At 36.8% G+C, this 144,179-nt stretch overlaps 9 protein-coding genes, 1 long non-coding RNA gene, 1 other non-coding gene and 2 pseudogenes across 12 annotated transcripts; 11 read left to right on the top strand and 2 right to left on the bottom strand.

Moving 5' to 3' along the window:
* Positions 1-2,553: 2,553 nt before the first annotated feature.
* On the top strand, positions 2,554-4,503 carry LOC18042949 (disease resistance protein At4g27190). Its single transcript, XM_006432948.2, has one exon. It carries the CDS (start codon positions 2,554-2,556, stop codon positions 4,501-4,503), a length of 1,950 nt encoding a protein of 649 aa, XP_006433011.2.
* A 10,549-nt stretch (positions 4,504-15,052) lies between these two features.
* On the top strand, positions 15,053-15,159 carry LOC112098583. The gene has a single exon (XR_002905694.1). It is a non-coding gene; the product is annotated as a small nucleolar RNA R71 (small nucleolar RNA).
* A 21,941-nt stretch (positions 15,160-37,100) lies between these two features.
* On the top strand, positions 37,101-38,273 carry LOC18040680 (probable disease resistance protein At1g61190). The gene has a single exon (XM_024183761.1). It carries the CDS (start codon positions 37,101-37,103, stop codon positions 38,271-38,273), a length of 1,173 nt encoding a protein of 390 aa, XP_024039529.1.
* Positions 38,274-46,438: 8,165 nt separating this feature from the next.
* Positions 46,439-48,665, bottom strand: LOC112098141. Its single transcript, XM_024183760.1, has 3 exons — positions 48,504-48,665; positions 47,202-48,355; positions 46,439-46,946 (listed from the first exon to the last, which is right to left on the bottom strand). The coding sequence occupies exons 1-3, from the start codon at positions 48,663-48,665 to the stop codon at positions 46,439-46,441; spliced, it is 1,824 nt and encodes a 607-aa protein (XP_024039528.1).
* A 4,629-nt stretch (positions 48,666-53,294) lies between these two features.
* On the top strand, positions 53,295-62,360 carry LOC112098140 (annotated as a pseudogene).
* A 711-nt stretch (positions 62,361-63,071) lies between these two features.
* LOC18040679 (disease resistance protein At4g27190) lies at positions 63,072-70,664 on the top strand. The gene is made up of 5 exons (XM_006432944.2): positions 63,072-65,524; positions 66,586-66,675; positions 67,345-67,782; positions 68,156-70,418; positions 70,520-70,664. Exons 1-5 carry the CDS (start codon positions 63,128-63,130, stop codon positions 70,522-70,524), a joined length of 5,193 nt encoding a protein of 1,730 aa, XP_006433007.2. The 5' UTR covers positions 63,072-63,127; the 3' UTR covers positions 70,525-70,664.
* A 2,330-nt stretch (positions 70,665-72,994) lies between these two features.
* LOC112098139 lies at positions 72,995-75,042 on the top strand. The gene is made up of 3 exons (XM_024183759.1): positions 72,995-73,482; positions 73,597-73,841; positions 73,928-75,042. The coding sequence occupies exons 1-3, from the start codon at positions 72,995-72,997 to the stop codon at positions 75,040-75,042; spliced, it is 1,848 nt and encodes a 615-aa protein (XP_024039527.1).
* Positions 75,043-85,391: 10,349 nt separating this feature from the next.
* On the bottom strand, positions 85,392-87,026 carry LOC112098138. The gene has a single exon (XM_024183758.1). The coding sequence runs from the start codon at positions 87,024-87,026 to the stop codon at positions 85,392-85,394; it is 1,635 nt and encodes a 544-aa protein (XP_024039526.1).
* Positions 87,027-92,034: 5,008 nt separating this feature from the next.
* Positions 92,035-98,937, top strand: LOC18042606 (disease resistance protein At4g27190). Its single transcript, XM_024183902.1, has 4 exons — positions 92,035-94,425; positions 95,312-95,401; positions 95,902-96,327; positions 96,726-98,937. Exons 1-4 carry the CDS (start codon positions 92,035-92,037, stop codon positions 98,898-98,900), a joined length of 5,082 nt encoding a protein of 1,693 aa, XP_024039670.1. The 3' UTR covers positions 98,901-98,937.
* A 7,023-nt stretch (positions 98,938-105,960) lies between these two features.
* LOC112098231 (zeta-carotene desaturase, chloroplastic/chromoplastic-like) lies at positions 105,961-110,995 on the top strand. Of its 2 annotated transcripts, XM_024183909.1 has the most exons (14): positions 105,961-106,467; positions 106,961-107,085; positions 107,416-107,550; positions 107,817-107,889; positions 108,042-108,115; positions 108,283-108,387; positions 108,482-108,726; positions 108,838-108,925; positions 109,109-109,151; positions 109,261-109,417; positions 109,566-109,694; positions 109,817-109,889; positions 110,072-110,236; positions 110,315-110,995. In XM_024183909.1, the coding sequence occupies exons 1-14, from the start codon at positions 106,338-106,340 to the stop codon at positions 110,483-110,485; spliced, it is 1,713 nt and encodes a 570-aa protein (XP_024039677.1). In that variant the 5' UTR covers positions 105,961-106,337; the 3' UTR covers positions 110,486-110,995. The 2 variants fall into 2 exon arrangements, with proteins under 2 accessions (XP_024039677.1, XP_024039678.1); XM_024183910.1 differs by lacking the exon at positions 108,283-108,387.
* Positions 110,996-115,383: 4,388 nt separating this feature from the next.
* Positions 115,384-116,458, top strand: LOC112098237. Its single transcript, XR_002905301.1, has 3 exons — positions 115,384-115,498; positions 116,180-116,343; positions 116,447-116,458. It is a non-coding gene; the product is annotated as an uncharacterized LOC112098237 (long non-coding RNA).
* An 11,220-nt stretch (positions 116,459-127,678) lies between these two features.
* Positions 127,679-131,168, top strand: LOC18042605 (probable disease resistance protein At1g61190). The gene is made up of 2 exons (XM_006432942.2): positions 127,679-127,795; positions 130,170-131,168. Exon 2 carries the CDS (start codon positions 130,208-130,210, stop codon positions 131,036-131,038), a length of 831 nt encoding a protein of 276 aa, XP_006433005.1. The 5' UTR covers positions 127,679-127,795; positions 130,170-130,207; the 3' UTR covers positions 131,039-131,168.
* Positions 131,169-132,904: 1,736 nt separating this feature from the next.
* LOC18042604 lies at positions 132,905-138,866 on the top strand (annotated as a pseudogene).
* The last annotated feature ends 5,313 nt before the right edge of the window (positions 138,867-144,179 follow it).

The raw sequence follows: 144,179 nt of genomic DNA, 5'->3' as shown, positions 1-144,179 counted from the left end.
GATATTCTTCTAATTGGAAACGATATAGGAGTGTTGACTACAATAAAGAGTTGGTTAGCAGAACAATTTGATATGAAAGACCTGGGAGAGGCAAGTTATATTCTTGGTATCAAGTTACCACGAGACCGGAAGAATAAAACTTTAGCCTTGTCTCAAGCGGTCTATATCGATAAGATATTGGCTAGATTTAGCATGGAAAATTCCAAGACTGGTTTATTACCATTCAGACATGGAATTACATTCTCTAAGGATCAATCACCTAAAACATCTGAAGAGATAGAGAGAATGAGACGAGTTCCCTATGCAACACCTGTGGGAAGTCTCATGTATGTCATGCTTTGCACTAGGCCAGACATCTGTTTTGCGATAGGGATGGTTAGTCTAATCCTGGACCTGAACACTGGACTGCGGTCAAGCATATAATGAAGTATCTGAAAAGAACTTAAAATTATATACTTGTGTATTCTGGTGATAAACTTATTCTAGTGGGTTATACTAATTCTGATTTTTTGTCAGATAAGGATTTTAGAAAATCAACTTCCGGCTATGTGTTTACAATGGGAAGTGGAGCTATTAGTTGGATGAGTGTGAAACAATCTTGTATCACAGACTCAATAACTAAAGCTGAATATGTGGCTACATCTGAAGCTGCAAAGGAAGCTATATGGCTCTGCAAGTTCCTACGAAATCTTGAGGTGGTACCTGTTGTAACTGCACCCCTTAAACTATTATGTGATAATGGTGGTGCGGTAGCTCAATCTAAGGAACCAAGGAACCACAAGAAACAAAACATATTGAAAGGAAGTATCATCTTATAAGGGAATAGTGTAGAAAGGTTATATGACAGTACCCCAAATGGTATTAGATGCTAAATGGCAGATCTTATTACAATGACCATTAGTGGGAAACCTTTATAACCTACACTTAGAGCCCTAGAGCATGTGCAATATGCCAGATATGCTTTGAGAGCTAGTGGGAGATTGTTGGGAAAATATGCTCTTTAAAAGCATATGTGTTTATTTAATTGTAATAAACATTTTTTCTGATTAATAAAATAAATGAGGTATTTTATTCAAATATCTTAATTGCATTAATATTTGTATTAAAGTCCATTTAATCATATTATATGTATTTATGTGATCACTATATGGATTCACAGAAGACATAAATACAAGTTATCTTATGATTAAATAAATTTAGTTCGCAGTTGATAAATAAAGTTGGGCACTTTATTTAGGTATAGACTGTAATAAATTCATTGAATGATTTGTCTTAATCATGTATGAATTTATTGATGTAGTACGACTACATTGAACAGGATCACATATGAGATTTAATTAACTTTGTAATAACTGTCAGACTTATTAAATCTCATAGGCGTTGATTTTACTGTAATCTTAATCTTGAGTTAATTATGATTTCATGATTGTGATTGTTATTTCATTTGAGTTACCAATGGGCACGACACATCCTTGTGGTCAAGATTACCCGGTATCTTGGTGGGAGCAATTATGAGTATTGGAGTTATGGATTAACAATATAGAATTTGTACAACACATCTCTTGATAGGTTTTCGGTACTTGATCATAAAATTCTCTGGCCAGAGTGTATCAACATATTTAGTGTGTTGAAAATGATCATTAGAGAAAACCAGTAAGGATCAAGGAATAAGATGTTATTAAATTGATTGGACAGTTGAGATATCAATTTAATTAACGATGTGGTACAAAGGATTGTGCAGTAAAGAAATCAATGTGGCTTGGGACGAATTATTATTCGAGCATACAATTATGGAAGTCAGTTCCAATCTTTTAGTGGAGTAGATTTGGAATTAAATAATTGGGCTAGTTTAATTACAGGCCTAATTATTGTAGCCACTATTGTATGTTCCCAAATGATCCCCGGGTTAGCTCATTTAATTGACTGCACCACTACTGGACTAATAAGTAAGATAACTAGCTATTTGGGTCAAAAGCCTAAATATATCATTTAGTGGGAGGCTCCATTTAATTAGCTTTTGTATAAGGGGCCTTATGTTATTTTACAAGGTGGGTCCCCTATTGAAAAAGAAAATAACGTGAGTTTTATTTAGGGTATTATTTGGAGCCTAGGGTTTTCACTAAAAGGTGATATAAAAGGCTTATTTTTCCCAAAAGAAAAAAGGAGGAAGCCACTTTATACAAATCGGAGAATAAGATTTTTCTCTCTATTGTTGAGAGAAAAATTTTCTCGTGCTAGTTGCTTTGGTAGTGATAAAGGCGCCCACACGTCAAGTGCAGATCGAACCTGAGTCATAACCTGGAAGATCATTGGAGACAGTTCGTGATCTAACAAGCGTGGTGGTGACGGATCGTGATCTAACAGGAGTGGTGGTGGCGGATCGTGATCTAGGAGCCTAAATCACTTCAGCGGAAAAAGCAAACTCAGATTTACAAGGTACGATTTCTAGAATACGAATTCTTATATATTATATGAGAGCGATCTTCAAAAGGTTTTATAAAAATTTAAAAACCTGATTTTTCCCCAACAATCATTCCTGAGGATACATTGCTTATGTCTAACAAAGGCTACGAGGACTTTGAATCAAGAATGTCCACTCTGAATGATATTCTTGGTGCATTAAGAAATCCCGATAACAGCATGCTCGGGATTTGTGGAATGGGCGGCATTGGAAAGACGATGCTGGCGAAAGAAGTTGCAAGAAAAGCCAAAAATGACAAGCTCTTTGATCTTGTGGTTTTTTCCGAGGTGTCCCAGAGCCCAGACATAAGAAAGATTCAAGGAGAAATCGCAGATAAATTAGGTCTAACATTTCGTGAGGAGAGCGAATCGGGAAGGGCAAGACGTCTTTTTAGCCGACTGAAGAAAGAGAAGAGGATCCTTGTCATCTTAGATAATATTTGGGAATATCTCGATTTGCAGGTGGTGGGAATTCCCCACGGAGATGGTGACAAGGGATGTAAAGTACTGTTGACGGCAAGAAGTCTAGAGGTGTTGTCAAGGAAGATGGATTCTCAACAAAATTTCGTAGTTGGTGCTTTAGAAGAAGAAGAAGCTTGGAGTCTATTCAAGATGATGGCAGGCGATTATGTTGAAGGTAGTGAATTGAAATGCGTTACAAGGGATGTGGCGAAGGAATGTGCAGGTTTGCCTGTTTCCATTGTGACTGTAGCAAGGGCATTAAGGGGCGCGAGTATATTTGAATGGAAGGATGCGTTGAAACAACTAAGAAGGCCATCCTCAACGAACTTCAAAGATATACAGCCAGCAGCATATAAAGCTATAGAGTTGAGCTACAACAAATTAGAAGGGGAGGAGGTCAAGAACCTCTTTTTGCTAATAGGATATGCTTATGTGGAATCCATTGATGAATTGTTAAGATACGGTGTGGGATTGGGTTTATATCAAGGTATCAGTAAGATGGAAGAAGCACGAGATCGAATTAGTACGTTGGTCTACAAACTCAAAGCTTCTTGTATGTTGCTAGACGAAGGCCTTTCTATGCATGATGTTGTTCGTGATGTTGCAATATCAATTGCATCTGCAGAAAAAAATGTGTTTACGGCGACAGGTGAGCTGTTTGACGGTTGCAAGGAATGGTCAGACGAAAGTGCAGTAAAACTTTACACTTCAATCGTCTTACGTGACATCAAGACTAATGTGCTTCCTAATGGAGTACAACAGGAATATCCTCAGCTAAAACTTTTTTCTGTACGTGCTGATCATCAGGAATCGTCATCATTAACAATTCCAAACAACTTTTTCGAGAGGATGATACAGGTCAGAGTTGTAAACTTGACTTACATGAATCTACTGCCACTGCCTTCATCACTTGGTCTCCTCTCAAACCTTCGAACACTGAGTTTGTGTAACTGCAACTTGCTGGGTTTAAGTGTTGTAGGAGACTTGAAGAAACTAGAAATCCTTTGCTTAAGAGGTTGTGGTTTTAGCCACTTGCCAGTAGAAGTAGGTCAATTGACTTGGCTAAAGTTGCTTGATTTGAGAGGTTGTGACGAACTAGAAGTTATGCCACCAAATATTTTGTCAAATTTATCCCATTTGGAAGAACTGTATATAGGTACTAGCTTTTATAAATGGGAGGTGGAAGTAGGTGGGGTCAAGAACGCTAGCCTTCTGGAGTTGAAGCATTTGCATAATTTGACCTCTTTGGATTTACACATCAAAGATGTCAACAGTCTCCCAAGAGGCTTGTTCTTCGAGAAGCTGGAAAGGTACAGAATACCTATCGGATATTTCTGGAATCGGAAGTACGACATTTACAGTAGAGATTTCAGAATCGAGCTGAATACCAAGGTTTGCTTGAAGGATGTGCTGATCGTGCAGCTACAGGGAATTGAACACCTTGGATTAGAGGGACTGCAAGAGCAAGATGTCCAGAATTTTGTTAATGAATTAGTCAAACTGCAGGGTTCTTCACAACTCAAGCATCTCTATATCTGCGGTTCCCACCTCGCCCTCAATCCGGAAGAATCAGAGGTATGATCAATATGAAAATTTACAAATACAAATAACACATTACAAAAAACAAAAAAATAATACTATTTTTTATTTTCGGTGATCAAAATTGGTTAAAATCAAAAGTCTAGTTTGCTCACTTTTTAGTGTCCTCCAACGACAAAAAATCTTATTGATGTCAGATTTGGATGACGTAAATTAAACCTCTAATAAAGAAGCTCGAATTAAAGCTTTTTGGTCATTATTTACTCGCTTAATTAATCTAACCTTCAAGTTTTAAATATTTTTCCGAGCATTAAATCGTATACAAATATCATAAGACCTGCATATTTATAAAAGTTATAAATTAATGTCCATCATTTTTAACTCCACTAATCAAGATTAATCCTTAGCCTTTAATTACTAGCAAACTATTCTCTTATCATAACGTTAATTTATAAGTTAGACTAAAACCAGAAATTTCTAGAGTATCAAAGTTAACTTTGAAAAGTCGTCAGGTTTCATATTTATATAATCAATTTAGGAGAAATCTTTAATGTTTGCAATTTAATTAATATTTTAATCTTTTAGCTTCGGTGTCACACCACCGTAAAAACTAACATAATAGCTTCTTATTGTATGAGCATTATGCTTCGTAATATTATTCTTCTTCCCTTTACTTTCAATAAAATTCGCAATATTCATATAAAAAATGTGAAATTAATCATCCTATATTTTCAGCACTCTTATAATGATCATATTTAGAGAATATTCACTATTTATTTAATTTTTCATATTTTGTTCAAATTAACTCAATTAATTTTTTTTAAAAAAGAATTCTTGATTATCAAATCTAACATTTTAGATTTAGATCTAATGCTAAACTAAATTGTAATAATATTTGAATATCTCATGTCAATATGCATTTCGATCATTCATAATTAAGTTTATACGCTAAACTCAAGATGGCTTCAATGTCAATAGAGACAGGAGAAGTCGTCATATGATATTCGGTCAAACGAAATCATTTTGGAGGACAATATCAGTATTGCTAATACACTTTTTATTGAGAAGGTCGGTTATTATTAACCCAATAGCTTATTAATTCTCTATGATTTTTGTATTTTTGTAGCTTATTAATTCTCTATGATTTTTGTATTTTTGTTCTTTGTTATTCTTGTTTGTTAGAAATATGCAAGAGTAATTAATAATTATATATTATTCTAAATTTTTCATGCCACAAGTGTTGTAGCATGTAGCAAATACATTCTCAGAGGAAAGAAAAGGTACTGTAGACACGATTTGAATTAGTGATAATAATAATAAAGCATCTACTAGGAAATACTTAGTATGTTGTAATTACAAAATAAAAAAATAATTTGACAAATAATTATTGATTCACATCTATAGCTTGTTATTTTCTTTATACGTGTCCTTAGAATATATGTAAATTAGCAACGAATATTTGGAAACTTGATTAGTACTGTTGTATGAAAGACTCAGAGAACTATACATGAGAAAGAGATTAATAAGTTTATTGATTTGTCCATCTGCAGAAATGATTATTACTGTAGTTAACAAGAAGTTATTATTTTGATCGAGTAGGTTGCGTTACCAAAGTTGGAGAAATTGGAGTTGCGTTCAATAAATGTTGAGAGGATTTGGCAAAACCAAGTTTCAGCCCTATCTTGTGGTGTTCAGAATTTAATACACTTGACCCTATACAAGTGTAGGAATTTAAGATGTCTATTTTCATCTTCTATAGTTAGCAATAACATCTTTGTTCGACTCCAGCACCTTGAGATATGGGGATGCCCTGCCTTGGAAGAGATAATAATCGTGGACCAAGAAAAACGGAATAATAATATTGTAATGTTTCCTCAATTACAATATTTAAAGATGTATGATCTTAAAAAGCTCACAAGCTTCTGCACAGGAGATGTACAAATTATTAAATTCCATCCTTGAGAAAGCTATGGATATCTAGATGTCCTAAATTCTTATAGAGCTTGGTTGAAAAGGTACGTGCAAGAATTTTATAATCAATTTTTCAATTCTTATAGAGCTTAAAGTTATATTTCCATTGCCTTCACGACTTGGATAATTTTTTACGAACAAAAAGTCATTATTTTCTAAAAGGTTAAAATTTATTGGATAAATATTCTGTATTAGCTAGTGGTAATTAAGTTCAAATTCATTCTCTTCTATTTTATTAAATTTCTTTAAAATAAATACATCAACTAATCCATGCATCTTGGGATCCGTGAGAAGGCCGTAACGATTCTCGAGACATACTGGTTGAAGAGGACGATGATACAATAGCTGCAGGTAATAGTCCTCACTCGTCAGAGCTAATGATGGCTACTCCACCGAAGTTGAGATGAGGAGGAAGCTGCAGAATACAGTGATAACAGGTAGGTTCTACTCGGGAGATTCTGATTTTTGTGGTGACTAAATATTTTTTATTTATGCCAACCAATCACCATTTGATGATGGCTTTTCATGTTGTGAGATTATGTTTTGGGTATACAGACTATTTAATTATTTGACTCAAATCTTGCATTCAGTTAGTCATTTGATTATGAAGTCATTTGGTAGCATTCATAAAACTTAGATGCTTCGTTTCAATTTTGTAACATTTTTTTTTAATAAAACTATTTGGTTGTTACTTTTACAGGAGACGGCGTGAAAGAAGTTCAAAATTTTTTGAGGCAAAGAAATTTTATGTCTACAAAGGTTTTTTTTTTTTTTTTTTTTTTTATCGGTTTGTTTAATTTGTACATTTTTTTATTTTGTCAAACTGTAACAACTTTATTGTTTTAGCGTTCTATTGGCTTCAAATTTTGTTGATTGCCACTTCAATTTAATATTATAAACTCTTGTATTCTTATAACTATATTTCATGAATCAAAGAGATATTGTTTATGTTATTTTTAAACTTGGAATGGTTTTGGATTTTCAAGAAAAGGTTGGAATGGTTTTTGTTGTTGATGAATCAAAATTCAAAACCAGAGCCCAAATGCTGCGTTTTTGGAGTGTTAAGCTTTTGGAATTCGGCTTCTGTGATCAGAAGTTTTGAGCAGCTCCCAACACCTAGAGATATGCGATTGTACGCGTTTGCTGAAAGATCATTTCTGGGGAAGGATTCGATCAAGTGACCCCTTGTTTTGTCTTCCTGCGGTTGATCACTCGGATGCTCGTGAGAATCTTCGAGAACTAGATGTTTATACCCGGGAATGCATACTTCGGAGTGGTGGCGGCGTTTTCTTCGAATATAAATCACTCTTACCACCATTGTTGTGAAAATTTTAATATACTCGCAAGCGCACGAATCTAGAAATAGAATAGTGATAACGAGGTCGATCCCACAGGGATTGTTATAAATTGAAAAGTCTAATTTAAATCTAAAATTAATATTAATTCTAACCTAGTTGAGCAAATTGAGTTTTAAGAGAAATTAAACTAATTAAACTAAGAAAACAATTAAAGCAAATGAGAAATCAATAAGACAAATTACTAAGGTTTCAGAATCCACCACAAAGAGTCAAAGTTTTCCTAAGCACTCTATGTAAACAATTTAATGAAAGACATAAAATCAAAGATAATCATGTATAAACTTTATAGATCCAAGCATAGAATTAATCGAATATTAATTCTAACAATCAATAATGCATGACAGAATTGATGAAAAGATTTTAATAACATCCAATTAATCATGTGAAATAAAAACCATAATCATCAAAGAACATATATAGGGAATTAATTAAATAAAAAGAGATAATTATTTCATTGAATAGGGTTTCATCCTTAACCTCAGTATAAGAAAATTAGTTAAACATACTTGAATTGTGAGCAACAAAAGAAATAAATGCAGCCATGAAAGTCGAACTACTGCAGATTTTCTTCTCTGTCTCGCGTTTTCCTCCTCTGGCGGCTCCCTCTCTCCAAAAGCCAAAAGCTTGCTTTCATATTACTCTTTAAAATGGGCCCCACCGACCTTGTTATTTCCTTAAGTCAAAAGGCTTGGCCTTTTAATTTCTTTGCTCTCACTCACGTGCTCACCAATTAAGCTTGCACTAGGATTCATTTTTTCAATTGTAAAAGCCAAGTGTGGGCCCCTTTAAGTTGCTTTCCATTCATTACAATGCTATGCACGCCCAGGTCACTTGAAAAATTGAAATTCTTTTTTAGTGCAAATTACTCTTGGCTTCACATGCTATAAACTCTTAATTGTGTCACGGCTTTGATTGATTCTTTCCCAAACTTGTTATTCTTTATGCACTTTTTATCCATAATCTCCAATTAATTCCCTATTCAATAAAACAATACAATTAATTAAAAATAAGAAACAAAAATAACTAGCAAATATATAATAAAGGGTAAAATATGTATATAAATTATGCTCATCAAATACCCCCAAACTTAGATTTTGCTGGTCCTCGAGCAAAACTAAAACTAAAAATAAAAAATAAAAACAACGAAACAAAAAGTAAATCCTAACTAAACCACTTTCGCAGGTAATCGCGATTGCATTTAGCGTATGCAACAAGCCTTTAAACCCCTAGGCGGCCCTAGTGGACGAGTTATAGTCTCATGAGGGCTTCAGTGATGATACCCACAAACATCATTTAAAAAATAAATAAATTAAATTAAATTAAAAGAACGAAAAACTTTAAATAAAACATGAAAATAGCCTCAAAGATTGCAAAAATTATATAGCTCAAAAAAAATTTCAAATATTGGCAAAGTTCTAACTTTAATTCAATAATCAATCCCATCTCTCTTTCGATTCTTGTAGTGTGTGTGTGAAATCAATTCAATCAAATCCATTCCTTAACATCAACAGCCTTCGCCTCAAACAAAGAACAGAGTAGGTCAAACTAATCTTATCATCTTGATCTCCAATTTTTTCCTCTCACAGGCTTTTATGTGCATTTTCTTTTGATTTTTTTTTTCAGCACATGCACTTGATTTGATTTTTTTTTCTTTTCTTTTTCTCTTTTTTTTTTTTTAACCATAGTCAGGAGCTTTCACTCTACCCCTTAAGGTAGCCTTCTTCTCATGGTAGATTATCCTCTACATACTTGTGGTACATAGGCCCAAATTACTCAAGGATAGCTTCACTCTTAAGGGTTATAGGTAGCTATTTCTGACTTTGGCGCCTGTCTATACTATTTTGTATTGTGGAGATAAGAATTAAGACAAACAGTCATTTACTCTATCTAAAATTCTCAACTCAGGCTACGTCAATCTCAAATTTCAAGTCAAAATTATGAAAGAATTGATATTAGTGCTCATGATTTAAAGAATCTCAATCAAGAGGAACTAACACAAGAATCAAGTATAAACTAAGACAATATTTAACCCTTTCTAAAAACCATATTCATTGTCAATCAAATTTTTATCATTGGCTTTTCACATAAAAACAAAAAAACAACACAATTTTTTTGAAAATTTTCATTTTCATTTTTTTTTGGTTTTTTTTTTTAACAAACAAAGCACACACTATTCCCACCTCCAAACTAATTTGGAACATTGTCCTCAATGTTTCACAAACAAAAGATATGCATGCAAACAAATGAAAGAAAAAAAAATAATAATAACATAAATAATAAAAAGAAAGTTGGAGAGAACACACTTGGATGGGCTGTGAAAGCTTAAAAAATGACAACTAAAAAGAAAACATTAGAAAAAAAAATACTAGAAAAGAAAAACAAACAAAGAAAAGAAAACCTACTATTAAAATAAAACAAGAGTACAAAGATGGACTTAATTAATCCTGATAAACAGGATCATCTAAAAGTATCTCCTCAACTTCTGGTGTTCTTAACTCTAAAAATGGTTTTAATCTTTGCCCATTGACCTTAAATAAATCACCATTTTTAGGGTTTTCAATCTCAATTGCTCTATAAGGGAAGACAGTACGAACTATAAAAGGACCAGACCATCGAGAACGTAACTTACCTGGAAAGAGATGCAATCGGGAATTATATAAAAGTACTTTCTGACCTGGTGTAAAGGCTTTTCTCAAAATGTGTTTGTCATGAAAGACTTTCATTCGCTGTTTATAAATCTTGGCATTCTCATATGCATCATTCCTGATCTCTTCAAGTTCTGCTAGTTGTAATCTTCTCTTGGAACCAGCCTGCTGCATGTCAAAATTGAATTTCTTGATAGCCCAATATGCACAATGCTCCAACTCTACTGGCAGATGACATGCTTTTCCATACACAAGTCGATAAGGTGACATCCCAATTGGTGTTTTAAAAGCAGTCCTATATGCCCACAATGCATCATCAAGTCTCAAAGACCAATCCTTTCTATCTGGCCTAACTGTTTTCTCTAGAATCTGCTAGATCTCTCTATTAGAAATCTCTACTTGGCCACTGGTTTGAGGATGGTATGGGGTGGCAACCTTATGTGTAATGGAATATTTGTCCAAAAGAGTTTTGAAAGGTTTATTGCAAAAATGGGTACCACTATCACTAATGATTGTTCTAGGGAAACCAAAACGAGATAGAATATTACTCTTCAAGAATTTCACTACAACCCTATGATCATTGGTTTTGCATGGAATAGCTTCAACCCACTTCGGCATATAGTCCACTGCAACCAATATATACTGATAACCAAAAGATGGAGGGAAAGGTCCCATGAAATCAATGCCCCATACATCGAAGATCTCAACCACAAGAATAGGATTGAGTGGCATCATGTTCCTCTTTGAAATGCTACCCATACGTTGGCACCTATCACACAAAGAACAGAAAATATAAGCGTCATGAAAAAGAGTAGGCCAATAAAAACCACACTGTAAAATTTTTGTTGCTGTCTTTTTAGCACTAAAGTGGCCTCCACAAGCTTGTTCATGGCAAAATGAGATAACACTTTGAATTTCATTATCGGGAACACATCGCCTAATAATCTGATCAGCACAATATTTAAATAAATAGGGATCATCCTAAAAGAAGTCCTTCACTTTAGATAAGAACTTTGTTCTATCTTGCTTAGTCCAGTGCTCTGGGATTTGACCTGTAGCAAGGTAATTAACTATATCAGCAAACCATGGTACAACATTTACACTCATAAGTTGCTCATCTGGGAAAGACTCATTCAAAGGTAAAGATTCTGGAATAAATTTAAGATCAAGGCGAGATAAATGATCCGCCACAACATTTTCAGAACCTTTTTTATCTCTAAATTCAATGTCAAATTCTTGTAAAAGCAACACCCAATGAATCAATCTTGCCTTGGCATCTTTCTTAGTAAACAAATATTTTAAAGCAGCATGATCAGTAAAAATAATCACTTTACAACCTATAAGATAAGATCTGAATTTATCAAGTGCAAATACCACAGCTAGCATTTCTTTTCTGTAGTTGAATAGTTCAACTGTGCATCATTGAGTTTCATACTAGCATAATAAATCACATAAGGCACACGATCTAATCTTTGTCCTAAAACTGCTCCTACAGCATAATCAGATGCATTACATATAATTTCAAAAGGCAAATCCCAATTAGGTGGCTGAATAATAGGTGACGAAGTCAACAATTTCTTAAGCTTTGCAAAGGCATCAAGACAAGATTCATCAAAGATAAAATGTGCATTCTTAACAAGTAAATTGCATAAGGGTCTAGAAATTTTGCTAAAAGCTTTAATGAATCTTCTATAAAAACCAGTATGTCCAAGGAAAGATCTTACTTCTTTTACAGATTTGGGATGTGGAAGATTAGAAATTAAATCCACCTTAGCTTTGTCGACTTCTATACCTTTGCTGGAAATTATATGACCAAGGACAATACCTTGTTTTACCATGAAGTGACACTTTTCCTAATTTAGAACTAAGTTCTTTTCTTTACATCTCTGCAAAACTAATGTTAGATGCTGCAAACACTCATCAAAAGAATCTCCATAAACAGAAAAATCATCCATGAATACTTCAAGAAATCTCTCAACCATATCAGAAAAAATGCTAAGCATGCATCTTTGAAAAGTAGCAGGTGCATTGCATAAACCAAATGGCATTCTCCTATATGCAAAAGTTCCAAATGGACAAGTAAAAGTAGTTTTCTCCTGGTCCTCTGGAGCTATAGGGATCTGATTATAACCTGAATATCCATCTAGAAAACAATAAAAATCATGACCTGCAAGTCTATCAAGCATTTGATCAATAAATGTAAGAGGAAAATGATCTTTTCTTGTGAATGAATTCAATTTTCTATAATCAATGCAAACACGCCAACCTGTAGTTACTCTAGTGTGAATTAATTCATTATTAGCATTAGTAACTACTGTAACACCAGATTTCTTAGGAACAACTTGCACAGGGCTAACCCAAGAGCTATCTGAAATAGGATAAATAATTCCTGCATCTAATAATTTGATTACTTCAGCTCTTACCACTTCTTTCATGTTAGGATTTAGCCTACGTTGCATCTCCCTAATAGGTTTAGCATTTTCTTCAAGATGAATACGATGCATGCAATCTACTGGATTAATACCTTTAATATCAGCGATGGTCCATCCTATTGCCTTCTTATACTCTTTTAGAATGCCTAACAACTTACCTTTTTGCTCAAGATCGAGGGAAGAAGAAATAATAACTGGTAGAGTGTCAGATTCTCCCAAGAATGCATATTTCAGAGTGTCGGGCAGTGCTTTGAGTTCTAATTTTGGTGGTGCCTCCGCAGGTGGGCCAATTTTCTTCTCAGAATGAGGCAGTAGTTCTGACTTTGTCTTCCATTTAGTTGTGTCCGTAATTAGAGGTGCATCAAGTAAAGCGCTGACTTCTGCAATTGCACTGTCATCATTAAAAGATAAATCAGAATGAGTTAGACATGCCTCTAATGGATCATCATTATGGTTAGAAATGAATGAATCTTCTACTAATTCCTCTATCATATTCGCTTCAACAAATTCATCTTCTTCTTGTGGCTGCTTGGTAACATTAAAAATATTCAATTCCATGGTCATATTACCAAAAGATAGCTGCATGTTTCCATTCCTGCAATTAATAAGAGCATTAGCTGTAGCTAAGAAAGGACGACCTAGAATAACTGGAGTGTGTTTCTTAGGATCATGTACATGCTGAGTATCAATAACGATAAAATCAACAGGATAATAAAATTTATCGATCTGTATCAACACATCCTCTATAATACCACGAGGTATTTTCATTGATCTATCAGCAAGTTGTAAAATAATAGGAGTTGATTTTAACTCACCTAGTCCAAGCTGCATGTAAACAGAATAAGGCAAGAGATTAACACTAGCACCCAAATCCAATAATGCTTTATCAAAACATTGGTCCCCTATAACACATGAGATAGTAGGAGAACCAGGATCCTTAAATTTTGGTGGCATTTTACATTGAAGTAAATTGCTAGTTTGTTCAGTTAAAAACGCCTTTTTAGTGACATGTAAATTTCTCTTTTTAGTGCATAAATCTTTCAAAAACTTGGCATAGGAAGGAACTTGCTTAATAACATCGAGTAAAGGGATGTTTATACTTACCTGTTTGAAGATTTCCATAATCTCACCTGTTGAAGTCCCTTTCTTTACCTTTGTTAACCTTTGAGGAAAGGGAGCCTTGGGAATGTAAGTTGGCGGACCACTCTCTTCAGGATCATTTGGTGATGAGTCTTGTAATGGAACTGGATCTGAAGAAGTATGCTCAGATGTCTTTCTTGTTTGAACCTCCACCTTGTTGTCAAATAATTTTCCTCTTCTCAAGGTCATAACAGATTTTGCTTGTTCATGCTGATGACTTGAACTCGATCCAACTTCGTGCACTCCTTTGGGATTAGGAACTAGTTGACTTGGAAATTTTTCTTTTTCTCTCTCCGCTACAGTAGTCGCTAATTGACCCAATTGTTGTTCAAGCTTTAGAATAGCTTGAGTGTTTGACTGAAAAGCTTGTTGGGTTGACTGAATGAAACTTTGAAGTGTATCCTCTAAAGAAGGTTTTCTTTGTTGGGGTGCAACAAATTGAGACATAGGTTGTTGGGCAGGATGATATACTTGGTTAGGAAGGACAAATTGTTGATTGGGCATGTTAAATTGTTGCCCTCCTTGGTTTGACAAAGGTTGATTTTGTTTCCAAGAAACATTCGGGTGATTCCTCCAATTAGGATTATATGTGGATGAATATGGACTATTGAAGGATTTTTCATACGATTGTAAGGCATGAACCTGCTCAGAATAAGCCTCTGGATAGGCTGGTAATGATGGACAATTCTGTGTTGTATGAGACAAGTTAGAACAAATAGCACAAACCTCATTAGCTACACTAGGACGATGATTCATTGATTGGTTCAGAGCTAAGGCATCTACTTTTCTAGAAAGTGTAACTAGAGTGGATTTCACATCAAAATCATCCTTAACTTCATATAACCCCTTTCTAGAAACTTGAGATGATTTTTCCCTTTGGTTTGAAAAATCCCACTGTTGAGAATTCTCAAAAAGTGAATTAAAGAAATCCCATGCAGCCCCTTCATGTAGGTTCAAAAATCTCCCACCATTCATAGACTCTACCATATGACGATTCGACATGGTTAAACCGTTATAAAAGCATTGTATAAGTCTCCATTTCTCAAAACCATGGTGGGGACACTTAAGGAGTAAATCATTAAATCTTTCCCAACACTCATAAAATTGCTCACCATCTCTTTGATAAAAATCAATTATCTCTCTCCTAAGGGCATTTGTTTTAGACATAGGGAAAAACTTGGTGAGAAACTTATTACTCAATTCATCCCACGTAGAAATAGACCCAGCAGGAAGTGAATTCAACCAAGCTTTCGCTTTGTCTTTTAATGAGAAAGGGAACATACGAAGCTTAATTGACTCATCATTAAAATTTTGAAAACGGAATGTAGAGCATATGTCAAGAAATTCCTTAATGTGCAAATATGGATCCTCTCTCTCTAACCCATGGAAAGATGGTAAAAGTTGAATGACTGAGGGCTTAAGTTCAAAGTGTGTTGCTGTAGTTTGTGGCAACACAATACAAGATGGTTGGTTGGCTGCAAGTGGTGAAAAATATTCTCTAAGGGTTTTCTCTGCTTGCACTGGTGGAAGTATTGGCAATAGTCTATTTAGGTCATCCATCACTTCTAAAGAACTAGTTTGACTCCTATCAATTTTCGAATCTCTTTTAACCAAACGATTTGTTGAATCACATTCCCAAACACTCATAAACTAACCACACAAGAAAATAAAGAAAAATAAAATAAAATAAACCAACAATAATAAGAATAAACGAAATTTAAAAATAAAAAGAAATCAAACAATCAAACAATGAATTTAAAGACAAATAAAAGTTTTTTTTTGTGTTTTTTAATTAAAAAAATAAAAGACAACCTAAATTATAACTAGTGGAAGAATCAAATCAACCTAGATTAAACTGATTTTCTGGCACAATCCCCGGCAACGGCGCCAAAAACTTGTTGTGAAAATTTTAATATACTCGCAAGCGCACGAATCTAGAAATAGAATAGTAATAACGAGGTCGATCCCACAGGGATTGTTATAAATTGAAAAGTCTAATTTAAATCTAAAATTAATATTAATTCTAACCTAGTTGAGCAAATTGAGTTTTAAGAGAAATTAAACTAATTAAACTAAGAAAATAATTAAAGCAAATGAGAAATCAATAAGACAAATTACTAAGGTTTCAGAATCCACCACAAAGAGTCAAAGTTTTCCTAAGCACTCTATGTAAACAATTTAATGAAAGACATAAAATCAAAGATAATCATGTATAAACTTTATAGATCCAAGCATAGAATTAATCGAAATCCTAACAATCAATAATGCATGACAGAATTGATGAAAAGATTTTAATAACATCCAATTAATCATGTGAAATAAAAATCATAATCATCAAAGAACATATATAGGGAATTAATTAAATAAAAAGAGATAATTATTTCATTGAATAGGGTTTCATCCTTAACCTCAGTATAAGAAAATTAGCTAAATATACTTGAATTGTGAGCAACAAAAGAAATAAATGCAGCCATGAAAGTCGAACTACTGCAGATTTTCTTCTCTGTCTCGCGTTTTCCTCCTCTGGCGGCTCCCTCTCTCCAAAAGCCAAAAGCTTGCTTTTATATTACTCTTTAAAATGGGCCCCACCGACCTTGTTATTTCCTTAAGTCAAAAGGCTTGGCCTTTTAATTTCTTTGCTCTCACTCACGTGCTCACCAATTAAGCTTGCACTAGGATTCCTTTTTCCAATTGTAAAAGCCAAGTGTGGGCCCCTTTAAGTTGCTTTCCATTCATTACAATGCTATGCACGCCCAGGTCACTTGAAAAATTGAAATTCTTTTTTAGTGCAAATTACTCTTGGCTTCACATGCTATAAACTCTTAATTGTGTCACAACTTTGATTGATTCTTTCCCAAACTTGTTATTCTTTATGCACTTTTTATCCATAATCTCCAATTAATTCCCTATTCAATAAAACAATACAATTAATTAAAAATAAGTAACAAAAATAACTAGCAAATATATAATAAAGGGTAAAATATGTATATAAACTATGCTCATCAACCATCATTGTTATTTTTGCTTTAAATAATTACTCAAACATTTAGGATTATTTTTGTTACAAATTGACATCAGAAATACTCTGCTTTGTACATTAACATATCCACTGTTATGTCTATCTATCATCACTAGATTATCAATATTCATAATTATTATCACCTTCCTATCCTTTACTTTTATCTATTTATTTCTTTTTCTTCGATTCTAAATTTTGCCGAGGAACTTTAGCTTTACAGCATAGAACTTAAAAAATAAAATGGGCCAGTTTCAACTAGTGCTCCTTTCTTGACTTGTTGCATTTGTGGAATGTCCTCATTCAACTTTTGGCTAAAACCATTGTCGTTTAGTATCATTCATTCATTGCAATCAACAAAATCCTTTCCTTGTTTTCATCCTTTAATCTCAATTACACTTATGCTCCTGTTTATTGTGCTCACTGTTACGTTGTTTGTTATTCAGTTTTAGCCATAAACTCTTTTGAACTTTCAATCTTGTAATTTCAACAGCACTTGTCATCCTCTGATCTCCAGTCCTATTATTTAGAATTGCACTGCTCCCCATCTAAATATCTAATTGCCCTGTTGTTGTCCCTGTTTTCTTCTGTTCTGTATCCACTGTTGTAAATTTTTTTTTTCCTTTTTCTACTCTGCTCAATATTGTTGCCAGTTTGCTTCCTAACTAATCAATTATTCAGTGTCTCCCAATTTTTAAGGAGGGAAAAAAAAAGAGTGATTGAAAAGGATTAAGATGGTGGAAATCATAGTTTCTGTTGTTATCGAAGTTGCAAAGTGCTTGGCTCCTTCGGCGGAACGCCAATTTAGTTATGCAGCACACGGTTGATGAGGCTAAAAGAGATTGAACAGAACGTTGAGAACTGGCTTGCGAGTGCTAACAAGGCCAATTTTGAGGCAAAGAAATTTGTATGCTGCAGCAGCTGAAGGGCTCTGGTGCCTTGAAATTTTGAGGCAAAGAAATCAGTTCTGTTGCACCAGAATCAGCTGCATTCAGCAGCTTGTGACAACCCAGATGCAATTTCCAGAAACTCACGAGTGAGGCACGTATGAAACAGCTTCTAACGACCTGAATACGAGCTTCCTTCTCCACGTGCATCTCATGTGCTTCATTAAACCAGAAACGGCAATGTATGAGTCGTTTCAATGAGTATTAAATGTGCACATCAAAACGCTGCAACTAATAACTATTGTCGTTTGTACTGAAATAATAAGAACTCAAGACGCGCTATACACAGGCCGTTTTGAAGCCATTGAATTTGTTTCACCAGTTACACGACAGTTGGCGATGAAGCTACAGAAACTAAGCGTTGTTTCAAGGGTCTGTGGCCTAATTTGAAGACCAGCCATCGACTTAGCAAGGAAGCAGTGAGGCAAATGAATGCTATAGTCAAGCTCCAGGAAGCTGGGAGATTTAAAAGAATTTCCTCCACTATTATTCCGGAGGATACTTTGCTTATGTCTAACAAAGATTACGAGTCCTTTGAATCAAGAACGTCCACTCTGAATAATATACATGGTGCATTAAAAAATACGTCAACATGCTTGGGGTTTATAGAATGGGCGGCATCGGAAAGACGACTCTAGCGAAAGAAGTTGCTAGAAAGGCCAAGAATGGGAAGCTCTTTGATCAGATTGTTTTTACCGAGGTTTCCCAAAACCCAAACATAAAAAAGATTCAAGGAGAAATTGCATTTAAATTAGGTCTAAAATTTGATGAGGAGAGTGAATCGGGTAGGACAAGGAGTCCCTGGAGCCGGCTGAAGAAAGAGAAATTGCAGATAATATGTGGGAAGGTCTTAATTTGAAGGCGGTAGGAATGCCTCACGCAGATGATCATAGGGGATTTAAAGTGTTGTTGACGGCAAGAAGTCTAGATGTATTGTTAAGGAAGATGGATTCTCAACAGAATTTCCTAATTGGTGCCTTAGGAGAAGAAGAGGCTTGAAGTCTGTTCAAGAAGATGGAAGGCGATTATGCTGAAGGTAGTGAATTGAAATGGCTAGCAATGGATGTGGCAAAGGAATGTGCAGGTTTGCCTGTTTCCATTCTGACGGTAGCAAGGGCATTAAGGAACAAGAATTATTTGAATGGAAGGATGCGTTGGAACAGCTAAGAAGGCCTTCCTCAACGAATTTTAAGGATGTACAGCCAGCTGCATATAAAGCTATAGAGTTGGGGTACAATAAATTAGAAGGGGATGAGCTCAAGAGCACCTTTTTGCTAATAGGATATACAGCCATAGCATCCATTGATGACTTGTTAATGTATGGCATGGGATTGGGACTATTTCAAGGTGTGAATAAGATGGAAGCAGCACGGGCTCGAGTACATACATTGGTGCACAAACTAAAAGCTTCTTGTATGTTGCTTGACCATACAAGCAAGAACGAAAAGCTCTTTTCAATTCATGATGTTGTTCGCGATGTTGCCATATCAATTGCATCCGGTGAACAAAACGTGTTTTCAGCGACAAATGAGCAAGTTGATGGTTGCACGGAGTGGTCAGACGAAAGTGCAGTGATACTATACACTTCAATCGTCTTACGTGATATCAAGACTAATGTGCTTCCAGATCGGTAACAAGTTTTGTTTTTCATATATATTTTTATTTTAACTCCATTGAATGTTTAATGAAAAAGTATCATAATTATGGAATCCATATCAAATTTTGATTTATTGCTAAACTGAGTTGTATTAATTTTTAATGATCTTGTTTCACCGTGTGCATTAAAATTACTCACAATGAAGTAATAATACTCTAAACCCCCGATGCTTTAAGGTCAACAGAGATGGATGGAATTAAGAATTATAAGCCGTCGAAGGACAATATCAATGGTTTTAATGTACTTTTCATTGAGAAGGTTGGTAATTAATAACCCAATGCTCTTATTAATTCTATAACATTTTTTTTTGGGTTCTTTGTTATTCTTGTTTGTTAGCAATTATAGGATAGAGTAATTAATAATTATATTTGTTGATGCCGAAATCCGGATGAGTTGGTCAAATCTCAGATGACCTGTGAGCCTGTGAGCACAAAGAACAGTCAGGGGAAGCCGGAAGTTTTTCCGGCAAAAACCCTCAAACGCTCAAGTCAGCAATTTGGGTCTTACTTGGAAAAACTCATACCACAATTCATGTGGCTTAATTATGATTGCTTTAAACAAAAAGCTTTTAAGTAAATTTAAAGGAAAAGAATTCAAAATAATCAATCTTAAAGAAATTATAGGCGAAAGAGAAATTTCATAGTTGGTAGAGAGAGAAAAAGATCCAATGGGTTCGGTCACCCAGAGAGAGAGAGAGAGGAAAAGGAATCCCTTTTTTCCTCTTCCCCAGGGTTTTTTTAGGAAATTATAGCGGTTTTTATCCTCTCCCCTAGAATTTTCAAGAAAACTACTAATTTTCAGTCCACTAAAAATATGGTCCCTAATATTTCAGAGAAAATGTTTTGACTGAGCCGTGCTTCCTGGTAACCTCCTGGTCGAGGTGATGTGCTCGAGGTGACCAACAACATCCTGGTCGAGGTGATGTGCTCGATGTCACCACATATTATTCTGGTCAAGGTGACCAATAATATCCTGGTCGAGATGATCTGCTCGAAGTGACCAATAACATCCTGATCGAGGTGATGTGCTCGAGGTCACCAAACAACATCCTGGCCGAGGTGATGTGCTCGAAGTCACCACATATTATTCTGGTCGAGGTGACCAATAATATCCTAGTCGAGATGATCTGTTCGAGGTGACCAATAACATCCCGGTCGAGATGATCTGTTCGAGGTGACCAATAACATCCCGGTCGAGGTGATGTGCTCGAGGTCACCACATATTATCTGCTCGAGGTGACCAATAACATCCTGTTCGAGGTGATGTGCTCGAGGTCACCAAACAACATCCTGGTCGAGGTGATGTGCTCGAGGTCACCAAACAACATCCTGGTCGAGGTGATGTGCTCGAGGTCACCAAACAACATCCTGGTCGAGGTGATCTGCTCAACCATTTGCTCACTTTTACTTTGAGGAGAGCACGATAATGTATGAGCAAACACCTTTATCTTGGTCACCCTATTTCATTCTCTCAACAATATTAAAAGATTATTCTAAATTTTTCATCTGACGTGTTGTAGGGTGCAACAAATACTAATTATTATAATTAGTATGGTATAGTATTAAATACTAAATATATGATGAAATAACTATACAAAACAAATTTAACCTCTTGACCGTACACAACTGTAGGATTTTAAGATGTTTATTTCTATCATCTTCTGTAATTAATAACTTAGTTCGGCTCCAACACCTTCCAAATTTTGAAAATGTCGGCAGAAATCTTTGCGCAATTTTGTGGAGATGACATAAGACATCAAGGACTGGACCAACTTCAGTTTCCAATTTATTCCGATCATTAATCTTTTATTTAATTATTCTTTCCTTTACTTGTAAATTTAATCATAAGATAACTTATAAATACATATAATATGATTAAATGGACTTTATTCAAAATATTATGTAATTAAGATATTTAAAAAAATATCTTATATATTTTATTAATAAGAAAATATATTTATAAATCAATCAATATACTTTAAAAAGCACATAATTATAACAAATTTAACTAAGAAACTTTGGATTTTCAGTAGAACACTTTAAAAAATAAAGTGGGTGTCATTTTTAACTTTTATTCTCATCCTTGAATGATGTTCATTGCCTGCCACGGTCAAAAAGTTAAAGAAGATGACAATGGTACATAAAGTATCTTCACTTTAACTGTGCTTAGTAAGTATGGAAGTTTTATTCCTCCATTGACTTGTCGAAATTGTCAAATTTCTTTCTTAGTTAAAACATTGGCAAACAATTATTCTTCAGCCTCTCCTCCATTATATAAATCAATTTAATATCAGTCATTTTTTATAGTCACTCTCAATCAGTAAATCCTTTACTTTATTTACATCCTCTGAGCTCAAATACACTTTGCTTCTCTGTTTATTGCGTTCACTCTTGTTTACTTTTGTTATTCAGCTTTTGCCATCAACGCTTTCGAATTCTCGTTCTTCTAATCTTAAAAACTCTCTTTTTAACCAATTGTCCTGCAGTTGTCTCTGTTTGATCACTCAGTTTGCTTCCTAACTAATCAATTGTTTGGTTATTGTCTCTGCTCTGTTTCTATTTTGCTCCCTTCACATTTACATACTTTAAAAAATAATAATGTTAATTGTGAACCTGAATCAAAACCTTCTGAAGGAGACGACTTTGTCTTTTCGGGAATTGGATAAGAAACGACAAAGCAAACATACAGATAACACTGCCATATGACAACCAGCATCTATCATATGAAAAGCTTAAGTGACGCACGTGACTTGCACGATCAAGCTTAAGTTAAACGGCAGCTGCGGATGCCATTTCAATCTGAAGAGCTGTTACAGACAGTTAGGATTGGCGGGAGTTTTCTGGGTTTGTTTCAAGAGCTGGCGTACAGCTCACATATCTTGATTCCTTCCGAGTTGTATATAAAGCCTTGAGGGCTATACTTAGAGTATCATCGTTCCTTGTAGCAATTACTCTAAGACTTGTAATCTGTTAAGCACAAAGAAAAGCTATGGCTTCTGTTTCTCAAGAGGATGTAGGCTGCAAAGCCGAACCTCTATAATCCCTTTTGTATTTCGTTTTGCTTTATTCTTTCTTAATCCATGTCTCTGGTTAAATACCCTTATTCTTAATCTGATTTCTATATTGATATTTCATTCTTGCCTTAATAAGATCAGTGTGTGGTGATTTCTTGGGTAAAAGAATTAAGGTTTCTCACTCTTAATTTCAACAAATTGGTATCAGAGCTCACATCCCTGAATCTTGTGAGTAAGAATGGCAACACAGAGGCTTGATGTGGAGAAATTCACGGGAGAAAATGACTTCCATCTTTGGAGGCTGAAGATGAGAGCATTGCTGGTTCACCAGGGAATTGAAGAAGTACTAGAGGATCCAAGAACCTCGAAAAAGATCAGCAAAGTCAAAGATGAAGACATGCAAGAAGCCATGGACAAAGCTCACAGCACTATAATCCTAAGTCTAGGAGATGGAGTACTTAGAGAAGTGGGAGACCAAACAACAGCTGCAGGCCTTTGGAAGAAGCTAGAGGATTTGTACACAAAGAAATCTTTGACAAAAAGATTGAGTACAAAGAAAAGGCTCTACACACTCCAGATGGAAGAAGGCAGCTCTTTAACTACTCACATTGATGCTTTCAATAGGATCATTTTAGATCTAGAAGACATTAATGTGAAGATTGAAGACGAGGATAAAGCCATTATTCTGTTATCTTCATTACCACATTCTTATGAACATTTTGTTGACACTCTCTTATATGGTAGACAATCTCTGGCTATGCAGGATGTCAAGGAAGCTTTGAGTTCCAAAGAAAGCTTTAAGAAATCAGAAACAAAAGATGGTGAAGGGTTGACAGTAAGAGGGAGATCAGAGAAGAGAGATGGTTGGAAAGGCAAAAAGAAAAAAAGATCAAAATCTAAGAACAGGCCTTGAAGTGCTTCCACTGCCACAAGGAAGGTCACTTCAAAAGGGACTGCCCTGAGAGAAAGATTAAGCCTAAGGATGCTAACAACAGAAATGGAAATGCTGTTGTTGCTTCTGAAGATTCAGATGAGAGATATGACTCTGCTGGTGTTCTGGTAGCCTCAAACATGCAAACTGAAGGTAAATGGGTTCTTAACTCTGGCTGCACCTATCACATGTGCCCCCATAAACACTTATTCAGTAGCTATCAACCTTTTGAAGGAGGTAAAGTCTTGATGGGAAACAATGATTCCTGTAAAGTCATTGGTATAGGCTCTGTTAGATTGAAAATGTCTGATGGTATAATTAGAGAACTTGATAATGTAAGGCATTAAAAGAAACCTAATTTCTCTAAGCATGTTAGGTAAGGCAGGGTGTTGTATCAGACTTGAATCAAGCTCCTTAAAAGTTATTAAAGGGTCTCTGATACTGATGAAAGGTGTAATGCAACATGGTTTATACATACTGCAAGGATCAGCAATAACTGGGGATGCTGGGATAGTGATAAAACAGGAACAAGATAAAACATTACTGTGGCATTTCAGGTTGGGTCATGTAAGTGAAAGTGGACTGAAAGAACTAGAAAAATAGGGAGCTCTAGGGAGTGATAAGATAAGTACTGTTGGATTCTGTGAGGAGTGTGTCCTAGGAAAGTCCTCAAGAACCAGGTTTAAAACTGCAGTGCACAATACTAAGGGTACTTTGGATTATATTCACTAGGATATGTGGGGACCAGCACAGATTGAATCTCTAGGTGGAGCTTGTTATTTTTTGTCTATGATAGATGACTTCTCTAGGATGGTTTGGGTTTATCCAATAAGGAGCAAAGATCATGCTTTTGATAGATTCAAAGCCTGGAAAACCTTGATTGAAACTCAAACTAATAGGAAAGTTAGAAGAGTTAGAACTGATAATGGACTTGAGTTTTGCAATAAACAATTTGATGTTTTGTGTGAAAAGAGTGGAATCCAGAGACACAAAACTGTTAGGCACACACCACAACAAAATGGTTTGGCAGAAAGAATGAATAGAACATTAATGGAAAGAGTTAAATGCATGTTATTTCATTCAAAGCTGCCAAAGACATTGTGGGCTGAAGCTTTGTGTACAGCTTGTTACTAGATAAATAGATGCCCCTCAACTGCAATAGAACTTAAAACACCTTATGAAGTTTGGTCAGGGAAATTAACTGACTACACCAAGTTGAGAATCTTTGGCTGCACTGCTTATGCACATATCAAGCAGGGCAAGCTTGAACTAAGGGCATTGAAATGTGCTTTCCTAGGGTATCCTAGTGGAACTAAGGGTTACAAGCTGTGGTGTGTAGACCTTAAACCACCTAAGTACATAATAAGCAGGGATGTAATTTTCAATCAGTCTGAGATGCTGAAAAATCAGACTTCTGCTCAAAGCACAATTCAGAAAATCCCAAGTGCAGAGACACCTCACTTTGAGGTGGAGCTATTAAAAACTGAGGATGGTCAGAACACAAGTCACACTGGAGAAACTCAAGGCTCAAATGAGACCAGTGCTCAATCACTAGAGCACACCTCAATACAAGATAATCAGCTTACTAGAGACAGACAGAAGAGACAAGTTAGGGCACCAGAGAGATTGGGATATGCTGACTTAATAGCATATGCCTTGACAGCAGCACAAAAGGTTGATCAAGAGGAGCCAAAAACTTATGAAGAAGCTGTAGCATGTAAAGAATCAGCTCAATGGATCAAGGCCATGGAAGATGAGATGGACTCTCTAAATAAGAATGGCACCTGGAAATTGATTCAAAAACCAGAATGAAGGAAAGTTGTGGGCTACAAATGGGTCTACAAAATAAAAGATGGAATCCCTGATGTTGAACCCAAGCGATTTAAAGCAAGGTTGGTAGCAAAGGGCTTTACTTAAAGGGAAGGGGTTGATTACACTGAAGTCTTCTCACCTGTAGTCAGACACACATCAATAAGGATTATTCTGTCACTGGTAGCTGTTTATGATATGCATCTTGAACAATTAGATGTTAAAACAACCTTCCTACATGGTGATCTACAAGAGGAGATTGTAATGTCACAACCTGGGGGCTTTGTGAATACTCAAAATCCTGATTGGGTTTGCTTACTTTAAAAATCTCTTTATGGGCTCAAGCAGTCTCCCAGACAGTGGTACTTGAAATTTGACAGCTATATGCAAGAACTGAACTTTCAGAAATCCAGTTATGACTGCTGTGTATATCTCAGAAAGACCTATGGGGAGGAAGTGATCTATCTTGTCCTGTATGTTGATGACATGCTTCTGGCCAGTAAAAGCATGAAGTTGATTGATCTGCTGAAGCAATAACTCAGAGATAAGTTTGACAAGAAAGATCTTGGCCCAACAAAAAACATCTTAAGTGTTGAAATGATAAGGAACGGAACAGCCAGGACATTGTTTCTATCATAAGAAAAATATGCCAACAAAGTTTTGGAGAAGTTTGGGATGCTGAACTGTAAACCAGTGTCCACTCCAATGGCAGCTCATTTCAGGTTATCAAGTCAGCAGTGCCCAAGCACTGAATCAAAACAAACTGAAATGTTGAAAACACCATATGCTAGCTCAGTGGGCTGCCTAATGTATGCAATGGTCTTAACAAGACTTGATTTGTCAGTTGCAGTAAGCATGATCAGCAGGTTTATGTCAAACCCAGGGAAGGAACACTGGAGGGCTGTGAAATGGATACTGAGGTATCTAAGAGGGACTACAAGCTATGGTCTGCTGTATGGAGGGGAGAGAGCTAACTACAATCTGGTTGAGGGTTCTGTTGACTCTGACTATGCATGAGATCTAGATAACAGAAGATCACTCACTTGTTTTCTTTTCACACTTAATAGCTGCACAATCAGCTGGAAAGCATCACTTCAAAGTGTAGTGGCCCTATCTACAACAGAGGCAGAGTACACAGCTGCTACAGAGGCCTTCAAAGAAGCAATATGGTTAAGGGGCATGATAAATGAATTGGGGTATGAGCAATCATCCATAACAATTCTATGTGACAATCAAAGTGCTATCAGTCTGAGCAAAAATCAAGTCCATCATGAAAAGACCAAGCACATCGACATCAAGCTCCATTTCATAAGGCTGGAAGTCTGTAAAGGCACTGTGAAGCTTGTGAAGGTTTATACCAGTAACAATGTTGCTGATATGTTGACAAAGCCAGTTCCAATGGCTAAGTTTGAGCACTGCTTAAACTTAGCTGGCATCTGTAGAATATAAAGATACAGAAGCTCGAGAAGAAGAAGCCATAGGAGTGTTGTGATTCAGATTCAAGGTGGAGATTGTTAATTGTGAACCTGAATCAGAACCTTCTGAAGGAGACAACTTTGTCGTTTCGGGAATTAGATAAGAAACGACAAAGCAAACATACAGATAACACTGCCATATGACAACCAGCATCTATCATACGAAAAGCTTAAGTGACGCACGTGACTTGCACAATCAAGCTTAAGTTAAACGGCAGCTGCTGATGCCGTTTCAATCTGAAGAGCTGTTACAGACAGTTAGGATTGGCGGGAGTTTTCTGGGTTTGTTGAAACAAACCCAGAATAAGAGCTAGTGTACAGCTCACATATCTTGATTCCTTCCGAGTTGTATATAAAGCCTTGAGGGCTATACTTAGAGTATCATCGTTCCTTGTAGCAATTACTCTAAGACTTGTAATCTGTTAAGCACAAAGAAAAGCTATGGCTTCTGTTTCTCAAGAGGATGTAGGCTGCAAAGCCGAACCTCTATAATCCCCTTTGCATTTCGTTTTGCTTTATTCTTTCTTAATCCATGTCTCTGGTTAAATACCCTTATTCTTAATCTGATTTCTATATTGATCTTTCATTCTTGCCTTAACAAGATCAGTGTGTGGTGATTTCTTGGGTAAAAGAATTAAGGTTTCTCACTCTTAATTTCAACAAATAATAATAATAAGAATTTAAAAAGAATTAAAGACGGTGGAAACCATAGTTACTGTTGTTGTTGATGTGGCAAAGTTCTTGGCTAATTTTTTTTTTAAAAAAAAAAAAGAGAGAAGAAGCAGTTTGGAGTCTATTCAAGATGATGGCAGGTAATTATGTTATAGGTAGCAAGGGTCGTGTCAAAGGAATGTGCAGGTTTGCCAATTTCCATTGTGATGGTAGCGGGGGCATTAAGGAACAAGAGATTACTTGAATGGAAGGATGCATTGGAACAACTTAGAAGGCCATCCCCAACGAACTTTTAAGACATACAGCCAACTGCATATAAAGCAATAGAGTTGAGTTACAATAAATTAGAAGGGGAGGAGCTCAAGAACATAAACCTACGTGGCATCTATTGATCGCTTGTTAAAGTTTTGTATGGGATTGGGTTTAATTCAAGGCGTTAGTAAGATGGGAGAAGCGCATGCTCGAGTACGTTCATTGGTCTAGGAACTCAAAGCTTCTTGTATGTTGCTGGAACCATGCATAATGTTGTTCGTGATGTTGCAATATCAGTTGCTTCTAGAGATCAAAATGTTTCACGGCGACGGGTGAGCTGGTTGATGGTTCCTGGCAAAGGTCTGACGAAAGAGCGGTAAAACTTTACACTTCAATCGTTTTACGTGATATAAAGACTAATGTGCTTTCTGATCAAGTATTGGAATGTCCTCTGTTAAAACTTCTCTCTATTCGTGTTGATACAGGTAAGAGTTATGAGTTGACTCACATGGACCTACTGTCACAGTGTTCATCACTTAGGCTCCTAACAAACCTTCAAACATTGGTTTGTATGATCTGAAGGCACATCATCATACAACTCACAAGATATAAGTGTAATAGGAGACTTGAAGAAGCTAGAAATCCTTGCATACAATGCTCTAATATTCAAGACCCATTATGATTTTCATAATGGGTCTTCTACATTTGTATGATGATGTGAAATCTTGCCAATGTGAAGATGTGCATGTCCTCTGGTCAATCCTTGTTGAGCCGCAGTTGAAAGTAAGTTGCCGTTTTTTTTTTTTTCACTTTCAATGCTATGATAACATATGTATTGTTGAGGTTGATATAATTTGATCTGAAATTGACGGCTTTCAAAAAATTCTAGGCTTCATTTCATTGATAGTGATGCTAAGTCAAACTTCAATTCTAGTTTAAACAATCAAGCATGAGATGTGGGGCAATTGTTTTAGCAATCTAGGAGTCTGCGAGCTTCATGAAACACAATATTAAAAGACGAATGGTTGTATTATCGCTAACCAAATTGACATAATTATGAATTATGAATAATGATAAAAGGTCAATAAATTTTTTAAGTGGCTTATTTATGAATCTTAAAAAAAAGAAAGGATTTCTTAGTCGTAACTCTAAAAAAAAAAAGAATATTATAGAAAATTTGAAGGTAAGGGAAGGGAGACCTTTTAGGCTTCAATTAGTCCAATATAATTCACTCATTTAAGCATCTCTAACAAGCTTCACAGATTTGTTTATTTTTCAAAAATGTTCAGGCCGATACTAAATACATCTAGGGTTGGTACATTGCGAGCTTGGACCGGACTTTTTCAAACACAAGCCCATGTAATCGTTTAAGCATCTCCAACGGACTTCACAGATTTGTTTATTTTTAAAAGATGTTCAGGCCGATACTAAATGCATCTAGTGTTGGTACATTGCGGGCTTGAGCCGAGCTTTTTCAAGCACAAGCCCATATAATCGATAAGAGGTCCAAGCCCTCTAAAAGCTGTCCAAACTCGAGAGAGCTGGGCTAGGCTGGGTGGGGCTTGGCTTGGATTTTTAATATTTTTAATATATTTTTATTTTTATTTCTTTTTTATCAAGTGAGAATCCACCAAATCTCATAAAAAAAATAATGTACATATAAGTAAAAAAATTTGTGAATTATCCAAATAAAAATTTGCAAATTAGAAGTGATAAAATACCATAAACTAGCTAAATCATAAATGCCCTTTAATAATTTTTAAAAGAATTTGCAATTGAAAATGATACACAATGCTTCTTCTTCGTTATCCACTTTCTACGGCAACAATGAAACATTCTTCTTCTTCTTCTTCTTCACTCTCTCTCTCTCTCTCTCAATTCTTCTACAAAACTACTCTCCATTACAACATCAAGTCATCAACAATGGCTTCAGTAATCTCAAAATTTCTACAGTAATTAAAGAAAATCAAACGTTACTTGCGATGGAGTTGGTGATGGTTTACTGTCGGTTCGCGTGCGCTGCTGGTGCTGCTGGGTTCAGGTCGCGTTGGAGCTGAGATCGCTGCTGTTGCTGCGTCGCACGTGTTCGATTGGCTGCAGCGACGTCGTGCAATGGTGCTGGTGGGTGTGGGTCACTGTTGCGTCGCCCGTTTGGTGCTACACGATTGCTGGGTTGCTGGTTCTGCTGCGTCGCGCGTGGACAGTGGATCGCGGCTGAAGGTGGTGGCTCCTTAATTTGATGTGAGGGTGGGGCAATAAACATTGGTTGTTGGCTACCGGCGGAGAGTGCGGTGAGAGGCTGATGGAGAAGCTGGGGAAGTGGAGATAAATTTAGGGATTTTAAGTTTTGGGAATTTGCCAACTTGGTTTCTTTTTGTTAATTACTTAATTTCAGTTTTTTTTTTTAAATTAATTTTTTTTAATATATTATAATTCATTTGTTATATGTATATGCATTACGTTGTAAAACCCGAGCTTAAGCCCAGACTTTTATGGAAGGTTCTTAACTAGGCATACTGTGTATGGACTTTATAAAAGTGAAACCCTTTGTTCATAATTTAAGCCGAAGTGTCACGGGATGAGTGTTTTGCGCAGCTAACCCGTGCGGAACTTAGACAACTTTGCCGAATGTTGCTAAGTAAGCCTAGAGATTCTCGAACAAGAGAAGAGAGCAATTGAGCTAAAGAAACTTGTATTACACAAAGAGAGATTACAATGCTTGTTGGATACAAATGCCTAATGCCATCCCATATTTATAAGGGAGGCTTTGCCTAACTTTGCCTAACTTTACCTAACTTTGCCAAACTTGGTCAAACTCTAGAGTATTTTACAATTTCCTAGCTATTTGCATGTGCTGGAATTGTATAAAGTATTCTAGAATATTTACATGTTCACATGTGCTAGAGTTGCCTAGAACCTTCCGGAATTGGGCCAAGCTAGCACTCTTGGCCTTGTGTTGGCTCTCTAGCCCGAAATTGTGGGCAATTGGGCTAGCGAATTGGGCGGTCCGCAACATCCTCCCCCACCTAAGCTCGCGGCGTCCTCGTCGCGCTCTCGTGCTTGAAGTGCTGGATGTGCTCAGCGAATTGCCACAAATCATCTTCCCGTTCCCAAGTGGCTTCGCTCTCGGGGAGGTTTTTCCACTTCACCAAGTACTCGCTATGTGCTGGCACGCCCCTCCTCGAAACCGTTCGGTCCGCAATGATGTAGTCCACATCTTTGTCGAACGCGGTGACAACGGCAGTTGGCGCGCGCCTCGATTCTCCGCGACTTGGTTCTCCCATGTCGTCATGATATGGCTTGAGAAGGCTCACATGGAAGACCGGATGGATCTTGAGTCTTGGCGGAAGTTGGAGTTGATACGAGACGTTGCCTACACGTCGAACAACTCGGAAGGGTCCCTCGTAGCGCCTCACTAACCCCTTGTGAACTTTCCGCAAAGTCTTGAATTGTTGGGGTAGGAGCTTGATCATGACTTGATCTCCTTCCTTGTACTCAACATGCCGTCTCCTTGTATCAGCCCATTTCTTCATTTTCCTTGCGGCTTTGTCGAGATAGGCTCGCGTGATGTCCGCTTCCTCATGCCATTCGCGGGCGAGCTTGTGTGCCGCGGGGCTTTTCCCTCCGTAAGTCGAGGCTATGGCATTGGGGGTCATGGGCTGGAATCCCATGATGATCTCGAACGGACTCTTGCCTGTAGCCTCGCTTCGCTGCAAGTTATAAGAAAATTGGGCGATGTCGAGTAGCTTCGCCCAATCCCGCTGGTGAGCGCTCACATAATGCCTCAGGTACATCTCGAGGAGGCCATTAATGCGCTCGGTCTGCCCATCCGTTTGTGGGTGGAAGCTTGTCGAGAACTTGAGATCGGTCCCCAACATTTTGAAGAGTTCCGTCCAAAAGCGTCCAGTGAATCGAGGGTCTCGGTCGCTCACAATGCTCTTCGGAACTCCCCAAAGCTTCACAATGTGCTTGACGAATAGGCGGGCTGCCTCGTCCGCTTTGCAATCGGCTAGTGCGGCAATGAATGTGGCATACTTGCTGTATCGGTCGACAATGCCATGATGCTTCCGCAACCTTCGGACTTGGGCAGCGATGTGATGAAATCCATGGAGACACTTTCCCATGGCCTTGTTGCTAGTGGTAGCGGCTCCAACAATCCCGCTGGAAGTTGATGATCCACTTTGTCTTGTTGGCACACAAGACAAGTTCGCACATATGCCTCGATGTCGTCCCTCATGTGCGGCCAAAAATACGAGGCTTGGACTAGTGCGGTGGTGCGCTCAAGTCCTGGGTGACCAGCCCACTTGGAGTCGTGGCACTCCTTGATTACTTCCTTCCGTAAATTTCCCCACCTTGGCACAAACAGCCGATCTCCCTTGGTGAGGAGGATGCCTTCCTCTTGCCAAAACCGCCTTGTCTTTCCCTCGAGCACCTTCTCCAGCAAATCCTTTGCTAGCGGATCTTGTTGGAGGCCTTCCTTGATGCGTGAGACAAGGTCGGACTTCGGTTGACTCATGCTAAGTGTTGCCAATTCGGCCTTGCGGCTTAGAGCGTCCGCAACGACATTGGCTTTCCCCGGTTTGTACTCCAGCCGATAGTCGAATTCCGCAAGGAAATCTTGCCACCGCGCTTGCTTCGGACTCAACTTCTTCTGAGTTTAAAAGTAGCTTGTCGCCACGTTGTCCGTCATGATTGTGAAGTGCGAGCCAAGCAAGTAATGTCGCCACACCCGCAAGCAATGTATGATTGCGGTCATCTCCTTCTCTTGCACCGTGTAGCGGCGTTCCGTGTCATTTAGCTTTCGACTCTCGAACGCTATTGGGTGGCCTTCTTGCATAAGGACTCCACCTATGGCGAAATCCGAGGCATCCGTTTGAACTTCAAAGGGCTTGGTGTGGTCCGGAAGAGCGAGGACTGGTTCCTCCGAAATTGCCTTCTTCAACTCCTCGAATGCCCGTTGGCACTCTTCGGACCAATGCCATGTTCTGTTTTTCTTGAGCATATCCGTCAAGGGTGCCGCCTTAGCTGAATAGCCCTTGATGAAGCGGCGGTAGTAATTCACCAGTCCAAGGAATGAGCGAAGTTCGGGTACTTTCGAAAGAGGCTCCCAATCGAGGATGGCCTTTACTTTGTCATTCTCCATCATGATCTTCCCGCCCGCAATCTTGTGGCCAAGGAACTCCACCTCTTGTTGGGCAAACGAGCACTTCTCTAGTTTGAGGAAGAGCTCGTTGTCTCGAAGTACTTGGAGGACTTGTTGCAAATGTCGGGCATGATCCTCGAACGTGGTGCTATACACCACTATGTCATCCAAGTACACGACCACGAAGCGGTCGAGGAATGGTTGGAGCACCTTGTTCATGAGCGTGCAAAATGTGGCGGGTGCATTAGTAAGACCAAAAGGCATCACAAGGAATTCGAAAGACCCGTACCTTGTAGTGCACGCTGTCTTCGGTTCATCTCCCTTGGCGATGCGCACTTGATAATACCCGGAGCGCAAGTCAAGTTTGGTGAAGTACCGCGCTTTGCCAAGCTGGTCGAACAAGTCTGCAATCAAGGGAATCGGATACTTGTTCTTGATAGTGATCTTGTTGAGCGCTCTATAGTCGATGCACATCCGCAGCGATCCATCCTTTTTCTTTTGGAAGAGCACGGGTGCACCGAATGGGGCCTTTGAGGGGCGAATGTAGCCTGCGTCCAGCAAGTCTTTGAGTTGTCTCCGCAACTCCTCTAATTCAGGTGGCGCCATGCGGTAGGGCGCCAAGGCTGTTGGCTTCGCGCCTTGTTCCAGCTCGATCGCATGATCTACCTCTCGCAGAGGTGGGAGCTTCTTCGGAAGTTCTGGAGGCATCACGTCCTTGTACTCATTGAGGACGGCTTGAATTTTCGGAGGGACCTGGCTTGGCGAAGTTCTGCTATTTCCTTCCTCATTTAGTTCCCGAATGGAGACTAAGAAGCTTGGGTCCTTCTTGAAAGCCTTCTTGAATTGCATGGCGGAGAGTGTCTTCTCCTCGGACTTGCCTCGTTCCGTGGGAACCATGCATGCCTTACTCCCGTCGAGGATACTTAGGGAGTTTGTAGCGGGCAGCGGGAAGGCATGGACTTGGTCGAAGAATTCCATGCCGAGGACCTTGAAGTCATCCATGGGCACAATGGAGAAGTCAAGCTTTCCGCTCCACGTACCGAGTGTGATGTGCACGCCTTGTGCAATTCCCGCAATTGGCTTGGCGGGTGAGTTCACAGCCTTCATTGTGCCTCCTTCCTTGGTGGCCTTGAGGCCTAAGCGCTTGGCCTCGTCTACGGACATGAAATTGTGTGTTGCTCCCGTGTCTAGCAGCGCGCAAACGGACTGACCGTTTACCTTTGCGCTTACATACATGAGCCCTTTCTTGACGAGTGCAGACTGTTGGCGATTGAGTGCGCCGAGGCGTTGGAGAGAACCCATGCTGAGTTGGGGTTCCTCCGTGGACATTGCGGGGTTGCTCTTGAGTTGGGCAGCAAGAGCATTAAGCGACCTCTTCTTCGGACAGTCGCGTACCCAATGAAGACCATTGCATATGAAGCATGGGCTTCGCGGCTTTGGCGCCTCCTTCTTGCCCTCCGATTTTCCTTGCCAACTCTTGTTGCTAGGTGGCTTTTTCTGCCCCCAATCTTTGCGGTTGTTGCCCTTGTCCTTGCGACTCTCTCCCCCACCTTTGCCTTGGTTGGCCTTTTTGTCCTTGGATTGGGTAGAGTATTCGGTGAGCGACTCCGCAACGGCAATGGCGTCGTCAAGTGTTTGAACACCACGCCTATCAAGCTCGGTCTTGGCCCAATCCTTGAGGCCATCTTGGAAGTAGAAGAGTGAATCCTTGTCGGACATGTCGCTTATCTCCAACATGAGGGTAGTGAACTCGTTGATGTAGTCCCGAATGCTACCCGATTGCTTGAGGCGACGTAAGCGCACTCGCGCTTCCTTCTCCGCATTGCTTGGGGTGAACTGCTTTCGGAGTTCTTGCTTGAAGTCGGCCCAAGTGTCGATGGCGCAAATGCCCTTGCCCATCTCGCCATGCTTGCGACGCCACCATAGTTGTGCAGCGCCTCTAAGATAGGTGGGTGCAGTGCCCACTTTCGATGCCTCATCTCGAACACCCATGGCATCAAAGTATTGATCCAGCCCAAAGAGGAAATTGTCCACGATGGTGGCATTGCGTGTGCCATCGTAGGTGTCGGGCTTTGGCACGTCAATGCGGCACGCATCACTCGAGTTTGCGGAAGCTGGACTTGTGGAGAGTGTGCGCTTGTGCCATGCCCAATCCGAGCGGACTTCATCCACTTCCGCACGGACAGCACGTAGTTCATCCTGAACAAAACTACGAAGTTTGAGCAACTCATCATGGAAAGAATGAAACTCACCTCGGAGAATGTTCGCTTGCTCATGGATGAGAGCTTTTGTGGCCACCGTGAACTCGGCGTATTCTCCCTCGAGACCATCCACTCTTTCCTCCAATCCCACAAGGCTATCTTGAGCGGCGGACAATGCTATTTCGAGAGTGCCTACACGAGGCTCCAACGCATCCACAGATAGGGCCTTGGACTTGCCGCGAGTCTTGCCTTGGGCGCGTTCTCCCTCTCGGCCACGGCTTGGTTCCGGTGGAACATCCATACCAACAACACCCTCTTGTGCTACGTTCGAAGGGTTGGCCATTGCTTCGTGAGCTAATTTGCGTGCGTGCAAACCTTAGCTCTGATACCACTTGTCACGGGATGAGTGTTTTGCGCAGCTAACCCGTGCAGCACTTAGACAACTTTGCCGAATGTTGCTAAGTAAGCCTAGAGATTCTCGAACAAGAGAAGAGAGCAATTGAGCTAAAGAAACTTGTATTACACAAAGAGAGATTACAATGCTTGTTGGATACAAATGCCTAATGCCATCCCATATTTATAAGGGAGGCTTTGCCTAACTTTGCCTAACTTTACCTAACTTTGCCAAACTTGGTCAAACTCTAGAGTATTTTACAATTTCCTAGCTATTTGCATGTGCTGGAATTGTATAAAGTATTCTAGAATATTTACATGTTCACATGTGCTAGAGTTGCCTAGAACCTTCCGGAATTGGGCCAAGCTAGCACTCTTGGCCTTGTGTTGGCTCTCTAGCCCGAAATTGTGGGCAATTGGGCTAGCGAATTGGGCGGTCCGCAACAGAAGGCTGGGTTTAAAGCCCGCGGGCTTGGGCCGGCCCAGTTTTTTTTTTTTGTAAATCCTAAATGCATCCTGAATTTCTCTAAGTACATCTGGCAGTGATACTGCTTTAACGTCGAGTTGGATTATTGGGCGCACACCTTTGTAAATCTCTTGCGACCATACTTCTTATAACACCTTTTTAATGATAAATTTAATCTTAATTAAAATAATCTCCGCATAAATTTTTTTCTTATTTAATTTTTTTAAATTTATTTTTGAAACGTTTTTGCACTTTTTTATTTATTAAAAATTATTCTTCTTATTGTATTTAAAAAATAAATAAATAATTTAAGTAAGGGTTTAAAACATAGAAAAGGAGATTTTTTTTTTAAATTTTTCAAAAGAGAGTAACAAATAATAATGATAATGTGTGTCATCATCTCCATAAATCTCCATTTGAAAAGATCACTAGTTTTAGAATATTTGCATATTGAATTTCCATCCTTTGATTGCATCAGATTCTTCATCTTAGGTTGAATAAGGAAGATGATATTTAGCCATAAAAAACCTCATCACTATAGAAACAACAGAACTATAACATAGATAATGTTATCATTTTGTATACTACAGTAGCATAAATAATTCTTTATTTTTTGTTTTGATAGTATCTTGATGGTGTTCAAATAAAAGTACTTTTTAAATAATAAAGGCACTACTCATGACTTCTTCATAATAGAAAATAAAATAAGACAAAAAATAACCGTCCTCCTTCCATCATCCTCCGTACCTTTAAAATGAATTTGGAAGAAAAATATCAACTTCACATTTACAAGATTAACAAGGTGAAGAAATTTGAGTTGTTACTGACCCACAAGAGTCGTAGCACCCACGTTTTACGCCAATGAACTTTCTTTGACTGTGACACAAACCAATATTATAGTCACACTTTGTTGTTGTTTTTTGTTATTCAGCATTGCCCCTTTTTGCCATCTACTCCCCTGAATTTTCTCAAAAGGATCAAGAAGCCCTCTCCTTCAATCTTCTGTCCTCAACCACACTAATTAGCCAATTGTTCAGTTGTTGTCTCTGCTCTGTTTGTATTTGCTTCCCTTCACAATTTCAAAAATTCAGAAAAAAAAAGAAAGGAAAAGATTGAAGATGGCGGATATCATTCTTTCTGTTGTTGTAGAAGTTGCAAAGTGCTTGGCTCCTCCTATATATTGCCAAATGAGCTATTTGCGTAAGAGCAAGTACACTAGCAATTTGCAGAATCTCAAGACTGAAGTTGGGATTCCGGAGGCTGAGAGGGTAAGTAAACAGCGTGAGGTTGATAAGGCTAAAAGAAGAGGGGAAGAGATTGAAGAGTACGTTGAGAAGTGGCTCACAAGCGTGAATGGGATCATTGATGAGGCGGGGAAATTTACAGGCGTTGATGCTAGAGCAAACAAGCGCTGCTTCAAGGGGTTGTGTCCTAATTTGAAGACCCGCCGTCGACTTAGTAAGGAAGCAGAGAGGCAGAAGGAGGCTATTGTCAAAGTCCGTGAAGTTGGAAGGTTTGATAGAATTTCCTACAACATCATTCCGGATGATACATTGCTTCTGTCGATCAAAGACTACGAGGCCTGTGAATCAAGAATGTCCACTTTGAATGATATACTTGATGCATTAAAAAATCCTGACGTCAACATGCTTGGAATTTATGGAATGGGCGGTATTGTGAAGACAACGCTAGCGAAGGAAGTGGCTAGGAAAGCCGAGACTGAGAAGCTCTTTGATCAGGTGATTTTTGTCGAGGTGTCCAAAATTCAAGACATAAGAAAGATTCAAGGAGAAATTGCAGATAAATTAGGCCTAACACTTCATGAGGAGAGCGATTCGGGAAGAGCAAGAAGTCTGCGTAACCGACTGAAGAAAGAGAAGACGATCCTTGTAATCTTAGATAATATTTGGGGAAATCTTGATTTCCAGGCTGTAGGAATTCCTCACGGAGATGATCGTAAGGGATGTAAAGTACTGTTGACAGCTAGAAGTCTGGATGTATTGTCAAGGAAGATGGATTCCCAACAGAATTTCTCGGTTGGCGTTTTAAAAGAAGATGAAGCTTGGAGTCTTTTCAAGAAGATGGCAGGTGATTATATTGAAGGTAGTGAATTCAAATGGGTAGCAAAAGATGTGGCAAGGGAATGTGCAGGTCTGCCAGTTTCCATTGTGACGGTTGCAAGGGCCTTAGGAACAAGAGATTATTTGAATGGAAGGACGCATTGGAACAGCTGGGGAGGCCTTCTTCAACTAACTTTAAAGATATACAACCAACGGCATATAAAGCTATAGAGTTGAGTTACGTTAAATTGGAAGGGGATGAGATCAAGAACATCTTTTTCCTAATAGGATATACAGCCATAGCATCCATTGATGACTTGTTACCATTGATGACTTGTTAATGTATGGTATGGGATTGGGTTTATTTCAAGGTATCAAAAGGATGGAAGTAGCACGAGCTCGAGTGCATACATTGGTGCACAAGCTCAAGGCTTCTTGTATGTTGCTTGATGATATGACAAGCAGCAACGAAGACTACTTTTCCATGCATGACGTTGTTCGCGATGTTGCCATATCAATTGCATCTAGAGAACTAAATGTGTTTACGGCAATAGATGATGTGGTTGATAGGGAATGGTCAGAAGCAAGTGCAATAAAACTTTACACTTCAATCGTCTTACCTGATGTCAAAACTAATGTGCTTCCTGAAGTACTGGAATGTCCTCAATTGAAACTTTTTCATATACGTGTTGATAGGGAATCTTCAACGTCAGCAATTTCAGACAATTTTTTCTCGAGAATGACACAGGTCAGAGTTATAGGCTTGACTTACATGAATCTATTGTCACTGCCTTCATCACTTGGTCTCCTAACAAACCTTCAAACGTTGTGTTTGTATTACTGCAAATTACAAGATACAAGTGTCGTAGGGGACTTGAAGAATCTAGAAATCCTTTGCTTAAGAGGTTGTGATATTACGCAGTTGGCTGTACAAGTAGGTCAACTGACGCAGTTAAAGTTGCTTGATTTGAGAAATTGTTTCTTCCTAAAAGTTATTCCGCCAAATGTTCTATCAAAGTTATCACGTTTAGAAGAACTGTATATAGGTGGTGACAGCTTTAACAAATGGGAAGTGGAGGTGGTTGATGGGGTCAAGAATGCAAGCCTTGATGAGTTGAAGCATTTGCCTAACTTGACCTCTTTAGAATTACAAATCAAAGATGTCGACACCCAACCGAGAGGCTTGTTCTTCAAGAAGCTGGAGAGGTTCAGAATACATATTGGAGGCTGGCTTTGGCGGGCTGTACAAAAGAGTTGTAGGGAATTCAGACTCAAGCTGAACACCAAGATTTGCCTAAAAGATGGGCTGATCGTGCAACTGCAAGGAATTGAAGACCTTGAATTATCTGGATTGCTAGAGCAGGATGTCAATTATTTAGTTAATGAATTAGCTAAAGCGGGTTCTTCACAACTCAAGCATCTCTCGGTGCGGGGTCTTCGCGCCCCTGCCCCCAATCCGACAGAGTCAGAGGTACGGATCTTCCCAAATTTTTTGCATACCAAAAATTTGTCAAATACTAGAACAATTCTACTCTACCACAGTATAGGTTCTTAGCCTTAGGCTTAAAACTAGAAATTTCCAGTGCATCAGTGTTAACTTTGAAAAGTCATAAAAAATTATTTTTATACTCATTCTCGAAAGTAATAAATTTTGAAAGATGTCCTGGCCTACCGTTTTTCAAACAGCTTAATTTTACTGGTCACCAGAGTTTGGATCCTGGGAATAAGATGGTGAATCAAGTTTTAACATCAATTGAGATGACGAAAGGGTGGAGAAAGTTAAGGATTCTGATAAACAAGGGGGCTCACAAAGTTTTGCAGCTTCTGAATCGAGGAGTATTGAAGGCGATGACTTTAGTTCTAAGGATTCAGATGGAGCGAATGAAGTTCCTTGTTTAATAACTTGGAGAGATTTCCGGTTGATGTGAATATGGACATAGTGGGGTCACCGAAAACACTTAAACGCAAGACCTAATTATTGCCTTATGGCAATTCAGTGGTCGATTTGACGATTCAGGAGCTAACTCATAAGTTCTTGTGTTGATGGTTCTTCCAACTAGAATGTGGCGGAAATCGCCCTCCCAAGTCGTATTGAGCAGGAACTCAAAATTGCTTGAGAATAATGATCAAAGCTCTAAAGAGAAGGAATGCGAATCTTGATAATAAGTGTGAGGCTAAAAAAAAGAAAAAAAGGGTGCAAGGGCAGCTCCAACTCCAATCTTTTCTAGAGGACGTAGTAAATCTATCATTATTCTGCTGAGGTTAATTAGAAAAAAATTAAGAGAATATCCGTTTTTATCTAATTTATATCAGTTACTAAGTTTAATTTTTCATATTTAAATTAACTATTAATTTTTTAAATTTCTTAATTAAGGAATATAAAATAGTAAATTTAGATCTAGTATTGATTTGAGTTGCATTAATAATTTATTGACCTTGTGCCATTATGCATCCAAGTTTATATTCACAATTAGCTCATGCTCTAAACTCAAAATGCTTTCAATGTCACAACAGAGACATAAGGAGTTGACAAATAATATGCGGTTAAATGGAATCATTGTGGAGGACAATATCAATATTTCCAAGGCACTTTTTCTTGAGAAGGTTAGTTATTAATAAGTCTCAATGGTTTTATTAATTCTTTACTTATTTTTTTTTGTTCTGTATTATTCTAGTTTGTTAGTAGTAAATATGGACAAGAGTAGTTAATAATCATATTCCGTTTTCCAAAATTGTTCTAAACTTTTCATCAGAGAGTTATAAGGTGCAGCAAATACTTAACTTTGTGAATACTAATAGTATGGCGTTATGTAAAACAAATATTAACAGGAAGTTAACTTTGTGATGGCGCAGGTTGCATTACCGAAGTTGGAGACCTTGTACTTGTCTTCAATAAATATTGAAAGGATTTGGCAAAACCAAGTTGCAGCCATGTCCTGTGGTTTTCAGAATTTAAAGCGCCTGATTCTGTTAAAGTGTTGGAATTTAACCTGTCTATTTACGTCTTCTATAATTAGCAGCTTTGTTGGACTCCAATGCCTTGAGATATGTGAGTGCCCTGTCTTGAAAGAGATAATAGTCATCGACCAAGAAGAAATCAAGAATAATATTGTAATGTTCCCTAAGTTACAATATCTAAAGATAAGAGATCTTAGAAAGCTCACAAGCTTCTGCACAGGAGATCTGCATATTGAATTTCCATTCTTGAAAGAATTACAAATACTAAGATGTCCTGAATTCTTGTTTAACAATAAAAGAGCTGCTCATGAATTGACAAAAAAGGTACGTACAATATTTTTATAATTAATTGTTCAATTTTTATTACATATTTGAACATATTTCTCTAGTTTTACAGGGTTTAGAGTTTTACTATAAGCCATCAACAACTTTGTTTTTGTTTTCATTTTCTTCACGTTGGTTCCTTAATTACTAGCAAAATTAAGCTGTCCACAACTCTGTTTTTGTTTTTGTTTTTTTTTTTCAAAGGTATGAGCGTGTGGGAAAATTTGGACATAATTTTTTACCCTGTTATCTTTTCTAAGATTTAAATTCGGGTGACCAGTAAGTGAAAACATATTGAAAATTACTTAGCTGGGCCTTGGGGGCAATCAACAATTTTATTGTATACATAACAATTGTTGATAGTTAAATGCCTCACTAGTGTGGATGTACACTTAACTAATAGTGTTATTAATTTCTAAAACGAAGGTGTTAATTGGATAAACTAGTGGTATACTTCAAACTGGTTCTATTCTATTTTGTTAAATTTTCTCTGTAAAAAATAGTTGCTGAAAGAAAGAACATCAACTCCATTTTGGCTTTTTTTTTTTTTTTTGATTGATCACCCAGATGTTCCCTACTTTAGAAGGTTTGAGAGTTGACGCAAAGCACATGGCAACAATATGTCAGCTTCCAGAGGACTTCATTTGCAAACTTAAATGTCTTGAGGTCATGTTTGATGGGTCGACTACTACTTCATCACTTGATTTCCTCCAAAGATTTCATACCATTAATGTTGATGCGGGATTCCGGTTCTCCTCGTTCTACGACCAGGATCTCTGCTCGATCAACTTCATCACGACCAAGAGGTCTCCTCGCAAGGCTTCTTCTCCAGAGGTTCCTGCGCACACAGACAAATCAGAGTACGCCGGTTATTTTCCCGGCGCAAACCCTCCGACGCTCAAGTCAGATATGAAGGTTCGGGGAACGCTTGCCACGGATCTTATGGCTTTTTCATGGTTTTCTCTTCTTTTGAATTTCTTTTCTAATCTCAAAAATGCCAACCCCTTTACCTTCGTTGGCTACCTTTTTATAGGCTTCCTCTAAATCCCAGTTTTCCACTTTTTTCGAGACGGTACGGGACTCTGACTGCTGCGTTATGGGCAAACGTGGGATCTTGCGTGTTACGCCACGGTTCTGGGGAAAGCGTGGCTGTCGTGGTTCTGTGAGATCTTGTTTCCGCTTTTTGGGGGACGGTATGGGACTCCGACTGCTGCGTTATGCTGCGTTATGGGCAAACGTGGGATCTTGCGTGTTCCGCCGTGGTTCTGGGGAAAGCGTGGCTGTCGTGCCTAGATTCTCGGGCCGGAGAGCATGTCTTGCCAACTGCCGTCGACCGGGTCTCCTCGCCTCTCGACCTCTAGCCGGAATGGTCTTATGCCTCTTACAGGAAATTGGCCTCGCGGATGACGTGCTCGTGGACGAGCAGGATATTTCTGCTCCTGTTCCCCCGCGCACCAGGCTTTTACGGAACACACCGGTTCGCAGAACTCTGCCATCAGATATCTGCTCACCATGCCTGGTCTCGTCGACGTATTTCTCCCAAACACCGGTCCCCCAGTTTCTGGTGTTGGGTAATGTAATGGACCAGCAGTAGAAACTCGTTAGTACTCGCTCGCGTGGGATTGGAAAAGGCTGCCAAGAGTCATGTCGCATTTAATTGCGGACGAGGTGACGTGGCAGAAATCCCCCCCTCCATTTGAATTTCAAACCGACGGTTATGAGACTCTCGGGATTCGGCGCTGTTAAATGCTGGCAACCCAAGAGTCCGTCCTCATTAGGAAAACCAAATCCTCTCGAACGGCATATTCATCATTCACTCCGTCTCCGTCTCTGTCTCTCCGGCAAAGAAGTTCCGGCATAAAAGGCCTCCATCTCTGATTTTCACCGACTAAACCATTACTTCAGGTATTTCTTCTATCTCCTTGGTCTCGGATAGTTGTAGATAATTTCTCTTCTCTTCTGTTTGGGTAGTAGTTGGTGGTGTTGTGGTTAGAGCTTAGGGAATGTCGAAAGGCAAAGAGAAGGTCATTGAGGTTGATGACGACGAGTTGGACTTCCTGCCTAGTCTGCTCACCGATCCTGCTTTTGACCCCGGGATCCCCTTAGAGCCCATTAGGTCTAGTGTCGGGACTAGTCCTAGGAGGATGTCTCCCCAAACAACCTCTACGAGCGGAAGTAATGGTGAGGAGAGATCTTCTGGCTCCGAGGATACTTTGAGTGAGAATGGCGAAGGTGACTCTGGTGAGGTGTCTCCATCTGGAACGTCACGACCAGAAGGACGGGGTACAGTAGGGGGTAGAGCCTTGTTGCGTGATTATGCCATCGACTATATGACGTGCACGACCACGTTTGACGAGCTCGCTGACCTCCGTCTTAGGTACAACATTCCTGGTGAAATACTTCTCAAGGTCCCAGGCAAGAAGGATACCCCTAGCCGGCCTCCTAGGGGATATGTTACCCTGTATCTGGATAGCTTTAAGTATGGGATGAGGTGTCCCTTGCAACCTTACTTTGCCCGGATACTTAGCGGATTGAATCTATTTCCTGGTCAGTTGAACCCAAACGGTTGGAGAGTGCTCTCTGGTCTGTTCATACTGTGGGACAGATGTTGCCAAAGCGAGCCCACGGTCGACGAGGTGATGCACCTGTACCAGCTGAAAAGCAGCCCAAAAGATGCCGGCTGGTATTACTTCCAATCAAGTACCAAGACCAGGAAACCCATAACCGATCTCCCTACTGGTGGTGGTGGGAATTGGAAGAGGAAGTTCTTCTTCGCAGGGGGTCCCTGGGGTCAAGTTGCACGGGTTGATGGGGAGGACTTCCGCGTCCCACCCCATTTCGTGGTCCCAGGTTGCCTGCTCGTATTAGATGTCTTGTCTCCCTTGTCGTTTGCGCTTTACTGGTTTGTCTCTAATCAAATGTTTGTTTGTGTTGCAGGTTCTTGGGGTGTCCACTTCCCGCTTGAACCTGACCAGCTCAAACGGGTCGAGGCTGTACTAGCCAATTCCTGCTCGAGCCGAGAACTGTTAACTACATACAACTTGCTCGAGTCTCGCTTGATACTTCCTGGCCATAGGATGGAGGACGCTGTGATTGGGGCTCTGACCCGAAAACGTTCTCGACTTCCAACCACGAAGAGGGACCAGAGTAAGGATGCCCCTGCTGCAAAGCGGGCCAACATCGTGCGGCAGGTCCCACCCTTGAAGATTTTACCTCCTGCTCCTGTAAAAGTCGGGGAAGCTAGTGGAGCAGCCACAGATCCTGCTTCCTCTTCTCCTCCTGTCGGGCCTCGATCTCGCTTACCTGACAGCCGAGCAGAACACCTGGTCCCCTACCTCAATGAGTTATCTAAACTCGTGAGCAAGAAGGACCTGGAGGACTTTGACGGCTGCACCTTGGGTGAGCTGGTGGGGGCCATGCAGCATAGCGCTTTCCACCTCAGCTGCATGACCACCTATTACAAGGCTAAGGTTGGCCGCTACGACCAGAAGATGAAGGAGGATATTCAATCGGCGACGACCAGAGCTGACGTTGCCGAGAAGAAAGCAGGGGAGCTGAATCTCGAGAATCTGAAGCTGATAGAGCAAGAATCACTTGCTCAAGCAAAAGCCATTACCCTCGAGGAGGAGCTTACCAAGGTCAAGGAGGATCTGCAAAGGCAGAAGGCTATGTATGAGGCTCAGCTCGAATCTCTTCGCGACTTCCACCGAGCTCAGGTCGAGAACTTGGAGAGGGAGGCCGAAAACCAGTACGACCAGGGACTTCGGCATTCCTATCGTTGCATCATGGCCGTCCTCGGGAAGCAACACCCTGATCTGAAGATGGATGACCTTGCAGCTGGTGTTGCTCAACATATGGACGAGGAGGCGGCCCAGGAAGATGCCGAAGGGGTAGAGCCGATCGTGATTGAGGAGGAAAACTCTCCTCCTCGTGCAGTCCCTGCTGATGTTGGCGAGGCGAGCACCCCCCCGGACGCAACTGGTGATACCCCTCCTGCACCTGAGGAGGTCCAGCCAACCGATGCTGCTGGGCTTACTGATCCACCATCTTCTTGACATATTTCTTGTATTGTAATGAACAATGTTCATGAAGATTATCCCCTATGTTAATTATTAACAAATTAATAAAAATGCTTTTTGATTACTTTCTTGTGTTGTAATTATGAATTAATTTTCGTTTGAGAATCTGCTTGTCTTTGTCTAGACGAGCAGGTTCTGGCTTGGCTCGTGGTTTTGCCACATGCCTTTGAAGATTCTTCAATGCCTGGGATTCGGCTCGCCTTCGCGCGGTCGAGCAGATCCTGGCACGCTTGGCTTCTGTCTCGCCATAAAACAGGCTTTGAGACTTGGTGAGCCTTTGCATGCCTTAGGAATTTCTTCGAATGCTTTGGAGTCTGCTCGCCTTCTCGTGGTCGAGCAGATCCTGGCATGCTTGGCTTCTGTCTCGCCATAAAACAGGCTTTGAGACTTTGTCGAGCCTTTGCATGCCTTGGATTCTTCGAGGATTGGGATTCTGCTCGCCTTCTCGTGGCCGAGCAGATCCTGGCATGCTTGGCTTCTGTCTCGCCATAAGACAGGCTTTGAGACTTTGTCGAGCCTTTGCATGCCTTGGATTCTTCGAGGATTGGGATTCTGCTCGCCTTCTCGTGGCCGAGCAGATCCTGGCATGCTTGGCTTCTGTCTCGCCATAAGACAGGCTTTGAGACTTTGTCGAGCCTTTGCATGCCTTGGATTCTTCGAGGATTGGGATTCTGCTCGCCTTCTCGTGGCCGAGCAGATCCTGGCATGCTTGGCTTCTGTCTCGCCATAAGACAGGCTTTGAGACTTTGTCGAGCCTTTGCATGCCTTGGATTCTTCGAGGATTGGGATTCTGCTCGCCTTCTCGTGGCCGAGCAGATCCTGGCATGCTTGGCTTCTGTCTCGCCATAAGACAGGCTTTGAGACTTTGTCGAGCCTTTGCATGCCTTTGGGAATTTTCTCGGTTTCAAGCGAAAGAAATTCCTCGACGTTCCATTAATGGCAGGATTCGACTTACATGAAATTGTTTGGACATAAAGCGTGAAAGATAAACGATAATGATCATGAGCAAAAATAGCTTTCAAATGTGAACAAGTCTTACTGGAAGTATTTTCGGAGGTGTGCTGCGTTCCATGGGCGTTTCACCTCGTGGCCGTCCGTGCGAACCAGCTTGTAAGCTCCGGGTCCCGCTATCTGCTTGACTTTATATGGCCCTTCCCAATTCGGTCCCAGCACTCCTTGAGTCGAATCTTTGGTGCTCTGATTCACTCTTCTCAGTACCCAGTCTCCGACCCTGAATTGCCGTATGTTCACCTTCTGGTTATAATACCGAGCAACCCTCTGTTGGTAAATGACTGATCGCTCGGCTGCTTGCTCCCTCCTTTCCGTTAGCAGATCAAGATTCAAACATATCTGCTCGTCGTTCTCCTGCTCATTGAAATGATTTGTCCGGTGTGTGGTCGTTCCTATCTCAGCCGGTACGACCGCTTCATGTCCGAAAGCCAAAGCGAACGGTGTCTCCCCGGTTGCGGTTTTGTGGGTTGTTCTGTATGCCCATAGCACACCTGACAGCTCGTCAACCCATGCACCCTTTTTTGCTCCAAGCCTGGTTTTCAAAAGCCTCTTGATGGTCTTGTTGGCTGCTTCTACTTGTCCATTCGATTGAGGGTGAGCAGGCGAGCAATACTTCAGCTCTATCCCGAGGTTCTGGCAGAAATCCCTGAAGCTGTGATTATCGAACTGCCTGCCATTATCCGTTACCAAGGCATAAGGGATCCCGTATCGACAGACCAGGTTTCTCCACACGAAGTCTGTTGTTTTCTTCTCTGTGATCCTGCTAAGGGCTTCTACTTCTATCCACTTCGTGAAGTAATCTATAGCAACTATTGCATGTGTTGCTGCTCCTCGTGCCTTTGGCAATGGGCCGATCAGATCAATTCCCCATTGAGCAAATGGCCAGGGGGAGGTCATGGAGGTGAGCTTCTCTGGTGGTTGGTTAGAGAAATTTGCAAAACTCTGGCAGCTTACACAACTCCTGGTCTTCTCTTGCGCATCCTGGTGCATTGTCGGCCAGAAATATCCCTGCCTTAGAACCTTGTGGGCCAGGGACCTCCCGCCAGAATGATTTCCGCAAATTCCTTCATGTACTTCTCTCAGTACGTAATCCGCGTCGTCCTCATCCAAACACCGAAGGAATGGTAGTGTATATCCTCGCCGATACAGTACCCCATCAATCATCGTGTATCTCGAGGCCTGGGCTCTAATCTTGCGAGCTCGCAGCTTATCTGGTGGTAATACCCCGTCTCTAAGGTATGAAACTATCGGGTTCCTCCACGAGCATTTTTGTTCTATCCGCAACACCCCCAAATTCTGATCGATACTTGGGCTGGACTTCACCTCCAGAGGGACCGACTTTGGTATTTTTGGGTCGGCTACTGCTGCCATCCTAGCCAAAATGTCTGCTCGACTATTCTGCTCCCTGGGGATTTGTATCACCTCCACTGCTTCGAACTTCCCCATCATCTGCCTGACTATCTTCAGGTACTGCTCCATCTTCTCCTCTCTTGGTTGGAATCTTTCACTGACATGATTCGCAACCAGCTGGGAATCAGTTCTGATCTTAACTCTGTCTGCTTTCACGGCCTTAGCCAATTCCAGACCTGCTATCAAGGCTTCATACTCTGCCTGGTTATTCGTGGCTGCAAATTCCAACTTTACAGCATAAGAGATCTCCTCCCCCTCTGGGCCTTCCAAGACAATCCCTGCTCCTGAACCCCGCTCCCCTGATGACCCATCCACAGACATCTGCCATACTTGAGTTTCGTCATTGCCTATAACAGCATCTTGTTGATCTAAGCATACTTCGGGCTCTGTGAATTCAGCTACGAAATCGGCCATTGCCTGGGCTTTTATCGCTGCGCGGGGTTTATAGTCTATGTCGAACTCGCTCAGCTCTACAGCCCACTTGACGAGCCGACCAGAGGCATCTGGCTTGTGCAGAGTTTGACGCAATGGCTGGTTTGTTATTACCGAGACCGGGAATGCTTGAAAATATGGCCTCAACTTCCGAGCAGCAACCACAAGGGCAAGTGCCCATTTCTCCAACGGTGGGTATCTGGTCTCAGCGTCGAGCAGGGCCTTGCTGGTGTAGTATATCGGATACTGAACTCCTTCTTCCTCTCTCACCAGAACAGAACTGGCGGCCCGATCCGATACCGCCAAATACAGATACAACTTGTCCCCATCCCTCGGTGTGGACAGCAGCGGAGCTTGCTGCAAGTATTGCTTCAAGTTCCGGAAGGCTTCCTCGCATTCTGGGGTCCATTCTGTTTTCTTTCCCCTCCTTAGCACTTAAAAGAATGGCTGACACTTATCTGTAGCCTTGGATATGAATCTGCTCAACGCCGCCAACCTCCCCGTCAGGCTCTGCATCTCCTTCAGGTTACGAGGAGACGTCATTTGCACAATCGCCTGGATTTTTTCGGGATTTGCTTCAATCCCCCTATGGCTCACCATGAATCCAAGGAATTTCTCTGACTCGACCCCAAAAGCACACTTCTCCGGGTTGAGCTTCATCTTATACTTCCTCAAAAGCTCGAATGTCTCCTCGAGGTGTCTGACATGTTCCTTCGGGATTTTGGACTTGGTGATCATGTCATCCACGTACACCTCCATGGTTTTCCCAATCAACGGCTTAAAGACTTTGTTCACCAGCCTTTGATAGGTGGCCCCAGCATTTTTGAGACCGAATGGCATTACCCTGTAACAGAACAAACCTTGGTTAGTGATGAAAGTCGTGCTCTCCTCATCCTGCTCGTACATGGGGATCTGGTTGTATCCCGAGAACGCGTCCATGAAGCTAAGCAGACCATGTCCAGCCGTTGAATCTACTAGCTGATCGATCTTTGGTAAAGGGAAGCTGTCTTTTGGGCACGCCTTATTGAGGTCTGTGAAATCCACACACATCCTCCACTTGCCGTTTGCCTTCTTTACCAACACCACATTCGATATCCAATCAGGGTAACTGACTTCCCGAATGAATCCTGCTCTCAAGAGCTTCTCCACCTCGCCATTTATAGCCTCATACCTCTCCTGGTTGAAGCACCTCCTCTTCTGCCTTACTGCCCGAGCACCTTTCTTTATTGCCAGCTTATGACATGCTACCTCAGGGTCAATCCCTGGCATGTCTTCATGTGTCCAAGCAAACACATCAGCATGAGCCTGTAAGCATTTCACCAACTCCTGCTTTTGCTCTCCCTTAAGTCTCGACCCGATTCTGATCGTCTTTCCCGGGTTCTCTGGTCCCAGGCTTACTGTTTCCAGATCCTCTACAGGTTCTTGTCTGCCCTTCTTGTTTTCCACTCGGGTATCGAGGGATGTTATCTGCATTGCTTCCCTTACTGCCGAGGAGTAGCAGCCTCTTGCGATCCTCTGGCCTCCTCGTACCACTCCTACTATCCCATTCACCCGGTACTTCAGAGCCAGATAATGGTTGGACAACACCGCTTTGCTCATCCTTAAAAATGGCCGACCTAGGATCATCTGGTAAGGACCTTCCTCATCCACTACGACAAAGTCCAGTATCATTGTTCTTTCTGTCGGGGAGCTTCCAATTGTGATAGGCAGCTCGACCACGCCCAGAGGGACTAGCTTCCCTCCTCCGAACCCCTTCAAGGAGGTATTGGTGTATTCCAACTTCCGGTCGGCTATTCTCATCTCTTCCAGGGTTGACTTAAATAACACATCAACTGAGCTCCCTGTATCAATCAGTATCCAGTCAAATTTCTTGCTAGCGACAGTAGCCTTGATGACTAAAGCATCCTCGTGGGGGTATAGAATCCCTTCCTCATCCTCATCCGTCCACATGATTGGCACTTGCCTGACCCTTGCTCGTTTGGCTGCTGGGGTGTTGAAGAGTACCTCCTTACTGGTCATGGCGTACCTAGCATAATTTTTTCTCGATCTATTAGAATCTCCGGCCAATGTTGGGCCCCCAGCTATCACCCTTACTGCGGGCTGCTCGCGCCTCAAGTTTCTACCACTCTGCTCCCCTTCACCTATTGTGGCCACCATCGGGAAAGTCTCATCCATAAACTCGTCCAGGTACCGATTTCTCACCAAATCTTCGACCTAGGTCTTGAGATCTCTACACTCTGTTGTGGTATGGCCATGGGTGCCATGGAACTTACAATAACGTCCTCTATCCCTCATGTTGGGTAGCTTTGTTATTGGTGTAGGGAGGTGCAGCAGCCCTCGATCCTTTATGGCCTCGTACACCTCATCCAGGGACATCTTTAAGGAAGTGTACCGCCCATAGTCCGGGTTCTGGTCGATCAGGTGCACTGCTCTTTCTCTGTTTGCCCCGCTCTGAGTTGGGGGCGGTGGAAGTACTTCTGGTCTGCTCGCTCTGCTACCGTGGGGATGTTGATGAAGACCACCAGATGCCGACTCATGCCTTCTCCAAGGCTCTCTAGCTGGGGAACGAGGAGGTTGCGCCCTGCTGCGCTGATACTGTGGTGGCCTCTGATGAGGCTGGTAAGCAGTTACCCGACCTCCTGCTCCACTACCGGAGGCCTGGTGGTCCCTCCTCCTGATCGGCCCATTCCCCGGTAATACTTTCTTCTCTTTCCTCCCCAACCCTTCTAACTGGTCTGTCTTAATCCGTGCAGCCTTCTCCTCTTCAATCTCGATGTCTCTCTTAGCCTGTTCGTATGCGGCTGCATACGTTTGAATAGCTGGGCTTCTCGAATTGTACCACAGCCTTCCTATCTTCACCCCTTCTTTCAATCCCCTTAACGCCTGAGGGTGGTTGAAGGCTCCCAAGTCGAGGACAGCCCGATGAAACCTCTTGATGAATTCCCGAAGGATTTCTTGCTCCCCCTGTTTCATGCTTTTCAGCTCCATCATGTCATCTTCCGGTGCCATTGCCCCACTAAACTGCTCCGCGAATTCCTGGCACATCTGCTCGAAGGTTTTAATGCTGCCCCGAGGAAGTTTCCTGTACCATTCTCGTGCACGTCCCTCAAGGGATAGTGGGAACACCCTGCACCTTTGGGATTGAGATAATCCTTGTACCCCAGTTATGTCGTTGAAGCGCTCTATGTGCGCTAGCGGATCAGTTCTTCCCGAGTATCTGAGGTCTGGGAGGCGGAAATCTCTCGGAATAACTGCCCTCATGATCTCTGCTGCGAGCGGTGATTCTCCGTCCAGCATTATCCTCCAACCAGGGGCTCTGTTCCTTCCTTGCATGTCGTCAATTATCTGCGCTAGTCTGCGCACTTCCTCCTCCAGCTGCACTGCACGACCAGGGTCACGTGCTGCAACTTGATCCCACTCTTGCTCTACATCATGCAAGTGTTGCCTCAACTCTGTTTCCTCTGCATTCACCACCCCGTCGTCCTCGTCACCAGTCTGTCTTGCCGGGGACTGCTCTCTTTCTCTATGAATTTCTCCCCGCAGAGGTACGTTACCTCTCTCACCACCAAATCTCCCGGTGGTTTGACTTCTCCCCGCACTATCGGGACCTGGTGCCACTCCACCGCCTCTCACCCTTCCCTCTTGGGTTACCCTTCGCTCGCTCCGCAGCTCATGCAGGATGGTTGTCAAGGTCTCCATCTGCTTTTCCATCCGTTCCATCCGGTCGAACATGACTTTTTCCCGTGCTTCACTGACTATCTCCCTCAGCGTCACGGAATCGTTAAGCCTCCTATCACCCCCTTGTGCACTACTTCCTCCTGTCTCCATTGCTTTTCACTTGCTTCACCCCTCTTCTTGCTATCAACAGAAGCTTTTTGCTCTCGTCCCCACAGACGGCGCCAAAATGTTGATGCGGGATTCCGGTTCTCCTCGTTCTACGACCAGGATCTCTGCTCGATCAACTTCATCACGACCAGGAGGTCTCCTCGCAAGGCTTCTTCTCCAGAGGTTCCTGCGCACACAGACAAGTCAGAGTACGCCGGTTATTTTCCCGGCGCAAACCCTCCGACGCTCAAGTCAGATATGAAGGTTCGGGGAACGCTTGCCACGGATCTTATGGCTTTTTCGTGGTTTTCTCTTCTTTTGAATTTCTTTTCTAATCTCAAAAATGCCAACCCCTTTACCTTCGTTGGCTACCTTTTTATAGGCTTCCTCTGAATCCCAGTTTTCCACTTTTTTCGAGACGGTACGGGACTCTGACTGCTGCGTTATGGGCAAACGTGGGATCTTGCGTGTTACGCCACGGTTCTGGGGAAAGCGTGGCTGTCGTGGTTCTGTGAGATCTTGTTTCCGCTTTTTGGGGGACGGTATGGGACTCCGACTGCTGCGTTATGCTGCGTTATGGGCAAACGTGGGATCTTGCGTGTTCCGCCGTGGTTCTGGGGAAAGCGTGGCTGTCGTGCCTAGATTCTCGGGCTGGAGAGCATGTCTTGCCAACTGCCGTCGACCGGGTCTCCTCGCCTCTCGACCTCTAGCCGGAATGGCCTTATGCCTCTTACAGGAAATTGGCCTCGCGGATGACGTGCTCGTGGACGAGCAGGATATTTCTGCTCCTGTTCCCCCGCGCACCAGGCTTTTACGGAACACACCGGTTCGCAGAACTCTGCCATCAGATATCTGCTCACCATGCCTGGTCTCGTCGACGTATTTCTCCCAAACAATTAAAATTCTCCATATAGCAGGAGGTCAATATTCTGTTGCGTACTCAGTATTTGAAAAGGTTGAAAATGGGATGAAGGCAATCATAAGTGAAGTAAACAAGTGCTATCGTTTGAAGCACATTTTGAAACAACAAGATCCCTCCTCCATTATGGGAAATTTGGAATGGTTGGAAGTAATCCAGTTTGATAATTTGGTTAATCTAGTACCATCCTCGACATCATTTCGAAATCTAACAACTTTGATGTTATGGAGATGCAAAGGATTGAGAAACGTATTAACATCCTCAACAGCAAAGACTCTAGTGTGGCTACGACGCATGAGTATAGGATCATGCCATAGGGTAGCAGAAATAGTGGCTGACGATGATGAGGGAGATAAAGATAATGCAGCAGCAGCAAATGATGAAATTGTGTTCAGTGAATTGAAGGAGTTGGAGCTTCGTTCTTTAAACGATCTCAGAAGCTTCTACTCAGGCATAAATTACGCCTTCAAATTCCCTTCTTTGGATGTATTAACTGTGAGCTTTTGCCCCAATATGAGGATTTTCTCCGGAGGAGAATTAAGTACGCCCGTTTTACGCAAAGTATTACATGAAGATTTTGTTAGGGACTGTTGGGACATTAAAGAACGTTGGATTTGGGAGCACGACCTTAACACAACCATACAAATGCTATATCTTCGGAATAAGGTACGTATTCGTTTAGTAATTGATTAAGAAATATTATTGATTTCACTCAAAAGTAATGTGTTGTTGAAAACAGAGGAGGACTAAGAGTGCATAAAATTGAGACTATGTGAGCAATTGTATGATTTACTAAACATAAAGGATTTTATTGATATTTCACGAGAAATGCTACACAGCTCGTAGCTTACGCTTCTTATTTTTCTCTTATTCTTCGCATTTCACTTTATGCCTCTAAGAAAGAGCCTAGAGGTACTTATTATAACCTAAAACTAATACAAACCACGCAAATATTAAATTATCAAAATAGGATAACCACATTTTACAAATCTCACCAAGTACTCAAGAATTTTCTAAACTTAGATATTTTCACCACCATTTGATAGTTCTTGATTAAAGTCATCTTCTATTCTCTACACAATTTTTGAATCTTCCATCGATTGAGCTTTGAACTTGGGCTTGGACAAGTGTAATTGAATTGGATCATAAAATTGAGCGTTAGACTTTTAACACGCACTAATCATTCTGAAACATATAGTTTCTATTTTGATTCTTGTGCTGCATGTGCATGCATTTATCAAAATTTTACTAATTAATTTCATTTTTAATCTGATTTGTTTATCGATCATTGCCATATCTTTATTTTTAATGGGTAAATACTAGGAAGAGAACAAAGAAGAGGATGACAATGAAGTGTAGGACGAGGAGGAAGATGCAGAAGGGCAATGATAACTGGTAAGAAGTTTTGTCTGGGATGTTCTAAATTTTGTGATGAGTAAGGTTCTGTTTAGTATTAAAGTGTATAGATTTTACGGCACAACAGTTATGAAAAAAAAAACTGTAGCTATGAAATAAAAATAATAAAATGTAATAAATATAATTTTAAATAATATTTTTTACAAAAATAATAAATATATTGTATGCGTTTCATCATATAACTGTAGTATTAAGTCAATTTAACTTTCAAGTCATAGCAGTTAGTGTTTACCAAATATAAATTGGCGATAAATATATATATATATATATATATATATATATATATATATATATATATATATATATATTAATTTATGTCAAAATTTGTGCTTATCATTAATTGATAATTAATGTCTCTTTAGGCATTTCAGAGGGGCTGCCTTCCTTTAACCTACTTGGGTGTTCCAATTTTCAAGGGCTGTCCTATCCTAAACATTCTCATTTACAGGCCCTAACTGACAAAGCTAGATCGAAGCTAAATGGTTGCAAAGGAAAGCTATTATCCTTTGCAGGGAGGGATAGTCAATTTTGCAGCTAGTGATGCGGTTTTTGTGTTGTAATTAAGGGACCTTATATTGGCGGTTTGGGATGTTCTTAGGTATTCAAACAGCTTTTTATGCTGAGCTCATGGCGTTGATTTGGGTATTGCGCTTGCAGCGTGCTTTCCGTAAATGTGATTTTTTGTTGGTCATTAATTAAGCTCCTTTCTAATCCTCCTCTTGGATACTCCTTAAAATGCTACGTAATCTTTGGTACAATTGTAGTAACCTTTTTTCACCGTATGAATTTTCATTTTTCTTACATCTATCCGAAAAATAATAGTATGACTGACCTCTTGATTAGTAAATATGGAGGTTCGTTTATTGTCTTTGTGACGTGGGTAAAGTTTAGATGATTTGAATTTGGATAAATAATTAAATAAACCTGCTTGAAAATCACTTGATCATGCTTTTGAGACATATTATGGGTATTAAGCACACCCTAAGTTATACATAAAGTACAGGTGAGCAGGTGAGACAAAGAACGTCGGACTTTGGGACCACGACCTTAGTAAAAACCATACAACAGCTCAACCGGGGGGGGGGGGGAGGGAATACAATTAAGTGACAGGCATTGATTGAAACATACAATTTCTGTTTTAATTTGAATTTGTTTTCTCGTCTACTCTCCTATTTCTACAAATAGAATTAAGATTTATGAGCTTGCTAAATAATTGAATGTGCTCAAAGTATAAAGCTTCTTAATTTGATTTCGACCAGCAAGTATTTCTTTTCAAACTTCTTTAATTTGGACGATAAATTTTATCGTGGGTGAGTGATTGTTTAACTTCTTGAATTTTGTTAGTATCATAATTGCGAATGTAATTTTATTATTTACTATTAGTTGTTCTTTCTTTACCATTTCATGCCTTTGGAATGATTTGTAATAATACATTTATAATTTAAAGGACAAAAAACTATTAAAAAAATTATAAAGGTTGAAGCCAGGGTTTCAGTATTAAATCATGACTGATAAAAGGTTAGCAAAGGCCGTGAGCCCGTGAAAGAAAAATGATAAGGGAAATTGTGATAATTAGCTTACTAAGTGTATTTTGGGTATTAACATGCGTCTATTAAGTAAAATTTAGATTTTAAAATTTAATAATGTATTTATTGAGTAGATGAATTTAATAAGGGTGGGGCTATTTGAACCCAGCAATGTACTCTCTACTACATTCTCTTTTTAGTTAAGAATTTTATTATATATATAATTTTTTGAAAAATAATTAATCTCTTCTTCTGTGTCTCTTTTCAATTTAACAAATTCTCATTAATTCATTCAAATATGTTCTTTTAGCTACAAATAATTGATATCACTAACTAAGAGGAGCATAATCCACTATTTAAAAATATACATCAACAAATTTTTATCAGCCAAGAAATTTAATAAATATAGAAATTAATTATTACGAAACATAAAAGCTAATGAAAAAATAATTCTTATAAATAGAAAGCATGAAATAAAGATCATGGTATACTAGGAAAAACCCAAAAAAAAAAAGGATTAAAAAAAGTGAATTTGAATGTTTAGTTTGTAGAATATAAGAGTAAAGAGAGAATACATAATTATAAGGTAGAGAGAAAGAGATTAGTGAGCGCAATTTAGAGATTTCCAAATTTTTAATTTTTAATAAATGAATTTATTTTTTTAAAATGGGTGTAGAGAGGAATTTGGTGGGTTGAAATAGCTTTACCTATTTAATAAATATTTTGGTGTTCAAATAGTCCCCTTTTTAGAATGATAATTTTGCCCTTTCGTATTTTAATGAATTTATATTATTGAGTTTAGTTTATGTACGAAGACATTTTCCCCTCTATTACACTAGCACGAAGTCAAGGGAGAACTAACTGTCTTGATCAAAACATAAGAAAACATAAGATTTTGTAATTCTTTTAGTAATAAAGCTTTAGGATACACTACATAGTATTTGTTGCACCACATTGTTATTTTACAATAACTTAAAGTTGTGAGATTAGTATTAAAATCTTGACAAAAATATCTAACCATTAATTTCGTCATCATTATTGTTATTATTATTATTAACAACAATTACAAAAATAAGAACAATAACAATAATAATAATATAATATATTAATATTTTAATAGAGGATAAGAGTGAAATTATGAAATTTGAGTGGGTTAAAATAGAGAGTTTAAGGAATGAGAACTTAATTCCTAATTCTTTATCTTAAAAATATGTGGATCCTGTATGTTTCATTCTCATTCTCACCTTTTATTTTAATAAGTAAACATTATAAATTATTTTTATTTCAGATTTTGACTCCGCAATGCAGGAAGTAAACGCACCATAATAGCAGAGAAGGTAGGTAGCTAAGTTGGCAACTTTTTCCCTTAAAAATATCTACCATACTTACCTGAGATATTTACCATCACATGCAATCATCAATAGAGTCACAAATAATCATAATTAAAGTTAGGGTCTTGCTTTCGAATTTGATTCAGCAGGTGATCTCCACCATTTGGATCGTTGTTTCCTAATCCGATGGACAACGATTAAACGGCCATAAAGCTAAGAAGATTAATTAATTCCAAAAGACATGACCAACATTGGCTTTCCAGCGGCACTTAAAAATGCAGAGGGGTCACTTTTAGTGAAAATAATACGACAAACCACTATTCTTCAAAGTTTACCCATTCATGAGATCAATTTTTAATATCAGTCTTTCTTTGCATTCATTAATATCAGTCTTTCTTTGCATTCATTAATTTTCAATCAACAAACCCTTTCCTTATTTCCATCTTTTGATCAAAGCCACACTTTGCGTCTGTCTATTTTATTCATTGTTGTTTTGTTATTTAGCCCTTTGCCGTCAAATCTTTTGAATTTTCAATCTCAACTTTGATGTTATGGAGATGCTAAGGATTGAGAAACGTATTAACTTCCTCATCAACAACAAAGACTGTAGTGCGGCTACGACAAATGAGTATAGGATCATGCCATATGGTAGCAGAAATAGTGGCAGATGATGATGAGGGAGCTACATAACCACCACAACTCGAGTTTGGCATATCCTGTAAACTAGAGCACACACAAACGTTAGAGGTGGAGCCAGTAGTGACCGGCGACCACACTTTCACGCTCAAGTAAGATTTTGCACAATAAGAGATTGTCTCAAGGTCAAAAATGGACCTTCAAACTGATAAAAAAATTGGTGAAAATACTCTCCGTGTGTGCTCTGAGGAAGAAGATGCATGAGAGCAATATTTTTGGGTGAATGAAAGTTGGTTACCGTTGGAGAGTGTGACTTGAGCATTTTAGGAGTTGCCTGAGGGTCTTTCCGTCATTTCGGATACATAACGCTAATTGATTTGGTTTCCCTCCCTCGGGTGAGGGTATTTTAGAGACTGTAATTGTGGTCCCGAGATGGTGATGTACTCAAACAAGGGAGACAAAAAAACCAATAGCCAGTTAGCCACCCTCTTGCTCCTTAGTTTCTACGCGTGGCCTTTCCTCCAACCAGTGGTCCTGCTGGTTTTTTGACCACTGCAAGGGATAACTGAGGTGGCAGCTCTCTTATTCCCTTTTTTGCTTTCTTTTCCCTCATTGGTTCCTTGCCTTCAGCAGAATAAGATATTTTCGATTTGGTATATGAAGCACGTACTGTTCACGCGTGATCTTATCCACCAAGGACATCGATTCTGACTTTGCCCCTCAATTGCATATGTTTTTACCAAAGCTACGGGAAGCTTGTCTCCTATCTTGGCTTAAGCTTCCCAGCCTTCTCAATCTAGCTGTCTGGTTTCACTAATTTAACCCACTAATGCCATGTGTCGGCATTTCATTACCTCATGTCTGCACCAGTAATTCCTCCCAAACAATAGTAATGTAACAGCAACGAATGATGAAATTGTGTTCAGTGAATTGAAGGATTTGTAGCTTCATTCTCTAAAAGATCTCACAAGCTTCTATTTAGGCGTAAATTGCACCATGAAATTCCCTTCTTTGGATGTATTAACTGTGAGTTTTTGCCCCAGTCTGAAGATTTTCTCGGGAGGAGAATACAGCACACCCATTTTACACAGAGTATGGCATGAAGATTTTGTTAGGGACTGCTGGGACATTAAAGAACGTCGGATTTGGGAGTAAGGCCTTAATACGACCATACAACATCTATGTCTTTAGAAAAAGGACCTTAATACAACCATGCAACAACTATATCTTCAGAAAAAAAGGTACATATTCGCTTAACAATTAATAAAGAAGTATCATTGATTTCACACAAGAGTAACGTACTCGTCATTCCGAAACATATAGTTTCTCTTTTGATTCTTGTGCTGCATTTGCACGCATTTAATTATCAAATTTTTGCTAATCAACTTCATTTTTAATCTGATTTGTTTAACGATCATTGCCATATCTTTGTTTCTAATGGCTAAACACTAGGAAGACAACAAAGAAGAGTAGGATAATGAAGTGTAGGACGAGGAGGAAGATGCAGAAGGCAATGATAACTGGTAACAAGCTGTATTTCAGATGTTCTCATTTTTCGTGGTCGCTATCAAATTATATAGAATGACGTTAACTTGGGTGACATGAAATATTTTAAAGTTAGCAGTGGCACTTTTATCACTTAATAATTCAACTGAGATGCTCTCATAAATAATAAATAAAATATATTATTTAAAAAAAAATCATCAAAATTTTTCAAAAGCTAGCTGGGACACGAGCCTTAACGGGTCCTATGCTAGATGCGTCCAACCTTTTACATGATATGAATCTTCATTTCTCTAACACTTACTGACAAAACAGTAATATGACTAATCTCTTGACTAATATGGGGTTCACCGCCAAGACTTCTTTTGTCGAGATTTTATATAAAAAGTTAGTATTCATTGGATAAGTAATATTAGCTGGTGGTAACTAACTTTAAATTAATTCTCTTCTATTTTGTGAAATTTACTCCCAAAAAAAAAAGTACTTTATGAAATTGTTTGAAAGAACATTCAACTCCATCTTTAAATTCTTTTTGTTCTGATTGATCACCCAAGGCCAAGTACTAATAAAAAGGTTGAAAATGGGATGAAGGCAATCATATGAGAAGTAAATAAGTGATATGATCTGACGTACATTTTGAAACAACCAGCAATAGTCCTCTATTGCCATTGCAGACAAGCCACAAAAGTTCTACTGTTTACTGTCATCTTCAAGCCATATCTGAATTCGTTCAGTGTACAGTACTTGTATTTTTTTGAATTTGCTTTCCTCATCTACACCTCTAGCAATGTAAATCTTCATTTGCTCAAAAATTTTATTGTTGGTAAAGCTTCTTAATTTGATTCCACCGACAATTTTTTTCTTCTGAAACTTCTTTAAATTCGACAATAAATTTTATCGTTGGTTAATCATTGTATATCCATCAACAAAAGAGCTTATATGAGACCTGTTTAATTACTTGAATTTAGTTAGTATCCTGATTATGAATGTAATTTTATTATTAGTTGCTCTTTCTTCAACATTTCACGCGTTTCGAATAATTTGTAACAATAAATTTATAATTTAACGGCAAAAACGTACTGAAAAAAATTAAAAAGGATGAACCTAGGGTTTGGTTTCAAAATCATGACTAATAAAGGTTAGAAAGGTGCTGAAGGAAAAAGGATAAGAGAAATTATGATAATTAGTTTACTAAGGGTATTTTTGGGTTTTCACGCGTTTCGAATAATTTGTAACAATATATTTATAATTTAACGGCAAAAACGTACTGAAAAAAATTAAAAAGGATGAACCTAGGGTTTGGTTTCAAAATCATGACTAATAAAGGTTAGAAAGGTGCTGAAGGAAAAAGGATAAGAGAAATTATGATAATTAGTTTACTAAGGGTATTTTTGGGTATTAATGTGTATTCATACAAAAAAAATTTACATTAATGATGTTTTTATCGAGTAAGTGGGTCTAATACATATTTTGGTGTTCAAATATTTTTTTAGAATAATAATTTGGCCCTTCATATTTCAATGAATATACATGAGTTTAGTTTGCGTAAAAGGATGCTTCGCCCCTACTACACTGGCATGATGCTAACGGTCAACTAGCAGTCTTGAACTAGCAGTCTTGGTGTTAGGATATAGTATTTACACATGGTCTCAAGTTGTTGTTTTACAATAACTTCAAGGTGAGGTTATTTTAATTTAAAGTTTTGAATTAAAATCTTAATACAAATTTTTAACCATTGATCTTATTAACTCGTGATAGTACAGAAGGTGGATGAGTTGGCAACTTAAATAATAAAAGAATAATAAGCCTAGGGAAAAGATGAAATAAGAAAGCAAAGCAATGGTAAAGGTTAAGTTTTTCACTTTTTTTCACTTCAAAATATCTACCATATCTATCTGGTTTATTTATCATCACATGGAAATCATCATTAAGGTAACAAAGGGTCATGCTCTCAGCAAGTGATCTCCCACCGTTTGGATTTCTGTTCCCTAATCCGACGGACAACGGTTAACCGGCTAAGATGATTAATTAATCAGCACTGATGTTTACCCCGGGTCAAACCCCGAAACAGCTGCAAAGGTCGTAGTTTCAGCTCTTGTTTTTTTTTTTTTTGTTCTGATTTGTTGTTAATGACACCGTTTCTGTTAAACGACACCGCTTCTGATTTGTTGAGAACGAAGTCGTTTTGGTTAGGACACATTAGTTTCTTCTTCCTCTTCGTTTAACTCAGCTGCAGAAACCTTGCTTCTTCCTCTTCATTCCCTTAACCCACCTGTAGAACCCTTTGATTGAGATGAATAAATTTTCTACGCCCTGATCTTAAGCGTGGGAATTTTACCGATGAAGAAGATGAACTCATTATCAAGCTTCATAGTTTGCTAGGAAACAAGTAATTAATCAAGCTTCTCCTCTCTTTTTTCTTTTTAAATTTTTATTTGTTTAGGGGTGGGTTAATTTTAATTATTAGATCTAAAAAAAAAATTTTTTTTTTTGGGTGGGGGGTGTTTTGAATTTGTGTAATGTGGTTGTTGATAGCTGGAAGATTACCAGGAAGCACAGGTAATAAAATAAAGAATTATTGGAATACACACATCAAGCAGAAATTACTTAACCGTGGCCTTGACCCTCAAACCCACCGCCCTCTCAACTTAATTCATAACCATAATAATTTCAACAAATACACTGTTAATAATAATGAAGAAATAATGCATAGCAGCACCCATTGTCAAGAAAATCTCGACTTAGAGCTATCCATTGGACTTGCTTCTTCTGAATCTGCAGACTCAATACCACTGCAGCAACGACAATAGCCGCAGCAGCAGAAGCAAGTTGTTGATTACAACAAATTTTTTGAAGTGAAGCAAGCAGTTTGTTTGTGTTGGCAACTGGGTTTTGGGAGAAGTCAACTGGGTAAGAATTGTACTCAAAATTCTAGTGTGGTGAAATGAAGAGAGAGAGAGAAAGCAGATGGGTTCTGGCGTTGCTTTTGCCTTAGTGTGAGAATTTTGCCTTTTGAAAAACGGCGTCGTTTTACCGAGAATGAAAACAAAAACAAAATAATAGATGAAACGGCATCGTTTTAGAGCCCTTTCGGGATTTAACCCGAGGCAAACATCACTTTCCTTAATTAATTCCAAAAGACATCCGGCTAAGATGATTAATTAATTCCAAAAGACATAGAGGGGTCGCTTTTAGTTTTTAATCTCATCCTTATTCTCCGTTGTCTGCCACAACAAGAAGTTAAAAGGAAGTTGTTAAAAAGAATACGACAAAACTTTACTCTTCAGAGTTGAATCGCTCCTCCATTATTGAGATCATTTTTTAATATCAGTCTTTCTTTGCATTCATTCCCAGTCAACAAAACAAACCCTTCCTTACCATTTTCATCCTTTGATCAGAAACACACTTTGCTTCTGTTTATTGTGTTCATTGTTGTTCTTGTATTCCGCTTTTGCCGTCAACTCTTTCGAATTTTCAATCTTCTGATCTCAGCAATATTTGGCCTCTGTTTGTTGTAATCTTCAGTCTTGTTATCTGGTTTTGCTCTGTTCTCTATCTAGTCTCTGTTTTATTCTGTATCTACTCTTTGTATTTTCTTCTTACTCTGCCCCATCTTGTTGTAGTCACTCGTGTTTAATCACTTAGTTTGCTTCATTATTGGATCAATTGTTTTTCAAAAATTCAGAAAAGGAGAGAGAGAGGAAAAGGCCTGAAGATGGCTGAAATCATTCTTACTATTGTTGTAGAAGTTGTAAAGTGCTTGGCTCCTCCCGCATATCGCCAAATTAGCTATTTGCGTGAGAGTAAGTACATGAGCAACTTACAGAATCTCAAGATTGAAGTTGACCATCTGAAGTCTGAGAGGGTGCGCACAGAGCACCAGGTTGATGAGGCTAAAAGAAAAGGAGAAGAGATTGAAGAGAACGTTGAGAATTGGCTTGCAACGGCAAATAATGTCATTGTTGAGGCAGTTAAGTTTACAGACGATGAAGCCATTGCAAATAAGCGTTGTTTCAAGGGATTATGTCCTAATTTGAAGACCCGCCGTCGACTTAGCAAGGAAGCGGAGAGGCAGAAGGAGGCTGTTGTCAAAGTCCGAGAAGCTCGAAGATTTGATAGAATTTCCTACTGTACTGCTCCAGAGGATATACGGCTTATCTCTAACAAAGACTACGAGCCCTTTGAATCAAGAATGTTCACTTTGAGGAATATACTCAGTGCACTAGAAGATCCCGATGTCAATATGCTTGGGATTTATGGGATGGGCGGCATCGGAAAGACGATGCTGGCGGAAGAAATTGCTAGGAAAGTCAAGAGCGACAAACTCTTTGATCAGGTGGTTTTTGTTGAGGTGTCCCAGAATCAAGACATACGAAAGATTCAAGGAGAAATCGGAGATAAACTAGGCCTGAAGTTTCATGAGGAGAGTGAATCAGGAAGGGCGAACAGCTTATTTACACGTATAAAAGCAGAGAAGAAGATCCTGATAATTCTAGACAACATTTGGGAAAATCTTGATTTGCGGGTTGTCGGAATTCCACATGGAGATGGTCATAAAGGTTGTAAAGTACTGTTGACGGCCAGAAGTCAAGATGTATTGTCTGGGAAGATGGATTCTCGACCAAATTTCTCAATTGGTGTTCTAAACGAAGAAGAAGCTTGGAGTCTATTCAAGAAGATGGCAGGTGATTATATTGAAGGTAGTGAATTCCAATCGATAGCAAGGGATGTGGCAAAGGAATGTGCAGGTTTGCCTGTTTCCATTGTGACGATAGCGAGGGCATTAAGGAACAAGAGATTATTTGAATGGAAGGATGCGTTGGAACAACTAAGAAGGCCATCCTCAACGAATTTCAAAGACATACAGCCAACTGCATATACAGCAATAGAGTTGAGTTACAACAAATTAGAAGGGGAGGAGCTGAAGAACATCTTTTTGCTAATAGGATATACAGCCATATCATCCATTGATGCCTTGTTAATGTGTGGTATGGGATTAGGTTTATTTCAAGGTGTCAATAAGATGGAAGTAGCACGAGCTCGAGTACTGACATTGGTGCACAAACTCAAAGCTTCTTGCATGTTGCTAGACCATATAAGCAAGAAGGAAGAGTTCTTTTCCATGCATGATGTTGTTCGCGATGTTGCCATATCAATTGCATCTAGAGAGCAAAATGCGTTGACAGCGACAAATGAGCAGGTTGATGGTTTCAGGGAATGGTCAGACGAAAGTGCAGTAAAGCGTTACACTTCGATCGTCTTACATGATGTCAGGACTAATGTGCTTCCTGAAGTAGTGGAATGTCCTCAACTCAAACTTCTTTTTATAAGTGCGGATAAGGAATCTTCATCATTAACCATTCCAAACAATTTTTTCAAGAGGATGATACAGGTCAGAGTTATAAACTTGACTTACATGAATCTACTATCACTGCCTTCAACACTTGGTTTTCTGTTAAACCTTCGAGCACTGAGTTTGTGTTATTGCAAATTGCTAGATATAAGTGTTATAGGAGGCTTGAAGAAACTAGAAATCCTTTGTTTAAGAGGCTCTGACATTAAGCAGCTGCCAACAGAAGTAGGTCAATTGACTTGGCTAACCTTGCTTGATTTGAGAGAATGTAGGAAACTAGAAGTTATCCCACCAAATGTTTTATCAAATTTATCCCATTTAGAAGAACTATACATAAGTTGTAGAAGCTTTCAAAAATGGGAGGTGGAGGTGGAAGGGGTTAAGAATGCTAGCGTTGAGGAGTTGAAGCATTTGCCTAACTTGACCTCTTTAGAATTAGACATCCATGATGTCAACACTCTGCTCAGAGGCTTGTTCTTGGAGAAGCTGGAAAAGTACAGAATACGTATTGGAGATTGGTATTGGGAGAGCACCAACATTTGGCGTAGAGAATTCAGACTCAGGCTGAACAACAAGATTTGCTTGAAGGATTGGCTGATCGTGCAACTGCAGGGAATTGAAGACCTTGAATTACGTGAATTGCAAGAGCAAGATGTCAATTATTTTGCTAATGAATTAGCCAAAGTGGGTTCTTCAGAACTCAAGTTTCTCAGGATCCATGGTTGCAGCGACGCCCTCAATCCGCCGGCAGAGTCAAAGGTATGATCATTCCTAATTGAAATAATTGGTATGAAGGAATTTTTCACTTGGGATCTAATATTAAAAATAATATAATAATAACATCAAGTACTTTTTTACTGTAATCATAAAATTTACTTATAATAGCTTAATAACTTTTTACTATTCCCCAACAACAAAATCTTGTTGACATCAGACTTGGATGACATAAAATAAACCTTTAATAAAGAAGCTCAAATAAAATCGTAATTGTACTTTATTCTATGTGTAGAGTTCTCAAATTTAGATCGGTAATTTTATTTTAAATTAAAGCTTTGGTCATTCTTTCCTAGCTTAATTGATCTAACCCTTGAATTTAAACCATTTTTCAGACCTTAAATCGTATCCAAATATCATAAGACATGTATGTAGCATCGTAGAAAGGTTTCAATCCAGAATTTTAAAGTGCGAGAACGTCCAAGAAAATGCATAAACCGTGTGGTTTAAGCATTTCAAGTTGTAAGCCTTTAAAACCCCGCGATTTTAAAGTTTTCTTTTCCCACACTTTAAGATCTTAGACCAGAAAACTACTATGTAGCATCATATTTATAAAAATTATGACATCGTTTTGTCAGATTATAAGTTACAATAAAAATAGAAGTTTCTTGTGCATCAAAGTTAATTTTTAAAAATCATCAAATGTTATGTTCATGCTCATTTCCAAAGTAACCAATTTTGCTAAGTCTTTAATGTTTGCAACTAAATTAATATTTAAATCTTTTAGCTTCAGGATAAAACCACAAATATATATATATATATAATTAATTGTCTTATATTTTCCGTACTCTTAGAATAATCATATTAAGAGAATATTCATTGTTTATCTATCTAAATAGGTAACAAGTTTAATTTTTTATATTAACTCTGTTATTATTATTATGTTTTCTAACGAAATCTCAAACTTGCAATCCAAAATATCGAATTTCGATCTAGTACCAAATTAAGTTGTACTAATTTTTAAAGGTCTTGTGTCACGTTGTATTAAAGATTGTGTTCACAATTAAATTTATACTCTAAAATCAAGATGCCTTCAATGTTGACAGAGACAGGAGGAATCAGCAAATGATATGCAGTCGAATGAAATCATTTTGGAGGACAATGTTAATATTTCTAATACACTTTTCATTGAGAAGGTTGGTTACTAATAACCCAATGGCCTTTTCAGTTCTCTGATTTTTGCTTTTTCATCCTTCGATATTCTTGTTTTTTTGCAGATATGGCAAGAGTAATTAATAATTATATGATTTTTAATATCAACTGTTGTAGGTGTAACAAATACATTCTCAGAGAAAATAATTGGTACTCTTGACAAACTAAATGAATTGATAATAATAAGAATAATAATAATAATAAACATATGTATTAGGGAATACCAAATATGTTGTAAGGAAAATGTTATTTTGACCCAAAAAAGTGGGTTTTTAAATTTTGACAAAAGCATGAAAATACTAAAATGTCTTGACAAAAATAAAGTTGATTGATAACTACCCGGATATTGACAATCTTTTTTTGTTTTTGTGAAAATTTTGTAACTCAATTTTTTGTCAATATAGCATTGTTGATCTTGTAATTCCTAATAATGAAAATATATTTTGACTGATAAATTGATTAACATTTATGACTTCACATTTTCTTGAACATACATCTTTAGAGTACCTATCAAATTAGTGAGGAATAATTTGGAAAACTCGATTGATGCTTCATGCTTGTTTGTATGAAAGACTGAAGATAACTATAACATGACAGAGATTACTTTTATTGATTTGTCCATCAAGCAAGAAGTTAATTTTTTGATCGACCAGGTTGCGTTACCAAAGTTGGAGAAGTTGGAGTTGCGTTCAATAAATATTGAGAGAATTTGGCAAAACCAAGTTGCAGCCATGACTTGTGGTATTCAGAATTTAACGCACTTGACCTTTTACAATTGTATGAATTTAAGATGTCTATTTTCATCTTGTACAGTTAGCAATAACAGCTTTGTTCGACTCCAATACATTAAGATAGAAAAATGTCATGTCTTGGAAGAGTTAATAGTCATGGACAACCAGGAAGAAGAAAGGAAGAAAGTAATGTTTCCTCAGTTACAATATCTAAAGATGTATGATCTTGAAAAACTCACAAGCTTCTGCACAGGAGACGTACATATGCTTGAATTTCCATCCTTGAAAGAATTATGGATATCTCAGTGTCCTGAATTCATGGTGAGATTTAAAAGAACTACTAATGACTTGAACAAAAAGGTACGCACATGAAATTTAAAATTAATTTTTCAACTCTTGTATGTACTTTCTGCATGTTAGGTGTATTATTATTATTTTCTAAAAGGTTAAAATTTATTGGATAAACATATTGTATTAGCTAGGTACATGAAATTTAAAATTAATTTTTCAATTGTTATAAGTACTTTCTGCATGTTAGGCATATTATTATTATTTTCTAAAAGGTTAAAATTTATTAGATGGACATATTGTATTAGCTAGTGGTAACTTCTAATTCTTTTCTATTTTGTTAAATTTCCTCCAAAAAGCACAGTACTAATTTTGTGAAATTGTTAGAAAGGATATCAACTTATCCATTTTGCATTTTCTTTGTTTGTTCTGATTGATCACGCAGGTGTTTCCCAATTTGGAAGAGTTGATAGTAGATGCAAAGTATATAATAACAAATAAATTTCTATTTTCAGAAGACTTGCTATGCAAACTTAAATGCCTTGATGTTGCGTTTGTTGATGAGTTGACTGCTATTTTATCACTTGATGATTTCCTCCAGAGATTTCACACCATGAAAGTTCTCCGAATAGAAGGATTTAATGGTTGGTTGGAAAAAGAAAAGGTTGAAGATGGGATAGAGATAATCATAAGAGAAGCATTCAATTGTTATGATCTGAAGTACATCTTGAAACAAGAGTCCTCCTCTATTATGAACAATTTGGTTATTCTACGTGTAACGAATTTTCACCGTTTGATCAATCTTGTGCCATCCTCGACATCCTTTCAGAATCTTACAACTTTGGAGATATCGTATTGCAACGGATTGAGAAACGTATTAACATTCTCAATTGCAAAGACTCTGGTGCGACTCAGAGAAATGAAGATAGAAGCATGTGAGATGATAACAGAAATAGTACTGGCAGACGATGACGATGATCATGATGCAGCGAAAGATGAGGTTATTGCTTTCAGCGAATTGAACGAGTTGAAGCTTTTAAATTTAAAAAGTCTGAGAAGCTTCTACTCTGGCAATCGTGCCTTGAATTTCCCATCTTTGGAAAGATTACTGGTGGATGATTGCACTAATATGAAAATTTTCTCTAGAGGAGAATTAAGCACACCCGTGTTACACAAAGTGCAGCTGAATATGTGGGATGAAGCATGTTGGGGTTGGAAGGAGGGCTTAAATACAACCATTGAACAAGTAAATCTTCAAAAGGAAAGCTTCCTCAAGAAGCGTCGTGAAGCTCCTCCATCCCAGCAATTCCTTTCTTTCGCTCCTGCCCCCAATCTCAATCTCCAAACCAGGTTGGAAATTTTGCCCGCGATGGTTGCTGGCGTTTGGTCAGATGACAACAACTTGCAGCTGGAAGCAACTACTCAGTTCCGAAAAGTGATTTCAAATGAGAGGAGTCCACAAATTGAGGAAGTCATACAATCTGGCGTTGTCCCGCGCATTGTTGAGTTTCTAATGAGGGAAGACTATCCGCAAATTCAGTATGAGGCTGCTTGGGCTCTTACAAACATTGCTTCTAAAACTTTGCAGAAGGTGGTGATTGACCACGGTGCTGTTCCAATATTTGTGAAACTACTTGCTTCTCCAAGTGATGATATCCGGGAGCAGGCTGTTTCGGCATTGGGAAACGTTGCTGCTGGCTCACCTCGATTCCGTGATCTTGTGCTTAGTGAAGGAGCTCTAATTCCATTGCTAACACAGTTAAATAACAATGCAAAACTTTCAATGAAGAGAATAGCCACACGGACGTTGGCTAATTTATGCGGGGGCAAGCCGCAGCCAATATTAGATCAGGTGAGGCCAGCTCTTCCGGTGCTTGCACAGCTTATTCGTTCAAACGATGAAGAGGTCTTGACTGATGCCTGCTGGGCACTCTCCTATCTTTCTTATGGTACGAATGACAAAGTTCAAGCTGTGATCGAGGCAGGTGTCTGTCCACAACTTGTTAAGCTCCTTGGTCATCCATCACCTTCAGTGCTCACTCCTGCTCTGCAGGCTGTTGGAACTATTGTGATGGGGAACGATTTCCAGACTCAGTGTATAATTGACTGTGGTGCACTGCAGTACCTTTTGAGCCTGTTGATCCATAATCATAAAAAGAGCATCAAGAAGGAAGTTTGCTGGATTATTTCAAATATGGCATGTGGAAACAGGGAACAGATTCAGGCGGTAATTGATGCTGGCTTAATTGGTCTCCTTGTCAATCTGCTTCAAAATGCTGTATTTTATATAAAGAAGGAGGCTGCATGGGCAATTTCAAATGCCACCTTTGGTGGCACTCATGAGCAAATCAAGTACCTCGTGAGAGAGGGGTGTATAAAACCATTGTGTGATCTCCTTCTATGCTCTGATCCAGAGATCGTCACTGTTTGCCTAAAAGCATTAGAGAACATTTTGCAGGTCGGGGAAGCCGAAAAGAATACGGACACAGACATTGGAGATGTTAATCAGTTTGCCCAGTTGATTGAAGAGGCCGAGGGAATAGAAAAGATAGAAAATCTGCAAAGTCATGATAACTTCGAGATCCATGAGAAGTCAGTAAAGATTCTCGCGACATACTGGTGTGGCCGTGTGGTTGGTCCTCAGCCCGGTTTGTCGCATGCAGGGAATGAGGAGGAAGATGCACTGGGCAGTAATGTGATAACCAATGGTAAGGTCTATTAATTGTTATTATTATTATTATTACTTCGAGTCGGCTTTCAGATTTATAACAACGCTCATTATCTTGTTTCTTTCACTCGATGATTTCAGGTTGAATGGTGGAACAGTCCTTTATCCATGTCGTTGCAGGATATACGGTAGCCAGATTAATTTCTTAGCATTAATTGTGTTACCAAATTTCAATTTGTAGGCACCCCCAAAGACTTTTCAAGTGCCATATTTTAGTTAATTAATTAAAGATGCATGTGTGAATCAATAATCATGCTTGTGCGTGCGTGCCTTGAGTTAAAATGCATTGGAATGCTCGAGTGCGAACATTAAATGCGAACATGATTATTTAATATTTTAGTAGTGATGCAATTTTAAATGCTCGAGTGCCTTGAGTTAATCATTCTAATCATACAATTTTTTCATGAAGATAATTTAATATTTTAGTAGTGAAATCATTGGAGTAGCATTCGAACATTATTAGCTTCATTCCTCTGGAAATTCAACGTACGTGAATGATACCCATTACATATATATATTTTTTGAAAAAAGATTAATTTTTTTCCAGCGATTTTTTTTTTATAAATTATGATTTAGAATATGAGAGTTAAAAATTAACACTTAAAAACTAATATATTTCTTTCACCTATTAAATGCCAACATTATTATTATTAGCATGAACTAAAAATTAAAAAAATTATTAGATGTTATATTATTTTGCATTTGATTAAATACAATCCTTATGAGAGAGACTCAAAATAAAAAGATTTGTTAATAGGAACTTATTGGACCATGCATGATGGAGTGCTCATCTAGTTCAAGATTCTGAACTTTCTTAAAGTTTGAGGAAACTAATACGCCACACTCATACACCGTATGTTGTAACAACTTTTTTGGACTTTTAAGAGAGTTTAAGATTTTGAACTGGATAATTTCTCACATATGATGTTACTTGCAAAAGAATTATTTTTATTTTTATTTTCTAAGTACATTAGTCTTTTTTTTTTATTTTAAATGAACCAATTTATGACTAAGGTCCAATCTAAAAGGTTACTGAAAAATAAAAAATTTATTCCTTTATTAACTATTAAAAAATATCAATTTTTTCCAAAAAAAAATTAAAAAAAAAAACTTCGGGCTTGAAGTAGATCAAGCATGTTATAGACTTTGATATCTAAGTTTATGGTTCTAAAGTTGATATAAGAGGTTATAAGTTCTAACGACGTTGATTAATATTATTACATTTGGTTAAAAAAAAAAAAATTCTCAGACTCAATAGATTGTCTTTGCACATTTACATTTACTGAATGCGAAATGCCAAAGAGAGCAGGTAATTGGTACTCCCAAAGCAACATTGTGTAGAGCACTTTCATGAGAAGCAATTTATCCACTTTATTTTCTGCTTCTCTTGCCCAACATGGAGCTGTACAAAATTAATTGTTGATGCGAGATTCTAGTTATGCTCTTCCTACGACCAGGACGTCTGCTCGATCAACCTCACTTCGACCAGGATCTCTCCTCGTATGCTTTCTTCTCCAAGTATTCCTGCGTCCACAGAAACAAGTCAGAGCACGCCGGTTGTTTTCCCGGCATAAACCCTCCGACGCTCAAGTCAGATATGAAGGTTCTGGGAATGTTCGCCACAGATCTTATGGCTTTTCTCTAGTTTCTCCTCTTTGGAATTCTCTTTTTTCTCTCTTATAATATCAAAATTGCTAACCCTTTTACCTTCGTTGGCTACCTTTTTATAGGCTTCCTCTCAACCGCCGTCTTCTGTAGTCCACGCCCATTATTCTCTGCATTCTCGGATGTGGACGCCCCATTATCGCCGTTGTGGGCAAATGGGAATGGGCTTCGTGCCTTGATTCTCGGATTGGAATACACGTCTTGCCAACTGTCGCTGACCGGGTCTCCTCGCCTTTCAACCTCTAGCAGGAATGGGCTCATGCCTCTACCAGGAGTTTCACCCCATAAATGTCATATTCGTGGACGAGCAGAATATTTCTGCTCTTGTTCCCCTGCTACCTAGCTCTTACAGGACTTACCTGTTCGTAGAACTCTGCCATCAAGCATCTGCTCATCACGCCTGGTCTCGTCGAGGTATTTCCTCAAACACCGGTCCCCCAGTTTCTGGTGTTGGGTAATGTAATGGACCAGCAGTAGAAACTCATTGATTCTTGTTCGCGTGGGACTAGATAAGGCTGCCAAGAGTCGTGTCGCATTTAATTGCGCATGAGATGATGTGGCAGAGATCTGCCCCTCCATTTGAATTTCAAACTGACGGTTATGTGACCCTCGGGTTTCGGGGCTCTTAAATGCCTGGTTACCCAAGAGTTTGCTTCCCAGTAAGTGAAACCAAAGCCCTCAAACACAAACTCGCGACTTTCCCCCTTCTTGTTTCTCCGGCGAATGAACCTCGGCGTTAAAGCTTTCATCCCTGCCTCTCTCTGACTGAATCCTTGCTCCAGGTATTTCTTCTATTTTCTCGGTCTTGGTTAGTTGTAGATAAATTTCTTTTCTCTTTGCTTTGCTTGGGGGGTAGTAGTCGGCGGTTCTGCTCTAGTTATAGTTTAGAGAATGTCGAAGGGTAAAGAGAAAATCGTTGAGGTTGACGACGATGAGTTAAACTTCCTGCCTAGCCTGCTCACCGATCCTGCCTTTGATCCCGGAATCCCCTTGGAACCCATTAGATCTAGTGTTGGCACTAGCACTAGGAGGATATCTCCCCAAACGACCTCCACGAGCGGAAGTAGTGGTGAGGAGGGACCTTCTGGCTCGGAAGATACCCTAAATGAGGATCAAAGAGGTGATTCTAGTGATGGATCCTTACCAGGAAGACCGCGACCAGAAGGGCAGAGTACAATAGGAGGTAGAGCCTTGGCGCGTGATTATGCTATTGATTACATAACGTGCGCGACCACATTCGACGAGCTCGATGACCTCCGACTTAGGTACCATATACCTGGTGAAATACCCCTTAGGATCCCAGGAAAAAAGGACAGTCCTAGCAGACCCCCTAGGGGATATGTTACCATATTTCTAGATAGTTTTAAGTATGGGCTGAGGTGCCCCTTGCAACCCTATTTTGCTCGGATACTCAACGGGCTAAACCTTGCTCCTGGTCAGCTGAACCCCAACGGGTGAAGGGTACTTTCTGGTCTGTTCATACTGTGGGACAGATATTGCCAAAGCGAGCCCACAGTTGATGAGGTGAAGCATCTGTACCAACTAAAGAGCAGCCCCAAAGATGTTGGCTGGTACTACTTCCAATCTAGTACTAAGAGCAGAAAACCCATAACCGATCTTCCAACTGGTGGTGGTGGGACTTGGAAGAAAAAATTCTTTTTCGCCGGGGGTCCTTGGGGTCAGGTTGCACAAATTGACGGGAATAAATATCGCGTCCCACCCCGTTTCGTGGTCCTAGGTTGCCCGCTCGTTTTAGATGTCTTGTTTTCATAATTATCCTTACTCTGTTGTTTTGCCTCTAACCCAATATCTACTTGTTTGCAGGTTCTTGGGGCGTTCATTTCCCACTCCAACCTGACCAGCTTAAACGGGTCGAGGCTGTACTGGCCAATTCCTGCTCGCATCGGGAGCTGCTAACCACCTACAACCTGATCGAATCTCACTTGGTTCTCCCTGGTCATCAGATGGAGGATGCTGTGATTGAGGCTCTGACTCGGAAGCGTCCTCGACCTCCAACTGCGAAGAGAGACCAGAGCAAGGACGCTCCCACTGCGAAGCGGGTGAACACTGTGCAGCAGGTTCCTCCCTTGAAGACTCTACCTCCTCCTCCTGCCAAAGTCGGAGAAACTAGTGGAGCAGCCACTGATCCTACTTCCTCTTCTCCTCCAGTCGGGCCTAGATCTCGTCTATCTGACAACCGAGCAGAACACTTGGCCCCCTATCTCAACGAGCTTTCCAAACTCGTGACCAAGAAAGACCTGGAGGATTTTGATGGCTGCACCTTAGGCGAGCTGGTGGGGGCTATGCAGTACAGTGCTTTCCATCTGAGCTGCATGACCACCTACTATAAGGCCAAGGTTGGCCGTTACGACAGGAAGATGAAGGAGGATATCCAGTCGGTGATGACCAGAGCTGACGATGCTGAGAAGAAAGCTGGGGAGCTGAATCTCGAGAATTTGAAGCTGATGGAGCAAGAATCTCTTGCTCAAGCAAAAGCCATTACCCTCGAGGAAGAGCTGACCAAGGTCAAGGAGGATCTCCAAGGGCAGAAAGCTGCGTACGAGGCTCAGCTCGAATCTCTCCGCGATTCCCACCGAGCTCAGGTTGAGAATTTGGAGAAGGAGGCTGACAACCAGTACGACCAGGGGCTTCGGCATTCCTATCGTTGCATCATGGCTGTCCTCGGGAAGCAGCACCCTGACCTGAAGATGGACGACCTTGCGGCTGGTGTCGCCCAACATATGGACGAGGAGGCTGCAAAGGAAGATGCCGAAGGGTTGGAGCCTATCGTAGTTGAGGGAAACTCCCCTCCTCGTGCCACTCCTGTTGATGTGGGTGAGGCCAGCACCCCCCCGGACGCGACTGGTGATACTCCCCCAGCGCCTGAGGTGGACCAACTGACGGAGGCTGCTCGGCTTACGGACCCACCGTCCTCTTAGTCTATTTCTTGTATTGTAATGAACAACGTTTGGAAATTATCTGCTTTGTTAATTACTAACAAATTAATACAAATATTTTTTATTTACTTTCCTGCGTTGTAATCATGAGTTATTTTTCCTTTCGAGAATCTGTTCGCCTGCGTCTGGTCGAGCAGGTTCTGGCTTGGCATATGGTTTTGCCACATGCCTTAGAAAAGTCTTCAGTGCTTGGGATTCTGCTCGCTTTCTCGCAGTCGAGCAAACCCTGGCACGCTTGGCTTCTGGTCTCGCCATAAACAGGCTTTGAGACTTGGTGAGCCTTTGCATGCCTTACAAAATATTCCGATGCTTGGGGATTCTGCTCGCCTTCGCCGGGTCGAGCAGATCCTGGCACGCGTGGCTTCTGTCTCGCCATAACACAGGCTTTGAGACTTGGTGAGCCTTTGCATGCCTTAGAAAATATTCCGATGCTTGGGGATTCTGCTCGCCTTCGCCGGGTCGAGCAGATCCTGGCACGCTTGGCTTCTGTCTCGCCATAAAACAGGCTTTGAGACTTGGTGAGCCTTTGCATGCCTTAGAAAATATCTCGAATGCTTTGGAGTCTGCTCGCCTTCGCGTGGTCGAGCAGATCCTGGCACGCTTGGCTTCTGTCTCGCCATAACACAGGCTTTGAGACTTGGTGAGCCTTTGCATGCCTTAGAAAATATCTCGAATGCTTTGGAGTCTGCTCGCCTTCGCGTGGTCGAGCAGATCCTGGCACGCTTGGCTTCTGTCTCGCCATAACACAGGCTTTGAGACTTGGTGAGCCTTTACATGCCTTGGAGGATCTTTCGATGATTGGGGATTTTGCTCGCCGTCTCATGGTCGAGCTGATCCTGGCACGCTTGGCTTCTGTCTCGCCATAAATAGGCTTTGAGACTTAGTGAGCCTTTGCATGCCTTGGAGGATCTTTCGATGATTGGGGATTTTGCTCGCCGTCTCGTGGTCGAGCAGATCCTGGCACGCTTGGCTTCTGTCTCGCCATAAACAGGCTTTGAGACTTAGTGAGCCTTTGCGTGCCTTAGTGAATTTTCACAGTTTCAAGTGAATGAAATTCCTCGACGTTCCATTAATTGTAGAATTCAACTTACATGAAATTGTTTGGTCATAAAATAAATAACAGCAAATACGAATAGAAAGAACTTGAAAATATTAACGGCTCTTACTGGAAATATTTCCTGAGATGTGCTACATTCCATGGGCGCTTCACCTCGTGGCCATCCATGCGAACCAGCTTGTACGCTCCTGGTCCAACTAACTGCTTGACTCTATATGGCCCTCTCAATTCGGATCGAGCACTCCTTGAGTTGAGTCTTTGGTGTTCTGATTCACTCTCCTTAACACCCAATCTCCGACCTTGAACTGCCGTATGTTCACCTTCTGGTTATAATACCGGGAAACCCTCTGCTGGTGAATGGCTGACCGCTTGGCTGCTTGATCCCTCTTTTCCGTTAGCAGATCAAGATTCAAACACATCTGCATGAGCCTGTAAGCATTTCACTAACTCTTGCTTCTGCTCTTCCTTAAGTTTCGACCCGATTCTGATCGTCTTTCCCGGATTCTCTGGTCCCAGGCTTATTGTCTCCAGCTCCTCTACAAGTTCTTGTCTGCTCTTCTTGTTTTCCACTCGGGTGTCAAGGGATGTTATCTGCATTGCCTCCTTTGCTGCCGAGGAGTAGCAGCTTCTAGCGATTCTCTGGTCCCCTCGTACCACTCCAACTACCCCATTCACCCGGTACTTGAGAGCTAGATAGTAGTTGGACAGCACCGCTTTGCTCATCCTTAGAAACGGCCGTCCAAGGATCATCTGGTACGGACCTTCCTCATCCACTACCACAAAGTCTAGTATCATTGTCCTTTCTGTCGGGGAACTCCCAATTGTGATAGGCAGCTCGACCACGCCCAGAGGGACCAGTTTTCCTCCTCTAAATCCCTTCAATGAGGTATTGGTGTACTCCAACTTCAGATCTGCTATTCCCATCTCGCCCAGGGTTGACTTGAACAACACGTCAACTGAGCTTCCTGTGTCCACCAGTATCCGGTCAAACTTCTTGCTGGCAACAGTAGCCTTGATGACTAGAGCATCCTCGTGGGGGTATAAGATCCCTTCTTCATCTTCGTCCGTCCACATGATTGGCACTTGCCTGACCCTTGCTCGTTTGACTGCTGGGGTGTTGAAGAATACCTATTTGCTGGTCATGGCATATCTAGCATAATTCTTCCTCGACCTGTTGGAATCTCCGGCCAATGTCGGGCCCCCAGCTATCACCCTTACTACAGGCTGCTCGCGCCTCAAGCTCCTGTCACTCTGCTCCCCTTCACTTGTTGAGGCTACCATTGGGAAGGTCCCATCTATAAACTCGTCCAGATAGCGATTTCTCACCAAATCTTCAACCTGGGTCTTGAGATCTCTGCAATCTGCTGTGATGTGGCCATGAGTGCCATGGAACTTACAATAGCGTCCCTTATCCCTCATGTTGGGTAGCTTTGTTATTGGAGCAGGAAGGTATAGCAACCCCCGATCCTTTATGGCCTCGTACACCTCGTCCAGGGACATTTTCAAGGATGTATATCGCCCATAATCCTGGTTCTGGTCGATCAGGTGTACTGCTCTTTCTCTGTTTGCTCCGTTCTGTGTTGGGGGCGGTAGCAGTACTTCTGGTCTGCTCCCTCTGCTACCGTGGGAATGTTGATGAAGACCACCGTGTGCCGAATCATGCCTTCTCCAAGGTTCCCTAGCTGGGGAACGAGGAGTTTGCGCCCTGCTGCGCTGATACTGTGGTGGCCTTTGATGAAGCTGGTAAGCAGTTACCCGACCTCCTGCTCCACTACCCGAGGTCTGGTGGTCCCTCCTCCTGATCGGCCCATTCCCCGGTAATGCTTTCTTCTCTTTCCTCCCCAACCCTTCTAACTGGTCTGTCTTAATCCGTGCTGCCTTCTCCTCTTCAATCTCAATGTCTCTCTTAGCCTGCTCGTATGCGGCCGCATACGTATGGATAGCTGGGCTTCTCAAGTTGTACCACAGCCTTCCTATCTTCACCCCTTCTTTCAATCCCCTTAACGCCTGAGGGTGATTGAAGGCTCCCAAGTCGAGGACTGCACGATGAAACCTCTTGATGAATTCCCGAAGGGTTTCCTGCTCCCCCTGTTTCATGCTTTTCAGCTCCATCATGTCATCTTCTGGTGCCATTGCCCCACTAAACTGCTCTGCGAATTCCTGGCACATCTGCTCGAAGGTTTTAATGCTGCCCCGAGGAAGTTTCCTGTACCACTCTCGTGCACGTCCCTCAAGGGATAGTGGGAACACCCGGCACCTTTGGGATTGAGATAATCCTTGCACCTATGTGCACCAGCGGATCAGTTTTTCCCGAGTATCTGAGGTCTGGGAGGTGGAAATCTCTCGGAATAATTGCCCTCATGATCTCTGCTGCGAGCGGTGATTCTCCGTCCAGCATTATCCTCCAACCAGGAGCTCTGCTCCTTCCTTGCATGTTGTCAATTATCTGCGCTAGCCTGCGCACTTCCTCCTCCAGCTGCACTGCACGACCAGGGTCACGTGCTGCAACTTGATCCCGCTCTTGCTCTACATCATGCAAGTGTTGCCTCAACTCTGTTTCCTCTGCATTCACCACCCCGTCGTCCTCGTCAAAAATCTGTCTTGCCGGGGACTGCTCTTCCTCTCTATGAAATTCTCCCCGCAAAGGTATGTTACCTCTCTCACCACCAAATCTCCTGGTGGTTTGGCTTCTCCTCACACTATCGGGACCTGGTGCCACTCCACCACCTCTCACCCTTTCCTCTTGGGGTACCATTGGCTCGCTCCGCAGTTCATGCAAGATGGTTGTCAAGGTCTCCATCTGCTTTTCCATCCGGTCGAACATGGCTTTTTCCCGTGCTTCGCTGGCTATCTCGCTCAGCGTCACGGAATCGTTAAGCCTCATATCCCCCCCTTGTGCGCTACTTCCTCCTATCTCCATTGCTTTTCAGTTGTTTTCCTTCTCTTCTTGCTATCAACAGAAGCTTTTTGCTCAGCTCCCCACAGACGGCGCCAAAATGTTGATGCGAGATTCTGGTTATGCTCTTCCTACGACCAGGACTTCTGCTCGATCAACCTCACTTCGACCAGGATCTCTCCTCGTATGCTTTCTTCTCCAAGTATTCCTGCGTCCACAGAAACAAGTCAGAGCACGCCGGTTGTTTTCCTGACGTAAACCCTCCGACGCTCAAGTCAGATATGAAGGTTCTGGGAATGTTCGCCACAGATCTTATGGCTTTTCTCTAGTTTCTCCTCTTTGGAATTCTCTTTTTTCTCTCTTATAATATCAAAATTGCTAACCCTTTTACCTTCGTTGGCTACCTTTTTATAGGCTTCCTCTCAACCGCCGTCTTCTTTAGTCCACGCCCATTATTCTCTGCATTCTCGGATGTGGACGCCCCATTATCGCCGTTGTGGGCAAATGGGAATGGACTTCGTGCCTTGATTCTCGGATTGGAATACACGTCTTGCCAACTGTCGCTGACCGGGTCTCCTCGCCTTTCAACCTCTAGCAGGAATGGGCTCATGCCTCTACCAGGAGTTTCACCCCATAAATGTCATATTCGTGGACGAGCAGAATATTTCTGCTCTTGTTCCCCTGCTACCTGGCTCTTACAGGACTTACCTGTTCGCAGAACTCTGCCATCAAGCATCTGCTCATCACGCCTGGTCTCGTCGAGGTATTTCCTCAAACATTAATGTTGAAAGGATTTGGGATAATCAACTTCCAGATATGTTTTCTCGTTTTCAAAGTCTAACACGATTGATTCAGAAATTGAAATACATATTTTCAGCTTCTGCGATCAGAAGCTCTCAGCAGCTCCAGCACCTAGAGATATGCAGTTATGGCACAACACATCAAAAAACAAAATGGGTCACTTTCAACTTTCGTTGCTTTGTTGACTTCTTGAAATTGTGGAATGTCATTCTTAAAACTTTTGGCAAAAACCATTCAATACAATCAAGAAAGTCCTTCCCTTGTTTACATTCTTTGACCTCAATTACAATTCCCTCCTGTTTATTGTGCTCACTATTGCGCTGTTTGATTTGCAGTTTTTGCCATAAACTCTTTTGAACTTTCAATCTTTTAATCTCAACAGCACTTGGCATCTTTTGATCTCTAGCTTGTTATTTAGAATTGCTCTGCTCCCTCTCTAATTGTCCTGCTGTTGTCTCTGTTTTGTTCTGTTCTGTACTGACTCTTGTAATTTTCTTTTCTTTTCTTTTTTAACTTTTTTCTACCCTAGATTGTTGTAGTCACTTCACTTGTGTTTAATCTCTCAATGTCAGTTTGCTTCCTAACTAGTCAATTGTTCAATGTTCCACTTCTTGTATCTGAGGTTCTGTTTCTATGTTATTAGTTGCTCTGTTTCTGTGCTTTTAGCCTTCAGATGTATAACTCCTATTTTAATCTGAATGAATGTACGTGTGTTTTAGACTTGAAAATTCTGACAAGCTTCTGTTATGGCAATTATGCCTTCAAATTCCCATCTTTGGAAAGATTAGTGATGGATGGTTGCTCCAGTGTGAAGATTTCTGTGGAGGAGAATTGAACAAAAACCCAAATTGGACAAAGTAACGTTGAACTGCGTTGATAAAAGAAGTCTTAAAACAAAAGGTACATATTCGTTAATTTACTAACTATTAATTAAGAGATATTGATTAAAATGTTCAATTTCTTCTTCTTCTTTTTTTTCAGTTTGTTTAATTTGAATAATTTTTTATTTTTTCAAACTGTAATAATTTCATTGTTTTATTTTTGTGTATTTATTGGCTTCAGTTTTTATTGATTGTCTCTTGAATTTGATATTGTTAATCATTGTATTCTTATGATATAATGAATGGAAACGATATAGTTTATAGTCTTATGATATAATCAATATAGTTTATATTGATGAATCAATATTCAAGACCAGAAAAAAAAAAAAAAACGCGGCGTTTGCTTTTGGAATTCCTCGTTTGGGTCCTCACGTGTTTGCATTACGTGCATCGCGTATTCCGACCAAGTCAAAGGTCAATTAAATTCGTTACAAAGGGAAGGGAAGAAGCAGTTTTGCAGATTCCCTGACTCTACCAAAAGTATCCGTTTGATACATCTTGTGTTTATTCATTTTTTTTTTTTGATACATTGGAGCCTAGTAAAACTAGGCTAAAACAGAACGGGGAATAGAGGTCCCATATATATCATTACATAACCAATAACCAAGACCCGCGGGGGGATTTTCAAAGACATGAAGTCCAAGGGGTAAGGAACCAGCAAGTTTCGCCATGGAATCTGCAGCAAAATTGGCTTCCCGATATATATGCTTTATGGTAATGAGCCATTGTCTATTCATCAGTTCCTTTATGGCAGTTATGAGAGAAAAATGTGCATTAGGCATCAAACTAGTAGAGGAAATAAGTTGGGAAACACATTGGCTATCCACCTCTGCAATTAAATAACGAATGCCACGGTCCCAAGCAATATTAAGTCCTTGAAAAAGTCCCCAAAGTTCTGCAGTAGTCACCGATCCAAATCCAATGTTCATGCCAAAGCCAAACTGCCACTTTCCAGAGCAATCCCTCACCAAGCCTCCAGCGCTGGCTAGACCATTCTTTAATCGTGATCCATCAGTATTTAATTTGAAAAAAGATTCAGGGGGAGCTTGCCATCTAACATCTTTGATGATCTTATTACTCTGACCGAAACTAAGAGTTGATCGTGCATTTTGAATGTCTTGAGCCCAAGATTTAATTTCAGCAACAACATGGGTGCAGTAAGGGGATTTTTGTGAGAAAAGAAATTGATTACGCCAAAACCAAATTTTCCAGATAGCCACTCCAAATAAACATGCCCATTCATCCCCCACTTCATTGATACCAGTCTTTCCCAAGTTGAAACAGAGCCAATCACGAAGATTAAAGGAGAAAAAATGATGTCTGAAGTTGACTGGAATTAAACAATTCCATATTCTCTTTGCAACAAAACAGTCCCTAAGTGCATGCATCTCGTTTTCTCTCTCATGGCCACATCTTTCACAATTCATTTTATCCAGAATATGCCTCTTAAAAAGCTCCTCTCTAGTTTTAATTTTTCCATGCATCACCAACCATAAAAAAATTTTAACTCGTTGGGGCCCTTTCCATTGCCAAATTAATTTCCAGAAATGAGCATCTTTGCTGCAATTGGAATTATTCAGAAAAAGGTAAGCTGATTTAGATGTGAACTTGCCCGTTTTTGAGTGAGCCCAATATAGGAGATCTTCGCATTTGCCATCAGACGGGGGCTTGACCGCTGCAATTTGGAGAAGAATTTGATTGGGGATAAAAGTACTAATCATGTTCCAGTTCCACTGCCCCTCAGCATTTACAAAATCAGCCACTCGTTTATTTATTAACTCAGCTGGAATTGGCTTTGTAATATAATCTGCAATAATTATTTCTTCTGAAACCCAACGCTGATGCCAAAAGTTAATTTTATTTCCATCTCCAATCGTCCATCTCATGCCCCGTAACACATAATCCCAGATTCTGCTTATGCTTTTCCAAAGATAAGAACTGCACTTATTGTCAATAGCTATAGGTATAGAGTCTGAGGTAAGCCCATATTTAGATCTCAGAATCTTAACCCACAAACTGTGTGGAGAAACCAACATATTCCATCCAATTTTCATAAGCAGAGCATTATTCATATCAGAAAGATTCTTCAAGCCAAGACCACCTCCAGATTTCGGTGTACAAACCATTTCCCAATTAAGCAGATTGATTTTTCGGTCTTCATTATTTCCTCCCCAAATGAATCTCCGAGAAATCCGATCAATTTTATCTAACACTCCCTGAGGAATCCTTGTCGTTTGCATGGCAAAAATAGGAACCGCTTGAATAACTGATTGAGCAAGAGTAATTCTTCCAGCTAAAGAGAGATGCATTGAGTTCCACCCTGACAGCTTTTTATCAACATTGTCCACAATCTCCTGATAAGTAGCTTTGGTAACTCTGTTATGAAGCAGCGGCATTCCGAGATATTTGCCAAGATTGTCCGTAGCAGAGAAACCTAAAGACTCACTTATTTTCCTTGCCATAGCCTTTTCAACATTCTTGGAGAAAAACACACGGGTCTTCTGTTTACTAACCATCTCCCCTGAGCAGCTGCAGAAATTGTCAAGTACATTATTTATAACTTGGGCTTGATTATAAGAAGCCTCAGCCATAAGGAGCAAATCGTCTGCAAAAAAGAGATGTGTTAGAGGGACACCATTATGTGAAAGACGTATAGGACACCATCTTCCGTCAGACACTGCTTGATTAATTCCGTGACTAAGACGTTCAATACAAAGAACAAAAATGTAGGGAGAAAGAGGGTCTCCCTGTCGGATGCCTCTAGAAGGAGTGAATTCATCAGTGAGCTCCCCTTCCCATAAGATTTGCATTCTAGCTGTGGTGATGCATTCCATTGTAAGTCGAATAAACTCCTGAGGCAACCCAACATCTTTAAGAGTATCATGAATAAAATCCCATCGGAGCCTGTCATAAGCCTTCTCAAGATCTACTTTGATAGCCATCTGCCCAACTTTACCCCTTTTATTTTTCATTGTGTGGATGATTTCTTGCGCCATGACAATATTTTCTGTGATATGCCTTCCGGGGACGAAACTAGTTTGAGTTGGACCAATCAAGTCAGGTAAAATCTCCTTTAGCCGGTTTGCCAAAATTTTTGTGACTGTTTTGTACAGAACTGGACAAAGGCTGATAGGACGAAACAATTTCATGTTGGTGGGGTTATTGGTTTTTGGGATAAGGACAATAAGGGTCCTGTTCAGTTCTAGGGGAAGGGGATTGCCTTTAAAAATATTACTCACAAGATCGCAAACTGAAGCACCAACCACATTCCATTGTGTCTGATAAAAGAGAGCATGGAGTCCATCAATTCCTGGAGCCTTTAATGGTTTCATTCCGAAAATAGTAGCTTTTATTTCCTCTCTCTGAACAGCTCTGCAAATATCGGCTATTCTGTCTTCCTCAATCTTTGGAAAGGCATTTGCAATGGAGTAAAATCGGACCTCTTCATCTTGACAGTTGAAAAGTCTAGAGAAAAAATCAATGGCGTGAGTCTTCATTTCTTCCTTGTCATAAATCCACTTGCCCTCACTATTTTGAATAGCATCCACTCGATTCCTTCTTCTTCTAGCAATTGTTTTACTATGGAAATAGGCTGTGTTTCTATCCCCGCAAGCAATCCATTCACGCCTTGACTTTTGGTACCATAATAATTCCTCTTGGGATAAAATATTTTCAAGTTCCGTCTTCAATTTGGATTCTAGTTTAAGAAGCCTTTTTGAATCAAAGCACTCCAGGGCTCTCTGAATGCCATTCAATCTTGCAAGAATTCTCCTTTTTCTTTTAAAAATATTCCCAAAATTATCTCTATTCCACTTGCTGACTTTATCCACAAAATCATGAGCAGCTTGAAAATACCCCTCAGAATCCCTCCATTCTTTAGCAACGAGAGAAATAAAAGAATGGTCCATTAGCCATGCTGCTAAAAAACGAAATGGTTTTACACCATTCCTCCTATTCAAATTTGAGTCGAAGCTGACAAGAATTGGACGGTGATCAGAGTGAATTTTTGGGAGATGTAAGACCGAAGCTTCTGTGAACAAACTATTCCAATGATCATTACAAATGGCACGATCAAGTCTTTTAAACAGGGTTCCTCTAGACCAAGTGAAGCAAGGCCCTTTAAAATGCAAATCTATAAGGCGATTGTCGTGAAACCAGTTATTGAAAGATCTGCAAATACCACTGCTTTTTGGTGAGCCACCTTTTTTCTCTAAAGCATGAAGAATTGAGTTGAAATCGCCACCCAACATCCAAGGTCCCTTTATCGATTTAGCTATTGACTCTAGCTCGTTCCAAAATTTCCTTCGAAGGCTGGGATTGGGGCTGGCATATACTGCAGTGACCCATGACCAATTACCAGAAAAGTCTGTAACTTTAAAATGAATGTACTGTTTGTGGTTAACGACAAACTCCATTGCGAAACCTCTATTCCATAGTATCCAAATACCCCCAGCAAAGCCCTCAGCCTCCACTCTATGTGAGAATTCAAAGCCACTTCCTTTAATAAAATAATCAGCTTTAGCCCCACTGACTTTAGGCTCCAAAATAGCAACAATATCAGGTTTGTAAATCTTGCTCATGGTTTTAAAAGTTCTTTTAAAACCCGATGAAGATACCCCTTGACAGTTCCAAAAAAGGATAGATAAATTCATCATTAAGGAAAAAAAAGACAAAGGATTGGCCATACGAGACATCATTAACATTCCATGTTATCTTTCTCCTCCAAAGAGGCCCTGCTATCAACAGAAGCTGAATCATACTCACTATCATCATCCATTGAGTTTCCATCATCCGGGTTATTCTCTTCATTATCGTCCATAGCCAAATTATCATCAGGGGGTTTGTCATGGTCTCCGAAATAGATGGTGGGGACAGCAAGCCTCAAATTGGATTGAGATGTATCAATAATTGCATTTAGAGATGAAGGTTCAACTCTTGGGGGAATAAATTTAATGGCTGTGTGCTTTGCGGGATCCAAGCTAGTAGGGACTGTGGTGGGAACTGGTAAATCGGTTGAGGGTGCATGGTTAGTTGAAAGGGTACGTGGTAGTGCTCTTGCATGCATGGGAGCTGGTGGGGACAAAGAGTGTTCAATATTCAAATATTGGGGCTTGGCATTGTTGACACTTGGTTTTTGCATGGTGGAGTTGGTTTTAGGATTGCTTTTGGTTTTATATTTAAAGTGGGTAACTGGCTGTTCATTTTCGGTTGTGGAAACATTATGGTTTCGAGGGAGAGCAATTTCTCTTTCTTCAGTTTCCTCCTTCTCGAGAACTTCGAAACGAGAGCCCCCTTCACTTTTGCCGTCTCGGAAACGGTTGAAATTTTTTGTGTAGCCGCCTTCCTTGCTGACTCTTCCCCTCCCTTTCCGGCTGACGATCATCCAAGGACCAAAACTAGGATTAACCGGAACTTCAGAAGATGATGACTTTTCCTCCCCACCACCGGGATTATCCTCCGCAACATTATTCTCACAACTCTCCGTCGGATTTTTCAATGTGTTTGACTGTGGGCAATCATCATTCTTATGCCCGTAAATTCCACAATTAAAGCAAATAATAGGCAGATTCTCATACTCAATATTTTGCAACTTCCCATCCAGAAAAAATTGTGAGCAGAGAGGCTTCTTTAATGAAATTTCCACTGCAATGCGAGCAAACTTTCCCCTCCTTGCTGACTCGGTGTTGTAGTCAATTTTAATCACTTTTCCCACGACGTTTCCAATCATGCGAAGGATCCTTTTGTGGTAATAGTGTAGAGGCATACCCGGTATGCGAATCCAAGCCACAATGTTTTCAATATTGACATTAGAACTATCAAAATGAGGTGTCCACTGTTGTACGGTGAGATAATGGCCAAGAATGGTCCAAGGCCCTTGTGTGAGAGCATACTGTGCATCAATCTCAGACTTGAATCTAACCAGGAAGAAGTCATTCTCCAGGTCTATAACTGTGAAGCCTTGCAACGTTCTCCATAGATCATTCAGCTTATTGCAGAGAGCCCTATATCCCATAGACCTCCCTAGCAACTTGACAACAATCGTGTTCATCCATGGCTTAACGAGCTGAGCTTGTATCTTTCCTGAGAAAGAGATGGATGGGATACTATTCTTGTCTTCTACAATCACGTCTTCAGGCTCAAATTCCAGGTCTTCTTCTCTACCCAAGATCTCCTCTTCAAGCTCATTTTGGTCTTCCATCAGTTTATCTTTAAAGGATAAGGGCAGTGGATTATCAGCATCAACACCTTGCTCCCTAAACCTTGCCTTTTTTGTTGAACGATCATCCACCAGCGGCGGTGGAGGTTCTTTGCTTAGGATTTCGCTACTCATCTAGAGAGAGGGTTTTTATGATTGTTTCTTTAGTAATCTTGTGTTTATTCATGGGGGTAAAGATCTTCTCTTAGATTTCTTTTCTCTCTCAATCTCTTCTAGTCAAATGAGTGGTTAAGATTAAATTTTTAAATTTTAATATTGACATTGACAAGCATCCCAACTCTTTTCACTTTATTTACAATTAAGCTAATTTTTTAACTAAATTTAAAAAAATAGTTCAATTCATTATATTATCATGGAGGGTGTGACTCTTTTCATTATAACTCTTTTCACCTTTTCATATTCTCTTTTGCTTTGTACATCCTTCCAAATACCAAAATAAATCTTTGCTAAATGTTTTACTTTTATTAAAATAATAAAATAACTTTTTTTACCTCTGCCATGTCCCTTCATTGTTGTACATTATTTTCTTATGAATATTGATAATTATTATAATAATTAGTACAAAATCTATAAGAGACCAAAAATAGTTTGTCTTATCGTGTAATTTTCTTTTTTATTTTTGTAGTAAATAATTTTTTTTTTTACCCAGTAGTAAAGGTGTACTAACTAGTAACTGCAATATTAATTGTAGTGTGTATATCATTACTGTTTTTTTATTATATTAATTCGTGCCACAGAAGGTTCGAATGCCTTCGAATTTGTTGAACGTATCAATAAAAACTGATTTCATCTTTGAAGAATTGTCTTGAATCTTTAAAAAAAAAAAAAAACACATGAACTTTCTTTGGCTAATTATGATTTTTACAAGAAAACTAATTAATTTGCTTCTTTAGAAGTGAATGTTCATCAATTTTTTTGGCAAGTATGATTGACCATTTATGCATGTTAAGGAACATACTCTGGAATATATTCTTTAGATGCTTCAGTTCGTTAAGTTTGTTAGATAACTAAACTGGTGATCTGGCAGTCTGGCAGCAAGTTTGTTATGAATTTGTTATTCAGTTAACAGTTTGTTAGCACGGTTACTTGTAATTAACTTTAGCTCAAGCATATGATTTTGATGTTTGTAGAATGTTCCAGAGACTGATATAAAAGGACTTGTAATTAGACTTAATATGTAATGAAAACGATCATGATCATCTGATCTGAAAATTTTCTTTCAATGCTTAACTTTCTTTTTACTCTTTCTCAGTAACCAAACGTTACAAACAGGTTAAATAAACTTTGATTATGCGTACCAAGTATTTGGTGAAATGCTCGCAAGAATTTAAACACTGTTATACCATTGCTTCGTCTTCCACGTTTAACTTTTCCTCAAAGCGAAGAAATGGAACATTTAAAGATTCACATTTCGGAAACCTTACCAATGATTATTATATGTACATTCAACACAACAGCTTTAATCGAAGCATATTTACCAATATGATGGCTTTAACTTTAATTAACATTAAATTATACATGGTTGAATCAGCATTATTGTTCCCGGATTTTCTTCAATGAGCGGAAAGGAATTTCTCTCCTTGAACTTTTAGAAAACTATTATTCTCCTCTGTAGAATTTAATATTAAATTTTGCTTTTTAACCACTCAAGTATTCAGGATTTTAGGTACCAACTCACATCACAAAATATTCCGTTCTGTATTTCAACATTTATAATCTTTGTGCAATTCTGTGGAGATGACATAAGACATCGAGGACTGGACCAACTTCAGTCACACAATTTATTCCATTCTTTTATCTTTTATTTAATTATTCTTTGCTTCACATCTAAATTTAGCCAAGGAACTTTGGCTTTTCAGCAGAGCACTTTAAAAAATAAAATGGGTCGCTTTTAACTTTTGTTCTCATCCTTGAATGATGTTCATTGCCCGCCACAGTAAAAAGGTTAAAGAAGATGACAATTGTACGTCATATATCTTCACTTTAACAAAACCTGTGGATATTTTATTCCTTCATTGACTTTTTCTTTTCTTAAAGATGATAAGTTTCTCCTTCCAAAAATTGTTCATTCTTAATTAAAACATTGGCAAACAATTAATTTTCTCCTGCCTCTCCTCCATTTTGCAAATCATTTAATATCAGTCATTAATTCTTTGCAGTCACTCTCAATCAACAAAACCCTTTGCTTTATTTACATCCTGTAATTTCAAAGACACTTTGCTTCTTTAAGTTGATATACATTCACAAATATTGAACGTGAAACGCCAAAAGACATCAAATGAATGACCCACGCCGCAGGTTAATTTTAGTCTCATTTACATTTTTTTTTTGTTTTTCTTTTCATTTAGCTTTGACAAAAAGGAATTCAGATAGAATCAAATGTTTGAAACTTAGATGAAGACTGTTCAAAGTTGGAATGATTCGAATTATTAATTCAAATTGAGTGAAATATATTGTTAGTAAGTTCTTACTAAAGATATTTGATATAGAGACTAATTTTCAATTGACTGAAGATTGTCCATCAAAATATTTTTCATTTGCAGAACATTTTGTTAATTATATAAACTTACAATATTATAATGGCAAATATCAACATGTAGTCTTAGGAACAACGGCAAAGTGGTTAGGATTACAAACCACGAATTTTTCATTTTGAACCAAATTAATTATACAAATGAATACATAGGCTGATAGGCTCTTTAGCACTTGGAATTCGTCATTTGGGTCCTCACGTGTTACCATCACTTATACTGAGCAAGTCAAGCGTCAGTTAATTTCGTTATACAAAGAGGGCGCGAGAAAGAGCTGGATTCTGTTTTATGGGGGCCAACTCAACTTGTGAGAGAAATTGTGGTTGGTTTAATTTCTTCTCAAGTTTTGTTCTTTATAGAGTGATATACATCTTCTAACCTTGAATTGGATAATCAGAAATGGAGTTAGTTTAATTCTTGGATGGAAAGTAGGTCACATCGTGAGCGAACCAGCAAAATTCTTGTGTTGTGATTGTCCTTCACTGATCTGTTTGATTGCTTTCTACTATTGAATTAGAGTTTATACAACTTGTGCTCATTCTTGAGTGCAAGTTTTTGGTCTTGGTGTTTCCATTTGTGTGTATGATCAATTGAAACCCAACAGTGGTATTTATGTTAGAGCGGTGGTATTTATATCATCAAAAATTTTCAAAAAAGTATAAAAAATATAAATTTCACTCTTATTAATTTATGAGCACGAAGACTCAATTTATACAAGTATTTAGAATATGGAAAAGGAAATGATACAATTAGCATAATTTGAGAATAATGATTGATTATCAAAGATTGAGTCAATCAATCTATCTTAATAACTAATTAAGATAGAGACAATTAATCATTTGATTAATTGTTTTGATTCCATCAATATTGCTTGATTCTTATCATATCAAGCATTGGATGAAATGCCCAAAAGACACGAAAAACCATCCTCCTCTACGACCGGTTTATATCCTATTATTTTACTGAAGTACTATAACTTTAAAGTTGCAGTTGCTGTAACTATAAAATAAAAGTTAATAGTATGTAGTAAAATATAATTTCTAAGTAATAATTTTAACAAAAATAATAAATATGTTATGTGTTTCTCATCATAGAAGTGGTTGATCAAATCAACTTAACTTCTAAACTACAAAACTAGTGTTTGACCGACAGGGCCATAGTCTTATTCCTATATAGACCTTTTTCTATTATTTTGATTTGGTTAAAACCAACCATAAATGGTTCATTCATCAGCAATTCATGCAGCTGTGTTGATCAGTTGACCAAACAGAGTTTCCACGTCCTCCCCCGCGTATAAATATTATAGATATATACAAAGCTTTTTGACTAAGAAATGCTTGCAAGAAATCGACCCACAATACAAACACGGTTTTAGCATATTAGCCTGCTTCATCTTCCACGCTTACTTTTCCTCAGAGGGAAGCAATGGACATTTAAAGACTCGCGTTTGGACAAGACAACTTCACCGATGCGTGTTGTATGTATATTCCGCACAACAGCTTCAATCGAAGCATATTTACGAATATGATGGCTTTAACTTTAATTAACATTAAATTATACATGGTGGAATCAGCATTATTGTTCCTGGATTTTCTTCAATGAGCGGAAAGGAATGATACTCCTTGAACTTTTAGCAAACTATTATTCTCCTCTGTAGATTTTAATATTTAATTTTGTTTTTAACTACTCAGGTTTTCAGGATTTTTGGTACCAACTAACATCACAAATATTCTGTTCTGTCTTTCAACATTTATACTTGGTCTATCATTACTAGCATAACAAATGATCGTAATTAAAGCTATCACCTTCTCATCGTTTATCTTTATTTACTCATTCTTTCTCTTCAATTCTAAATTAAATTAGCCAAGGAACTTTGGCTTTACGGCATAGCATGCACTTCAAAAATAAAATGGGTCACTTTCAACTTTTGTTCCTTTCTTGACTTGTTGAATTTGTGGAGTGTCATTCTTAAAACTTTTCGCAAACCATTGTCGCTCAATACCAGTCATTCATCTATTGCGATCAACAAAATCCTTTCCGTTCAAATATATTTTGCTCCTGATTATTGTGCTCACTGTCTGTTTTCTTGTTTGTTATTCAGCTTTCTGCCATCAACTCCTTTGAATTTTTAATCTCATCCGTAATCTCTGTTGCCTGCCACCGTAAAAAGTAGAAGAAGACCGCAACCATTATCCAACAAACCCTTTCCTTATTACACCCATTTTTAAATCAGAGACACACTTTGCTTCTGTTTATTATGTTCATTGTTGTTTTGTTGTTCCGCTGCTTCCATCAACTCTTTTGAATCTTCAATCTTCTGATCTCAACAACACTTGTCCTCTGTTTGTTGTAATCTTTAACCTTGTTATTTGATTTTGCTCTGTTCTGTGTTCTCCATCTATACACTTGTCCTGCTGCTCTCTCTGTTTTATTCGGTACCTGCTCTTTCTGTTCCGTGTTCTCCATCTATACTCTGCCCCATTATTTCATAGTCACTCGTGTGCGATCACTCAGTTTGCTTCCTATCGAGTCAATTGTTTTTCCCAAGTTCTATACAGAGAGCGAGAGAGAAAGGAAAAGGCTTCAACAGAATGGCAGAAATCATTATCGATATTGTTGCAGAAGTTGTAAAGTGCTTGGCTCCTCCTGCATATCGCCAAATTAGCAATTTGCGTGACAGTGAGTACACTAGCATCTCACAGAATCTAAAGACTGAAGTTGAGAATCTGAAGTCTGAGAGGGTGAATACAGAGCGTAAGGTTGATGAGGCTGAAAGAAAAGGGGAAGAGATTGAAGAGAACGTTGAGAATTGGCTTGCAAGGGCCAACAATGTCATTGAAGATGCAGATGAATTTACAAACGATGAAGCCACTGCAAATAAGCATTGTTTCAAGGGGTTGTGTCCTAATTTGAAGACCCGCTGTCAACTTAGCAAGGAAGCAGTGAGGCTGATGGAGGCTATTGTCAAAGTCCGGGAAGCTGGAAGATTTGATAATATTTCTTACAGTATCATTCCGGGGGATAACTTGCTTATGCCTAACAAAGACTACGAGGCCTTTGAATCAAGAATGTCCATTCTGAATGAAATAACTGATGCACTAAAAAATGGGGATGTTAACACGCTCGGGATTTATGGAATCGGCGGCATCGGAAAGACGACGCTAGCTAAAGAAGTTGCTAGGAGAGCAGAGAATGACAAGCTCTTCGATCAGGTGGTTTTTTCTGAGGTGTCTGAGAGTCAAGACATAAGAAAGATCCAAAGAGAAATCGGAGATAAATTAGGTCTCAAATTTGATGAGGAGAGTGAATCGGGTCGGGCAAGAAGGCTTCATGATCGACTGAAGAAAGAGAAGAGGATCCTTGTAATATTGGATAATATTTGGGGAAATCTTGATTTGAAGGCGGCGGGAATTCCTCATGGAGATGATCACAGGGGATGTAAAGTGCTGTTGACGGCAAGAAGTCTAGATACATTGTCAACGAAGATGGATTCTCAAAAAAATTTCTCAGTTAGCTTTTTAAAAGAAGAAGAAGCTTGGAGTCTATTCAAGAAGATGGCAGGTGATTATGTTGAAGGTAATGAATTGAAAGAGGTAGCAAGGGATGTGGCAAAGGAATGTGCAGGTTTGCCTGTTGCCATTGTGACTGTAGCAACGGCACTAAGGGACAATAATAGCCTATTTGATTGGAAGGATGCATTGGAACAGCTAAGAAGGCCTTCCTCAACGAATCGTATGAATGTACAGCCAACTGCATATAAAGCCATAAAGTTGAGTTACGACAAATTGGCTGGGGAGGAGCTCAAGAACATCTTTTTGCTAATAGGATATACAGCGATAGCATCCATTGATGATTTGTTAATGTATGGTATGGGAATGGGTTTATTTCAAGGTGTGAATAAGATGCAAGTAGCACGAGCTCGAGCACACGCATTGGTGCACAAACTCAAAGCTTGTTGCATGTTGCTCGACCATATAAGCCAGAAGAAAGGGTTGTTTTCCATGCATGACGTCGTTCGCGATGTTGCCATTTCAATTGCATCTACTGAACAAAATGTTTTTTCGGCGACAGAAGAGCAGGTTAGTGGTTGCAGGGAATGGTCGGACGAAAGTGCAACAAAGCTATACACTTCAATAGTCTTACATGATGTCAAGACTAATTTGCTTCCTGAAGCAGTGGAATGTCCTCAACTCGAACTTCTTTATATATGTGCTGATAAGGAATCTTCATCATTAACAATTCCAAACAAATTTTTCGAGAGGATGATACAGGTCAGAGTTATAAATTTCAGTTACATGAATCTACTGTCACTGCCTTCATCACTTGGTCTCCTGTCAAACCTTCAAACCCTGAGTTTGTATAATTGCAAATTGCTTGATATAACTGTTATTAGAGACTTGAAGAAACTAGAGGTTCTTTGCCTACGAGGTTCTGATATTAAGAGGTTGCCTGTAGAAGTAGGTGAATTGACTTTGCTAAGGTTGCTTGATCTGAGAGATTGTAGGGAACTAGAAATTATCCCACCAAACGTTTTATCAAAGTTATCCCATTTAGAAGAACTATATATGGGTCCTAGAAGCTTTGACAAATGGGAGGTGGAGGTGGAAGGGGTCAAGAATGCTAGCCTGCATGAGTTGAAGCATTTGATCTCTTTAGAATTACAAATCCAAGATGTCAACACTCTTCCGAGAGGCTTGTTCTTGGAGAAGCTGGAAAGGTACAAAATACTTATTGGAGGTGTTTGGGGATGGGAGTACGCCGACATCTGGTGTAGAGAATTCAAAATCGATCTGGATTCCAAGATTCGGTTGAAGGATGGGCTGATCCTGAAACTGCAGGGAATTGAAGATCTTTGGTTATCTGATTTGGAAGAGCGAGATGTCAATTATTTCGTTAATGAATTAGACAAAGTGGGTCCTTCACAACTCAAGCATCTCTATATCAGGGGTTCCCACCTCACCCTCAATCCGGCAGAGTCAAAGGTATGATCATTCCTAATTTAAATAATTGATATGAGAGGATTCTTTTGGTGTGTGTGTGTGCGTAGATGTATGTGTGAGTGTGTCTGTGTGTCTGTGTGTCTGTGTTTGTGTCCGTCTGTCTGTCTGTACGTACGTACGTTAGGCTAAAGCTAGAAATTTCTAGTGCATCACAGTATTTACTAGTAATTAACTTTGAAAAGTCTTCAAATATTACATCATCCTCATTTTCAAAGTAAACAATTTTGCAAAAATCTTTAATGTTCGCAATTTAATTAATATTTTAATTTTTTAGCTTCACAATCATACCATTTTAATCTTTTAGCTTCAGAATCTACCTCCCTAAAAATAACATTATAGCCCTTGTACTGCATGAGCTTCATGCTTTATAATATCCTTCTTCTCTTTTCTCTCAATAAAAAGATATCTATATCTAAAATTAATATTAAAAAATGTGAAATTAATGGTCTTATATATTCTCAGCACTCTTACAATGTCATATTAAAGAGCATGGCCAAGTAGTTTTCAAATAGTTGTGTTTACGTAACCACCTCAGTCTGAATCTTAAGGAAAGTAACAGAATAATTAAAAATAAATAAATTCAGGCTTTACCCATTCCCTTACCTTGAAAAAATTATTAAGAGAATATTTATTATTTATCTAATTTAAATCCATAGTTAGAGGTTTAATTTTTCATATTTAATTTTTATTTTAAAATTAACTCTATTAAATTTTTATTAAAAAATCTGAATTATGGAATCCAAAACATCAAATTTGAATCTAATGCTAAACTAATTGGACTAAGTTTTAAAGATCTTCTGTCTATCCTTTAAGATTGTGCTCACAATTAAGTTTATGCCTAAAATTGAGACACCTTCAATGTCAACAGAGACAAGAAGAATCAGCAAATGATATGCGGTCCCATGAAATCATCTTGGAGGACAATGTCAAAAGTTCTAATACACTTTTCATTGAGAAGGTCAGTTATTAATAACCCAATGGATTTAATAATTCTCTATAAACTTTTTTTGTTTGGTATATTCCAGTTTGTCAGCAAATATGACAAGAGTGATTAATAATTATATTTCACAATTATTCAGAAGTTTTCTTCAAAGTGTTGTAGGGTGTAACAAATACATTCTCAAAGAAAAGAAAAGGTACTTGACGCAACAAAAGAATTAATAATAATAACAACAACAACAACATCATGTTACGAAATACTAAACATGTTGTAATTAAATAAAAAAACTTTGGCCAATAAATTCATTCATACTATGACTTGTCATTTTCTTTAATATATATGTCTTTAGAATACATATATCGATTTAGTGAGGAATAATTTGGAATACTTGATTAACGGTTGTTTGTACGAAAGACTGAAAAGAACTTTGACAAGAGAAAGAGTAATTTTATTGATTTGTCTATCAACAGAAATGATTGTTACTTGTAATTAACAAGTTAATTTTTTTGACCGAGTAGGTTACATTACCAAATTTGGAGAACTTGGAGTTGCATTCAATAAACGTTGAAAGGATTTGGCAAAACCAAGTTGCAGGCATGTCTTGTGGTATTCAGAATTTAATGCACTTGACCCTATACAACTGTGTAAATTTAAGATGTCTATTTTCACCTTCTATAGTTAGCAGCTTTGTTCGACTCCAGCGCGTTGAGATAGAAAAATGTCGCGTCTTGGAAGAGTTAATAGCCATGGACAACCAAGAAGAAAGGAAGAATAATATTGTAATATTTCCTCAGTTACAATATCTGAAGATGTATGATCTTGAAAACCTCACAAGCTTCTGCACAGGAGATTTAGATGTTCTTGAATTTCCATCCTTGAAAGAATTACAGATATCTAAATGTCCTGAATTCATGGTGAGATGTACTAATATCTTGACAAAAAAGGTACGTACAAGAATTTTATAATCAATTTTTCAAATTCTTATGCACGTACGGTGAAAATATATGTTATATAGCTCAGAGTTAAATTGCCCATTGTCTTCATCACATGGTTTCTTCCTAAAAGTCAAATTCTCAGCAACGTAACTCTTAGATTAGTACACAACATTCATTCATAATTTTAATTATTCTGCATGTTAGGTGTATTATTATTATTAATTTGTATAAGGTAAAATTTATTGAACAAATATATTGCATAAGCTAGTTGCAACCTACAATTCCCTTCTGTTTTGTTAAATTTCCTTCAAAGTGTATTGTATTAATTTTGTGACTTGGTTGGAGTGAACATAAACTGATCCATCTTGTTTTTTTTTTTTTTTTCTCCGTACGGATTGATTGCCCAGGTTTTCTCCAATTTAGAAGAATTGATAGTTGATGCAAAGCATATAGTAACAAACAAAAGTGTATTTTCAGAAGACTTACTTTGCAAACTTAAATGTCTTGATGTGGAGTTTGTTGATGAGTCAACTACTATTTTATCACTTGATGATTTCCTCCAAAGACTTCACACCATGAGAGTCCTCCAAATAGAAGGATCTGACGCTTGGTTGTCAAAAGAAAAGGTTGAAAATGGGATGGAGGTAATCATAAGAGAAGTAAACAAGTGTTGTGATCTGAAGCACATTTGGAAACAAGAGTCCTCCATTTTGAACAACTTGCTTATTCTACGTGTAAAGTCGTGTCACCATTTGATCAATCTAGTGCCATCCTCGACTTCCTTTCAGAATCTTGCAACTTTGGAGATATCGTATTGCAATGGATTGAAAAACCTATTAACATCCTCAATAGCTAAGACTCTGGTGAGACTCAGAGAAATGACAATAGAATCATGCGTTACGATAGCAGAAATTGTACTGGCAGAAGATGCCGCAAAAGATGAGGTTGTTGCTTTCAGTGAATTGAGGGAGTTGAAGCTTTTAAAAATGCAAAATCTGACAAGCTTCAGCACTGGCAATTGTGCCTTCAAATTCCCATCTTTGAAAAGATTACTGTTGGACGATTGCCCCAGTATGAAGATTTTCTCTGGAGGAGAATTGAGCACACCCATGTTACACAAAGTACACCTGAGCATTTCGGATGGAGAACATTGGATTTGGGTGCACGACCTTAATACAAGCATAAAATACCTATATCTCAAGAAGACAGGTGAATTTCTTCAATCCCAGCAGTTTCCAATTTCTACTCCTGCCGCAACTCTCAATCTCCATACTGAGTCGGAAATTTTGCCCGCGATGGTTGCTGGGGTTTGGTCAGATGACAAGAAGTTGCAGCTGCAAGCAACTACTCTGTTCCGAAGGCTGCTTTCATTTGGCAGGAATTCACCAATTGAGAAAGTCATACAATCTGGCGTTGTCCCGCGCTTTGTTGAGTTTCTTATGAGGGAAGACCATCCGCAACTGCAGTTTGAGGCTGCTTGCGCTCTTACAAACATTGCTTCTGGAACTTCGGAGAATACTAAGGTAGTGATCGACCACGGTGCTGTTCCAATATTTGTGAAGCTACTTGCTTCTCCAAGTGATGATGTCCGCGAGCAGGCTGTTTGGGCATTGGGAAATGTTGCTGGTGACTCGCCTAGATTCCGTGATCTTGTGCTTAGTCAAGGGGCTTTGATTCCATTGCTGGCAGAGTTAAATGAGCATGCTAAGCTTTCAATGCTAAGAACTGCCACATGGACATTGTCTAATTTCTGCAGGGGCAAGCCACAGCCACCATTTAATCAAATAAGGCCAGCTCTTCCGGTGCTTGCACAGCTTATTCGTTCAAACGATGAAAAGGTCTTGACTGATGCCTGCTGGGCACTCGCGTATCTTGCTGATGGTACGAATGACAAAATTCAAGCTGTGATCGAGGCAGGTGTCTGTCCACAACTTGTTACGCTCCTTGGTCATCCATCACCCTCAGTGCTCACTCCTGCCCTGCGGACGGTTGGAAATATTGCGACGGGGGACGATTTCCAGACTCAGGGTATAATTAACTGTGGTGCACTGCCATACTTTTTGGACATGTTGGTCAATAATCGAAAAGAGAGCATCAAGAAGGAAGTATGCTGGGTTATTTCAAATATCACAGCTGGAAACAGGGAACAGATTCAGGCGGTAATTAATGCTGGCTTAATTGGTCCCCTTGTCAATCTGCTTCAAAACGCTGAATTTTATATAAAGAAGGAGGCTGCTTGGGCAATTTCGAATGCTAGCTCGGGTGGTACTCATGAGCAAATCAAGTACCTTGTGAGAACGGGGTGTATAAAACCATTGTGTGATCTCCTCCTATGCCCTGATCCAGGGATTGTCACTGTTTGCCTAACAGGATTAGAGAACATTTTGGAGGTTGGGGAAGCTGAAAAGAATATGGGTACTGCCATTGGAAATGTTAATCAACATGCCCAGTTGGTAGAGAAGGCTGAGGGATTAGAAAAGATAGAAAATCTACAAAGTCATGACAGCAACGAGATCCATGAGAAGTCAGTAAAGATTCTTGAGACATACTGGCGTGGTCGTGTGGTTGGAAGAAGACGATGATACAGTAAGCTGCCGGTTTCCCGTATGCAGGGAATGAGGATTAAGGATGAGGAGGGAGATTCACAAGACAATGATGCGATGACTAATGGTAAGGTCTATTAATTATTATCATTATTATTATTACTTCGAACCGGCTTTCAGATTGTCAAACAACACTCATGATCTTGTTTCTTTCACTTGATAATTTCAGGTTGAATGGTGGAACAGTCCCCTATCCATGTCGTTGCAGGATATACGGTAGCCAGATTCATTTCTTAGCATTAATTGTGTTACCAAATTTCAATTTGTAGGCACCCCAAAGACTTTTCAAGTACCATTTTTAAGTTGAGATGCATGTGTGGTGTGAATCAATAATCATGCTTGTGCCTGGGTGCCTTGTATTATATATATTGGATTGTTAGAGTGTTTCGGTTGTTATAATGAGGAAACTAGCCATCAAATGAGCTTATAATCATTCTAGTCATGCAATCTTTTTTCACAAAGATAATTTAGTATTTTAGTAGTAAAATTCATTGAAGTAGTATTCGAACATTATTAGCGTCATTGCACTAGAAATTCAACATACATGAATGATAACCATTACATTTTTTTTTTGAAAAAAAATTAATTTCTTTCCAGCGATTTTTTATATAAAATATGAATTAGAATATAAGAAATAAAAATTGATTTTAAAAACTAATATATTTCTTTCATCTATTAATTTAGAACATTGTTATAAGCATGAACTAAAAACTAAAAAAAAATTATTAGATGTTATATTATTTTGCATTAATTATATACAATCCTTACTATATAGACTCGAAATAAAAAGGATGTGGTGATAAGAATTTATTGGAGTATATATGATGGAGTGCTTCTTCGATCTTAAGATTCTAGACTTTCTTAAATTTTGTGAAAATTGTTACTCCACATTGTCACACCGTATGGCGTAACTGCTCTTTGGGCTCTAAAAAAATCTAAGTTCTTGGATTGGATAATTTTGTGAAACTTATTACTCCACACACGCACTCGCACACACAGGAGCGCATGCGCGCACACGCGCGCGCCCACCTCTTATCCGAGGGTAAGAGGTGGAGGTACAAATCCTAGCCCTCACGAATTTATTAGAAAGAAAAGAATGATTAAAGGAACGGAGGGCAGTTTTTGGAATTATTTTTGTGCCATTGCATTTTTTATAACTTTTTAATATTTTTTGTAAGGTATATTTAGGATAGGGTTTTAATAAGGAAATCTGAGGGGGCCTCCAAAGCTATATATATATATATTCATCATTCTCAGATACAGATGCGTTCATTTTTTTTATTGTGGATACGCTCTAAGCCGTGGGTTTTAACATACTTATCTTTTAATGAATTATAAAGCCACGTGGTTTAATAGCATTAAAAATTAATTCTTTTAAATTGCATGACTTAAAAGCGTGCTCGTATGAAAAAAAATAAAAACTTCCGCACTAGAAAAGAACTATATGTGTGTGTGTGTGTATTTGTGTGAAATTATCTAAATAACCAAAGACCAATTAATTCATTATTTATTGGGAGTGAGATTTCAATTAAATGCTTAAATAAAATATTCTTTTAACAAAAATTTTACACCTACCGCCCCGTTTCATTTAATTTTTAAGATTAAATGAACTAATTTATGACAAAATCTTCAAGGCCCAATAATCTAAAAGGCTACTAAAAAATTTAAAAATTTATTCCTTTGTTAAATATTAAAAGATATTTAAAAAAAAAAAAAAATTGGGCTTGAAGTAGATCGGTCATGTTCTAGATTAAAAGATATTTCATATCGCTTCATCTTCCATTAAAACTCTTCTTCTGAGGGAAGAAATACACTTAAAGATTTGCATTTCTTAAATTTTACCTTCAATTAACATTAAATTCTCCATGATTTATAATTATGAACCGATACGCGTTGTCGCACATCTTACAGTGTGCGACGGCATATGTGTCATGATTTTATTTGTAAGGTTGTAATATGGGCCACACAGCCCCACCATTACCAATGAGATAATGACATGCGTCTCATTGCGCACCACAAGATGCGTGATGGCGTGCATCAAAGCATCCCTCTACAAACTAACAAAGTGTCTTTTAACTAAAATGGATTTTTTCAATCATTTAATCATATAAACTAATGGTACAATTATATTTTTATATGGTCAAAGCGTCAAGATTAAATTAATAAAAAAGTAACGAGCGAGGATGGACTAATGATTTTTCCAAATATTGAGTGGAGTAGCAGCAAATACCAATTTATTTGGTGTGTAGTAAGTAATAATGTGTATTAATGCAAATTTAAAAATAAGTTATTTAATAGTCAAACTATGTCAATGCACTTCAGTTAAAAAATTTTAAACAATTTAGACTTATGAGTCAAAATATTGAAACATTACCATTTTTAATTCGGATGCAAACAGCAAGGACTGTCAATAACCTAGTAAGTTCATCAAAGCCATTGAGCTACTTTTATGTTAAATCTAATGATTACTATTAATTAATAAGAATACGACAACATATGGGGTATGGTGCTAGAGGGGCACCATAGTTGAACCCATTTATTTAATTCATATTGACAACAAGTTTAATTTTTCATATTTAACTTTTAACTCTAAATTAACTCTGTTATACTTTTGTTAAAAAATCTCAGTTATGGAATCTAAAATATTGAATTTGATTCTAGTGCTAAACTGAATTAAGATTAAGGTTGTACTCACAATTTTGAAGACCTTGTGTCACTTTGAATTAAGATTGTACTCACAATTAAGTTTATACTCTAAAATCAAGAAGCCTTTAATGTCAATAGAGACCAGGGGAATCAGCAAATGATATGCAGTCGAACAAAGTCATAGTCATTTTGGAGGACAACGTTGATATTTCTGATACACTTTTCATTGACAAGGTTGGCTATTAATAACCCAATATTGGTCTTTTTAATTCTTTTTTTTTTGTGCTTTTTTTTTCTTTGGTATTTTTGTTTGTTAGCAAATATGGCAAGAGTAATTGATAATTATATTCCAAAATTAATCTAAGTTTTCCATGCTAAGTGTTGTAGGGCATAACAAATACGTTCTTAAAGAACAGAAAAAGTACTCTTCACTCTTCACACACTAAGTGAAAAAAACAATAATAATAATAACAACAACAACAACTGTTAGGAAATACTAAATTAAAATATATTTTGACTAATAAATTAATTCACTTCTTTGATTTGTCATTTTCTTTAGTCTATGTTTTTAGAGTACATGTCAAATTAGTAAGGAAAAATTTGGAAAACTTGACTGATGCTTGTTTGTATGAAAGACTAAAGAGAACCATAACAAGCGAAAGAAATTCATTTTATTGATTTGTCCATGAGCAGAAACGATTATTACTTGTAGTTAGCAGGAATTTAATTTTTTGATCGAACAGGTTGTGTTGCCAAAGTTGGAGAACTTAAGAGTTGTGTTCAATAAATGTTGAGAGGATTTGGCAAAACCAAGTTGTAGTCATGTCTTGTGGTATTCAGAATTTAACGGACTTGACTTAAGATGACTTAAGATTTCAATAAATGTTGCGAATGTATGGATTTAAGATGTCTATTTTTTATCTTCTATGGTTAGCAGCTTTGTTCGACTCCTACGCATTAAGATAGAATACTCCAACGCTTTGTTCGAAACCAAGTTAATAGTTACAAACATCCAAGAAGAAAGGAAGAATATATTGTAATGTTTCCTCAGTTACAATATCTGAAGATGTATGATCATGAAAAGTTCACAAGCTTTCTCATAGGGGATGTAGATATTCTTGAATTTCCATCCTTCAAAGAATTATGGATATATCGACGTCCTGAATTTATAGTGAATATAAAAAAAATAACTAATATCTTGATAGAAAAGGTACCTTCAAGAATTTTATAATTAATTTTTCAATTCTTATGTATGTGACTGCTTAGAGTTATTTTGCCATTGCCTTCATCACTTGGTTGCTTACTAAAAGTCAAATTGTCAGCAACTAACTCTCTTACATAATGTTCATTCACGATTATTCTGCATGCATGTTAGGTGTTTCATTATTATTATTTTGCAAAAGATTAAGATTTATCGAATAAAATGTATTGTCCAAGCTAGCGCGCGGTAACTTAAAATTTTCTATTTAATTTTCAAACTTTCTGCATGTTAGGTGTATTGTTATTATTTTCTAAAAGGTAAAATTTATTGGATAAATGTATTGTATCAGCTAGTAGTAGCTTGTAATTCATAAATTTTCTCCAAAAAGTACAGTACTAATTTTGTGAAATTATTACAAAGGACATCAACTGATCATTTTACAATTTTTTTTTTAATTGATCACCCAGATATTCCCCAATTTGGAACAATTGATAGTAGATGCGAAGCATATAGTAACTAATAAATGTCTATTTTCAGAAGACTTGCTTTGCAGACTTTAAGTGTCTTGATGTGGAGTTTGTTGGTGAGTCGACCACTATTTTATCACTTGATGATAACTAAACTATTACAACAGTGAAAAGCAATCGGAGTATTTCTCTTACAAACGAAATAATTTTTACTAGTTATTCATGAAAACAAATAGTTTCACTATATTTGGTGATAAATTATAATGAGTGGCGTTGCTCGTCTTAGATAGAGGATACTATCAGAAATTATTAAGATTAATTATACATGTGCCTTAACATAGTGTCTGTGTATTTAATGCTTAATTTGGGTACATATGAAAATTTATGTAAACATAAATGACACCGTATGTAAATATAAATTTAAAAAAAAAAGATTATTTTTGAGTTTTATTTCAGCCAATCATTTTATGCCATATAATTAAGTTTATGTAAAATATTTTCTTCAAAAAAAAATTGTGGATCTCTCATCTCTTTTGTGCCCCTGAACTTCTCTGATAGACCAATGTTGCATTAATGAGCAAGAACATTAATTTGATAGCCAAGTACTCGACTTACTTTTGAGTATTAGCTTCTTTCGCTTAATCCATTTTTATCCTTTTTGTTGGCTAATTACCAAAAATTTCATTTCTTTACAAACCCATTATTATGATTCACTTCTAAATTAAGATTGGCTTGTAAAAAAAAAAAAAAAAGAGAAATATTATAGCATATAGGGTTGGACCTATCAAGTATAAATTGAAAAACTGTGCTAAACATTTAGGAACATTCAAAGAGGAAAATTTTAGATTCTCTATTGTAGACTTGAACCCTAATCTTTGGCCATCCAGCCAATGCCTCCGGTGACACAAGAAAAGAGAGATTAAAATTCGTATAACTGCGTGGCTGGCCACCTTTTTCCCCACACAGTTTGGAACTCATATATGTCAGTTGGAGAAGATTTTTATATTTGTTTTTCAAGTGGATACATCATATTTAGGGGTTGATGATTCGGATCAAGATTCGTTTATTCAATTCGATTCAAATTAAATGAGTTTGAGTTTGAAAAAATTGATTCATTGGGTGAATTTGATTCAATTAATTAAATAAACGAATCGAACTCGGGTTTGAGTTCATTGATTTATTTGTATTTTGGAGGATGTTCATTTTATAAGTTTTTATTTTAGAGTGGGACTATTGGCACCCCTCTAAATATCTCTCAACACCTCTTTTCCTTATTAACTCCATTAAAATATTTAAAAATATTATAAAATTATTTTAACACCCCTTTAATGACAAAAATACCCTTAATTTAAATTTATTAGTATAAACCCCATTGTTTAATAATATATTAGTTAACGATTCAAAGAAAAGAAAATATATGTAAGAAGATTTATTTAACATTATACCTCTTCAGTAGTGAATGCAGCAGTGTAATCCATAACATCTACTTTATTATCAAGAATGACAACTATGGTAGAACTTTCCTCCTTCACAATCATTGTACAGATATTACATAAGTTAATACAAGACACAAAACTCAAACAATAGTAATTTATTCAGCAATAATCAACCAAATAGTTGACATTTATTAAGGGGATATTTGTTGAACATTGTTCAACACTCTCCCTGTCATTATAATTCTAAAACAATAAAATAATAGCAAACTTACTTTTTTATTATCATCCTCATCTTTTTGCATGATTATTTTTTCCTCAATTTGAAACTCTTAGATTAGGGTTTAAGAAAGAAAAGAGAGTTTATACCAAATGCCGTATAAAGATTTTAAAATTCTTAAATGAAAACATGCCGTATAAGGAACTTTTAAGGGGAAAAAATTATTTGATTTTGAGTAGGGGTTTAATTAGAAATTGTCTTATTATGTAATTTTAATAAAGGTTAAAATTGTAAAATAACTAAAGGGGTGTTAAGAGATATTTAGAGGGGTGCCAATAGTCCCACTCTTAAGTTTATTTTTGCTTGATTTTTTGTTTATCAATTATAATTTTTGTAAATGAATTATAAACGGATCCATATTCGATTGATTTATTATTAATTATGTATAAATTAATTAAATAAATTATAGATGAATCCAAACTAGATACGATTCGATCCGTTTAGTTTTGTACAATAAATGAATTAAACGATATTTATTTAATAAATAAATTGAATCCAAATCATAAGATTACAATTTATTTAATAATCACATCGAATTTAAATCCATTAAATTTTGACCAAATTCATTTACGATTCAATTTTTATTTATTTTGCCACTTCTAATTCATATTATGGCCCTAAATATCAAAACTGTGACGTTCTAAAGTCGACATAGGAGGTTCCGAGTTTCAAACAGATTTTTTTCAACATAAAAAAAAAAAAATCATGCACAAAAGTCAAAAATCTCTTTACACATTTTCTATTTTTCTTTGATATAATCTAGCAACCAAAAAAAAAAAAAAGGTTAAAAACGGCATAAAATTACAAAAGCCTCATATAAGCCGAAACCAGAAATGGTCGGCCCAAAAAATATGTGACAACGCACCATCGTGGACTCTCCTCAACCCCGTCCAAAGATAAGGGTATCTTTTAAATAAATGCATAACTAATAAATTAATTAATCACCCAATTAAAATCAAATTAAATCAAACATTACTGCTTATGGTTATCACTCCCTCTCGTGGAAAATTTGTGTTGCTTTGTTTAGTCACTTCATCCATTATCGTCAGTGACAAAGTCACCAACATTTTGTGCTCTCCACGAGCGCAAATGTTGTGTGATAACAAAAAGGAAAAAAATAAAACAAAGAAGCACTTTGCCATTTGCCAACCTCTCTAAAACAGTTCAGTTCCCTGACAAAACTCTCTTCCTTAGCATCTTGTTAGATTCTTATACTTAAAGATACCCTTTTGTATTATTTTAGTTTCTTAATTAAATTTTGTTGATGTCGACGAATCTTTGTTGATATCAAAGAAAAATACTTTGTTATCGAAGCAAAAGAGAGCAGAGCTGGGCTGAGCTGAATTGAGTTCCGATTGAATTTCTTGATTTCAGCTCAGGATTTTCAATATGGGTTCTTCAGTTCTGTTTCCTGCAACTTCAGTCACTGGTGTTAGTTGGTCTCGGGTTCAAGAGAAGTGTCGAAGATTCTGTGTACGGGCTTCTTTGGACGCTAATGTTTCTGATATGAGTGTTAATGGTAAATTTATCTTCTTTTTGTTTTATTTGATTTGTTTGTGTACCAAGTATTGATCTTTTGGCTTTTCTGGTTTCTGGTGGCATTCTTATGTGTTTATTGCTGGGTTCTTCAGCTCTTTTTGGTTCGTAGTGTTTGCTGATTATAAATTTTTGAGGGAATTCATGGAGAATTTAGCAGTGTACTTGGAACAATTTTGGATTGAATTTTTGGGAGAATTGCTCATGGATTGTAGTTATAGATCAAGATAACGTTTGAAAATCTGGCTTTGGAGTGTTATTGAGTGGCTTGCGTGCCCTCTAGTGGAAATTTATTAAAGGAATTGAAGAACAGACCGAGTATTATGTATTCTTGAAATTTATTGGGAATTGAAATGCTTATGCAATTTCTGCTTTGTTTTTCTTTTGGAAGACATTTCATGTTTAGAAATTTAGTACTTTCAAACACATATATATTTCCAATATCGCTGTGGATAATTGGATGGTATACCTGGCAGCTCCCAAGGGTTTGTTTCCGCCAGAACCGGAACATTATAGAGGACCAAAGCTGAAAGTGGCTATTATTGGAGCTGGGCTTGCGGGCATGTCAACAGCAGTGGAATTGTTGGATCAAGGCCATGAGGTTTTGCTCATTTAGATTTCAATCTTTTGAATGTTTACATTGGCCCTTGACGTACTTTCTTTTTCCCTAAAATGTCTCAATTTTGCCATTCATCCTCTTGCCTAAACTCAAAATTTCAAGTAAATGGGTTTAACCTCAATTTTTTCAAAGTAAATAGCAGAAGCTTTTATCAGCAGTTTGGAAAAAATATCAGCAGCCATCATTTCTCTTAAGAGCAGGCATTATTTCAATTTACAAAGTTTATTTCATTTTGAATTAGTATGTGTTTTTCTCATTTTGTTGATCGTAATAGAAATTAGAAGAATTTTTTCCCCTTTTCCTTTCTTCCAGGTGGATATATATGAGTCAAGGTCTTTTATCGGTGGTAAAGTGGGTTCATTTGTCGATAAGCGTGGAAACCATATTGAAATGGGCCTGCACGTTTTCTTTGGGTGCTACAATAATCTGTTCCGATTGATGAAAAAGGTAAAGCTTGCTTATTTGTGGATATGTGTGTTTGAATGATTGTAAAAGCACAAAAGCCTTGCAAAAGAATTATGATTTGGGATTCTTGAAACAAGAACTATCATTCCTCTTGACCATACCATTTAAAGTGATGATAACTGATTATAGCTTAGGGTTGTAAGAAAATCCGAAAATGTTGTTCAAATAACATGATGGATCATAATCATAGATCCTCTTTACATGGAACCTGTGTTAATGATCTGATAGTTTTTCATGGTTGTCTACAGATCGGTGCGGACAAAAATTTACTTGTCAAGGATCATACTCATACATTTGTAAATAAGGGTGGTGAAATTGGTGGTATAGTTATTTCTTGATCACTTAAAACTACTGATAATTGTGCTTGGTGGTTAGTTATGCTTGATGGTTTGACATCACCTTATATTGGTTTATGGATTGTCTAATCCAATAATAACTCTGATTTGGTTCATGATTTTGATTTTCAACTCCAGAACTTGATTTCCGGTTTCCGATTGGAGCTCCATTGCATGGGATTCGCGCATTTTTGTCTACAAATCAGCTTAAGGTAGTGCATATGGATTTATGTTCCATTTTGATTTTGTTGATGTTATCTTTTGTACTGTGATTGCAAAGCAGTATGATGAGGCAGTACTCCTTTTTTCATGTTGAAGCTTCTTGCCTATTCTGGATTCTCTTTTGATGTACTTTGCCTCGTATATTGCTCAAGTGCAGACTTATGATAAAGCAAGAAATGCTCTTGCTCTTGCTCTGAGTCCTGTTGTAAAGGCACTTGTTGATCCTGATGGAGCCTTGAAGGACATACGAGATTTGGATAGTGTAAGAATTGACATCATATTTTCTTGTTTGTTTGAATTTCAATCCCTGTTCCTGCAAGTTGTTATTTTACCTAAAACTTTATTTCTTCTTACAGATAAGCTTCTCTGATTGGTTTTTGTCCAAGGGTGGAACACGGACGAGTATTCAAAGAATGTGGGATCCTGTTGCTTATGCCCTTGGGTTTATTGATTGTGATAACATCAGTGCTCGTTGTATGCTTACTATATTTGCACTGTTTGCGACTAAGACCGAGGCTTCCCTATTGCGGATGCTCAAGGGTTCTCCGGATGTTTATTTGAGTGGGCCCATAAGAAAATATATCACAGATAAAGGGGGCAGGTACAGTTGTAGTTACAGGTTCACACCATTGTAGTGATTTGTTAATCTTGTTTGTTTTCTCCTATGATGAACTGATTTTCCCAACCTTGGGATCTGTTTTTGTGAGAACAGGTTCCATCTTAGGTGGGGGTGCAGAGAGATACTTTATGATAAATCTGCTAGCGGGGAAACATATGTCAGAGGACTTGCCATGTCTAAGGTAAATTGTTGCACATATGGCTCTAATTATTTTTTTACGCATCTATTAATATTCCCTCTGATGGAGGCATGGAGCTAATGCAATGACCTTTGTAAATTTGTTGTTTATATCGTCTGTTAGAAGCAGCTTCTTTGAGTTTATTCTTTAATTCTTAGTGTCTTACAAGTTCTTATTCTATTTCAGGCCACTGACAAGAAGGTTGTGCAAGCTGATGCATATGTTGCAGGTTGATGGTTAAATCTTCCTTATTTATTTCTACTTCTAATTTTTTTTTTTTCCTCCTGAATCATTTAGTTGAACGATTTTTCTTTATTCAACTTCTTATTTAATGGCAGCATGTGATGTCCCTGGAATTAAAAGATTGCTTCCATCATCGTGGAGGGAAATGAAAATTTTCAACAATATTTATGAGCTAGTTGGAGTTCCTGTGGTCACAGTGCAGCTTAGATACAATGGTTGGGTTACTGAGTTGCAAGACCTAGAACGGTCAAGGTGATGCTCTAATCTTTTGTGAGGTTACAGGAATTCAAACACAAGATGCTCTTTAAAGGCCTAAGAAATCAGCTTTCACTTCACTTCCCTTTACTAAGGCATTGAAGAAATTTCCATTTTTTAACAGATCCTTGTTTTGAACATGTAGGCAATTGAGGCAAGCTCTGGGGTTAGATAACCTTTTGTATACTCCAGATGCAGATTTCTCTTGCTTTGCAGATCTAGCACTCACTTCACCAGAAGACTACTACAGAGAAGGGCAAGGTTCATTACTCCAGTAAGAAAAATTTCTAATCCTTGTCGTTTTTAGTTTCATTTTGTGCATGGAATCTGGTTGACTTCCTTTTGCCAAGTGTCTTTGTATTCTGTGTTTCTCACTATAACCATATTATCTTGCAGATGTGTTTTGACGCCTGGCGATCCTTACATGCCCTTACCAAATGATGAAATCATAAGGAGAGTGGCAAAGCAGGTTGGTAGCGTTCAGTGACACCTTCAATTCATATAATACATATTAGGTTACTATTTTTGGTTTTCTTATCCTAGATGTTTATCTCACGTTTTTTTTAGTGACCTGAGTACCACAAAAGGTCATGCAACTTTCTGGATAACATACATCAGTACAAATTATCCATTCATGGTTCATTTTATTAGGTTTTAGCTCTATTTCCATCATCCCAAGGTTTAGAAGTTATTTGGTCATCTGTTGTCAAAATCGGGCAATCTTTGTACCGTGAGGGACCTGGTAAAGACCCCTTCAGACCTGATCAAAAGACACCTGTGAAGAACTTCTTCCTTGCTGGCTCGTATACAAAACAGGTAACTGTATATCATTGTTTCATCCCAAATATTGGGAAAAAAAAGAGATATGTCTCCTAAATGGTTTCACTCTCACAGGATTACATAGATAGTATGGAAGGAGCAACTTTGTCTGGTAGACAAGCCTCAGCCTACATATGCAATGCCGGGGAAGAATTAGTAGCACTGAGGAAGCAGCTTGCTGCCTTTGAATCTCAAGAACAAATGGAAGCTCCAACTACTACTAATGATGAACTAAGTCTTGTGTGATCGCAATCTGTTTGAGGTGCAGCGGCAGGAGTAAGGTTTTTCCACATCTAAACGCCCTTCCCTTTTACAGGATTACATAGATAGTATGGGATGAGCAATTTGCTGCCTTAATATGAATCTCAAGAACAAATGGAAAATCCAGCTTTCACTGATGAGATGATGCAGCTGGAGTAAGGGTTTCCAATACCTATGTAATTTCAATGAGATAGCCAATTTTCATAAAATTCATTAGTAAGTTAATGGACATGAGGCCTAACCTACTATGTATGACTGTTTCTCTTACGAGACAGCAATTTGTGCTGTTGTTTTCATTTCATGATGTATACATCTGTTCCATGAGAAAGTGGGAAAGAGAAAGCATGAGCAAAGCTCCAGGAGTTTAAGCTGCAAATAGGCAATGGTATCTTCCACAAGCTTCACAGCTTAACAATGACTGTTCCCTTGTCTATCCGTGTATTTTTCCCAAATTCATGTAAAACAAAGTGAAACCCAATAGTAGGGGTGTTCAGAATCCGGTTCGATCAGCTCAATTCGTCCGATCCGTAAAAATTTGGTTCGTAAAAATCTTATCCGTGGATTGGTGGATTGAATTGGATTAAAAATTTAAAAATCCACAAGCGGTGGATTGGATATGGATTTACTTTTGTAAATCCGTAAAAATTCGCCAATCTTTAAAAAAATATTTATTTAATTAAAAAATTTATAAATATGACATTACTAATAAATAAGTAAGTTAAATGTAATTACATACTTATATTAACACCATAAGATACCTTATCCATTATTCAAAAATAACATAAATAATTAAAATATACAAAGATAAGTTGTAAAAATTCTGAAACAAAATAAAAAATTATAAACCAAACAAAACATTTATCCTAAATGCCACTTCACCAAAGCAGCCACTAGAAAACAAAAAACCTTGACTTCTTAAACTTTCCCGTAACAAGCACACAAAAAACCCTTGACTTCCTATCCTTCCCTGTCGCAAGCACAGAGCCACCAACACCCAACGATTCTTACTAGCTTTAAACTTCTCCTTCGGCCATCTTCTCCAACGATTCTTGATCTCTGTGCAAGCAGTCATTAAACAAAATTATTTTATTTGTTAATTTTTTTATTCAATAAAATTTTTTTATTTGTTATTCATTTCAATTATGTTTATTTAGTTCAAGTTAAAGTACAAAATACAAATTGGCAGCAAATATTTTTCTTTTTGATGTGTCATAATTTGATACTTTAAATGTATTATTATAATTTTAATTCAACAATTAATTTTAATGTATTATATTTTGAAACTTTAAATGTATTATTTTATCTTCATTTGAACAATTAATTTCGGTGTGTTGTATTTTAACTTTAATGCATTTTTTTAGTTTTATTTAAATAATTTATTTATTTAAATCTTATTCAATTTTGAATTTGATTGGTAGTAAAATTATTTTTATATTACTTTTTTTCATTTTATTATTTCGTGGATTGGACCAAATGAAAAATTTGTAATCTGCAGATCAATCCGCAAAATGATGGATTGGATATGAATTGAGTCAAATCCGCATCCGATCCACAAATATATGAATTGGATTTGGATTGAGTTTAACCAATCCGTAGATTGGATTTGATTGAAAATTCATAATCTACAAAATCATGGATTGGATATGGATTGATGTCCGATCCGCGAACACTCCTACCCAATACCCTAATTCCCATTCCTTGCGTAAATAAGTGGAGCTTTTAACACCCCTAAAAAATCCTTATAAACACTCTTTCTGAATTCAATTGAATTATATTCCTTAAGATACCCCCAGTTTAATTTATAAAATATTAATTCGTAAATTAAAATTTAATAATTTTCTCACTAAATCTTATCTTGAAAAGAGTATTTCTTGCAAGTTTTTATTTATAAATACATACAAATCTTAAGAATTTAAATTATTTTCTTCTTATTACATAATTTTTGTTTCCATAATTCTTAATTCTTAAAAGTTTCTCAAAACGTACTTTCGATTAAAATTTAAAATACAAATATAAATTATGAAACAAGATGGGCGTAAAAAATTTGTTAAGAGAGAATAGCTTATTTAAATGCTTAATTGAATTTTCATTCAAATAAAAAATAAATTAATTTATCTTCAATTATTTAAATAATTTTAATTAAAAAAGATTTTTTTAAGGAATTTACACATAGAGATAGCAGTTTTAGATCTTGTTTGGGATTGAGGTGATTAACCTTAAAAGCTACAATTGCTGTAGAAAAAAAACAGTAATTATAAAATAAAAATTAATAATATATAGTAAATATAATGTTTAAATAATAATTTTAACAAAATTATTAAAGATATAATAGATTTTCTATTATACAAATAAAAAATCATATCAACATAGCTTCCAAACTACAATAGCTAGTGTTGACCAAATATTTTAATATTGTGACTTTTAAGCTACAACTACACAATCTCAATTCCAAATGTACTCTTAGAAAATGGGGCCAGCATCACTACTATAAGGACAATCTCATAAATATAAGGGGTAACAAAAACATTTTACCCTTAGCAGAAAGGGTTACAAGTTACTAAGAATATATATGATAAATATTCATCTGAAATGGGAAGTAATAAAAAATAATGTATAACATCTCAAATTGAGTTTTTCTTTCCTTTTTTTTTTTCTGACCAATGACATAGTGAGTGAAATAATATTATTCATGTCCTTATTAGCTAATTAAATTATCAAACATAGAGTACACGGGAACACTAAACAAACATGATATGCTACAAAATATCAATTTTTGTATAATTCTATAAAATTATTAATAAGCTAGGGGAAATATATAAAAAGAGCATATATTAATCGACATAATTTTAGATGTATTTAATGTTTAATCTCATTGGCGAGTCCAACTAGAGTGGTGAACTGAAGAAAGAGGCTACAAGTCGGTGAGCTGTGCCCATTCCAAGGGGCACACAACTTGTGAATATACTTTCGACACACTAAAAATGAGAATTTGTTGTCATATATCCCTAATTGCTATGCACAAAAATATTAATAAATTTGAAGAAATATGTATGGGCGATCACAGGCCCATCAAGGCAAAGCTAGCTAGTGAATTTTAGGTAAAATATTTTAGTCTCAATTTCAATCATATTAAGTATAAATTTTACATTATACAAACATCCAAACTCATGCATGACTCTTGTCAAATTATTTTCCCACAAATTATTGCCCTTTCAACATTAGGAATGGTAAAAATATCAGGATCTGGTTCAGATCCGCAAAGATTTAGAATTCAGATATACATATTAAAAAAATTTAAATTCGGATCCTAAGATTTAGAATCCAAGAGGATCCAAATCCGGATCTGGATCCATCTTATTTTTTAATTAAATTATTTGTTAAATTAAAATTAAATGAAAAATATATAAGTTAAATGAAAAAAGATAATAGGATTACTAAAAAATATAGAAGTAAAATTAAATTAAGAAATATATCGGAATTCACATTATTTTATATGGATTTGTGGTGTTTTTATAATTTTATTCGTGAATTTGTGGTGGTGCTAAACTTAGATTTATGTTTTTTTTTTATTTTGATTTATATTGTGATATTTTTATTTATGACTTAATGATGTTATATGTTATTTTAGGTATTGAATTGTTGATTGTTAAATTATAATTGGATTTTACTTGATATTATTAGGTAAGTTATTGAATTTTAAATTATATTTTAAATTATTAAATTTTAATTTATGCGGACCTAGATATCCATGATATCTGCTTGCAATCCCTACGAAGATTACCCACATCCAGATTCGCGAAAAAAAAAAAAATGTGTAGATTCGGATGCGGATCCGAATATAGAAATATCAATTTAGATCCGGATATGGACTTTGCCATCCCTATTCAACATCCATCCCGCCAATACTAATACAGTGAAAAAATGCAACAGCTAAAGATGTTTCATAAGAGTTAAATAATTCAAGATCACATTTATTCTTATTTTTCCCGAAGCAGCAACTATAGAACCTAGAAAAACAGCAAACTACAGTTGAAAACCTAAAAAAGACAACAAAACAGCAATTATAAACTAAAAAAAAAAAGCTAAACAGTAGTAAAATTGCAGCAATAGAATTATATGCCCAGTAATAGCAATTTACTACTAATTTAGTTCATTGAATTGCAATTGACCACGAAAACAACAATTATAGAACCTAGAGAAACAACAAAGAAAAAGAAAATTTTGAAATTAAGATGCACACCTTGTAGCCAATCACTTTTCTCCATTTTTTGCCTTTGTTTTCAATAATTTGTTGGAAATCGGCGTCAAAATATAAAGAGTTGAGGGGAAAAGAATTTGATAAGAGTCACACTTGAATTATCTTTTATCATTGTCCGTACATTGTATTTGACATAATTCATTAATTAATTATCATATATTTTACTTTACATCATTTGTACTAAGGATAAGTAAGTTAAAATAATAATTTTTACAATTATACTTTTATTAAGCTATAATTTTTTTATAGAAGTGAAATTAATTTGGTTCTAACGTTATGATTATAGAAAAATTTTACTGTATTATTTGATCATAAGAATATGGCATAACGGCGAGTAAATAACCATAAAATTATATGATATTCCAATGTTAAGTAAAAAATTAACAATATATTTTTATTTTTATCGCCATTGGGTAATCATTAGAATTTTTTACCACTTTTCTATCGAGATCGCGTGACACGCGTCATGTAGATAATACAGTAGTAATAGAACCGCTTGTCAAGCTGGGGCCCGCACGTGTTTGACCAAACCAAGAAAAAACAAAAGCAAATTTCTTCCATTTTCCCGCCTTCCCGCCTCTCAATCAATCAAATGCTTTCGCTTTGCAAGTGTGTGTGAGTTTCAGTTTCAGAGGGAAAAAGCTTTGTGGCGGAGCGACTGAAAACAGACAAAGTAGATTATAGAAATGGACACTCCAGACAGGAAACAGATCACTGTCGCTTCTGTTTCCAAGTTTGAGGTTAATCTCCCCATTTTAATTTTTTAATTTTTTTATTCAGTGTTAAATTTAGTTTGAAGAGAACGACTCAGCTTATGGGGTTGTAGTTTGAATTTGAGCATTTTTTTTTCCTGATTTTTTCATTTGGGCATTTGTTATTTTTCATCTGCAAATTGGGTTCAGAGGTACTAGCGCTTTGTGTGACAAATAGCTTTCGTAAATTGCTCCAATTCTGTTTAGCGTTAGGGTTTTGTGGTGTTGATTGGGTAGAATATTTTGGAATATGATGATTTCAGCTCATGGATTTGTTCCTCTGTACATATGTTGTGTACAGCAAACAAAGGCCCTAATAATATGATTTGTTTATAGCATGCTATGCATCGTTAATATCTTCAGAAAGACAACAATTCGTTGGACTTGGAAATTTGCATGTGTATGAAAATTCAATCTCTGAGAATTCACTGGTGGCACTTGTTAAATCATGCTTAAACCCATGTCACAACCCCCTTAAATTGTGCATGCGGTGATTTGAGATGGGTTATTTTGCGTTTCTTTCATCTGCTTGGTTAATGGTCTTATTTTCTCTTAATGATTTGTTGAGCTCTGCTGTTTGAACTTCAGTTTGCTTGTCGTGATCATTTGCCACTGACAAGGTTTTTAAGACTCTATGTTAGATTAAAAATGATGCTTGTCAACGTGCAGGATTCTCCAGTCTTTAATTATATCAGCAGTCTTTCACCCATTGAACAAATCAAGTCCATACGCAATGATCGCTCATTCAACTCAGTGAATTTTACTTCGCCTTCTTCTTTATTTGCTTCACCCAAGATCTGTTACCTTCGGGAGTCTAGATTTTCGCTTAGCAGGTAAAACTAATTACCCATTCTTGCTTTACTGTACTCAGTTGAAAAGTGCATCATTCTTTGATAACAATTTGTGTCCTCTACCGTATGTTGTCTTTATCATTAGTACCCAATCCCCAGATATATATATTGAAGCCTGAGCTCCCTTTACATGGAAAAGAAAACAAGAAAAGCAAAGGGAATTCAGAAGCTGTTCAACTGTCTGATGATTGCACTGGAAAACTGGATTGCATTACTCCAGGGAGTTCAGCGAGAGAGGTTATCTCTAAACTGCTTGATGAAACATTAGAATTAGCTATTGAGTTACCAATAATAGTTAAGGCCACAACTACGATGCACATGCTCTATCGATAGACCGTGTGGAATTAAATATAGGCAAAACCACAGAATTTTAATAAATGTACAATCAACTGTGGACATTGAATACGAAAATTGAGGGGAACCGGCAGAGGCAAGAGGTGGTGGCCCAGTTGATGTTGCAGTGAGAAAGAAGAAAATGCGTCAGTGATGTTGGAGTGAATTATGGAGAAACGTAAAAAGGCAGCAAAAGTAAACCCAAAAAAAAGGGTAAGGACACGAAAGAGCTCTTTAACTATTCTTCACGTACATTATAGCAAACTTGGTGATGCATAAATGAGAATGTAAGGGAACATAAGGTAAGAGAAGGAACAAAATTGTCCAATAAAGAGGTAATTGTAAACTTTTTTTATGGAAAATAATGTGATAATAAAACGATTTGGGTAACTTTATTTATTTAAAAAACTAATAAAATTATTCAACACTCTATTTTTAAGAGATTTAGTAATATACTCACAATAATATAATTAAAATTTAAGTTATAAAAAATAATTTAACATAATTTTAGTTACTAATTTTTTATTTAATTTATTTTTAATATTGTATTTGGACCCAAAATAACTTGCGACGAGAACATAACTAGAGCTGGCAAAATTTGACACGATTCGATTACCTGACACGAACACGACATTAATAAATGGGTATGGGTTGTCGAATTTAATACGATTATTAAATGGGCCGGGTTTAGGTCAACACGATTTTTTTTCGTATCGGGTTAGGATTAAAATTCTTGACCTATTTACCCGATCAATGACCTGATTATATTTTTTATTTTAAAATAATTTGTAAATTCTTGTCATCAAAACTCAAATATTAGAGATTATTTTCTTTTTTTAATTCTTTAAAAGGATGAATATAGACGCAATATTTTATTTATAAAATTTTAAATACATTTAGAACTTTAATAGTATAAATGTATAAAATATTCGTAGACATCTATATTTTATAATATTGATATATAATATTATTTACATATATATAATTAAAACCTCAATAGTGTGTGTAATATTTTAGTACATATATATATTTTATAATATCGATAAATTATGTATGTATGTATGGATGTATGTATGTATGCGCATATGTATGTATGATAATGTGTAAATATTTGATGTAATTTTTGTTTAATATATAGATATTAAGCAGGTTATTGAGTAACCCGATTATTTTTTTGTGTTGGGTTTGGGTCTCAATATTTTGACACGATTATTAAATGGGTCGACTTAAATTTGACACGACACAAACACGACCTGATGACTCATTTTAACAGCTTTAAACATAACAATAGAAAATGTTCCATAAATACTATCCAAAGAGAGAGAGAGAGAGAGAGAAGGAGAAGAAGAAGAATGGCCAAAGCCCCCCAAAAAAAAATATATATTGTGCAATACTTTTGTTTTATTTTATTTTTTAAAAGTATTACACATATTTTGTATTTAAATTTTTCTCAAAGTTAATTTCTTTATTATTCATCTGTTGGAAATAAAATTTTTTATATTTAAGTCATGAGAATAAAAAATTAAATAAAGATTGTGCTATATAAGTGTTCAAAGTAATTATATAATGTTGACTTATAATATATTGTCTAGTAACTTATATGATAAGTATTTTTGTAATATATATTCTAATTAAAATTAGAGTGTGTAAAATAATTTTTAAAATACAAATAGCTCTGCCTAAAGATTAATACTGCTGGGTCCACCACCGTGAACATAGTGCCCAATTAAAGTTCCTATCTATTTTAAAGACTTGCAGATTGGTCTCCATTTTCTCCCATTGATAACTAGATTTAAACGGCAAAATATTACAACGAGATGCTAAGATGACACGAATAGTCTAATGGCTCAATAAAGACGGTTTAAATGGCGGTTTAATGGATACAGATTTTTTTTATGATGTATGAGGTTGACGACATTGATGGACTGATTGGGGTTGGTTTATACACTTCCTTCTGGGTTAAGAGTATTGCTCGGTGAGAGTGTAGAAATTGATGCCTTTGATAATTTTTTGTAGTTTTCGTGAAGGAAATATTGGAATCTATGGCCACCATCCAAAACAAGCCGTTTTGCTTTTTTTTTTTTTGTCTGTTACATAATTTTTTCATTGATTTTCCAATTAAAACAAGACAATTACAACGCATTTTTTTAAACAAATTTAAAAAAAACTTAAATTTTGGTCAAAATAATTCAAAATTAAATTCATTTTATTCTTATTTAATTAATTAAATAACTTATTTTATTAGAAACTTTTCGTTCTAAATTTGTGACAGCGATCATACCAGTGACATATATTATAAAACCTGTAACATTATTGAGCTAACAGTTGCGATAATTTCAGACTAATTAGAGAACTCGCAACACAGAGTACACAACTTGGAACATAAACACGCAAACAAGAGATCTTGTGAATTCAACTGGAATAACCGGTCACTTTAACAGACCTTATTGCAAGTATGTCAGAATTTAATTGGCTGTATGTCATGTCACAAGGAATCATGCATACACCAGGTGCATAGTAGGAAGACCCAACAGTTAAATTTGAAAGTGAGGTGAATACCGTTCATTTATACTTTTTCTTTTTCTCTTTTCATTAACTTTAGACTTTGTAATTAGATGCATGGGTGTCCCACCTTTTGACATTTTGGCGTCGGATACTTTGCCGAGTGAGTCTAGATATTTTGATGTAAGCAATTGCTACCTACTATTTCAAAATAATTAGGAAAAACAAAGAAAGAATAAAAAAAGTAATTGCTGTGAAATTAACAATCAGTTGAGCCTTCACGCTCAATATTTTGTCCTTTTAGTTGACTGAGACGACAAAGATTCGAGGGTGTGATCCACAGCATATTAAAATATTTTCTAAAATTTCTTAAAATTAATTATTTTTCTCCTTATATTTTAAAATAAGAGATTTTTTATTTTTCTCTATTAAAATTATTATATATTACTTACTACTTTACAATTTTCATTATATCTAAAAATCCTCCTAGTAACAAAAATTTAAAGAAAAAAATGAGTAAATGAGTCATTTACTCAAAATTCATCTTAAGAATATAAAATGTACATTTATTATATGAAAAACATTTAAAAATAACAAAAAATATAAGAAAAATATTTTTATTTTCAATCTTTTATTCACTCCAAAACTTATTGTGTTATTTTAATTTTTATTGATATGATTTAATTAATTTATAATAAATATAAATAAAAAATGTACTTACAAACAATGATAATATTATAAAATTATACTGCTAAAAAAGTTATTAGTTATTATAAAAATAATAAGAAGTTAGTGGTATATTTATTAATTTTGAGTAGATGCGAGACTGACATTCTCTATTTATCTCTTTAAAAATTTATTATAAGTTTCTTGATGTTACAATATTAAACGACCTAATACATTTTTTTGGAGGACAAATCAATCTGTTGTGTGAATAGAAAAAGGAAAAATTGAAAAATTAATGAATTATAGGAGTAATTTTGAAATAAAAACTTTGCTAGTTAACAAAATATTTATTAACATAAATCATTGATCTTTAAATTCAATAATACAGAACACGGATGAGTTGGCTACCATCCGTTGGCTACTTAAAAATAAAAGAATAATAACTTTAATTTTAAAAGATGATAAGGCAAGCAACAGTAAAGGCTCTGCTTTTCACTTCAAAATATCTACCCTATGTACCTCTACAAAAGAAATGGCAAAAGATATGAATGACCCACGCCACAGATTTTTGTCTCGTTTAATTTTTTTCTTTATATTTTCTTTTGTATTTACTTTTGAAAAAAGCGAATTCAGATTGAACCGCATGTTTGAAACTTAGGTGAATACAGTTCATTTACACTTTTTTTTTTCTTTTCCTTCTCCGTTAGCTTTTTTTTTTTTTTTTTTTTATTACATGAGACTATTGCTCAGATTACAACTCATATACATGAGACTATAACTGATATTTACAAATCAGACTAGTACTGAGACCAACTTACATAATTACTAATGGAGCTCTGCTCAGATTTTGACCCTCACAAATATTCGAGGGATGTCTACTCCTCACTCATGGGTAAGAGAGAAGACTACCTTCACTCAAATTAATTGAAGAAAAAAATACCCCCACAATACTTTTGTGGGAGTTCGAACTGCTGCCCTCCAACTTGGAGGGCAGCAGCCCTAGCCACTCGGGCTGAGCCGAGTGGTTTCTCCGTTAGCTTTTAAGAATACTAAGTAGTGAATACAGTTCATAAGAAATTAAGTTCTTATTTTTTAATTTAAAAAATATATAGACTTCATAAAATTTATTTTTATTTTAATAAATAAACATCATCAATCATTCTTATTTTAAATTTTAATTTTTTAATATAAAAAGTAATTTATTAATTTTAATAACAAAATACTTTTTATACTTTTGGTGGGTTATATAATACAATTTTTTTTAAAAAAATGTGGGAGAAGATGCTGTTAACTTTTGCTCGGTGGGAGTAATGTTGTCAATTGTCATGATTAATAAGATCAAAATTCTAAACTGACTTTCACGTGAACGAGCAAAAGGCAAAAGTGTTCACGTGGGGGGAGAGAAAAGAGAAACGCGTAAAAAATGTGAAAAGAGAAAGTCTTCACGTGGAGTGGGGCCGAGAGAAACTGTATGCCGTTTCTCTCGGCATTCTCGCTGAGTAGCATTTTCCATCTCGGAAAGCAAGTTGAAGGGTCTTACATGTCTGAAAATGCCAACAATTCTGTTTTATTATTTGCACCTTTTTTTTTTTTACTTTTGCAAAGGGGAACGCAGATTCAATAAGGATAAAATTTAGTGATCCATAAGTCGGACGGTTCACACTCAATCATAATTTGTCTTGTTAGTTGACTGAGACGAAAAAGGCTCAAGAGTATGGAACCCAGATCTTGACGAAAGTAATCTTTAAAGATCTCTTAATAATTCACTTTGAAAATACACCCTTATCCTTTCCTTAATTTTCTTAACTTCAAACTTATGAGCATTATAACATATATGGCTTACGTCTACTGTAATTTTTCCTATAACATAATAATTTGTCTTATACAAAAAGTTTTTCTATATGAGAGAAGGCTACATATTGTTTTAATCTATGAGCGAAGAGGGACATTATAACATTTATAGCTTAAAGGTCTACTGTGCTGGTTAAAAAGTTGAAGTACGAGTCTTCACTATAAAGGAGAAATATGAAAACATAATATAATATATGGTTTCGTAATTTTGTAGCAATAAAGTATAGGATATAATATTTATTACAACTAAGTTATTATTTCCCAATAACTTAAAGATTATTTTAATTTAAAACTTTGACTTAATTTTTTCACACAAATTTATCATCATCGATCTTCAAATTCAATAAAAGAGCATGCAGATGAGTTGGCAACTTGAAAAATAAAAAGAATAATAACTCTAATTTAAAAGATGATAAGGCAAGAAATGGTAAAAACTATGTTTTGTTTTTCTTTTTTAACTTGAAAATATACCATATGTACTTTGTTTACCATCACAAGTAATTGCATACATTAACAAATAATCACATATCTTTGAATAAAATGAATCGTTACAAGTTATTAAAATTACCTTAGTTGATTATTGTCGTTTGTTATAATAATTGTGATTATTATTATTCAAAATAATTATTTAATAATAATAATATTATTATTTAATAATAATAATATTATTATTATTATTATAATAATAATAATATTATTATTATAATAATAATAATAATAATAATAATAATAATAATAATAATAAGAATAAGAATAAAAATAAGAACAACAACAATAATATTAATGATTATTACTGCTATTGTTAAAATTATAGTTATTATTTTTATTATTATTAATTTTATTATCATGTATTATCATCATCAACAACAACAACAACTATTACAAAAATAAGAATAATAACCATAATAATAACATAATAATATTTTAATTAAGGACAAAAGTAAGTTTATGGAATTTTTGTGAGGTAAATTTGGGAATTTAAGGAATGAAATTAGGTTCTTATTTTTTAATTTAAAAAATATGAACTTCATATATTTTATTTATATTTTAATAAATAAACATCAGATCATTTTCATTTTAAATTTTAATTTTTTAATATAAAGAGTAATTTATTAATTTTAATAAGAAAAGACTCTTTATAGTTTTGGTGGGTTATATAATACAATTTTTTAAAAAATGGGGAGAAGATGCTGATAACTTTTGCTCACTGAGAGTAATGTTGTCACGATTAATATAGCTATCTTGGAAAGCGAGTTGAAGGGTGACAAGGGTCTTGTCACAGGGAATGAGATCCGGGTTCAGGAGAGGATCTCATTCCCTTGTTACAAGTCTGAAAATGCCGACACCACTTGCTGTTAAGGAACAAAATTTTGTTCCATTATTTGCACTTTTTTTGTTTCACAGGGAATGAGATCCGGGTTCAGGAAAGGACCTCATTCCCTTTTACAAGTCTGAAAATGCCGACGCCACTTGCTGCTAAGGAACAGAATTTTGTTTCATTATTTGCACTTTTTTTGTTTCACAGGGAATGAGACCCGGGTTCAGGAGAGGATCTCATTCCCTTGTTACAAGTCTGAAAACGCCGACACCACTTGCTGTTAAGGAACAGATTTTTGTTTCATTATTTGCACTTTTTTTTCTTTTTCAAAGGGGAATCACATTTAATGAGGATCACAAGTTTGAAAATTTAGTGATCAATATGTCTATTCACACTCAATAAGAATATGTCTTTATAGAGGAGAATAATGTTAAGTTACATGTATATAATTTATAATTTTTTTATATGAATAGTGAGTAGTTTAGACCTACTCATTATTTATGTGAGAAGGTTGTAAGTTGTATGGGTTCACACTACTCATTATTTATATGAAAGAATTGTAAGTTATATGCTTAGGGATCCTATAATTGAATGATTGGGACGACAAAGGCTCAAAAAGTGTGACATCCAACTCTTAACGGAAGTAAATCTTCAAAGATCTCTCAATAAATTCACTTTTCGCTTCACTCTTTTGAAATTTCTCTGGATCAAGAAACCCTTAGTTTTCTTTACTTCAATCTTCTGAACTCAACATCACTACTAATTAGCATTTGCTTTGTTGTGATCTCCACTATTTAAAAGAGATCAAACAAACTATACATATATGATTAAAAAAATATTTAGTTAAGTCTAAAGATATAATATTTTGAAAAAATAATGTTCGTAGATAAAAAAATTATTGTCATCCCTATTGATCGAGCCTATATTAGTTAGTAAGGATACTCCTTCGATGCAAACTCACTCTGAGATCAGATTGGTTTAATCTGTGAGGGAAGAGGTACATTATAGCATATATAACTTAAGGGTTTATTGTGCTGGTTAAAAAGTTTAGGCCAATACTTTAGCATTTACTACAGAAGAAGTGTGTGAGTCTTCACTATAAAGGAGAAATATGGAAACATAATATAATATAAGGTTTCATAATTTTGCAGCATTAAAGTATAGGATCTAATATTTGTTATACTAAGTTATTATTTCCCAATAATTAAAAAAAGAAAGAAAAAACACAATTACTGTGAAATTAGCAATCAGTTGAGCCCTTCGCACTCAATATTTTGTCCTTTTAGTTGACTGTGACGACAAAGACTCGAGTTTATAGTCCACCGCATATTGAAAATTTGAAATATCTTCTAAAATATCTTGAAATTAATTATTTTTCTCCTTATATTTTAAAATAACAGATTTTTTATTTTTCTCTATTAAAATTATTTTATATTACTTACTACCTTACAATTTTCATTATATCTAAAAATCCTCCTAATAACAAAATTAAAAGAAAAAGTGAGTAAATGAGTCATTTACTCAATAATTCAATTTGAGAATATAAAATATATATTTATTATAAGAAAACCATTTAAAAATAAAAAAATATAATAAAAATATTTTTATTTTCAATTTTTTATTCACACCAAAACATTTTTTTTAGTACTTCAATTTCTATTTCAATTTTCATTGATATGATTTAATTAATTTATAATAAATGTGAAAAAAAATATACTTACAAACAAGGATGATACTGTAAAATTATGCTGCCCAGAAAGTTATTAGTTGTTATAAAAATAATCAGGAGTTAATGATATATATTAATTTTGAGTAGATGGGAGACTGACATTCCCTATTTATCTCTTTAAAAATTTATTATAAGTTTTTTGAAGTTACAATATTAAACAATCTAATACAGTTTTTGGAGGGCAAATCAATCTGTTGTGTGGAAAAAAAAAGGAAAATTTGAAAAATTAATGAACTATAGCACTAATTTTGAAATAAAAGCTTTGATAATTCAATTTTTTTAAAAATACATGAGAGAAAAGAAGTTGTTAATTTCATCAAACAAGTTGCTCACTATTAGGTAGCACTGTTGTAATTATTCATTATAGCTGTCATAGAAAGCTTGAAGGGTCACAAGTTTGAAAGTCCTTTCATACTCAAAATTAATTTGTCTTTATAACTGGGTCACAAGTTTGAAAGTCCTTTCATACTCAAAATTAATTTGTCTTTATAACTGACTGACTGAGACGATAAAGACTCAAGTGTGGGATCTAATTGTTAATGAAAATAATCTTCAAAGATCTCTCAACAAATTCATTTTGAAAGTATAACCTTACCCTTTCCTTATTTCGTTTTCTGATCCCGAAGACACTTCGCTCTTTTGAATTTTCTCTGGATCAAGAAACCTTTTTCTTAACTTCAATCTTCTGAACTCAACAACACTACTAATCCACATATGTTCATTTGTTGTAATCTCCATTATTTAAAATAGGTCAAACAACCTATGCATATATGGTTAAAAAATGATAAGTTAAGTCTTAAATATTTTGAAAAATAGTGTTTGTGGATACAAAATTTATTTCCATACCTACAGCCGATAATATACTTCGTATGATGAATTCGATCGAGCCTGTATTAGTTAGTAATGATGCAAACTCATGGTACTCACTCACTCTAAATTCAAATTGGTTTAATTTGTAAGGGAAGAGGGACATTATAGCATATATAGCTTTAAGGGTTTACTGTGCTGGTTAAAAAACTTAAGCCAATACTTTAGCATTTACTAGAGAAGAATTAATATTTGTCATGCTAAGGTTATTATTATACAATAACTTAATCAATAAGATTATTTTGATTTATAGTTTGGACTTAAAATCTTCAGAGAAATTTATAATCATTTATCTTTAGATTCAATAATAGATAATGCGGATGAGTTGGCTACTTAAAAATAAAAGGATGATAACTCTAATTTGGCTACTTAAAAATAAAAGGATAATAACTCTAATTTAAAAGATGATAAGGCAAGTAATAGTAAAGGCTTTGCTTTTCACTTCAAAATATCTACCCTTTATACCGCTATAAAAGAAATGTCAAAAGATATGAATGACACAGGCCACAGATTTTAGTCTCGTTTAATTGCTTTTTTCTTTTTATTTTCCTTTGTATTTACTTTTGAAAAAAGCCAATTCAGATTGAATCACATGTTTGAAACTTATGTGAATACAGTTCATTTACACTTTTTCTTTTTCTTTTCCTTCTTCATTATCTTTTAAGAATTTTCCTACTTACTAATTTTTTAATATAAAAATATAAGTAATAGGATAATAAAATTACTGGGTCAATGAATGAATTTTACCTAATTATAAATTATATTAAATGTAAGTTATGGACACCCTAACTTTAGATTTTGTAATTAGAAGTGCATGTGGCTGTCCCATTTTTGGCGCTTTGGCCTCGGATATTTTGCTGAATGAGTCTTGATATTTTTTCAAAACAATTGAGGGAAAAAAAAAAGGAAGTTGCTGTGAAATTAGCGATCAGTTGAGACCTTCACGCTAAATATCCAAAAATCTTCTTAATAACAAAAATTTAAAAGGAAAAAAATAAGTAAATGAATCATTTGCCTGACCATTTATCATAATCAACAACAACAACCAACAAAGTGTTGGCTCCACTGGCAATGGAGTCCCCTTAAGTGGCTTGACTGGGTTTGCTCCCCAGTTCGAGTCGCAGGGAAGTCGCCTTTGTTGGGAGAACCTGTGCCTCCCGGTTCGAGCGGGGACTTCTAGTCTGGGTTGTGGTACGGGCTTAAAGGTGCCTCCCACAGTTGGGGCCCTCCCCAGGATACCTCGTGGATAAGACCAAAAAAAAAAAACAACAACAACTACAAAAATAAGAATAATAACTATAATAATATTTTAATTGAAGACAAAAGTAGAATTATGAAATTTCGGTGAGATACAATTGAGAGTTTAAATAACAAGAACTTGATTTCCAACACTCCCCAAGGAAAATAAAGTTCTTGTTTTTTAATTTCAAAAATATGTAGGCTTCATATATTTTATTTTCATTTTAGTAAATAAACAGTACCAATCATTCTTATTCTGAATTTTGATTTTTTAATATGAGGAGCAATATATTAATTTTAATGAAGAAAAACTAACAATTCTTTATAGTTTTGGTGGGTTATATAATTCAATTTTTTTAAAAATGTGAGAGAAGATGCCGTTAATTTCAGTTGCTCACTAGTCGCTATGAGGGAGACTGTTGTCATTATTAATTATAGCTATCTTGGAAAGCAAGTTGAAGGGTCTTACAAGTTTGAAAATGCCGACAGCACTTGCAAGTCCAAGCCGCGTAACTCTATCAACTGTTGAAGGAACAAAACTTTGTTTCATTATTTGTACTTTTTTTAAAATTTTTCAAAAGGGGATGCAGATACAATAAGGATGACAAGTTTGAAAATTGGGTGATCAATAAGTCTGTTCACACTCAATAATGATTTGTTTTTATAGTTGACTGGGACGACAAAGGCTCATGAGTGTGGGATCCATCTCTTAACGGAAGTAATATGAGGTGGGCGGTTTGGATTGGGTTAATTTTTTTTTTTTTTAAGTTTTAGGTTTTAAAAATTATATATATATATATATATATAAACTCACACACACATCGTTACCTCCCTGCTCCCTCTTCTCCCTTCTCACACCCTCGGTTGACGGTCTTACTCAGCCCCACACGGTCACAATTTGCCGACGCTGTAGCTTCCCACCGATCAAGGTTTGACACTTAATTTATACTGATATTTGGATTTTTGAGTGGGTTTATTGCTGACTTGCTCTTGGGTGTTGTTATTAATTAAATTAGATATTTTTAATTAATTAATTAACAATTGTTCAATTATTTGGAGTGGGTTTGTTGTTGTTGACTGATAATTGAACAATTCGAGATTGTTATTAATTAAATTGGAGAGGATTTTTGTTGTTATTATAAATTAAATTGGAGATTGTTAATTAATTAATTACATAATTTGTGTGTTTTTTTAAATTTAGAATATGGCAATATGCTGAATTGCTGATTCATAGTTGTTGTTATTATTATTATTATTGTTGTTGTTGTTATTATTGTTATTGTTATTGTTGAAATGTTATCAAGGATAGTTTGTAGTTGATATTTGTTGTTAAGGATGTTTGGAATTGAGATTTTTGGATTTTAAGTGGTTGTTGGTATAATTTTTGGATTAAATTGTTTCAATTTGTTTTAAACCAAACTAACCCAAAATTTTAGATGGAATTATTCTAACCCAAATTAACCCGAACCGAAATTTTAACCTGAATTACCAATCCGAATTATGAACCCAAGCTGAATTAAATTCGGTTCGGTTTAGTTTGGGTTGGCGTTTTCAACCCGATTGGATTCAATTCCCAAACCCGATTGGGTTGAAACCCAAACCGAAACTTGAACAACCCGAACCAAAACCCGACTTGCCCACCCCTACTTCAAAATCTCGTAATAGAATCACTTTGAAAATACACCCTTACCCTTTCCTTATTTTCGTCTTCCGATTTCAAGGACACTTCACTCATTTGAAATTTCTCTAGATCAAGAAACCCTTAATTTTCTTAACTTCAATCTTCTAAACTCAACATCACTACTAATTTGCATATGTTTGTTTGTAATCTCCACTATTTAAAAGAGATCAAACAAACTATATCTACATAGTTACAAAATATTTAGTTAAGTCTTAAGATATAATATTTTGAAAAACAGTGTTTGTATATAAAAAAAATTATTATCATGCCTATTGATGGAGCCTATATTAGTTAATAATGATGCTCCTTTGATCACGAATTATGCAAAGTCATGGTATCAACTCACTCCGAGATCAGATTGGTTTAATCTATGAGAGAAGAGGGACATTATAGTATATATAGCTTAAGGGTCTACTATGCTGGTTAAAAAATTTAAGCCAATACTTTAGCATTTAATAGAGAAGAAGTATGAGTCTTCACTATAAAGGAGAAATATGGAAACATAATATAATATAAGGTTTCGTAATTTTGTAGCAATAAAGTATAGGATATAATATTTGTTATACTAAGTTATTATTTCTCAATAACTTAAAGATTATTTTAATTTAAAGTTTTGACTTAAAATTTTTACACACATTTATAATCATTGATCTTCAAATTCAATAAAAGAGAATGCGGATGAGTTGGCAACTTGAAAAATAAAAGAATAATAACTCTAATTTAAAAGATGATAAGGCAAGTAATGGTAAAAGCTCTGTTTTTTTTTTTTTAATTTAACTTCAAAATATACCATATCTATTTTATTTCCCATCACAAGTAATCGCATACATGAACAAATAATCACAATTTATTTTTTGAATTAGTGATATGTATATACATAAGTGATATGTATATATATGTATATTCAAAGGTCATTAGTAATTAAAAAAATAAATAAATATTTATATAAGATATTTATTGAAAATTAATTACATTTATTTTATGATGAAATAGTCTAAATATCTACCTTAAAACATTTATTTTTGAGGAGGATATATAAATCTCCTTAAGAAACTGCAGCCCAGCACTCCCTTAGCTCTTGAATTTTATTCTCCAAGTATATATATCCACCGTTGGATTTCTATATGCTAATCCAACGGACACCGGTTTACCGGCCTTAAAGCTATAAGGCATAACCTAAGATGATTAGTTCCAAAAGACATGACCCACAAATAAAAAGTAAAAGAAGGCCACAAACAATAATTCAGCGAAAGTTCAATTATTCCTTCGCTATTGACATCAATTTTCAATATCAGTCTTTCTTTCCATTCAAACACACTTTGCTTCTGCTTATTGCGTTTATTGTTGTTCTGTTATTCAGCATCTGCCATCAACTCTTTTGAATTTTCCATCTCCTGATCTCAACAATTCTTGGCCTCTGTTTGTTGTAATCTTAAGTCTTGTTATTTGGTTTTGCTCTGTTCTCTATCTAGTTGTGTCCAGCTGTGCCGCTGTCTCTGTTTTATTCTCCTTCCACTCTTTGTATTTTTTTTCCTTTTTATTTTGTTCCATCTTGTTGTGGTCACTTGTGTTCAATCACTCAGTGTGCTTCCTAAGTAGTCAATTGTTTTTCAAAAATTCAGAAAAAGAGAGATAGAGAGACAAGGACAAAGGACTGAAGATGGCTGAAATCATTCTTACTATTGTTGTAGAAGTTGTGAAGTGCTTGGTTCCTCCCGCATATCGCGAAATTAGCTATTTGCGTGAGAGTAAGTACACTACCAACTTACAGAATCTCAAGGCAGAAGTTGACAATCTGAAGTCTGAGAGGGTGAGTACAGAGCACCAGGTTGATGAGGCTGAACGAAACGGGGAAGAAATTGAAGAGAACGTTAGGAGTTGGCTTGAAGGGGCCAACAAAGTCATTGAAGAGGCAGATAAATTTACAGAAGTTGAAGCCGCAGCAAATAAGCGTTGTTTCAAGGGGTTGTGTCCTAATTTGAAGACCCGCCGTCGACTTAGCATGGAAGCAGTGACGTTGAAAGAGGCTATTGTCAAAGTCCGGGACGCTAGAAGATTTGATAGAATTTCCTACCGTACTGCTGCAGAGGATATTCGGCTTATCCCTAACAAAGACTACGAGGCCTTTGTATCAAGAGCGCCCATTCTGAATGACATAATGGATGCATTAAAAAATCCCAATGTCAACATGCTTGGGATTTATGGAATGGGCGGAATCGGAAAGACGAAGCTGGCGGAAGAAGTTGCTAGGAAAGTCAAGAGTGAACTCTTTTATCAGGTAGTTCTTGTTGAGGTATCCCGTAATCAAAACATACGAAAGATTCAAGGAGATGAGGTATCCCATAATAAAAACATACGAGAGATTCAAGGAGAAATAGCAGATAAATTAGGCCTGAAGTTTCATGAGGAAAGTGAATCAGGAAGGGCAAACAGCTTATTTAAACGTATAGAAGCAGAGAAGAAGATCCTGATATTGTGGAAACCATATTGAAATGGGTTCATTCTCAAGATTTGCCTTATACCGTGAAAATAATCTAATGTTAATTGTAACATTACATAAGAACCCGCCCAAAATTATAGAACCCACAAAAACATCAAAGAAAGGAAAATTTTGAAATTAAGATGCAAACCTTGTTGTCAATCACTTTTTTTCAATTTGTGCTCCTTTTTTTTAATAATTTGCTGGAAATCAATGTCAAAATATAAAGAATTAAGAGGAAAAGAATTTGTAAGAAAAAATTTAACAAGAGTCACACATGAGTTTTGATGTCTATTTAGGTAAAAATTAATTAAAACAAAATCTTAGCCATTTAATTTCATTAATGACACATGTCAATAGATCCTTAAGGTTATATTTGGGAGGTAGGATTAAGTGTAGAATTGGACTTATTATTGCGATAAAATATTAATACCATATTTGACATGCTCACATGTATTGGATTAATGGACTAAATTCAAATTTTAATCCTAAATTCATGGGATTGCTAATCCTAATTTTTATGTGTGTTTAGTTAGAACTAGATAATGTGAAAAAAATATTTGTGTATTTATAGTATCTTCCATAATTTATTATACCATTTTATTTATAAATTAAAAATTATTTAATTATTTACTGTTTTTAATTAATTAATTTCTTTTTTATTCATGATTTACTTAAATTTTATTAATTAATTTATTATTTGAATAATTTTATTTATTTTATTCAATGAAATGATATCTCTCATATTTAAAATAGAGTAATAATATAGTCACAAATTCTTGTACAAATTGATGTGTCATGATAAAATTGGTTGAATTAAATATATCTTGGGCCCACATGATTTATTTTTATTATTTTATATTTTCATTCAATGAATTAATGCCAAATCAGTTTGTATAAGATCAGTTTGTACAAGAATTTGTGGTTGTTTCATCACTCTTTGAAATAACCTATAATTTAAATAATTTATATTTCTTTATTATACTACCCAATTGCTATTTTTAATTAATTACAATATTTCTTGTTAAATATCTATAAATAGTTTATATTTAAATTCAAATATTAATGTAAATACTATTTAATTTTATGTAAATTTAATTTAACATAATCTAATCCAATACAATACCAAACATAAGTCAGCACTATATATAATCCAATCCAATCCAATCCAATCCCTTCTAATTTAGTCCAATCATAATAGTTTGTTCAATCTAATCTCACGTGCCAAACAAACCCTAAAAGTTTATGAGGATTAGTAGAGAAAATGCCTAGGGCAGGATCTAGATCCAATAATAATTATTTGGAACAATACTTTGTTGCTAGGGAAAAAAAATTACTATGTTGCATTAAAGGTTAATAATAAAATATTTTTTAAAATTAATTAGAATAATACTTTACTCTTTACACTTTTAAGATAACTTTGTATAATCGCAACACTACAAAAACATATGTATTAATTTTATGAAATTATGTCTATCTTTTTTATTATAGTCCATATATTGTATTTGACATTATTTATTAATTAATTATCATATATTTACTCTTTAGATAATTAAGTCAAAATAATATTTTTTACAATTTTGCTTTATTAAGCTATAACCTCTTTATAGATATAAAGTTAATTAGGTTCTAATATCATGATTATAGAAAAGTTTTACCATATTATTTTATCAAAAGAATGTGGCGTAACGGCGAGAAAATGACCTTAAAATTATATGATATTCCAATGTTAAGTGAAAAATTAACGATATATTTTTATTTTATCGTCATTTCGTGACCATTGGAGTTTTGCACCACTTTTTGTCTCGCCATTGCATGACACGCGTCCTTCAAATAGTAATAATAACGCTTGTGAACCTGGGGCCCGCACATGTATGACCAAACGAAGAAAAAACAAAAGCAAATTTCTCTCGTTTTCCCGCCTTCCCGCCTCTCAATCGATCAAATGCTTTCGTTTTGCAAGTGTGTGGCGAGTTTCAGCTTCGGAGTGAAGAGGCTTTGTGGCGGAGCGACTGAAAACGGACAAAGTAGATTATAGAAATGGACACTCCAGATAAGAAACAGATCACTGTCGCTTCTGTTTCCAAGTTTGAGGTCAATCTCAGCTTATGGGGTTGTAGTTTGGATTTGAGCATTTTTTCCTGATTTTGCATCTGGGCATTTGTTATTTTTCATTTTTGTTGCTTTTTTGCAAATTGGGTTCTGAGGTACTAGTGCTTTGTGTGACAAATAGCTTTCGTAAATTGCTCCAATTCTGTTTAGCGTTAGGGTTTTGTAGTGTTGATTGGGTAGAATATTTTGGAATATGATGATTTCAGCTCATGGATTTGTTCCTCTGTACATATGTTGTGTACAGCAAAGAAAGGCCCTAATAATATGATTTGTTTATAGTATGCTATGCATCGTTAATATCTTCAGAAAGACAACAATTCGTTGGACTTGGAAATTTGCATGTGTATGAAAATTCAATCTTTGAGAATTCACTGGTGGCACTTGTTAAATCATGCTTAAACCCATGTAACAGCCCCCTTAAATTGTGCATGCGGTGATTTGAGATGGGTTATTTTGCGTTTCTTTTATCTGCTTGGTTAATGGTCTTATTTTCTCTTAATGATTTGTTGAGCTCTGCTGTTTGTACTTCATTTTGCTTGTCGTGATCATTTGCCACTGACTAGGTTTTTAAGACTCTATGTTATATTAAAAATGATGCTTGTCAACGTGCAGGATTCTCCAGTCTTTAATTATATCAGCAGTCTTTCACCTATTGAACAAATCAAGTCCATACACAATGATCGCTCATTCAACTCAGTGAATTTTACTTCGCCTTCTTCTTTATTTGCTTCACCAAAGATCGGTTACCGTCGGGAGTCTAGATTTTCACGTTGCAGGTAAAACTAATTACCCATTCTTGCTTTACTGTACTCAGTTGAAAAGTGCGTCATTCTTTAATAACAATTTGTGTCCTCTACCGTATGTTGTCTTTATCATTAGAACTCAATCCCCAGATATATTGAAGCCTGAGCTCCCTTTACATGGAAAAGAAAACAAGAAAAGCAAAGGGAATTCAGAAGCTGTTCAACTGTCTGATGATTGCACTGGAAAACTGGATTGCGTTACTCCGGGGAGTTCAGCGAGAGAGGTTATCTCTAAACTGCTTGATGAAACATTAGAATTAGCTATTGAGTTACCAATAACAGTTAAGGCCACAACTACGATGCACCTGCTCTATCCATAGACCGTGTGGAATTAAATGTATGCAAAAAAACAATAACCACAGAATTTTAATAAATGTACAATCAACGGTGGACATTGAATACGAAAATTGAGGGGAACCAGGAGAGGCAAGAGGTGGTGGCCCAGTTGATGTTGCAGTGAATTATGGAGAAACGTAAAAATATGTGACAACACAACATCGTCGTCTTTCCTCAAACCTTGTACAAAGATAAGGATATCTTTTAAATAAATAAATACAATTGCTTGATAATAAATTAATTAATCACCCCATTAAGATATTACTTATCATTCCCTCTCTTTAAAATTTAGTTGGTTGCTTTGGACACTCCATCCATTATCGTTAGTGACAAAGCCACCAGCATTTTGTGCTCTTCACGTGGACTAATGTTGTGCATTAATGAAAAGGGCAAAACAAGAAAAAAACAAAAATGCACTTGGCCAACCTCTCCGAAACAGTTCCCTGACAAAACTCTCTTCCTTAACATCTTGTTAGATTCTTAAACTCAAAGATACTGCATTATTTTAGTTTCTTAGTTAAATTTTGTTGATGTTGACAAATCTTTGTTGATATGAAAGAAAAACACTTTGTTATTGAAGCAAAAGAGAGCTCCGCTCGGTTGAGCTGAATTGAGTTCCAATTGAATTTCTTTGATTTCAGCTCAGGATTTGCAATATGGGTTCTTCAGTTCTGTTTCCTGCAACTTCAGTTACTGGCGTTACATGGTCTCGGGTTCAAGTGAAGGATCCAAGATTCTGTGTACGGGCTTCTTTGGACACTAATGTTTCTGATATGAGCGTTAATGGTAAATTTCTCTTCTTTTTGTTTTATTTGATTGGCTTGTTTGCCAAGCATTGATCGTTTGGCTTTTCTGGTTTCTGGGTATTTTGTTTTATGTTGCTTGGTGGATTTTTATGCGTTTATTGCTGGAAGCTCTTTTTGGTTTGTAGTGTTTGGCAATTATGAATTTTTGAGGGAATTGATGGAGAAGTGGCGGTGCACTTGAACAATTTTGAATTGAATTTGTGTTAAAGATAACTTTTAAAATCTGGCTTTGGAGTGTTATTGAGTGGCTTCCGTAGCCTCTAGTGGAAATTTTATTAAAGGAATTGAGGAACAGACCGAGTATTTTGTATTCTTAAAATTTATTGGGAATTGAAATGCTTGCACAATTCTGCTTTGTGTCTCTCTTTGGATACATTTCATGTTTAGGAATTTAGTACCTTTAAACACATATATATTTCCATTATCGCTGTGGATAATTGGATGGTATACTTGGCAGCTCCCAAGGGTTTGTTTCTACCAGAACCGGAACATTATAGAGGACCAAAGCTGAAAGTGGCTATTATTGGAGCTGGGCTTGCAGGCATGTCAACAGCAGTGGATTTGTTGGATCAAGGCCACGGGGTTTTGCTTATTTAGATTTCAATCTTCTGAATGCTTTCATTGGCCTCTGAAGTACATTTTTCCCTAAAATGTTTCACTTTTGCCATTCATCCTCTTGCCTAAACTCAAAATTTCAAGTAAATTGGCTTCTAACCTCTATTTTTTCAAAGTAAATAGCAGAAGCTTTTATCAGCATTTCAGAAAAAATATCAGCAGTCATAATTTTTCTTAGGAGTTGGCATTATTTCAATTCACAAACTTTATGTCATTTTGAATCAGTATGTGTTTTACTGATTTTGTTGATGGTGAAAGAATTTAGAAGAATTTTTATTCCTTTTTTTTTACCTTCTATTGGTTTATGGATTGTCTAATTCAATAATAACTCTGATTTGGTTCATGATTTTGATTTTCAACTCCAGAACTTGATTTCGGGTTTCTGATTGGAGCTCCGTTACATGGGATTCACGCATTTTTGGACCCGTATGCACTACCTTAAGCTGATTTGTAGACAAAAGACCCGTTTGCCACGCAGCTGCCCCAAACGGGTCTTTTGTCTACAAATCAGCTTAAGGTAGTGCATATGGATTTATGCTAGATTTTGATTTTGTTGATGTTATCTTTTGCACTGTGATTGCAAAGCAGTATGATGAGGCAGCACTCCTTTTTTCATGTTGAAGCTTCTTGCCTCCTTTGGATTCTCTTTTGATGTACTTTGCCTCGTAAATTGCTCAAGTGCAGACTTATGATAAAGCAAGAAATGCTCTTGCTCTTGCTCTTGCTCTGAGTGCTGTTGTAAAGGCACTTGTTGATCCTGATGGAGCCTTGAAGGACATATGAGATTTGGATAGTGTAAGAATGACATCATATTTTCTTGTTTGTTGAATTTCAATCCCTGTTCCTACAGATTGTTATTTTACCTAAAACTTCATTTCTTCTTACAGATAAGCTTCTCTGATTGGTTTTTGTCCAAGGGTTCCAAAGAATGTGGGATCCTGTTTCGTATGCCCTTGGGTTTATTGATTGTGATAACATCAGTGCTCGTTGTATGCTTACTATATTTGCACTGTTTGCGACTAAGACTGAGGCTTCCCTATTGCTGATGCTCAAGGGTTCTCCGGATGTTTATTTGAGTGGGCCCATAAGAAAATATATCACAGATAAAGGGGGCAGGTACGTTTGTATTTACGGGTTCACACCATTGTAGTGATTTGTTAATCTTCTTTGTTTTCTCCTATGATGAACTGATTTTCCCAACCTTGGGATCTGTTCTTGTGAGAACAGGTTCCATCTTAGGTGGGGATGCAGAGAGATACTTTATGATAAATCTGCTACGTCTAAGGTAAATTGTTTCACATGTGGCTCTAATTATTTTTTTATGCATCTATTAATATTCCCTCTGATGGAGGCATAGAGCTAATGCAATGATCTGACATTTGTAAATTTATTGTTTATATCATCTGTTAGAAGCAGCTTCTTTGAGTTTATTCTTTAATGCTTACTGTCTTTCAATTTCTCATTCTATTTCAGGCCACTGACAAGAAGGTTGTGCAAGCTGATGCATATGTTGCAGGTTCATGGTTAAATCCTCGTTATTTATTTCTACTTCTACATTTTTTTTTTTAACTCCTGAATCATTTAGTTGAACGATTTTTCTTTATTCAACTTCTTATTTAATGGCCGCATGTGATGTCCCTGGAATTAAAAGACTGCTTCCATCATCGTGGAGGGAAATGAAATTTTTCAACAATATTTATGAGCTAGTTGGAGTTCCTGTTGTCACAGTGCAGCTTAGATACAATGGTTGGGTTACTGAGTTGCAAGACATAGAACGGTCAAGGTGATGCTCTAATCTTTTGTGAGGTTACCGGAATTCAAACACATGATGCTCTGTGAAGGCCTAAGAAATCAGCTTTCACTTCACTTCCCTTTACTAATGCATTGAAGAAATTTCCATTTTTTAACAGATCCTTGTTTTGAACATGTAGACAATTGAGGCAAGCTGTGGGGTTAGATAACCTTTCATATACTCCAGATGCAGATTTATCTTGCTTTGCAGATCTAGCACTCACTTCACCAGAAGACTACTACAGAGAAGGGCAAGGTTCATTGCTCCAGTAAGAAAAATTTCTTATCCTCGTCATTATTAGTTATTTTTTGTGCATGGAATCTGATTGGCTTCCTTTTGCTAAGTGTCTTTGTATTCTGTGTTGCTTACTATAGCCATATTATATTTCAGATTCATTTTGACACCTGGAGATCCTTATATGCCCTTACCAAATGATGAAATCATAAGGAGAGTGGCAAAGCAGGTTGGTAGTGTTCAGTGACACCTTCAATTCATATAATACGTATTAGGTTATGCTTTTTTGCTTTTCTTATCCTAGATGTTTATCTCACATTTTTTAGTGACCTGAGTACCACAAAAGGTCATGCAACTTTCTGGATAATATACATGAGTCCATACTATCCATTCACGGTTCCTTTTATTAGGTTTTAGCTCTATTTCCATCATCCCAAGGTTTAGAAGTTATTTGGTCATCTTTTGTCAAAATCGGGCAATCTTTGTGCGGTGAGGGACCTGGTAAAGACTCCTTCAGACACGATCAAAAGACACCAGTGAAGAACTTCTTCCTCGTCGGCTCATATACAAAACAGGTAACTGTATATAATTGTTTCATTCTAAATATTGGAAAGAAAGAGATACGTCTTCTAAATGGTTTCACTCTCACTGGATTACATAGATAGTATGGAAGGAGCAACTTTGTCTGGTAGACAAGCCTCAGGCTACATATGCAATGCCGGGGAAGAATTAGTAGCACTGAGGAAGCAGCTTGCTGCCTTTAAATCTCTAGAACAAATGGAAGCTCCAACTACTACTAATGATGAACTAAGTCTTGTCTGATCACAATCTGTTTGAGGTGTTGCGGCAGGAGTAAGGTTTTTCCACATCTAAACGCCCTTCACTTTTACAGGATTACATAGATAATATAGAATGAGCAACTTGTTGCCTTAATTTGAATCTCAAGAACAAATGGAAAATCCAGCTTTTACTGATGAACTAAGTAAATGGTTGGGATGGTGGGGCTGGAGTAATGTTTTCCAATATCTATGTAATTCCAATGAGATAATCAATTTTCATAAAATTCATTATTATGTTAATGGACAGGAGGCCTAACCAACTATGTATGACTATTTCTCTTATGAGACAGCAATTTTTGCTGTTGTTTTCATCTCATCATATGTACATCTGCTGCATGAGAAAGTGGGATACAGAAAAGACATGAACAAAACCCCAGGAGTCTAAGCTACAAATGGGCAGGGAATCTCCGACAAGCTCCGCAGCATTATAATGACTGTTCCCTTTGTCTGTCCGTGTATTTTTCCCAATCCATACAAAACAAAAGGAAACCCAATGCCCTTGTTCCCATGCCTTTTGAATTCTATTTCTTAAAATACCTCTGTTTAATTTATAAAATACTGATCCATAAATGAAAATTAATCTTTTTCTGATTAAATCTCACCCTGAAAAGAGTATTTCTTTCAAGTTTTTGTTTATAATACATGCAAATTTTAAAATTTTAAATTATTTTGTTCTTATTACATAATTTTTATCCCCATAATTCTTAATTCTTAAAATTTTTCAAAAAAATATTTTCCTTTAAAATTTAAATTATAAATATAAATTATGAAACTGGAGGGGTGTAAAAAAAAATTAAAAGGATAGCTTATTTAAGTGTTTAATTGATTTTTTTTATTTGAATGAAATAAAAAATTAATTTATCTTCAATTATTTAAGTAATTTCAATTAAAAAAGAATTTTATAAGGAATTTACACCTAGAGATAGCAGTTTTTAACATTGGGGCCGGCATCCTTATTGTAAGGACAATCTCAGAAATAGAAGGGTGACAAGTTACTAAGAATATATGTGATAGATATTAATCTAAAATGGGAAGTAATGGAAAAGTAATGTATAACATCCTAAATTGGGGGTTTTTTTTTTTTTTTTTTTCCTGGGGATCAATGACATAGTTAATGAAATAATATTATTCAAGTGTTTATCAGCTAATTAAATTATCAAACGTAGATTACAAAACATACAAAAAATGGTCTAACATTATGAATCATCTAATAATTAAAACATTTATTACATGTAACCCGAAAGTTTGCGATTCTTTGATGGTTTATTGTTCTTGATTCATTAATCACTGTGTGGTGTGCGATCTTGGGGAATCTAGATCAGCTTAGATCTGGTCTTAGGTTCATCAGATTAATACTAATGACATTGGCACGGTAGAGTAAGCTATTGCCATAGCATCTCCCGGGGATGACGGTATGAATGGTCTTGGGCTAATCCAATTGCATCATTCACATGAAACAATAGTGATGTGCTATTATTAAAATATCTGACCTTGCTAAGTTACATAATAATAGAACTTATATCAATTTAAGAGCTGTTCCAAAGCTACTTGTAGTTTAAAAACTAATTATTTTTGTGTTCATGTAAGTTACATTACTATGTAACTTAGTCACACCCTAGTTTCATAGATTACATATTAATTACCTCTTGTTCAACTAAATTTATGTTACTTTTTCGTTAAATAGAATTTACAAACTTAGTCAACTTTCATTATTGATAATAGCGTTTCCGTTATATGAATGAGTACATTACGGAGCATTTGCAACCTATAATGACCAAAAAGTGTTGTAACATGCGTAGAAGGACTTGTCGCATTGGAATTGATACATTAAGCTTCATGGTTATTAATAGAGTTCATTGAACTGCAGCTGAGAGTGAAAACAACAATTGTAGAACCCACAAAAATAGCAAAGAAAGGAAAATTTTGAAATTAAGATGCAAACCTTGTTGTGAATCACTTTTCTCCATTTTACGCTCCTTTTTTTTAAAAATAATTTGTTGGAAATTAATGTCAAAATATGAATAGTTGAGAGGAAAAGAATTTGCAGGAAAAAAATTGATAAGAATCACACGTGAGTTTTGATGTCTATTTATGTAAACGTTAATTAAAACAAAGTCTTAGTTATTTAATTTCATTAATGATTGACACATGCCAATAAATCATTAAAAGTTTAAGACGACTAGAAGAAAAAATGCCTAGGACATGATTTGAATCCAATAATAATTATTTGGAACAATGCTTTGTTGCTAAGAAAAAAATAAAAGCTATGTTGCATTAAAGATTAAGATAAAATAAATTTTTTAAATAATCAGAATAATACTTTACTCTTTACATTTTTAAGATAATTTTGTATAATCCCAACACTGCATAAATATATGTATTAGTTTCTTGAAATTATGTCTATCTTTTTTATCATTGTCAGTATATTGTATTTGACATAGTTCATTAATTAATTACCATATATTTATACTTTATATCACTTGCACTAAAGATAATTGAGTCAAAATAATATTTTTTTATAATTTTAACTTCATTAAGCTATAGCCTCTTTACATAAATAAAGCTAATTTGGCTCTAATATTATGATTATAGAAAAGTTTTACTGTATTGTTTGATCAAAAGAATGTGGCATAAGGGCGAGAAAATAACCATAAAATTGGAAAAATTATATGATATTTCAATGTTAAGTGAAAAATTAACAATATATATTTTTTTTTTATCGTCATTGCGTGACACGCGTCATGTAAATTATACAAATAGTAATAATACCGCTTGTCAAGCTGGGGCCCGCACAGGTATGACCAAACCAAGAGAAAACAAATGCAAATTTCTCTCATTTTCCCGCCTTCCCGCCTCTCAATCAATAAAAAATGCTTTCGTTTTGCAAGTGTGTGTGAGCTTCGGCTTCAGAGGGAAGAAGCTCTGCGGCAGAGCGACTGAAAACGGAGAAAGTAGATTATAGAAATGGACACTCCAGACAAGAAACAGATCGCTGTCGCTTCTGTTTCCAAAGTTTGAGGTCAATCTCCCCATTTTAATTTTTTTAATTTTTTTTTAATTCAGTTCGAAGAGAACGACTCAGCTTATGGGGTTGTAATTTGGATTTGAGCATTTTTTTTTTCCTGATTTTTCATCTGGGCATTTGTTATTTTTCATTTTTGGTGCTTTTTTGCAAATTGGGTTCTGAGGTACTAGTGCTTTGCGTGACAAATAGCTTTGGTAAATTGCTCCAATTCTGTTTAGCGTTCGCGTTTTGTGGTGTTGATTTAATAGAATATTTTGGAATATGATGATTTTAGCTCAGGGATTTGTTCCGCTGTCCATATGTTGTGTACAGAAAACAAAGGCCCTAGTAATATGAATTGTTTATAGCATGCTATGCATAGATAATAATAATATTAACCAATGGGCCTTTGGTTCAATGGGAGAAACCTTGCACTTACAATGTTGAGTGCAAGGGTTCGAGCCTCCATAAGTGCATTATGGAGGTTAGTTTCAGTTCTTCCTCAATTATCAATTAATTGAGTGGAGACAGTCTCTCTCTTACGAAATGTGAGTAGATATGCACCCCTCGAATATTAGAGAGGGTTTAAAATATCTGGGCATATACTTCAGTGTGTCAATGTATGGTGGTAGTCCCAGTTATATAGTATGATTGTAAATATCAATTGTAATGTCTGATGTAATGTCAGTAATATCTGTGTATAACAGACTTCAAAAAAAAAAAATAATAATAATATTAGCCTCTTTATAAAGATAACAATTTGTTGGATTTGAAAATTTGACATGTGTATGAAAATACAATCTCTGACAATTCACAGGTGGCACTTGTTAAATCATGTTTAAACCCATGTCACAAACCCCTTAAATTGTGCATGTGGTGATTTTGAGATGGGTTATTTTGCTTTTCTTTTATCTGCTTGGTTATTGGTCTTATTTTCTCTTAGTGATTTGTTGAGCTCTGCTGTTTCTACTTCATATTTCTTGTCGTGATCATTTGCCACTGACAAGAAAATAAACTTTACTTTGTACACTGTTTAAAAAATTTAAAAATATCCTTACTTAAACTTTTGAAGTTATTTAATTTTATTTATTTAAAAAACTAATAAAATTATTCAACACTCGATTTTTAAGAGATTTAACATATACTAATAATATAATTAAAAATTAAGTTAAAAAATAATTTAACATAATTTTAGTTACTAATTTTTTTATTTAATTTATTTTCAATATTGAATTTTACACCCAAAATAACTTGCAATGAGAACATAACAATAGAAAATGTTCCATAAATACTACAAAAAGAGAGAGAGAGAGAGAGAGAAGGAGAAGAAGAAGAATGGCCAAAGCCCCCCCCCCCCCCCCCCCCCACCAAAAAAAATAATCTTGTGCAATACTTTTGTTTATTTTTTTTAAAGTATTACACATATTTTGTATTTAATTTTTTCTCAAAGTTAATTTCCTTATTATTCATCTACATATTAATTAAGAAGTTGGAAATAAAAATTTTTATATTTAAGTTATGAGAATAATAAATTAAATTAGGATTGGGTTATATAAGTGTTCAAAGTAATTATATAATGTTGACTTATAATATATTGTCCAGTAACTTATATGATAAGTAATTTGGTAATATATATTCTTATTAAAATTAGAGTGAGTAAAATATTTTTTGAAGCACAAATAGCTGCTCCTGGGTCCACTACAGTGAACATAGTGCCCAATTAAAGTTTCTTTCTATTTTAAAGACTTGCAGATTGGTCCCCATTTTCCCCAATTGATAACTAGATTTGAGCGGCAAAATACTACAACGAGATGGCAAGATGACACAAGTAGTCTAATGGCTCAATAAAGACGGTTTAAATGGCAGTTTAATGGGCACAGATTTGTTTATGCTGTATGAGGTTGACGACATTGATGGACTGATTGAGGTTGGTTTATACACTTTCTTCTGGGTTAAGAGTATTGCTCGGTGAGAGTGTAGAAATTGATGCCTTTGATAATTTTTTTGTAGTTTTCGTGAAGGAAATATTGGAATCTATGGCCTCCATCCAAAACAAAGCGTTTTGCTTTTTTTTTTTTTTTTTTTTTACATAATTTTTTCATTGATTTTCTAATTAAAACAAGACAATTACAACGCATTTTCTTAAACAAATTTAAAAAAAAAAACTTAAATTTTGGTCAAAATAATTCAAAATTAAATTTAAATTTTTTTTCACAAATTCATTTTATTCTTATTTAATTAATTAAATAACTTATTTTATTGGGAACTTTTCGTTCTAAATTTGTGCCTCAAAAGTTTACCACTTGAGACAGCGATCGTACCAGTTACATATATTATAAAAACTGTAACATTATTGAGCACTAACCGACTCTAGAGGAGCGGACCCTGTTGCTCTTCGTCACTTGTAACAAGTTTCCAAGCTGATACGATGATTGCCATGCTTGTGAGTTTGATGTGGAGGAGCACTAACCGATTTGACCGGTATCCTATAATGTCCACGTGTGAAGCTATTGAATGTCTGATCACTTTCCTTTGAATCCAACGGTTACTTCGGATAAGAACAAAAAAGAACGTCTAATATGGTGCAACTTTTGTACCGCAAACGTAGCCGT

The sequence above is a fragment of the Citrus clementina genome, unplaced genomic scaffold, assembly GCF_000493195.1.
Source record: "Citrus clementina cultivar Clemenules unplaced genomic scaffold, Citrus_clementina_v1.0 scaffold_5, whole genome shotgun sequence".
NCBI classification, from domain to species: Eukaryota; Viridiplantae; Streptophyta; class Magnoliopsida; order Sapindales; family Rutaceae; genus Citrus; species Citrus x clementina.
The sequence above is the reverse complement of the archived record's forward strand: the minus strand, read 5'-3'. Positions and strand labels throughout refer to the sequence as shown.

Bases quoted from the DNA above. Each gene is read 5' to 3' on its own strand.
- LOC18042605 (XM_006432942.2), top strand. From the start codon at position 130,208: ATGGCTGAAATCATTCTTACTATTGTTGTAGAAGTTGTGAAGTGCTTG.
- LOC18042606 (XM_024183902.1), top strand. From the start codon at position 92,035: ATGGCAGAAATCATTATCGATATTGTTGCAGAAGTTGTAAAGTGCTTG. The intron at 95,402-95,901 runs GTCAGTTATTAA...TTGACCGAGTAG, and splicing joins ATACACTTTTCATTGAGAAG to GTTACATTACCAAATTTGGA. The intron at 96,328-96,725 runs GTACGTACAAGA...TTGATTGCCCAG, and splicing joins CTAATATCTTGACAAAAAAG to GTTTTCTCCAATTTAGAAGA.
- LOC18040679 (XM_006432944.2), top strand. From the start codon at position 63,128: ATGGCTGAAATCATTCTTACTATTGTTGTAGAAGTTGTAAAGTGCTTG. The intron at 65,525-66,585 runs GTATGATCATTC...CAATGTTGACAG, and splicing joins ATCCGCCGGCAGAGTCAAAG to AGACAGGAGGAATCAGCAAA. The intron at 66,676-67,344 runs GTTGGTTACTAA...TTGATCGACCAG, and splicing joins ATACACTTTTCATTGAGAAG to GTTGCGTTACCAAAGTTGGA.
- LOC112098141 (XM_024183760.1), bottom strand. From the start codon at position 48,665: ATGGACCCCAGAATGCGAGGAAGCCTTCCGGAACTTGAAGCAATACTT. The intron at 48,356-48,503 runs GTATCCGATATA...ATAACAAACCAG, and splicing joins AGAGAGGAAGAAGGAGTTCA to CCATTGCGTCAAACTCTGCA. The intron at 46,947-47,201 runs GTGGATAGAAGT...TTTGAAAACCAG, and splicing joins GCTATAGATTACTTCACGAA to GCTTGGAGCAAAAAAGGGTG.
- LOC18042949 (XM_006432948.2), top strand. From the start codon at position 2,554: ATGTCTAACAAAGGCTACGAGGACTTTGAATCAAGAATGTCCACTCTG.
- LOC18040680 (XM_024183761.1), top strand. From the start codon at position 37,101: ATGGCGGATATCATTCTTTCTGTTGTTGTAGAAGTTGCAAAGTGCTTG.
- LOC112098138 (XM_024183758.1), bottom strand. From the start codon at position 87,026: ATGAGTAGCGAAATCCTAAGCAAAGAACCTCCACCGCCGCTGGTGGAT.
- LOC112098231 (XM_024183909.1), top strand. From the start codon at position 106,338: ATGGGTTCTTCAGTTCTGTTTCCTGCAACTTCAGTCACTGGTGTTAGT. The intron at 107,551-107,816 runs GTAAAGCTTGCT...GGTTGTCTACAG, and splicing joins TGTTCCGATTGATGAAAAAG to ATCGGTGCGGACAAAAATTT. The intron at 109,418-109,565 runs GTGATGCTCTAA...TTGAACATGTAG, and splicing joins CAAGACCTAGAACGGTCAAG to GCAATTGAGGCAAGCTCTGG.
- LOC112098139 (XM_024183759.1), top strand. From the start codon at position 72,995: ATGTCGAAGGGTAAAGAGAAAATCGTTGAGGTTGACGACGATGAGTTA. The intron at 73,483-73,596 runs GTGCCCCTTGCA...ACTGTGGGACAG, and splicing joins AGTTTTAAGTATGGGCTGAG to ATATTGCCAAAGCGAGCCCA. The intron at 73,842-73,927 runs GTTGCCCGCTCG...ACTTGTTTGCAG, and splicing joins ACCCCGTTTCGTGGTCCTAG to GTTCTTGGGGCGTTCATTTC.